This window comes from Cnephaeus nilssonii, assembly GCF_951640355.1.
Source record: "Cnephaeus nilssonii genome assembly, chromosome: 4".
Lineage (NCBI taxonomy): Eukaryota > Metazoa > Chordata > Mammalia > Chiroptera > Vespertilionidae > Cnephaeus > Cnephaeus nilssonii.
The window spans coordinates 68,295,737-68,439,915 of record NC_137075.1 but is presented as its reverse complement, the minus strand read 5'-3'; the positions used below and the strand labels follow the sequence as shown (position 1 = coordinate 68,439,915).

At 45.9% G+C, this 144,179-nt stretch overlaps 2 protein-coding genes and 1 long non-coding RNA gene across 8 annotated transcripts in view; 1 reads left to right on the top strand and 2 right to left on the bottom strand.

Moving 5' to 3' along the window:
- LOC307098029 overlaps positions 1–17,161 on the top strand; it is a 23,950-nt gene extending 6,789 nt beyond the window's left edge. Inside the window, exons 2-3 of the long non-coding RNA XR_013813395.1 lie at positions 10,908–10,994; positions 17,023–17,161. This is a non-coding gene — a long non-coding RNA (uncharacterized lncRNA). The remainder of the gene's footprint in view (positions 1–10,907; positions 10,995–17,022) is intronic.
- KIF23 (kinesin family member 23) lies at positions 4,373–55,285 on the bottom strand. 6 transcript variants are annotated; one of them, XM_079768414.1, is made up of 24 exons: positions 55,050–55,282; positions 44,494–44,563; positions 41,305–41,433; positions 34,953–35,058; positions 34,400–34,536; positions 32,469–32,578; positions 31,878–32,045; positions 30,086–30,127; positions 29,224–29,336; positions 28,758–28,879; positions 25,710–25,812; positions 21,640–21,719; positions 21,432–21,551; positions 21,055–21,181; positions 20,574–20,732; positions 19,608–19,765; positions 18,016–18,189; positions 17,555–17,734; positions 16,976–17,287; positions 13,209–13,439; positions 12,260–12,342; positions 11,988–12,066; positions 11,102–11,172; positions 4,376–10,148 (listed from the first exon to the last, which is right to left on the bottom strand). In XM_079768414.1, the coding sequence occupies exons 1-24, from the start codon at positions 55,058–55,060 to the stop codon at positions 10,133–10,135; spliced, it is 2,901 nt and encodes a 966-aa protein (XP_079624540.1). In that variant the 5' UTR covers positions 55,061–55,282; the 3' UTR covers positions 4,376–10,132. The 6 variants fall into 6 exon arrangements, with proteins under 6 accessions (XP_079624542.1, XP_079624543.1, XP_079624544.1 ...); XM_079768416.1 differs by lacking the exon at positions 13,209–13,439 and having other exon boundaries at positions 4,373–10,148; positions 55,050–55,285; XM_079768418.1 differs by lacking the exon at positions 16,976–17,287 and having other exon boundaries at positions 4,375–10,148; positions 55,050–55,281.
- A 6,008-nt stretch (positions 55,286–61,293) lies between these two features.
- PAQR5 (progestin and adipoQ receptor family member 5) lies at positions 61,294–143,904 on the bottom strand. The gene is made up of 8 exons (XM_079769790.1): positions 143,725–143,904; positions 113,874–114,038; positions 85,135–85,262; positions 83,060–83,265; positions 77,931–78,057; positions 70,359–70,455; positions 68,024–68,165; positions 61,294–64,458 (listed from the first exon to the last, which is right to left on the bottom strand). The coding sequence occupies exons 2-8, from the start codon at positions 113,922–113,924 to the stop codon at positions 64,217–64,219; spliced, it is 993 nt and encodes a 330-aa protein (XP_079625916.1). The 5' UTR covers positions 113,925–114,038; positions 143,725–143,904; the 3' UTR covers positions 61,294–64,216.
- Positions 143,905–144,179: the final 275 nt, after the last annotated feature.

Sequence of the window (144,179 nt, the reverse complement as noted above, 5' to 3'; positions counted from 1 at the left end):
GGGGTGTTTTTACTGTAGTTGATTTCTAATTTCATTCCATTGTGATCTGAGAAGATGCTTGATATGATTTCAGTCTTCTTGAACATGTAGAGACTTGTTTTGTGTCCTAATATGTGGCCTGTCTTTGTGAATGATCTATGTGCACTTGGGAAGAATGTATATTCTGCAGCTTTGGGGTGAAATTTATCCTCTATAATAAAAGCCTAATATGCTAAGTGTCCAGTAGTCCAGTCGGCCATTCAACCAATCAAAGTGTAATATGCCAATGATATGCTAAGGCCGCTCAACCACTCGCTATGACGTGCACTGACCACCAGGGGGCAGACAGTCAACTGGTTGACCAGTTGCTATGACGTGTACTGACCCCTAAGGGGCAGAGCTCCGACTGGTAGGTTAGCTGGCTGCTGGGGTCCGGCTGATTGGGACTGAGCAAGATGGGCTGGATACACCCTGGAGCCCTCCTGCAGTCCCATCCCGGCTAGCCAACCTCCCACATCCCTCCCTGGCTCCGATCGTTCACCGGTGGGGTCCCTCAGCCTGGCCTGTGCCCTCTTGCAATCTGGGCTGAGGGACCACCCGAGTGCACAAATTTTGTGCACCAGGCCTCTAGTATATATATAAAAAAACCCTAATATGCAAATAGACCGAATGGCAGAACAACCAAACAACCAAATAACCGGTCGCTACGACATATGCTGACAATCAGGGGGCAAGCGCAGAACATGGCGGGTGTTGGCAGCAGGCGGCAGAGTGCGAAACATGATGGGCGTTGGCCATGGCGGGATGGTGGAGCAGGTGAGCGGGGGCGCCATACCAAGGTGGGGCACTGGTCGCTGTCATCAGGGCTAACTTCTGGTGGTTACTGAAAATTCTTTGCTCCTGCATGCCACGGTCCAGCTCGGCGCTCGCACCTGCTGCTGGCGCCAGTCCCACTCGGATCCACTGCCGGTGCTGGAGCCACCGCTCGCACCCACTGCCAGTGCCAGGTGCTGGCCCCGATCACCCCTGAGGGCTTCTTCACCTCCCCCTGCTCCTGAGGGGTGATCGGGGTAGCAGTTGCTGCTTGCACCCGCTGCTGGCGCCAGCCCCAATCATTTCGCGCTGTCAGCATGTGGAAGCAGCAGCTGCAGGAGCGGGCTGCCAGCAGACAGGGGACCGGGGTGCAGTGGGATGGGCCGGGTGGGGTCGTGGAGGATGGGCTGAGACCTGTCCCTGTGCCTACCGCAGCCTTGCAGCGCACAGTTCCATTTTTTATTGATTTCAGAGAGGAAGGGAGAGGAAGAGAGAGATAGAAACATCAGTGATGAGAGAGAATCATTGATCAGCTGCCTCCTGTATGCCCCACACTGGGAACCGAGCCTGCAACTGGGCATGTGCCTTGACTGGGAATCAAACCAAGACCTCCTGGTTCATAGGTCAACGCTCCAAGCACTGAGCCACACAGGGTGGGCTGATTTGTGTATGCTGAACTATCTTTACAACCCAGGGATAAATCTCATTTGATCATGGCATGTAATTCTTTTTATGTGTTCTTCAATTTGGTTTGCTAATATTTTATTGAGAAATTTTATTTCTGTATTCATCAGGGATATTGATTTATAATATTCTTGTGGTGTCCTTATCTGGCTTTGGTGTCAGGGTGATGCTGGCCACGTAGAATGAGTCTGGAAGAGTTTGAGAAAGATTACTGTTAATTCTTTAAATGTTTGGTTGAATTTGCCAGTGAGGCTGTCTAGTCCTGGGGTATTCTTTGTTGAGAGGTTTCCATTACTGATTCAATCTCTTTGCTTATTATTGGTCTAATCAGATTTTTCTATTTCTTCCTGATTCAGTCTTGGTAGGATGTGTATTTTTAGAAATTTATCCAATTCTTCTAGGTTATCTAATTTGTTGGCATAAAATTGTTCACAATAGTCTCTTATGTTCCTATGTTTTTCTGTAGTATCAGTTGTATTGTCTCCTTTTGCATATCTAATTTTACTTATTTCAGTCCTTTTTTTTTTTTCTTAGTCTGGTTAAAGTTTTGTCAGTTTTGTTTATCTTTTGTTTATCATTTTGAAGAACCAGTGTTCAGGTTTGTTGATCCTTTTTTTTTTTTTTTTTTTTGCTTTTCTGGTTTCTATTTATTTATTTCCACTCTGATTTTTTTTTTCTATTCTGATTTTTATTATTTCTTTCTTTCTGCTAAGTTTGGGCTTACCTTGTTTTTCTTTTTCTGATTCCTTAATGTGTAAAGTTAGGTTGCTTATTAGAGATCTTCTGAATTTCTTAACGTGCATATATAACTATAAACTTTCCTCTCAGAACTGCTTTTACTGTACCCATAAGATTTGCTGTGTTGTAGTTCCATTTTCATTTGATTCGAGATAATTCTTTACTTCCCTTTGATTTCTTCTTGACCTATTGGTTGTTTAGAAGTGTGCTGTTTAGCTTCCACGTATTTTTAGACTTTCTAGCTTTTCTCTTGTTGATTTTTAGTTTCATACCATTGTGGTCAGTAAAGATAGTTGGTATGATTTCAATCTTCTTAAATTTGCTGCAATTTGTTTTGTTCCCTATTATATGATTTATCCTGGAAAATATTCTGTGCGCACTGGAGAATGTGTATTCTGCTCCTGTTGTATGGAATGTTCTATTTATGTCTGTTAAGCCCATTTGTTCTAGAGCATGCTTCAATTTCATTTCCTTGATTTTCTGTTTGGATGATTTACTCACTGCTGAGCCTAATTAGTGTCTTTTCACTTCAGCTTGAATAACTTTCAGCATTTCTTGCAAGGCAGGCCTAGTGGTGGTGAACTCCCTTTAGTTTTTGTTTGTCTGGAAAAGCCTTTATTTCTCTTTCAAATCTGAAGGATAACTTTGCCAGATGAAGTATCCTTGGCTGGCAATTTTGCTTCATGCTTTGAATATGTCATTCCACTCTCTCCTGCCTGTAGACTTTCTGCTGAGAAACCTGCTGATAGCCTAATGGAGGCTCCTTTGTAGGCTACTTTCTCTTTTTCCTTGACTGTCTTTAAGATATTTTTCTTTACCATTGATTTTTAAGTTTCATTATAATGTGTCTTGGAGACAGTATTTTTAAAAAATATTTTTTTTATTGATTTCAGAGAGGGAGAGGGAGAGATAGAACCATCAATGATGAGAGAGAATCATTTATTAGCTGCCTCCTGCACATCCCCCAGGCATATGCCGTGACCAGGAATTGAACCTTGACCTCCTGGTTCATAGGTCGATGCTTAACCACTGAGCCATGCCAGCTGGGCTTTTTTGCATTGAGAAAGTAAGGTGTTCTATTAGCTTTTTGGACTTGCCTGTTCAATTTATTCCCCAGGGTTGGGAAGTTCTCAGCTATTATTTTTCTAAATACACTCAGCTCCCTTCTCCCTCTCTTCTCCTTCTGATAGACCAGTTATCCTTATTTGTTTTTCTCATCGTTATCATAGAGCTCTTGTAAGGTTCATTTTCTAAAAATCTTAGTTTGCTCTCCTTTCCTGAGTCATTTCTAAATTCCTATCCTCCAAGTCAGAATGCTTTTTAAAAAAATCTGATCTGCCCTTTTCTCTAAGCTTTCTAATGCATTTTTCATTTCATTCATTCACTTTAGCTCCAGAATTTGTCTGCTCCCTCCTTTTATTGAATTTATTGGGGTGACACTGGTTAAGAAAATTCTACAGGTCTCAGTTGCGCAATTCTACAACATATCATCTGAAAACTGTATTGTGTGTTCACCACCCTGTCTGCTGCTTTTTAAAAATTTCAATCTTAGGCATAGAATCCCTTTTGTTCAATAATTTTATTCCTAAATTCACTGCGATGCCCTTCTGACTTTTCTAGTAGCTCATTGAATCTCTTTAGCTATTTTGAATTAGATCAGTTAGATCACAATATTCTGCTACCTTGGGTTCAGGTGCTGGAGAATTATCATTTTCATTTTGCGATACCATATTACCATGATTTTTCCTGGTGTTTGACAAAATGTGTCTCTGCTGTTGCATTTGAAATAGCACACATCTTTCTTTTTCTTTTTCTTTTTTTTAATATATTTTATTGATTTTTCACAGAGAGGAAGAGAGAGGGATAGAGAGTTAGAAACATCGATGAGAGAGAAACATCGATCAGCTGCCTCTTGCACACCTCCTACTGGGGATGTGCCCGCAACCAAGGTACATGCCCTTGACCGGAATCGAACCTGGGACCCCTGAGTCCGCAGGCCGACGCTCTATCCACTGAGCCAAACCGGTTTCGGCCACACATCTTTCTTAGTTGTTCACCTTGTTATACAAAATTCAGGACTGGCAATCAGGAACCTTTTATTTTCCAGAAGGTGGCGCAATAGCTCAAGTTTTTGGTTTCTCTTTTCCTGAGTTGGCTCTGGGGCTGGCTGCACTGGGGGAGGAGTATAAAAACGCTGGTGTCGAAAAATCTGGAGTAGAGTTAAGGCAAGTGCAGGGTTAGAATCTGGGGCTTTGTGTTGCCCACGGCACAGGAGGGGGGCCTTCCCATGGGTGTACTCTGAGAGGTTCGTGCACAGACTCCTACGGAAACCCAAAGGTTTTTTTCAATACACTTTATCCTTGTCTACGGCCTTCCCTTTCCTCTCCTTCCACGCAGTCATGAGATCCCTCCTCAGTTACTCCTGCTACTGAAGAGAAATGGATACCCCCAGTCCCAGCCCCCGTGGTCAGTTACTCAAAACTTTCTCCTTCCACCTCCTTTGTGAGAAAGGTAGCTGTTGTCACTGCTGGTGAAAGCCCAGCTTGTTACCCTGTCACCTGGGGAGGAGGACTGACTTCTTGAGTTACTCCTCCTTTGCCTCCAAACTGATCTCTATCCCATTTGATGACATGCCTGGTTCTCCCATGAGGTTGGTTGGATTTCCACAAATTCTCTATCTCCCTTGTGTGTCCACCTGTTTTGCACTCTCCAGTTTTGCTCCCCTCCTAACCCCGCTTCACTGCAAATGTGGGTGGGGCAAGCTTACTGACTCTCTTGGATCCAAAGCCCCCCAGGTCCTACCCACCTACTTTCTGAAGCATGAGTAGGTAGAAATCTCTTGGGTGTTCTGGTGTAATGAGCAAAGACACTTTTGTACAGTTATGAATGACCAATTAGTTGTAAGTAAAAGGGGAGAAAAAACTGCACTCATGCTGCCATGATACTGATGTATCTATCCTATCTAATAAAGAGGGAATATGCTAATTGACCCTCACGCCATCGCAAAGATGGCAGCATCCAGAGACAATAAGGAGGGAATATGCTAATTGACTGTCCCACCCTCAAAGATGGCAGCACCCATAGCCAATAAGGAGGGAATATGCTAATTGATTGCCCCACCCTCAAAGATGGCGGCGTCCACAGCCAATAAGGAGGGAATATGCTAATTGACTGCCATGCCCTCAAAGATGGTGGTGCCCAGTCCCCTCAGCCCCGTTGGAGTCCCCCAGTCCCCTCAGCCCCCCAGCCACCAAGGGCTGGCCCGAGGCTCAGGCAAGCCTCGGATGGCGGCTGCCCAGCCGCCCAGGGCCGCCTTGAAGCTCAGGTAACCAGGGCCGGCTGAGGCTTGGGCTGTCGGCAGTAGCAGCAGCAGAGGTGTGATGGGAGTGTCGCCTTCCCCTGATTGCTGGGTCACCTCCTGCCCCTGAGGGCTCCCGGACTGTGAGAGGGGGCAGGCTGGGCTGAGGGCCCCCCCCCCCCACTTCCAGTGCATGAATTTTCATGCACTGGACCTCTAGTTTTTTATATATGGGTTTAAGTTACATATAGTATCAAGAACTAAAATATTTCATACCTGGAAGCTTCAGTAAGTCACCTGAATTAATTTAAAAAAGGGGGGGGGGTAAGATTCCAGGTCAAACACTGTGTATTAAGGATTTGTTGTAGTAAAATATAGAAATGTTTGAGAGTGTTTTAAAATGCCAAAAAATGTTAAAAAGGTTTTAAAAGGTTTGAGTTGACTTTCCTGAAACTTAAAGTGTGATATTGAGGACACACTCCCCACTCCCCTGAAGCTTGTGTATTCTATTGATAAGGGTTTGAACTTAGACTGCTGACTTAGAGTGACTTGCCCTGATAACCATGTCTGATGACATATACTCCTCCCCCTCCCCAGAGTGAAAGCAAGTGCTTACAAGTGTGTTTACTGATATACCCATTGGAACTAATGTTAAACTTGAGATCTTGTTATGCATTTTGTTTACCAGAATCTCTCTACCCACCCTGGACTGCCGTGGGTACTACAGGCTATTTAAAGGGTCCCCGAACACCATTTGAGTTGATCATTGCTTGATTGCTGGACGCCTGGTGGTCGCTGATTGCTTTGATCCCTGCACAGCACTGGTGGCTCTGATCGCTGGATGTTACCTTCGCTGATCGCCTTCAGTTTAGGCGCAGTCCCCCTGCCCACTCTGCTCAGCTCCACTCTGTGGCAGAAGACAGATGATTGATCCACCCTGTGCGCAGGGATCTCTGAAGGCAATGCCGCCCTGAAACTGAAACTTCGTTCCTGACCTGACCGACCAGCCAGCCAGAGAAGGCGCCGTTGCTGCCACCAGAGGAAGCCACACTTTGGGAGCTCCCTTTAAGCCTGTACCCACTGCAATGATAAAAGGAGAATAAATTGCTGTGTGGATTGCCACTGTAACTATTTGTGTGGCATAATTCCTCAGCAGTAATAATTATACTAATGAAATTGCCTGCCACGGTCCTGCCTGCATAAAGTAGTCTTTTTGCTGGCAACTACTTTGTCCGAACACCTGCAAGGTTAAAGTTTATCTCAAGGGACGCCTTTCTCGGACAGGATTGCTTATGGGCATGGCATACCAGCAGGTTATGAATGTTGACTTGGCGTGAATTCCTGGTTCTTGGCAAGATAAATACCCCCTTTCAAAGCCATTTCTTTGTGCGCTAAAACAAGTAGCCCCTATGTGAGAGAAACCTCTAGTGTTTTCTTTTAATTAATTCCACTTTTTTTTGGTTAATCCTCACCCAAGGGTATTTTTTTCTCCATTGATTTTTAGAGAGTGGAAGGAGGGGGAGAAACAAGCATTGATGTGAGAGACACATCAATTTGTTGCCTCCCACATGTGCCCCAATTGTGGCTGGGGATTGAGGCTGCAAACCGAGGTATGTGCCCTTGACTACAATTGAACCCATGACCGTTTAGTCTGTGGGCTGATACTAGTCAGCAAACCTAGCTAGGGCTCCTTTATTTATCAATTAATTAATTAATTAATTTGGTTGGGGTGACATTGGTCAGGGCTCCTTTATTTATTAAATTGGTTGGGGTGACATTGGTCAACATGAACATACAGGCTTCACGTGTGGATTTCTGTTACAAAATCTGGTTATTGCACCGTGTGCCCACCACCCAAAGTCAAATCTCCTGTCACCTATTAGGACTCCCTTCTCCCCCTACCCGCTTCCCTCTGGCAACCGCCACACTGATGTTTGTGTTCATGTTTCAGTTTTATGTCCCACATATGGTTCTTAGCTTTTTCTGACTTATTTAGCATAATGTACTCAAGGTCCATCCATGTTGTTGCAAATGGTGCTTATTCATCCTTTCTTATGACTAATATTCCATTGCACATATGTACCACATCTTTACCTAGTCTTCTATCGCATAACACTATGGTTGTTTCTATGTCTTGGCCACCATGAACAATGAATGCTACAATGAACATAGGGATGCATATATCTTTGCGAATAAGTGATTTCGAGTTTTTCAGGTATATACCCAGGAGTCAGGTTGCTGGGTCATTTGGTAGTTCAATTCTTATTTTGAGGAATCACCAGACTGCTTTCCATAGTGGCTATACCAGTCGACATTCCTACCAGCAATGAATGAAGGTTTCCTTTTCCCCACAACCTCTCCACCACTTATCTTGTTGATAATGGCCATTCTAACAGGTATAAGGTGGTACCTCATTGTAGTTTTAATTTGCATTTCCCTAATTGCCTGTGAGGCTGAACATCTTTTGTTTTATCTATGGTCTGTTTGTATGTCTTCTTGGGAGAGGTGTATTTTCAGGTGTGCCGGACGTTGGGTGCCATTTAACGCCGTGGTCTTGATCTGGCAACTAGAAGGGTTCACGAAACCTGGAGAAGGGGCTGTGCGTAAATTAAATGAGTCCAGAGACGAAACAAATTTTGAAAGGCATGTGGGGCAGGGCGAGAGAGGTAGAGGAGCCTAGCTAAAGAAATCAAGTTCTCCTTGTCTCAGGACCCCTTGCTTTTTATTAACACAATTTGTCCTAAGGCAAGGTGGAGATAGACACATGAAAGGGTAGAGTTTCGCACAGAATCCATTGTCAGATTGGGGAATTGCCTTTGGCTGTTCAGGTGTTTGACCAACAGAAGGCAATAACACGTAGATTGAGATGCCCTGAGCTGTCTGGTAGCAAGCAATCAATTTATGTATCCTTTTCAGGTTTGGGGAAATGCCTTTCAGCCATCCCAGCAGGCAATAGCATATGTGACTCAGCCCTTGTTGAGTCCCCAAGTTCCATCAACCTTTCAATGAAACTCTTGTAATTATGACATGCTAGAATTGGCTTCTGGCACAGGTGCTCTGTAGGGCTCCCCTCCCCCACTTTTTTTTTGGTTATCCTCACCTGAGGACATTTTTCTTTCTTTTTAAAAATATATCTTTATTGATTTCAGAGAGGGAGAGGGAGATAGAAACATCGACGACAAGAGAATCATTGACTGGCTGCCTCCTATTGGGAAATGAGCCAACTGGGCATGTGCCCTTGGCTGGAATAGAACCTGGGATCCTTCAGTCTACAGGCTGATGCTCTATCCAATGAGTCTAACCAGCTGGGGCAGGATATTTTTCCATGGATTTTAGAGAGAGTGGAAGAGAGGGGAAAGACAGAAATATCGATGTGAGAGAAACACACTGATTGGTTGCCTCTTGGACTCGCCTGACCAGGAGCCTGCAACCAAGGTCTGTGCCCTTGGCTGGAATAGAATCCGGAACCCTTCCATCTGCAGGCCAACACTCTATCCACTGAGCCAAACCCACTAAATGCAAGGCACAATCCTAGATCCTGGAAATATGTATTATGACTATCACACAACTTTGTATTTCTTTTTGTTTTAAATGTCTTGATTGATTTTAGAGAGAAGAGAGAGGGAGAGAGAAACATCAATTGACTACCTCCTACATGACTCCCCCGCCCCCCCAATCAGGGATTGAGCTCCCAAATCTGGGCATGTGCCCTGAGGGGAATTGAACCAGTAACCTTTTGGTGCATGGGATGATGCTCAACCAACTCAGTCACACCGGCTTGGGCAGGGCACACAACTTTGCATTTCTTTAGTGCTTTTTTTCCCAATTCTTTTGGCATATCTAAGTAGCAGAAAGTAAAAATGTACATACAAAATAAGTTCCTAAAATGGTTTTAGTATTGGCCATTTTTTAAAAAAGGCGTTTTCCTTCAAAATTTTTTAGAAAACTTTTTAAAAAAAATTGACTCTAGAGAGAGGAAGAGAAACATTGTTGGGGTTGCCTCTCGCATACTCCCTGACCAAGGACTGAATCCGCAACCTGGGTACGTACCCTGACTGGGAATCAAACCCACCACACCTTTTGGTATATGGGATGACGCTTCAACCAACTGAGCCACACTGGCCAGAGCCAGTCACTGATACCTTTATTTTGAAAGTTTGAATTGTCCAATATGTGTAAAGTGCATTTTTGCAGCTAATCAATAGCAGCATTTGTTTTGTTTATAAAACCTTAAGAAATATTCAGGCAAGAGCTGGAAAAGTCACAATATAAAAGAAAGTGTGATTTATATATCTTCTTCCTTAATCACTCAAGATAAACACTTTGCATGAATTAGTTTATGAGTATACAAGAAATATACAAAAAAAACATCATTATTTAAAAAAGTCCAGACGGCAATGAGAAAAGAGGGTCTTTCTTTGCTGTTAATATTAAATATGGTAAGGCGTATAATATTAAAAGTTCGTTGAATCCTAGATATCTTTGGGAAATCTTTGATCTAGGCCAGTGCATAATGTATCTGAGGTCTGTGAGAGTCAACAAAGCTGGACTTCTCCTGGCGTGGTTTTGGAGAAGTCACCAACACAATGAAAATGTTCTTTTATTACCAAGACTGTCAGTTCATGGCTTCTTGCGCCTAAAATGCAAAAACAGCATTTGAATTTTGCTATCAATTTCACATTCAGGGTAATTTAATCTCTAGGAGAGCTTTAAGATAATTCAACCAAAGGACTTGCATGCATGTATATGAGCATAACCAATGGACAGACTGGGGGTTGGGGGCAGGTGGGGAGAGGTCAATGGGGGGAAAAGGAGACTTATGTAATACTTTTAACAATAAAGAATTAAATAAAAAAAGATAATTCCTGATTTTATCGTGGGAAATATTCAAGTCTTCTGAGAAAGCAAATAACTGTTACCAAGTATGCTTATCTAGTATTAAACTTAAAAACAGGACTTCTTCCCATCTTTATCCTGCTACAGCAATTTTATATATTGCCTAAGGAATACCTGTGTTAAATATGAACACGTGGACTTAGTTAAGTAGATATTTGAAAAGAAGGAGTTTTACTAATATGGAAAAAGACTGTGATCTGGAATGGTCTTTAGAGATCATCCAAGACTCCTGGATATGTGTTTAATAGAAGAGGGAAAGTATGATTCCTTTCCAAACCTATAAATTTCCCCATTGTTTTACTCTAGTGAATACTTAATTGCCGTAACAAGACCAAGAGGCAAGTTAGGAAAGAATGAATTACAGGAAGAGCTATCATCCCGACAAAAGCCTTTAAGCTCCCCTCCTTATAGGTGATCTCAGTTCAGCCTCTGAAAGCTTTGACCATTGGCAGAATGTGAACAGAGTGAGCCAATCTTCCATCTCCTTCTGTTCTTGCAGCTCCACTTGCTCTTATCAAGCCTTCCAAGGTCTTCGGCCCTGTTGCTGCCTACTGCAGTCTGCCAGTAGGCCCAGGTATTCCAAAGGGTAAGCAAAAACCACTTATGTCCTCTGAAAAGAAGCGGATGGCAGGGAGGAGGGTGGTGTTGGAAGTACTAGAGGGAAAACATAGGCCCCAGTTACCCAGTACTCACTTGGGTTGTGCATGATGCTGATATCCAGGTCCCAGCTGAGACCCTGCTCTCATCTCTACAGCCACAGAGCACTGATAGGAAAATTACAGAAGAGGAAAAGATCAGTTCCTCAGAAGTCTATAAAACACAATTCTGTTTAGATAGGTTCCATCAAGGTGAACTCCACCTTGCTTTTCTAGTTCAGCACAGGTACCTGCTAAAATACCAGTCAGATACTGCAGCTTATTTGACATAGGCCACAAAGACTGTGATCTGGAATGGTCTTTAGAGATCATCCAAGTAAATTTCCTCATTTTAGATAAAGAGGAGTTCTTGAGAAATTAGTGGCCACAGCTTGCCCTGGCTGCCACCTTCCCATATGAGCCTCTTCTTAGGAATAACAGTTCCACAGCAAAGTTCTGCTCTGAGAGACTCCCATCAATCTGAGTGAATTCTTGTTATCCTAGGGCAGCAATTTTCAACCTTTTCTCATCTCATGGCACACAAGCTAATTGCTAAAATTCTGCAGCAATACCAAAAATACTTTTGCCTATCTGACAAAAAAAAAAAAGGTATATACTTTTGATTGATTTACAAAAAAATAAATAATAGTAATCTTTTTGCTCCAATGTGACTTTTTAAAAAATCAGATGCCTACACATGTATATAAGGATTTCTGGTACCAAGAATTAACCAAACAAACACAACCTTATTATGTGACATGACCAATAAGATGCAACTTCAACATTATATTACTATATATTTATGGTGTAAGACAGGGCTGCACTGGCAATGTGAGATCAGACGTCAGCTACTTCAAAGAGCATGAAAAGCTACAGCTGTGGGGCTTAAAATATGACACCCCTAATTTTTATTAAGCAGACAAGTATTTAATTTTTATCCCTACCCTGGTTTCTACATCGGTCCATTCAGACTCTGCACCATCTGGATGGGCAGGTGCTACTGTGGAAGATCTTCGTTTTCGACTGGAAAAAGGGGAAACATGATGCAACAATTATTTTTGCATCTAACAACAGACAACATTAGAAATAGGGGAAATACCACTACAGTTCTTCAGAGAACAAAAACAGAATACTTTTACAGGCTAGTCTGTTCCTGGAGAATGAGCAGCTAAGAAAGCGAAAGCCCTCTAACGAGAAACGTTTGATGATCACTCACCCAGTCGGTGATTCTTGTTTCAAAGTCTCAATATCAGTAAACTGAACAGCTTGTCCGCCACCCCTTGTTTTATACACATCACCCTAGAGCCAAGAGAAAAGGTCACCATTACACTTTCATACATCCAAATGACAAACGTACAGATATACTTTAAATTGATACTGCAATCACAAAACCAGATGGTGCTTGGGACTGCTGGGCCTGTACTATTAAAATACTTTAGAACTCTCTCACTAAACAAGAGGTCCAATGCGATATAATCAGTACCATTCTTAATTGCAGAAAATAGTATTCCTTTTCATTCAACTTATCATATAAAAACTATGCTTAGGATCAAAAAATTTGCCAGAAATTTCTAAATGTTCTAAGGCATTATACTTTCCTCTCTGGGTGTGCCATTCCCTTCATATTCAAATAACTGTCGTATTTAAAACTATAGTTATAATAAGAACCATCCTCTAAATTTAATTTGAAATTTAAAGCTTTTTTTTCTAGCCTTGTCTTTTACTTCCCTGATTATTCATTGACTATGTTCAGGGGGAAATTCTTCTATAGATAGAAAAGAAAGGGCTTTGGGTAGCTCAATACTAAGTAATTTTGATAGGTCAAATTTTAATGTGGGCTTTTTATCTTGAACTGACAAGAAGCAAAGGTAGTTCTTTGTTTAGATTTACTTTTTAAGTAGGGGTTAAAACGAAATACACATTAATTAAAAGTACATAATAAATCTGGCATTCCTCTAACAAACCTGAGACTCTAAGCTTCATTAAATAGAAAGCAAACTTAGTCCTGGTTTAACAGATTCACACCCTAAGCAGTTACTTTAGTTTTGTAACAAAACCCATGTATGTCCCAGTGGACACTGCCTGTGTCATCAAAGGAATGGAAGGGCAAATGGTTTTTTGTTGACTTTTTGTACATTTTTTCTCCTGTACAAATTTGTTTTTACCTTAATTAGTTTAGTTTCAATCTCCCCATCGGAGGCTAGTTCTTGGTGGGTCAGCATGTACTTCTCACACTTAGCTAGTGCCTTTTCATTTGCAACAGACACTGTGATGGCATGAGGGACATGTGGCTGCATGACTGTTTCAGTTTGCACGTTAGAGGCAGGCTTATGATCTACCCATCTGTCTCCTGCAGAGCGTGATCGTCTGTGTCGGAGACGAAGTGGTGGTGCGTTCTGATCAAGTTGAAAGGAATCAAGAAACAAGCATAACCCAGAATTAATTTAAGGGCATTATTAGAAGTGCAGCAGGTTTGGCTACATTAGTTGCTGACAATATCAAAACAAATGTATGAACTTTTTCAAAAGCTAAATATATTATTCAAATGCTTTAAATGTCCTCTTTGAATTTAAACACAAAACCAACAAGCATCTTTTAACACCAGCTTGTATATTATATATTCTACCAGGAACTTCCCTTCTAACAAAGAATGGAAGGGAAAATTCTGGTAATGCTGTTAGTCTTTCCTGTGTAGATAGTATTCAAGACAAAATCATTTCATATTCTTGATCAAAACCCAATATTTGTGTTTGCTATTGTGAGGTAATCTATTAGGCCCACAACTATGTTAAAAGCTTCAATAATATCAATACAAGCCTAAACATTTCATAGATCTCTAAATAAAAGAGAAAATACGCCTTAAAAAAAAAAGCTGATTGGGCTGTATAATATAAAATGCTAAAGAACATAAGGTAAAATTAAGAACCCCGTGTATAAAATGATTAAACGAATATAAATAAAGTACTTCTGAGTATTTTCTGAAATTTTAAAATCTCTAAGCAGAAGTTCATCAAAAAGTCAAATGTAACAATGGCTATAACATATCCCCACCCCCCAAAATTTCATAAATGGTTCCAAGAACCAGATAAAGAATATAATGTCAACCCTAGCCAGTTTGGCTCAGTGGATAGAGAGCCTTTGGCCTGCGGACTGAAGGGTCCCAGGTTCGATTCCGGCCAAGGGCACATGCCTGGGTTGCGGGCTTGATCCCCAGAAGGGGGCTTGCAGGAAGCAGCCAATCAATGATTCTAAACTCAATAAAATATATTTTTAAAAAAGAATATAATGTCAAACCAGTCTCTATCATACAATGAAAAACTATTTGCGTCCAAGTCAAATGTCATGTAATTTTGGAAAAACTAAATTTAGTATATTCAATCTGAGAAAACATATTTCACATAAGACATAGTTAATAGTTGGAAGCAATGAGTTATCTTTAGTAATTTGCCAATATGTTTGTTTGTAAAACTGAAAGCAAATGACACAGTGTACCAAAGGCCAAATCCTTCCAAGCTAGTTAAGTATGAAGACCCCAATTTCAAAATGCATATCTAGAGCACTAACGCATTTCCCTTATATAATTAGAAGAAACACATGAAGCACTAATGATACATCATGACAGTATAGAACACGGGCAATACAGTTTGTCCCAAAAGATGCCCAAGCTTCACAGCAAGCAAGAAACTTTCCATTCCAAGGTAGTCTGGCTCTCACGATCTACCATTTAGCAAAAGTGATAGTTTTCTTGAGCACATTTAGCAATAAATATATTCTGAAACAAGCTTCAGAAAGACCTTACAATCTACTACAATTTATGAAATAAATGGTATTTAAAATTTCATCCTTACTGAAGTATAATTTCAACCTTCAGGACATAATTTTTGACCAACAAACCTAAATGCATAGATACTAAACTTCTCTGCTGCACTTCTTAAGAGATTTTGATTTCAAGTGAGAAGTTCAAGTATCTCTAGTAAATCCTCTTAAATATCTCCTAGCCAAATTAGGTATTAAATTAATGTTGACCTGGCATAAGCAAACCATGAGTAGTTTTGTCTGTAAGCTTTCATGAAATAAAAGGGGATTTACTAGAGTTGATCAGAAAGACCAGTCACCATAATTTGCTCCCTAAAAAGGTTTAAAGCAGTATCTGCAAAGTACAGAACTTAAGAGACTTAAAAAAAAAAAAAATCAAAGGCAAATAATTACTATAAGATTAATATGCTTAGAAGAAAAAATTTAAAAGAGCTATATATTAAGATTTTACTAAATGTAAGTTCACACTAGTAACTTGGTTCATTTATTCAGATTTAGGGGGAAACTTTACCTTAATCCTTAAGTAGAAAATATATGAATTTATTTAAACACCCTTGTAAATTGAAATAAAGGTCTTGAAATTAAAAGCAATTTATTGGGCATGCAAACATTCAGTAGTTATAAAGTAACTGGCCTGAACTCTTCAAAACAGTCAATGTCATGAAAATCAAAAAAGAGCAGAGGCCCTAACCCATTTGGCTCAGTGGATAGAGCGTCGGCCTGTGGACTGAGGGGTCCCAGGTTCAATTCTGGTCAAGGGCATGTACCTTGGTTGCAGGCACATCCCCAGTAGGGGGTGTGCAAGAGGCAGCTGATTGATGTTTCTCTCTCATGGATGTTTCTAACTCTCTCCCTCCCTCTCTGTAAAAAAATCAATAAAATATATTTTTTTTAAAAAAAGAGCAGAGGACTTTATTATATTAAAAGAGATTAGAGACATAACAACCACATGCAAAGCATTCACCTTGATAGAATCATGAATGGAAAACAGAAAAACTATTACTGGGACAACTGGGAAAATGTAAACATGAACTATATATCAGAGGACATTTATTCATAGTTAATATTACCTTTCTTTAGTGTAATAAAGATTATGGTTATATAGAATTATGTCCTTATTCTTAGGGATGAAGTATCATGAAGTCTGACTACATTCAAAGGTTCAAGGAAAAAAAATGTTTACGTATCTATATAAAGTAACAATTGATACATCTAGGTAAGGGGGTAAAAAGATACTGTACCATTCTTTCAACTTTTCTTTGGGTTTGAAATTTTTCAAAATAAAAGTTGAAAATATAGTTTTAAAAAGTAAAAGTTAAAAAAAATGAAAGTTCAAAAGCAGCAAAAAACCTAACTTGGAGAGAAACCATAAGAAAAAAAATTTGGAGCCTGGCCGGTGTGGGTCATTGGTTGAGCATCAACCCATGAACCAGGTCATGGTTGTATTCCCCGTCAGGATACATGCCCAGGTTGTGGGCTAGATCCCAAGTAGGGGGCATGCAGGAGGCAGCCAATCAATGATTTGCTTTCATTATAGGTGTTTCTCGCTCTCTCCCTCTCTGAAATCAATAAAAAATATATTTAAAAATAAATCAGAAAATGTGCTATGACACTCATATTCACAAGCTCATTAGCTTATGCAACTAAAAAGCAGATTACTCTGGCATGTGCCCTACTGACCAGACCCTGTGTTCACTGAACACAGGCATTAAAAAAAAAAAGTTTTTATTTTTTATTATTATTTTAAAATCTTTTTTACTTTGTTTTTATTGATTTCATAGAGGAAGGGAGAGGGGAAGAGAGAAAAACATTGCCTAGCTGTCTCCAGCATGCCCCCTACATGAAACCTGGGTGTGTGCTCTGACCAGGAAAGAAACCAGTGACCTACTGGTGCATGGGATGATGCTCAACCAATTGAGCCACAAGGGCCAGGCTTCTTTAACTCAAGAGCTAGGCCTCAATTTTGGGATGATTTGATCTTTCAAATGAATATAAAAATTAGACCTTGTTTATAATGGACCTCACCCACCTTTCTGTCGAATTTTCTGAACCAAGTTATAAAAACACAAGATTAAATTCTATTGCTATAATGCTTTCAAATAACACTGGCACTAACCCTGTAGCATTGATCCTCTTCTACTTCTATCTCATTTCTGAATGTAGGAACCAACTCCCTGCCTTCAGTCCAGTACATCCCTCGCCTTCTGTCTGACACGATACAAGTTTTACTTTGTCCTGGCTCCTGCTGCCTACGCCTTGCAATGGATGTGACATTGGGAGGTGTGTTGTACGAAGGAATTTTCTGCTCCCATTCCGAAATACAGGAAGCTACTGAGATGCTGCTGCAAGAGTTAGAGCGCCTATGTAGTTGTGGTTGGCTCATGAGTTGCTGGCCGTTGGAAATCTGAGCAATATAGTTACCAGAAAGCTAAAAAAATTGAAAAGAAATTAATGAGCAAGAGTGAAAAACTGAGAGAAAGAATTCATTACTTTTCTATAATTTAACACATGAAGATAACATTATAATTATTTGTACTAAATTACTACATTTTTATACTAAATTTGTGTTTATACTAGATTAAAACAATTAAATAGAAGTCTGAGAAATATAAGTAATATAAAACAAAAAGTTGATTCTCACAAAAACAGTCACCTAATCTAGCCCTAAGTTACTACACAACTACAAATAACTTACAGGTACTGGCGATGGAGAAACAGATCTTGGAGTAGCTTTTTCTCGATCCCGCTCCCGAGAGGGTCTCTCTGGCTTTTCAGTTTTTGGTTCAGTAACAATAGCCTTCAGTTGTTTCAGTTTTTCATCTTTTACCCAGAGTTTATTTTGCATCTCCAGTTGTTTAGCTGCCACTCGCCGCTCCTATGGATTATCAATGGCAATAGACGTTTTAATTCAATTATACTATACAAACAAGTATACCAGATTACTGAAACACTCTGTCATAAAAACTATAGTTCTCCAATTCTTCCTGAGGTAACTATACTCCATAATGTTAATGAATTTCAAGGGCAGAGAAAGGAATGAACTGAACAGGCAACTATTGCCACCACCACCAAAACCCTAACCCAGGAGGTCATTCAAAACACTACAATTTGAAATAAATCACCCAGCTCTGCGATAGGCAGAGGGATGACACTCACGCATTCTTTCTCCCACTTCATTGTTGTTTCCGTCACCATGCCTTGCAACCTGGCTTCTAGTCTGCGTTTGTCAGAAAACTGTTGCTGAAGTTTCTGATTCTGAGCTTCAAGTTCCTGTTGCAGATTGCGCTTATCTTCTTCATAGATAGTAGTTGTTTTCTCTAAAATTTCAATCTGGAAGGCAGACCATTATGTTCAATAATTGGCATGTAAATATTTCATGTAGCTCTAAAACCTTTTATAATTTGTTTATGGCAAGCAGAATTGTGGAAAGAAAAAAATCATGGATAAAGCATTTTCCTCTAAAATTTCACCTGAATTTACTACCTTAATTCCTAGAAATGAGAACTTTTTAAACATGTTCCTCACTGAAAGATGAAGTTATAAATGATTTTATGTAAAAGTTATTTTCCCCTAAAATTCAGGCCTAATATTTTTTCTTCTTCTTATCAGCCAGGTCATCCTAACAGTCTGAGTTCCCAAACACTGGACTGCTGCTTGGTTTGGCCCTGTCTTTAGTCACTGGGCCTGTGCTAGTGGAGGTTGGTCAATGTTGGAGAAAGATGGTGCTTTTCCTATACCCATCACGCCTCAGGCCCAGGGTCTCTGGACAGCTGACTGTTGTGTTGGCAGCGAGAAGGGCACCACGGGTTATATTGAGAGGTGTGTTGTACGAAGGTGGAGTCAGAACAGACCTTGGTTCAGCAACCTCAGTAGAGTTCTGGCTAAGAAAGAATTCAGAGCCAACATTCAAACGATAAGACAGTTCATTTAGAAAGTCACAGAGGTAGAAGTGAGCAGTGGAAGAAAATAGAGATGCAAAAGGGGCCCTTGGAGCTTAGGAAAGACAAAGGTAAAGGTCACATGTGGGGGGTGGGGCGGGAGATGGGAAAGGAGCGGTTGTCCTCCAGAGAGGGAGAGCGCCAAACCTAAATTTTTATTTTTAAATTTATTTCATTATTATTTTTTAAAATTCTCACCCGAGGATATGTTTCCATTGAATTTTAAAAAGAGACGAAGGGAAGGAAGAAGGGTTGAAGGGAGGGAGGGAGGGAGGGAGGGAGGGAAGAAGGGAGGGAACATTGCTTGGTTGCCTCTGTATGCCCCCATGACCAGCATCGAACCTGCCACCTTTTGTTGTATGGGACAACACTCCAAACAACTGAACCAATCGGCCAGAACCTAAAATTTTATTTTTAAGGTTATTTTGGTTGAGATTAATTTATCTCTAAAATGAGTATTCCCCCCTAAATGATCCTCTATAAATGAGTGAACAAACATATATTGTCCAGTAATAAGTTAAAAAACCAAGCTATAATCAAAGCTAAACTCTAGAAAGCCCTTTATAAAGCTTACTTGTTTGGGCCAGAGAACATTTTCTTCAACTGTTAACATCTAACTCATAAAATTAAAGAGTATAACATCCCTTTTATGCTTTTCACTCACATTTCCTCTTTTTGGGGGTGGTACGTTGAAGATTAGTAAATAACTAAGTGATAACTCTTAGTCAGCAGTATTTACAGACCTGGAGAGCATAAGGATTAAGTCAGAGAACAGTAGCAAATAGCCATTCTAATATTGTCAAAACCAACCTTATATTCTAAAGTTTTGGTTTTTTTCTCCAGTCGTTCTATTTCCAATTTTTGTCCTGATATCACCTTTTCTTTTTCATTCAGTTTTCCTTGAATGGAGTATTCTTTATTTGAAATACCCTTGTCAAATTCTTGCAACATACCTTTAAAAGTAAAAGCTGAAACAAAAGCACGCAGGTTTTGTTTATTCCAATTCCAAAGTAACAAACCCACTCAACTTTTTTAGCCAATACTATAAAGTCTTACATTTTGCACTATGACATCCCAATCCTTATGGGTAAATAATTGGCTTTAAAACAACAAATACAAAACCAAAAATAACAGATTTATCCAAGGAACAGTTAGATCCAAATGGAATCCCTAGTCACCATTTACTAGCTATGTAACTTGGGCAAGTTATTTTTCTGAGCACATTTCCTCATTTCAAAATGGGAATTTACCACTTATCTCATACCTTTTTTTGGGGGTGAAGATGAAAATAAATTGATGATGGTGCTAAAAATAGATACATCACTGAGCACTAACTATGTACCAGGCTGTTCACTCTTCTACATGATTTTCATAAATTATCTCACAACACCCTCTGAAGTAGGAATAATTACAATCCCCATTTTTCGGACAGGGAACTAAGAAAGAGAGGATTAAATAATTTGCCCAAAGGTGTAGTAATAAAGTGCCTTGCAAATAAGTACCCAGTAGGAACTACAAGTAGCTATTATTCCTTTGTGTACATCACTGTTAGTTTTAAAATGGAAGAGAATACACACCAACTTTTTTCGGTTGCTTTACTTTCTTGGAAAAAAAAATCCGTGGGAAAAGTTTGTCAGTCTAATTAAACAATGCCTTGAGCACTACAAGTGCAAAGGGAGACAAAATAATCCTTTCTTAAAGATCCACCCCACTACAGAACTCAGATTCATTGCAAATTTCTAGAGTTAAAATGATTGTAAAAGGTTTTGGCCTTACATTGTTTGGTAAACTCATCAATCATCATTTGTCGTAGCTGATGGCGTTTCTCTAATGCTTCAATAAGCCTGGGGAGAGTCTGCTCATCATTGATATCCATAATCTCGCAGGACGGCAATGGTGGAAAACTCTGTAAGACCACTTCTGTAACCAACAGTTCTGTATTGAATTATAAAAAATTATAAAAAATTACACAGGAGAGAAAGAACTTATTTAAACAAGTTTAACACTGATTAGAGCTCCAGTCCAATTAACTGTGTATTTTCTTGAGTTGTCATAATCATACATTTAGCTGTAAAGAGAAAACCAGGAAAAAAATATGAGTTATCGTATGTAACAAAAGAAGTCTCATTTATATACTGGTTCAGATTTCTTTTTGCACTTGGTGCTTGAGGGTAAGGGAAATGAACAGTTTTCTTATGTGAAATAGATTGAAAAGACAGACTAATCAGTGGGCAAATAATCTGATTCCAAAACATACCATCTCCAACTGGACCTGCCCGAATGTGGTTTCGGTATCGCCGTCCAGGTGTTAAACCACATATTGCCTTATCTACTGGTCTTGCAACTTCAACTTCCTGGGTCACTTCTGCAAATCTCATGACTTGCTAAGACACAAAACAAATGGGAGATTTTTGTTTGTTTGTTGTTCTTGTTTTTACTAATAAACCTATCCCAAGTCCTGCCTTGGAAATTACTATGACACAATATTAAATTGGCCAACGGCTCATTTCTGTAACTGATGGCTCTGCACCAATTTTTTAAATGTTCAAAATGTCATTCTTCACAGACAGTTGTTAGATAACTGTTTTCTCTGTAGAAACCTGAGACTGTATAGGATAAATACATTAAAATTACCATGCTTTCTTCATAATCTTCAGCCTTTGGATTCACACACACGATCATGCGTACTTTTCCTTCCCCATCAAAGTAGTTCTTGAACAGATGGGTTAACTTTGAATCTCGATATGGAACCATCTATAAATACATTAAACTCCAAATAAACATGTAAGGCAAAAAAGGCACACAAAAAATAAAACTATACACATGAAAGGCTGTTACTTACCTTGTTAGTTCCATACATTTGGTTCTCTCTCAGGACTTCCATACATGTTCTTAGCGTCATTAGTGATTGGTTAATGTTACCTAACAGAAAAATATACACAGAAGACATCTGAAAAAAAAGTGTAGTCTGTTTGGCTATAAAATCCCTATTGCATACAACTATTAGATGGAATTAACAGATTTTAGTGGCTCAATTTAAAGAGCTGTCCATGCATGGTCTGGCAGTATTTTAATAGCAGTTTCAGGAGAGGTTGAATACCAGCCTTCAGGGATTCATCAAAAGGACTCTCCAATGAATGCAACATTATACTTCATGACCCATTTTCTTCTAAATCTTAAATTCCGTGAAATAGTATATTAGATGTAGATGTTTAATGTCCTCATATAAAATATTATCTCTAAAGCATGGCCATTTCAGGCTACAGTTGGCTCCATCAACACTGAAATCTCTCCTACACCCAGAGGGGCTCCTGTTTCTAAGTCAAGTGTCTTAGGACCCAGCTAATTCTTGTCCCCTCTACATCTAAACTTACAAGTATTTCTTAGGTGGCATACTTGTTACTTTTGACCACTCTTGTTTGGATTTCTGAACCAAGACAAGTCTGACAGATTAATCAAGCCTCCAATAGCACAGGAGATCTCACCTGCATAAACCCCCAAAGTGCGTAAGAATTTGTTTACTTTGGAACTCTGATTAAGGCTGATTAACGCAATCATGTTTTCATGTTTGGCCACCCTCTCAAAACACATGGCTCATCTGTACCCTCATAATATTCCATGATTCATGATTTATCTTCCTTAACCCTCAACTCCCAATGTCCTTTCTTATACCACTGTGCTCTCAGGAACCCATATTTGTTAACAGATTTCCCTAAATCCTCAAAGCTCTCACAGAATGATCCATTCATTCCTTTCCCTAATGGCCAGGTGTCCATATTGTCCATGCATACACTTCAGGGAGTCTATGTGAAAGGTCACAAATTACTTCTTTGTTTTTATAGCACTTATAGTTATTGCTAATCTCAAGATATTTATATTCATTACTACTTTGAAAGTATGTAGTTACTAGACCTGCTGGTGGGTTTTTATTTAAAGCAGCACATAAATTACTATATGACAAATGTTTTAAGCATACTTTAAAAAAAGTATTTCAACCTAATTGGTTTCCTCTATAATCTTATGTAGTTTATGTCATATATTAAAAAATAGTCTGGACAATGTCCACAGGCTTACCCTTTACCCATGGCACAAAGCCCTGAAACCTTACCCTTATTTTCCCGTAAGGGGAGTGCTTTCCCTCTGCGGCACTTTTTGAGTAAAAGCTGCGTGTTTTCTGAAGCCTGACATTTATAAGGATGGTGAACAGAGGGAGGCCAGCAACGTTTTCCTAATTCCTTGCTATTGCCTGGTAATATTCCTCCTACATGCCAGCTCCTGGGTCATTTCAGTGTTTATGCCCCAACCACAATCTTTTTTTCTTATAGTTCTCACTCCCTAAACTTGTGGTTCCTCATCCATATTAAAAATGATAGTCCTTCCTGTTTCTTCCCCCTAAGCATCTGAACCATCAGGTTTAAAACAAACAATAACAACAACAACAAACAAAACACAAACAAATAAACCCCTCAGGTTTCTAGTTGTTCCCAATCCAACGACACCTCTTTCCACATCAGGTTAACCCTTCTTATTATCCGAATTCCAGATTCCTGATCTTCTTATACAGTAGTCCCCCCATATCCACAAGGGATGCATACCAACACCCCCAGTGGATGCCTGATACCATGGATAGTACCAAAACCTATATATACTATGTTTTTCTCTACACATATTTATCTATAATAAAGTTTAATTTATAAATTAGGAGAAACCAAAATGGCGGCATAGGTAAACACCTGAAATTGCTGCCTCGCACAACCACTTCAAAACTACAACTAAAAGACAAAACGGACATCATCCAGAACCACAGAAAGGCTGGCTGAGTGGAAATTCTACAACTAGAAGGGAAGAGGAAAGCACACAGACTCAGAGTAGGTGCAGAAGTCAATTGCAGAGGTATGGAGGCGCGGGCGCGGAGAGGGCTGGCAACTGAGGACACGGTTGTCTTTTTCAATCGGGAGAGAGACACAAGCTCCCGACTGCTCTGAACTCCAGTTCCGGGTGAGACTCTGGGGACCCAGACTCATACCGGGAGAAACTGGACTGTCTGGCATTGGGCGGAACTCGGCGGTTTTCTCTCATCTGTGCTTGCAGCGATTACCGAGGGACACTGAGATCAAGGGGCCTCTTAAGGCAGGGCTGAGTATCAGCCATAGCTGTTTGCTCTGCCCTGTTAATTCCCTGAGACCCTGCCCCACCCAAGCTGTGTGCAGAGGCTTTTGCACATGAATGGCCTGGCCCTTTGCAATCTAAAATTAACTAACAAACTGCAGCTGGGTCAGAGAGCCCCCAAACTTCCAAAAGAAGGGCCAAGGCCCCACAGCAGCTTGCATTGCTTCACAGCTGAGCCTCATCTGGGCACCTCCAAACCCCAAACAAAGAAGAGGAATCTGCAGATCTCTCTATAGCTCCTGCTGGTCGGCCTCAGGCAGAGGCTAACTTAGCACCTCTTTAGAGATTCAAGAGCCATTATATCCAGTGTATAGAGTGGGACCATCCAGATTAAAATTCCTCAGATCCATAAGGGACACACTCAGGGGGCAGACTCAGTGAGCACCAAAGCCCCACTGAAGCAAGTCTTGCCTCATAAGGGTGTCTCCAGCACAGAAGTTCTCTCAGTGTAGACACAGCTGATCCGCACAGCCAATTGGCCTGGAGGTCAATTCCTCCCAGGGATACCAACAACAATCAAGGCTTAACTACAACAAGACTGTGCACACAGCCTACAAAGGGGTGTACCAAGAGTGTCCACCTCAGGTAACTGGCAAGGCTGAGCCACTGGGCCCTATAGGACACCTAGCACACAAAGCCACTCTAACAACACAGGGAAGCGGCCAAAATGCGGAAGAAACAGGTCACAAATGACAGAAATGGAGGAAAGCAAACTACTGGATATAGAGTTATAAGGTTTTTCAAGAATTTTCTAGAAAAGGCCGATAAATTTAGTGAGACCCTCGAGAATATGAAAAAGGACCAACTAGAAATTAAGCATACACTGACTGAAATAAAGAATAATATACGAAGATCCAACAGCAGACTAGAGGATTGCAAGAATCAAGTCAAAGATTTGAAATTCTTGCTGATTGGCTATTATTGGAATTTCCTGCCTAAAGGATATGGGTGTATCCCATAACCTTAATAAAAGGGATAGCAAAGCCAGAGTGGGGTGTAGTCCTCCCCCTAGAGGTGGGCTCCCACCTGGCCCCCAATATTCCCAAATTAATATTTTTCTAGTCTTTTTCATTTGTGTTCGGCCTTCTCCAGAACCCAAACCCTGAACCTGAACCCTGAACCACGCGGGACGTGAAAAGGGGTTCCCACACCATTACATTTACTGAAATGGTCTCCTTATCTGCCTATCTCTTGTACTAGGCTGGGCTCTCTAGGGCAGGGCTCAATCCCATATATCTGTGTTAATTCCTGGCACACAGTAGGTATTCCAAAAATATTAGTAACATAAAACATAACTTGAATGGCTACACAAAAAGAAAGACTAAAATAAAAATAAAACACCCACAGAATTCCTTTTAATTGGCTTTAGTGTTCGAAGATTTTTCCCCCATCCAGAAGCCAATTTTTACAAATATGAATGCTGGAGTAACTGTTAAATTACTTTGCGTTAAGGACCCAGGTACTGGCAATACCAGCAATAGATTTAACAGATCCTTTCAATATGAATATAACTTGTATTTACTTTAGTAACTTTTCCATGCTTTTTAAACAAATCAGTGTAATGTAACAGATTGATACTAAATCAGTATAACTAAAGCAACCACATTAACCATTAAATTTAGCCTCTAAGTTATGAAATTGAAGACAATTATGCCTAAATCTCCTATCAATAAGCAGATGATAAATTGGCATTGCAAGTTTTTAAAAGGTGTAGCAATATGTAAGTATTATGTTTTTACTCACCAGCTTCACGTAATCTGTTCCCTTCTGCTTTTGTCCGGTTAGTTCTTTCACTTCCAGCAAGATCCACCAAGGACAACTGGCTTATAGTGATTTGTTCTTTTTCCTGAAGAGATCATCATAATGCCAACAACATGAGCTATAAGTGGTTTACAATGTTTTTTAAACATATTTAAATTAACAAATTATTATGAATACTAGAGGCCTGGTGCACAGCATTCGTGCACTGGAGGGGGGGTTGTCCCTCAGCCTGGCCTGTGCTCTCTGGTACCCCTCGGGGGATGTCTGTGGGCCTAAATTGGTAGTTGGACATCCCTTGAGGGGTCCTTAGCGCTGCCAGAGAGGTGGGAGGCTCTGAGTCCGGCTTCTGGCTGAGTGGCATTCCCCCTGTGGGAGCACAATGACCACCAGGGGGCAGTTCCTGCGTTGAGTGTCTACCTCCTGGTGGTCAGTGCACATCATAGCAACTGGTCATTCTGCAGTTAGGCCTACTTGCATATTAGGGTTTTATTATATAGGATAATATTTGCACAATATAAAATGTACTGGTAGGGGCAAAGGACACAAGTTTTTGGGGAAAAGTTTTCTAAAAGCATAAGATAAATATACTCATGACATTAATGATTACTTGCCCATTGTCTGGTCTTCTACATTATGCTGTAAGCTCCATGAATGCAGGGACTCTGCCTTGTAATGACTTTATCTCCAGAATCTTACACAGTGCCTAGCTCTCAGCAGGAGCTCAATAAATATATGTTAAATAGTGAGTCTAGAACAGAGCTAGCCTAAAATTTTTTATAATCATATATTTAATAACTTTGTGATCTAATAATTTCATAATATGCTAATAATTTTTATAAGAAATGAAAGTCGAGGCACATAACTGACATTGTAATGTTAGATGCGATTCAAAGAAAATCAAGTTTCTATGGAATCTTGATTTATAACCATTTTCTAGCTAACATTTATCTAGTGTTGACTACAAATCAAACACGGGGTTAAGAACTTTATATGTACTACCTCCTTTAATCCTCTCAACAATATGAGGAGTTTATTACTATAAGGTCAAATAGCCAGGACATTAAAAGGAAATAAAAATTCGAATCCTAGTGGTCTTCAATACCATGCTGTAACATTTCTTCCTGACATCTGGAAACTTTTGTGATACCACAATTTCATAATGCATTTTGAATAGAATTACACCCTAATAGCTTAAAGTTATTAAATAATTTATATTTGGGCTCAAGTGTGGTTACTAATTGATGTAAGCCTTGTAGCTCGACAGTCCCTGCAATAAACAGTGACCAAACAGATCAGCCCAGAGAAGAACCTTTTAGAATTAGACATCTCCTGAACTAATCCTACGCTGGAAAGTTAACTGCTGACAGTTTAAAACCATTAACTGAATTTCCACATACAAAATGAGTCTTCAAAGGTAAAACAATGGATCACAAATTCTTATTTATAAATATTTGTAAACCTTTTTCATAGCAAAAATTCAGGTTTTCAGATTAGCCAGTTTCTACACATCTAACAGAATAATTAAAACCAACACCTACATATATTATCAACCCTAGAGGAGCGATTTTCAACCTTTTTCATTTTATGGCACACATAAACTTACTAAAATTCTATGGAAAACCACAAAATATATTTTTTGCCTACCTGCCAAAAAAAGTATAATTTTGATTCATTCACACTGGATGGCTATTATTGTGTTGGCTGTCACTTTTTTTATTTGACAATCTAAGGGAAAATAATAGGTCAGTTCGCCTAACTAAATGGTCAGGTGTTGCTTGTTTTAAAAATCCTTGCGGGGAGAACCAACCAATGAAAAACAACTGAAAGCCATCTTGATGGTCTTGACACTAATTTTTATGACACAAATTTATAAACGGATTTTCTAATTTAAAAGTTAAAGACCTAGATATTAAATATGTATTTAACTTGATGTTTTTATCAGCATAAAGGAGATCATTTAATAGTTATTAAAAACAGTTGCCAGAGATAATCTGCATGGAGGAAAAAAACTTGCAAATGGCTAATAAATTGGAAACATTATTTTTAATATGTAAGAGATATTCAGAATGCTCACAATGAAAAATACAACTTTTTAAAGACATTTTAATTTTTAGAGAAACAGAGGAAGGGGAGGGGAAGAAGCGAGGAAGGAAAAGAGAGAAACATCATTTTGCTGTTCCATCCATTATGCATTCATTGGTTGATTCTTGCATGTGCCCTGACTGGGATAGAACCCACAACCTTGGTGTCCAGCAGGGGTGGGGAACAGCTGCACCATGGGCCATATAAGACCTGCTAAATCATTTGGTCTGGCCCTGCCAAGGCATTAGGGATGAGTTAATTATGTGTTTGATCAAATATAGCAGGCTAATTTTTAAGTTGATAATTTTGTGTGGCTGAGAATGTTATAAGCATCCAAAAGGCCCTTGGCAAAAAAAAAAAGGTTCCCCACCTCTGGTGTATAGGGACGATGATCTAACCAACTGGGCTACCTGGCAAGGGCCCAACTTTTTTAAGTATAAGAAACCACCCTGAGTAGTATCTAGTTTTGTAATGAAGAATGACAGTTTGGATTAAGAAGCTTGGGCTGGATTATACAGTGCTTTGTACTGGATCTGCCAAAGCATCTATCCAGCTTGGTATCCTGTGCAAGTTTGTTACTTTCTGGGCAGACATATATAAAATCTTAGATGGTCTCCTTAAAAATCAGATGGTCTCTTCTGTACTGAAAGCATTTTTATGTTTTCTAGTTAAAAAATATTTTCTTACAGACATTGTGCAATAAAGCTGAACCAGGATGTGTGGTTTCTGCAAATGCTTTAACAGCTGGTAAAATTTAAAAAATTAATATTTGTACTGGTAAAAATAAGTTTTAAGTTATACTTTAACATGCTAAAAAAAGATTTCTGTGGCACATCAGTGGAAAATCTTTGTTCTAGAGCAATCTTCATTGCAACAAAACCTCCCTGATTTAATTCTAATTCCAAAAATTAAGGATTCAGTTAAAAAATCTTATACACTACAACTTACCTGTAAGACATTGTCTCCATCTGCATCCAGTGGGGCTTGAACTAATTTAATATTGAATACACTATGGGAACGGCTGGATTCACGATTCAAATGTGTGTTAGCAATACGTCTCTTTTTCTGGCCTATAATAACAGGGGGGAAAAAAATCATTGCTCAAATCTGAACTCAGCCATTTCATTATATACGGTTTCTTTCTTCTTTCTTTTTAAATTGATTTTCAGAGAGAGAGCAAAGGAGAGGGAGAAAAAACAGTGATCAGCTGCCTCCTGAATGTCCCTACTGGGGATAGAGCCCACAATCATGTGCCCTGACCAGGAATTGAACTGGCAACCTTTTGGTGCACAGGGAATGATGCTGAACCAACTGAGCCACACTGGCTAGGGCTATACACACTTTCTACTAAACCAAAAAGTACTGCTGGTCAAATATATTTATCATTTTATAGTTTTCTAATTTTAAGTCTAACCTTTCCAGAAAACTTCAAAAGCCTCTTCAGTAGATTTTACTTCTACTTCTGTACATCCTGCCACATACATATTATGATTCTTGTCTTCACGAAGCAATTTAGATTGTAGAGGCCTATGGGAAAGAAAAAATATAGAAGTTTGCTAAGTTATGAGTTATTGAGTTATTAATAAATTGAGTTATCTAAAATGCCAGGCAACATGACATCAATTGTTATAATGGAAATAAGCCTAAGCAAGAACCCAGAAAAATATTAAACAGTTAACTTTAAGGATATATACAGTTAAGATTAGTTATAAAAACCTATTTTGTTTTAAAAGTTTTGCTCTAATTTGTTCTAACAAAGTACATGATATAACACTTACTAAACAATTAGAGATCATCGTAGTATTATAGCAACATTACATGCACAAGTTAAACATCAAAATTTAGTATTTTCCTAAATTTAAAAGATCAATGGATAGATCTGATTCTGACCTCGGGTCAGCAAAAAAAAACACAAAACAAAAACAAAAGCAAAAAAAAAAAAACCAACAAAATTCAGAGAGAGTTTGGTATATACCAGGAGTGGCAATCCAAAGTGGCTGGTCAAGTTTTAGTCTGTATGATAAGATAACATGGGAAAGGGCACTGCTTGTTTGGTCTCAGTCTTGTGAGTGGTGGAGATAAAAACATTTATCAGCTACCATCACCCACTAAATGGCTGATTTTTTTCAGGAAGCAAGGAGGGGCTCATTGGTAGCAAATACCACAGTGCCAATGAAAAACCACCTACATACAGATAATCCACAGATGCCAAACACTAGTATATATCTGCACCCTTCTCCTTATTAAAAAATAAAAAAGTCAACACAATCACATACAGAAAGTCTGTGTTCCTCATGGGGGTGCTGTAAACGTTCCACCTACCAAAGGAATAAGGTATAAGTTACTGTTTTTACAGCAGCCATCTCACAGTAACATATTCAGCCCATAGTATGTGACAGTCACAATGAGTTGTATCTTAAAAATCCTCCAATGCAGTATTTCTTCATTGTATTTAAAAAAAACATACTAAACATTAATCAGTTCAAAAAAGCAGGTAATATACCACCTTAACAAATTAAAACTGAACTCAGTGCCAAATAAGCACTTTGTGAGTTTATTCAAAAAGTTATAAAAAAGATTACAAAGAAGGCACACAAGTCGTATTTGTCAGTCCTTTTGTGTAACGAAATAAAATCAAGATAATAGGCGCCTATGAAAATAACCTCATTTAGGACAAACAAAAACTTGGCACATGTGCAAACATGAAACTGACTGTTAGCAGTGAATAACATCACAAAAGTTTAGGAAAATGGGTATGCAGAACTGACACTTAGTTGTTGCTTTTTTAATTAACATATTTTTATTGATTTTAGAGAGGAAAGGAGAGAGATAGAAACATCAATGATGAGAGAGAATCACTGACTGGCTGCCTCCTGCACACCCCCTACTGGGGATTGAGCCTACAACCTGGGCATGTGCCCTTGGCCGGAATCAAACCTAAGACCGTTCAGTCCACAGTCCGACACTCTATCTCCTGAGCCAAACGACACTTTGAAACAAATGGGAAAGTAATTAGTCTATACACTGTTTAATGTAAGTAAAAGTGGATATACTGACACGTGTTCTCAGTCTAATGTTTTTCTAAATCCAACTCCTTCTCCAATAATGTTGGATTAGACATACACACAAAAGTTAAATATATGACACATGTCTTCATATTATTGTTCTGAAAGGCCCTAATGAAGAGGGCATCTATCTATATATATCTATATATCTATAAAAGGTAATTGTGTAAGCGTTCGGGAGTTCGATTGCTCGCTATGATGTGTGCTGACCACCAGGGGGTGGCGCAGAATGAAGGAAGGATCCGGCCAACAGCAAGGGAAGGGAGGCCCCAGCAGGCAGCCGGAAGACCCCAATTAGCCCTGATCGCAGGACAGGCCTAGGGACCCTACCCATGCATGAATTTCATGCACCAGGCCTCTAGTTGAAGTTAAGCATTTAGCTTAGGAATAAAACCATCAACTCAAAAACCAGGTATTAATATTAGACATGGGATTCCAGAGTTAGCTCTGGCATAAATGCAGATTCATTGTTTGTGATGTCAGGTTGTAACTGGTCTTCGTTCTCATCAGGGCAAGACTTAAGGACAGGGAGTGGTCTTTTAACTCTGGCAGAATGACAACAGAGATGTCATTTCACATTAATCAATGAGGGAAGGTCTGTGAATATTAGTTGTACAGACAACAGCTTTAGGCTCCATTTTGTAGAGATCACCAAAACAAATGGTTACAAACTCCCAACACTCAGTGTCAAGTTTTTGAAAGGTAGCCTCAGGGCACATTGATAGTGAAACTTCCTTATCCAATTAAGGTCCTTCTTAAAATATAGCTCAGGGACAAGAGTTTTAAAAAATAATGTCAGGACTCCTCCTTAGATGCTTTAATCCACTAGGTCCCCAGAACATCTATATACATACATAATAAAATGAATCATCAAGCACCAGTTGCATGATACACAGTTATATTTCATTTTGAAAACAAAAATAAGCATTACCCCTATTTAAGGCTCACTGAGGTGAGTGCCCCAAGATTACGCAGCTAAGCAGGGACTATCTTCACTACTTACTTAGGTTTTATGGGATCAAACGGCACCTCTTCCAGTAGATCATATATGTAATTATTATATATTTCAATATAAGACACAAATACGCCATAGACACTATCCTCATCAACTTCTGCTTTGCAAAATTCTTGTACATTTATCATATCTGCGAACTCTGGATCTATTTGTCGTCTGAAAAAGGGAAAAAAGCCAGAAAGTCTGATTTTCTACATTGTGAATATCGAAAGTAAATGATCCCAAGAGGAAGCTAAAAGATACAGCACAAATGTCCTGCCTTACAAGCAGAAAGAACTTTATTCACTCACAATCAGCCAACAATACTCCCATGTCTTCCCAGATAAATAGCACAGGCTTTTACACCCTCTTCCACCCACAGTGGCACCTTCTCTAAGCAGTGATTCAAGGGCAGTGTGTTCATAAAGAAAAAGAACATCTGAGCAAATAAAGTTACTTGAGAACATTCCTCATCTTTGATCTCACTAATGTCAACATGTCAGGCCATCTCTATTTCATGTGCATCATTCCCTATGCCTGAGGAAACCATCAGACAGCGTTCCCTTCAGGCCAGCATTGTAGACAAATGCAATTACTTACTTGCTAGAAGGGGTCTTTGGGTTGGGTATGGCCTCTCTTTTCTGCCGTTCTAATAAGGCATCAACTTCACACTGTATATCCATGCTATTCCTATCATTAGATTTAAAAACCTAAAGTGGGGATAAAAGTCAAACCATGATTTTGAGAATTTGACTTAAATTGTAAGAAACATATTTGAGAACTGAGAAGTTTATTTAAACACCAGAGGCCCAGTGCACCAATTCGGCCCTAATTGGTGGATCAAGGCTGGGCCTGTCCGGAGGAGGAGATGGCGGGAGGTTGGCTGGCTGGCCAGCCCTGATTGAGGCCTGATCAGGGCCGGGCTGGCTGGGAAGAGGGGCCGTGGGCAATTGGCTGGCGGGCCCCACCCCCCAATTGGTGTACAGCAGGCCAATTGGGGTGGGGGCCAATTGGGGGTGGGGTCGACCATGGGGAGAGGCTGTGGGCACCCCCAAACGTGGTGGAGGGGGCCAATGGGGGGCCAGCAGCCTGGGGGAGGGGCCACTCCTGTCCCCTATTGGAATGGGGGGAGGAGCAGATCTAGAGTGGTGCCGGCTAGGGGGAGGGGGTGTGGGCCAGTCAGGGTGATGGGGGCCCATCGGGTGGAATCTGCCACGGGGGGGGGGGGGGGGGGGGGGGGGGAAAGAGGGAGGGGCTGCAGGAAGTTGGCCAGCCAGCCCCACTCCCTGATCTGGCCAGTTCGCTGGCTGCAGTGGGCATCATAGTGACTGGTCATTACAGCGTTCTAGCCGCTTGCTTTTTATATATTATTAGAGGCCTGGTGCACAAAATTCGTGCATGCGGGGGGGGGGGGGGGGGGCGGGGTGTCCCTCAGCCCAGCCTGCACCCTCTCCAATATGGGATCCCTCTCACAATCCAGGACTGCTGGCTGCCAACTGCTCACCTGCCTGCCATACTGATTGCCCCTAACCACTTCTGCCTGCCAGCCTGATTAATGCCTAACTGCTCCCCTGCCAGCTTGATTGCCCTTAACTGCCCTTCCCTGCAGGCCTGGTCACCCCCAACTGCCCTTCCTGGTAGGCCCGGTCGCCCCCAACTTCCCTCCTCTGCTGGCCTGGTCACTCCTAACTGCCCTCCCTTGCAGGCTTGCTCGCCCCCAACTGCCCTCCCTTGCAGGCCTGGTCCCTCCCAACTGCCCTCCCCTGCTGGCCATCTTGTGTCCACTTGGGGGCAGGATCTTTGACCACATAGGGGCAGCCATCTTGTGTGTTGGAGTGATGGTCAATTTGCATATTACTCTTTTATTAGATAGGATAGAGGCCTGGTGCACAGGTGGGGGCCGGCTTGTTTGCCCTGAAGGGTGGCCCGGATCAGGTTGGAGATTCCCTTGGGGTGTGGGGTGGCCTGTGGTGGTTTGCAGGTCAGCCACGCCCCCTGGCAACCCACGCAGAGGCCCTGGTATCTGGGATTTATTTATCTTCTATAATTGAAACTTTGTAGCCTTGAGTGGAGCCAAGCCTCCTGCTTGCTCCGTGGCTGCAGCCATTTATGTTGGGATTTGTTTATCTTCTATAACTGAAACTTTGTAGCCTTAAGGTGGAGGCCAAGGCAGGCCAGGGATCTTCTATAATTGAAACTTTATAGCCTTGATTGGACGCCTGGGCACGCCAGGGTGTGCAGAAAGCTTGGCTTCCTCCATTGCCAGAGAAATCCAAGCCTCCTGTTTGCTCCATGGCTGCAGCCATCTTGGTTAGGCTAATTTGCATACTCGCTCCTGATTGGCTGGTGGCTGTGGCTTGTGGGTGTAGGCAGAGTGATGGTTAATTTGCATATTACTCTTTTATTAGATAGGCTAGATATTTAGGATTTCAAAATGTATCCAGTAGTTCTCCCATAATGCTACTGTATACACAGGTATCTTGGTCCCTGTGTCAAGTGAAACTGTTACAACATAAAAGAATTATACTTACATATCTTTTAGCCTGAAATGACCCTATACTGTTAAAGATCATGTCCAGACAACGAGGAAGCAGCCCTCCTTCCCCTGGGGAACCAGTCATGGTGTGAGTCTTCCCACTCCCAGTCACACCATATGTGAAAAGGAGACCTGCAACAGAGCAAGTCACACTGGGTTATATCTCAAAAGTCCCCCACTTGTAGTATTTACTCATTGTATTAAAAAACACTTAAAATTAACCAGCTCAGCGCCTGACCAGTGTGGCTCAGTGCTTGAGTGTCAACCCATGAACCAAGAGGTCACTGGTTAGATTCCTGATCAGGGCACATGCCCGATCCTCAGTAGGGGATGTGCATGAGGCAGCCAATCAGTGATGTTTCTATCTTTCTATCCCTCCCCTTCCTCTCTCTCTAAAAAAATAAAAGTAACCAGCTCAAAAAAGCAGGCTTAACACCACCTACCAAATCTGAATTCAAGGCCAAACATAAATCAAATATACAAATACCAAAAAAGTTTTATCAGAGGGGGAGAAAAAGGAAAATCCAACAAAACTCCAAGAATCATACCATTTTTGCCATGAATGAGGTCATCTACCAAGTGATTAGCCACAACATCAAAGAGCTCCTTCTGGGTGGTATGAGTGCCAAATACTTGTTTAAATGAATACTGAGTCTGTGGAGAAGGAAAAAAATAAAAGTGCATAAATGAATCCCACTGTATCTAGGTTAGTTATACATGTTTAAACCTATTCAGATATTTCTTTATGAACATTTAAGATCTAGATGCACAAAGAAATAGTATAGATGGTTTTTAAACCTGGAACCCTGAAAAAAGTCCTGCCTTGGCTGGTGAGGCCCTGTTGACTGGGCATCATCCCATGCATTGAAAGGTTACCAGTTCAATTCCCGGTCAGGGCACATGCTCGCGGTTTTGGTCTCAATCCCTGGTAGGAGGCAGCCAATCAATGTTTCTCTCCCTTTCTCTTTCTCTAAAAATCAACAACAAAAATATTTTAAAAAGTCATGAGCTACCTAATTATACCAATTATAAATGTTAAATCTTTACATTTATAACTACTGAAGAGAATATAGAAAAATTTAAACCCACTAATGCTTTACAGACTAAGGCTGACTTTGTTTTATTTAAATGACCAAGAAGATCAAAAGGTATTATAATGACTCAGTCAGTATATGAAAATCCTCACATATTACCTCATTATACCACTTTCTATTTTTTCTCATAAAGATGTCATTTTAAATGGCATAGCAGCATAAAACTAAGTATTTCAAGGTACTGTTTTTTTAAAATATATTTTTAATTGATTTTAGAAAGGAAGGAAGAGGGAGAGAGAAACATCAATGATGAGAGAGAATCATTGATTGGCTGCCTCCTGCAAGCCCCCGTTGGGGATTGAGCCCACAACCCCGCATGTGCCCTTGACGAATCGAACCTGGGACCCTTCAGTCCACAGGCTGATGCTCTATCCACTGAGCCAAACCAGTTAGGGCTATACTGTTGTTTTTTTAAAAACCAGCAGTGAAATGTAAATATAAACTCATTAGAGTTTTTATATAAAATTAGAGGCCTGGTGCACAAAATTTGTGCACAAGGGGGGGGGGGTGAGAAGAGGTGTCCCTCAGCCCGGCCTGCACCCTCTTCAATCTGGGACCCCTTGAAGGATGTCCTACTGCTGGTCTGCAGGGATTGGGCCTAAGCTGGCAGTCGGACATCCCTCTCGCAATCCGGGACTGCTGGCTCCTAACCGCTCACCTGCCTCCTGCCTGATTGCCCCTAACCACTCTGCCTGCCGGCGTGCTCGCCCCCAACTGCACCCCCCCCCCCCCCGCCACCGCCAGCCTGATCACCCCCAACTGCCTCCTCTGCCGGCCTGCTTACCCTCAACTGCAACCCCTGCTGGCCTGTTCGCCCCCATCTTCCCTCCCCACTGGCCTGCTTGCCCCCAACTGCCCCCCTGCTGGCCTGCTCACTCCAAACTGCCCCCCCCCACTGTCCTGATCACCTCCAACTGACCCCCACTGACAGGGTGAGGGACTGAGGGCTGTTTGCAGGCTGGCCATGCTCCCCGGTGATCCAGGCTCCCAGCCCCTCCATTTTCTCTTTTCTTTTTTTTTCAGCGCCTCCTTGAGCGGAGGCCAATGCTGGCTGGAAGCAGGTATCTGGGATTTATTTATCTTCTACAATTGAAACTTTGTAGCCTTGAGCAGAGGCTAGGGCAGGCTAGGGTGGTTGGGAAGCTTGGCTTTCTCCATTGCTGGGGGCAACCCAAACCTCTTGCTTGCTCCAGCTCTGTGGCTGCTGCCATCTTGGTTGGGCTAATTTGCATACTCACTCCTGATGGCTGTGGGTGTAGCAGAGTGATGGTTAATTTGCATGTTTCTCTTTTATTAGTGTAGATAAACTTTAAATTAATTGTGATCTTTGATTCAATTATCAAATCTCTTTCAAAATTGATTATTATAAAGTCTAATCATATTGCCAAAAATATTACCAAACTTATACTTGGAAAATTAGATTTGATCCCCCAAGTGGCCTGAGGTGACCTCTGAAAATAGTTTGCTTTTCACTCAACCCAGAAAACCCCACAAAATCATGCAAATCAAGAGACTCAAATCTTCATGTTCACTTTAAGAACACCTGTGAAACTGCCCAGGCTACTAAGGTATCCATATTCAAAAAGCCACCAAGTATCTGAAAGATGTCCTTCACAGAAGTAGTGTGCCATTCTGTCGTTACAATGGTGGTGTTGGTAGGTATGCCCAGGAGAACAGTGGGGCTGGATACAGGGTTAGTGGCCCAAAGGGTGCTGAGTTTTTGCTGCACATCTTAAAAATGCAGAGAGCAATGCTGAACTTAAGGGTTTAGATTTAGATTCTGGTCATTGAGCACATCTAGGTGAACAAAGCTCCCAAGGTGCCGCAGATCCTACAGAGCTCATGGGCGGATTAACCCACATGAGCTCTCCCTGCCACATTAGGATGATCCTTAATGAAAAAGAGCAGATTGTTCCCAAACCAGAAGAGAAGGTTGCACAGAAGAAAAAGATATCCCAGAAGAAAGTGAAGAAACAAAAACTTATGTCTGGTAGTAAATTCAGCATAAAATAAATAAATAAAAATTAGATTGGAGATTGGGGTATAAATTATGTAAATTAAAATGTTCTAATTGTTCATGGGCTAGAGTTCTATTATTTCTATTTTTATTATTTTTAGTTTTATTGGATTGTAGACATTGCAATTATTTCTGCAAGTTTCCTGAATTTCTTGCTTCATGAAATGTTGGTGCTGAGTTATTTGGTGCATGAGTTTTTATTACAATTTATTATGGACTAGAGGCCCGGTGCACGAAATTCGTGCACGGAGGGGGGTTGTCCCTCAGCCCAGCCTGTACCCTCGCCAATATAGGACCCCTCAAGGGATGTCCGACTGCCCGTTTAGGCCCGATCCTGTCCGGGCCTAAACGGGCAGTCGGACATGGACGGGATCGGGCCTAAACAGGCAGTCGGACATCCCTCTCACAATCCAGGACTGCTGGCTCCCAACTGCTTGCCTGCCTGCCTTCCTGATTGCCCCTAACCGCTTCTGCCTGCCAGCCTGATCACCCCCTAACCACTCTGCTGCCAGCCTGTTTGCCCCCAACTTCCCTCCTCTGCTGGCCTGGTCACCCCTAACTGCCCTCTCCTGCAGGGTTGATCACCTCCAACTGCCCTCCCTTGCAGGCTTGGTCCCTCTCAACTGCCCTCCCTTGCAGGCCGGGTGCCTCCCAACTGCCCTCTCCTGCTGGCCATCTTGTGGTGGCCATCTTGTGTCCACATGGGGGCAGGATCTTTGACCACATGGGGGCAGCGATATTGTGTGTTGCAGTGATGATCAATCTTCAGATTACTCTTTTATTAGATAGAATAGAGGCCTGGTACAGGGGTGGGGGCCAGCTGGTTTGCCCTGAAGGGCGTCTGGGATCAGGTGGGGGTTCCCTTGGGGTGTGGGGCGGCCTGAGCGAGGGGCCTGTGGTGGTTTGCAGGCCGGCCACACCCCTTGGCAACCCAAGCGGAGGCCCTGGTATCTGGAATTTATTTTCCTTCTACAATTGAAACTTTGTAACCTGGAGCGGAGCCAAGCCTGGGGCTCCCTCCGAGGCCCGCAGCCATTTGTATTGGGGTTATAATTGAAACTTCGTTGCCTTAAGCGGGTGGGCCTGGCCAGGGTGTGCGGAAAGCTTTGCTTCCCCTGTTGCCGGCGGCAACCCTGGCCTGCTCTCTCAAGCTCCATTCTGCCGCCATTTGTTTGAATTTGTTTACCTTCTATAATTGAAACTTTGTAGCTTGAGTGGAGGCTTAGGCCTGGCCAGGGCAGGTGGAAAGCTTGGCTTCCTCTGTTACCTAGGAAACCTTGCTCTCTGTGGCTGTAGCCATCTTGGTTTGGGTTAATTTGTATGCTCGCTCTGATTGGATGGTGGGCGTGGCTTGTCGGTGTGTCGGAGGTATGGTCAATTTGCATATTTGTCTATTACTAGATAGGATAATCAACATTTACAGTCATGGGAAAGTACACATACAGAAGAGAGCCCTGAGTGTAGTCCAACCTGGTATTCAGAGGTTTGAAAAGGAGGAGCCCGCAAAGAGTGGCCAAGAGACACAGAACATGGAAAGTTGCAGGGGGAACAGGAGAGTGACTCAGGAAGGAGGACACTCCTGAGAAATCTATAATAAAAGCGTAATATGCTAATTAGACCAGATGTCCTTCTGGACAAAGCCAGGGCTGCAAGGGAAGCCCGGGTCCTGGGTGCCAGAGGGAAGCTGGTACAGGCAGCTGGGGGAAGGAAGGCCTACTCTTGCACAAATTTCGTGCATCAAGCCTCTAGATTATAATGAGTACAAAGAGGTGTCCATTAAATTTAGCAGCAAAGAGGTCACTGATGGGCTTTTGATGAACAATTTCACTGGAGTAATGTGCACAAAAGAGTGAATGGCAAAAAAAAAGAGTGAATGGCAACTTGAAAGTAGAAACCACAGCCTGAATTGATCCGTTCTTGTGCATTCTCACAGTCATCTCTTTTAGCACACCTATTCTTTTTTTAAAAAAATATCTTTTTAAAAATATATATATTTTATTGATTTTTTACAGAGAGGAATAGAGTCAGAAACATGAATGAGAGAGAAACATCCACCAGCTGCCTCCTGCACACTCCCCACTGGGTATGTGCCTGCAACCAAAGTACATGCCCTTGACGGGAATTGAACCCAGAACCCCTGAGTCCGAAGGCCAATGCTCTGTCCATTGAGCTGTAGAAGGCCGCCTGGAAGGCACCTGGGCATTTCTTTTAATTATCGTCAGCTGAACTCAGGGTGTAGGCAGAGCCACGCCCTGGGAACATGCTTCCCCAATAAGGCTGGACATGTTAATCAGTTCTGACTTCATAGCAGCCCAGGTGTCAGCAGGGGTGGGTCTAGATATGTAAATCCAGTAATGCTAGGGCCTAGTAAGAATGCAAGTAAGCTCCGTTGATCCTAAGTTTTGGTGTTACTTCCTGGATTTTTGGGATATAAAATAAACCTGCTGTGTGGCTCAGGGTCGTCGTCATGCTGCCTCTCCAGCAGACAAAATGGCGTCCCACCCAGCCCCCAGCTCTGTGAATCTATTTCTGCGTCTTGCTCTCTTTATTTCTATTATTTCTCAATCCCTGGCCGCCTCCATTTAGAACTGGTTTGTTCATCTCTCTTTCCGCGCGGGACACGGAAAAGGGAGATCCCCGCCATGTTTGGCCCCCGCCGCATCAGGCCCCTGCATTGAGCCAAACCGGTCAGGGCTAAAATATATTTTATTGATTTCAGAGAGATAGAAACATCAATGATGAGAGAGAATAACTGATCAAGCCTGCAATCCAGGCATGTGCCCTTGGCTGGAATTGAACCTGGGACCTTTTAGTCCACAGGCTGATGCTCTATCCACTGAGCCAAGCCGTGGCACACCTATCTTTTTTTACTTATCTGTTTGAGTGTTACTTGTTTACCATCTGTGCCCTCAACCAAGCTATAAACTCCATAAAGGCAAGGACTGTGTCTCACTTATTTTTAAAAACTCCTTCCACCCTCCAAGCTTAACACAATGTGTTTGTTAAACTGAATGAACTAATTTTGCACAACATTTTACTAAAAATAAAAACACTTCATAAGAGGTAGGTACAAGTGTACAATGCCTATTAAATGTTATTTCAATCTCCACATATGAAATTTTGTGTCTGTTCCTAGCATGATCATATAGCCTACCTAATAAAATAGTAATATGCAAATTGACCACACCTTCGCTATGCCCAAGCCACGCCCACCAGCCAATCGGGGCGAGTATGCAAATTATCCAACAAAGATGGCGGTTAATTTGCATACGCTGAGAGAGGGAGGAGTGAAGACTGAAGACAACTTAGAAGGAAGAGGAAGGAAAAGCGGAAAGCAAGGTGGCTGCCAGAGGGAAAGCCCGGGCAGGGCTGGGTGGAGCGGAACGGGGCAGAGCGGGGCGGGTGGCAGTGGCGATCGGGTGCAGGCTCGGTGGCCGTAAAGGCGGCGGTAGTGGCAGCGCATGCAGCCGCAACAGCCGCTTGCAGGATTTTCCTGCAAATGGGCTACTAGTCATCTTATATTAAACAATGCCTAACATATCCTCTAAGAAGCAATAAATATCCCATACAATAAATTATCTTCTAGAAAGCAATCCTCTAACTCCAGTATACCAAAGGTGTGCCTGAATATCCTAGGAATTAAAAACTTTAGGTATGGTGGTTAAAGTGAAGTAGATAAGTCATTAAAAAAAAACCCCAAAACACATGAATTTTGTTAAATTAAAAAAAAAAAAGCCACTCTGGAAAAAACACATCAAGTAAAAACAGCTTGGTTTCAATAGTAAGTACCTCCTTATAGTCTCCATTTCGGTTGAGTCTGTACCCCTCAGGAGTATGAAGCTGAACAGTTGTACTATTGATCACTTCTATGCAACACTCTTGATCAGGAAAGCTCAGTGGGCGCACCCTACAGTATACCTGAAAATACAAGGAAGTGATTAAAGAACAAAAGTTGACTTTTACCTGACTTTTCATTTAAGCTTCCTATTCATCCATTCAACTAATATTTGGTGTCTTAAATTAAGAGATCAATATAATAAACTTAGAGCTATGAAAATGAAAACTTGCTACTCAAGACTGTTAAATGCAGACAGATATTAGATATGATAGGACAGAAGATTTTATTTTATTTATTTTTAAAGTATATTTTTTACTGATTTCATAGAGGAAGGGAGAGGGAGAAAGAGATAGAAACATCAGTGATGAAAGAGAATCATCACTGCCTCCTGCACATCCCAACTGGGGTCGACCAGACATGTGTACTGAACGGGAATCGAACTATGACCTCCTGGTTCACAGGTTGACACTCAACCACTGAGCCACACTGGCTGAGTGATATAAGATTTTAAATGCACATAAATCTAAAACATTTTGGTAACAAAATCATCAAACCCATAGCTTCTTTTCATTATTGTATTGACACAAGTTATACTACTAATTTAAAACTTTAAAAATCAGTAACATACCACACAATGAGAATCTGTTCAAATTCTTTGGAATTAAATGTCAATCAATATTTGCCAGCTTAACACTTAGTGTATGTGGTTTTCTTAATCAGTGACAGTGTTGAGGAAAAACTGTTCAGCTCTACTATGTGCAGGGTATGTGGTTCCCTCAGACCAAGAGATACATTCCAATACCAGTGAAGGGGAGAGTTAAAATATTCCAGAGTAGCCTGGCCAGCATGGCTCAGTGGTCGAGCATTGACCTATGAACCAGGAGGTCACAGTTCGATTCCCAGTCAGGGCACATGCCTGGGTTGTGGGCTCGATCCCCAGTAGGGGGCATGCAGGAGGCAGCTGATCCATGATTCTCTCTCATCATTGATATTTCTACCTCTCCCTCTCCTTTCCTCTAAAACCAATTTAAAAATATTTAACCTTTTGCACTCGGATGTTGAGTGTGACTCGACACGGTTAGCATTAGAATAAAGGAATCGAGAAAAAAGCAAGCGAGTGCAAAGGGTTAAAAATAAAAATAAAATATCCCAGAGCAAACCAACGGTCCTATGTTTGCCCCCTGCCTTTTGTTGTTGTTGCTGTTAATCCTCACCTAAGGATATTGTTTCTATTGATGTTCTAGAAACTAGAGAGGGAGGGAGAAGGAGGGAGGGAGAGATAGATAGATATATCAATGTGAGAGACATCAACTGGTTGCCTCATGCATGCATCCCAACCAGGACCAGGGATCATCACCTGCAACCAAGGAATGTGCCCGTGACTGTGAATCAAAGCCACCACCCTTTGGTGCGTGGGCTGACGCTCCAACCACTGACCCACATTGCCAGGGCTGCCACCTGCTTTGTAAAAGCCTGAAGCTAGTGAAGTACATGCAATTATGAATAGTCATTAGACTGAATTAAACTGTTCTCTATCAGTCTTAAACTTGGTCCCATAAAACATGGAGTTCTGGGCTTTTCTCATGAAGCATGCCATCAGTTGGTGTGTTACAGTCTTGAAGATGGGGGAGGATGCTCATCCAAACAGAAAGATTTTTTCCCATCTTACAGAGTATGAAGAATTCTCTGGGACAGTTGGATATTTTTCATTATCTAACTCTTCAAATTATAATTAGTCATAGTAAGCATGTAGTTGACAACCAAAAATTTCATTTTACTGGACTAATGAATCATATATAGAAACAAAATTAAAAAGCTGGAACCAGCCTTAAGCAATTTAGTACAGTTTTTTAACTAAATGTTCTTTTAATCCACTTCCACATCTCCATCCATTCCTATTTAATAAAAGAATAATATGCAAATTGATCATCACTCCAACACACAAGATGGCTGCCCCCATGTAGTCACAAGATGGCCACCTCAAGATGGCCAGCAGAGGAGGGCAGTTGGGAGGGACCAGGTCTGCAAGGGAGGGCAGTTGTGGGTGATCAGGCCAGCAGGGGAGGGACCAGGCCGGCAGAGGAGGGAAGTTGGGGGCAATCAAGCCTGCAGGGGAGGGCAGTTGGAGGGGACCCAGGACTGCAGGGAGAGCAGTTGGGGGGGGGGGGGGGGGGGGAACCAGGCCTGTAGTGGAGGGCAGTTGCGGTGGGACCAGGCCTGCAGGGGAGGGCAGCTGGGGGGACCAGGCCTGCAGGGAAGGGAATTAGGGGCGACCAGGCCAGCAGGGGAGGGCAGTTAGGGACAAATAGGCTGGCAGGGGAGCAGTTAGGTATCAATCAGGCTGGCAGGGGAGTGGTTAGGGGGTTACCAGGCTGGCAGGCAGAAGAGGTTAGGGGCAATCAGTATGGCAGGCAGGTGAGCAGTTGGGAGCCAGCAGTCCTGGATTGTGAGAGGGATGTCCGATTGCCTGTTTAGGCCCAAAAGGCAGTCAGACATCCCTCGAGGGGTCCCAGCTTGGAGAGAGTGCAGGCTGGGCTGAGGGACACCCTCCCCCGTGCACAAATTTCATGCACCGAGCCTCTAGTTCCATATAATAAAGAGGTAATATGCAAACTGGCCATCACTCCAACACACAAGATGGTTGCCCCCATGTGGACACAAGATGGCTGCCAAAAGATGGCCAGCAGGGGAGGGCAGTTATGGGCAATCAGGCCAGCAGGGAAGGACAGTTAGGGGTGACCAGGCTGCAGGGGAGGGCAGTTAGGGGCAATCGGGCCAGCAGGGGAGCAGTTAGGTGTCGATCAGGCTGGCAGGGGAGTGGTTAGGGGGTGATCAGGCTGGCAGGCAGAAACGGTTAGGGGCAATGAGGGAGGCAGGTAGGTGAGTGGTTGGGAGCCAGCAATCCTGGACTGTGAGAAGGATGTCGGACTGCCCATTTAGGCCCAATCCCGGTGGCAGTCAAACATCGCTCGAGGGGTCCCAGATTGGAGAGGGTGCAGGCTGAGCTGAGGGAGACACACACACACACACACACACACACACACACACACACACACACACACTGTGCACGAATTTTGTGCACAGAGCTTCTAGTAAGACATAAAAGGAATGAAGAAAGAACACACACAAATTCACCTTACCCCAACTGGGTCTTTAAGACTCGTTTGGGATCCTTTCTTCCCTACAGGTTTCCTGGGTGTCTTAGTCCTCCTGGTCATAGATTTTAAAAAACAAAGAAAAACATTTCAGTTCAACACTAACATTCAAATACCTCCCCTATAATTCATACAAAGGAAAACTTCCAAGGTTTATAAATTATTTCTGAGCAGTTCCAAAACACTACACCCTAAATAACTAACATGATTAAGGATAAATTGCATTAATAGTGTTTGAGGCATGCATAATCCAAATATAATTAAAATTTGTTTTAGGAGACATTTTTGGTACTAAATTTACGTACTTCATATTTAAAATAGCTGGGATATTTTCTTGAGCGGCAATTTTACAGAGGCACAACAAGTTTGAAAAGTCTACTGATGAATGACCACACTTACCTTGAAACACATTTATGTTTGTGTGCACACACAAATTGCACCAACAGCCATTGACCAAGGTAGACTGACAAGTAACTTCAATAAATTATAAAAACAGGTGGAGGAGAGATAGGAAGATGGCTGCCAACAGGAAGGCAGGCTGCAAGATAGTGAGTGAGAGAACGAAAGGTGAGTGTGTGGACATACAGGAAGTGTCTATTTGTGAGTGAGGGACAGCTATATTCCAAGGACTGCTGGGGACTGCTGGACCAGGCTCCCCTGACCGGGCAGCCTGCACTGCTGCTGAAATCTCTCCCAGAGTGACTGGCTCTGCCACAGAGACTGCGCCATCTTGAATGGGAGAGTGGCTGTGATCGGAAGCCTAGCCTTACCTTCAATTGGAAAGAATCGGATACCTCCCGGGACCCTATAACCACAACACCCAGGGACCAGCAGCGAACCCACAAACACCAGGTCCCAAGCAGCACAATATGCGGGACTCAGATGAGCTCTGCACCTTCTCACGGAAAGGTTAGATTTCGCCCAGAGAAAAGTGAGGTCTGTGATTCAGGCTGAAGGGAGAAACACGTGCAGTGGGATCTAGAGGTTCAAAGGAAGTATGCGCCCGACAAAATCTGCAGACGTTGGGGCCAGCATAGTCCGTGAATGTGGAAGGGGGTCCCCACAGGGCTGCTGACACAAGGGAAGTCTAGAAATCAACTCATAGCTGGGCTGGACACAAACAGGTAGGCTGAAGCTTTACCAGTAAACCGGCTGCACTGTGCCAGGGGAAAAAGACATGCACAGAGACATGAGCAGAGTCGCGTGCAGTGCCAGGACAAAAAAGTCGCGAGTTCACGCACTTACTCTGGCTCTTTTTTCTCTTTAAATCCTTGCTTTTGATTACTAAGCCCAGTACACAGGATCACCCAATTAAAAACACTCTCAGAGACTGCAGGGGAAAGTTATTTTTGTGGAACCTGGGGATCAGAGCGGGGAAAAACTATCAGAAAACCAGCTTTGGGGCAGTCCATACCCCCAAACTAGTATTAAGTGCAGCAGGGAAAACAAATTCTGGGTAGAGAGGACTTATAGCCCCAAATGTCAATACAGAAATACTGCCACCCAGGGGTTGAATCACAAACTGACTCTTGTGTAAATACAGCCACAGGCAGGCTGAGTAACAAAGAAATACTGCCTGCTTGAAAACAAGATTGTGGCTTACGACACAGAGGAGCTGTGGAACGCAGGGAACTTCAATACTATCCTACCTGACAGGAAACAGGTGTGCCAAACAGAAGAGTAGAGGAAGTGAGTGACCTTCACTACTGCACTTTTTTTTAAAAATATATTTTATTGATTTTTTACAGAGAGGAAGAGAGAGGGATAGAGAGTTAGAAACATCAATGAGAGAGAGACATGGATCAGCTGCCTCCTGCACAACCCCCACTGGGGATGTGCCCGCAACCAAGGTACATGCCCTTGACCGGAATCGAACCTGGGACCTTTCAGTCCAAAGGCCGATGCTCTATCCACTGAGCCAAACCGGTTTCGGCACTACTGCACATTTTTATTTTTTATCTTTTACTTAAGAAACGAAAAAGTTTTTTCTCCTCACTTGATTTTATCTTTTTAATTATTATATTTTTATTTTTAATTAGTATTATTACTACTACTATTTTACCTTCTTTTAAAAGTTTCATTTTATTTTCTCTTTATTTCATTTTGGGATTAGTGTTCTACATCCTATTTTCATTTTTCCTTTAGCATCATTTTACTCTATCTCAACTTTACCTTTACGCCAACATTCTCTTCCTCACTTTTCCCCTTTTGTTGTCATGTTTCTCTTGCCCTATTCCTGCTTTAGATTTTCCCTACTCCTTCTTTTTACCCCGTTAAAAATTCATCCTACTTATATATCTAATTTCCGATCCCCTGCTCCAAGTCCACACACATTTCTCTTTTCTCTTTCTTCACTATCCAAATTTTTTCTCTTCCTTTTTTGTTTTTTTATTTATGTTTTTGTTTTATTTTGTTTTGCCCTTCTTTCTCTCTGTCCTATTGTTGTTAGTTTGATTGTTGATGATTTGTTTGTGTGATTGTTTCTTTCTTTTTGCTTCTGTTTTTCCTCTCCTCGATTGTTATTAGTTGTTGTTTGTAGTTTGCATTCATATCTGGGTGTTAGTTGTTTGCATTTTTGTGGATTAGTTGTTCTATTGGAGTCTTTTTTAAAAATATATATATTTTATTTTATTTTTTACAGAGAGGAAGGGAGAGGGATAGAGAGTTAGAAACATCCATGAGAGAGGAACATCAATCAGCTGCCTCCTGCACACCCCCTACTGGGGATGTGCCTGCAACCAAGGTACATGCCCTTGACCGGAATCGAACCTGGGACCTTTCAGTCTACAGGCTGAAGCTCTATCCACTGAGCCAAACCGGTTAGGGCTGGAGTCTATTTTATTCCCTTTCTTTTCTCTCTTACTTTTTTTCCTTTTCTCAATATCATTTTTACACTCTTTTTTTTTTCCTTACCCCCTAGTTCTCTTGTCTTCGGTGGTCACCTTTATTTGGGGTTATTAGTATTGTGAATACATTTGTGTTCAGTGCCTTGTGTGTTGTGCCTTGTTTTGTTGTATTTTGTGCCTTTAAGTCAACGCAGGAGAGAAAGAGCTACATAACCAGACACCTGGAGAGGAGAGATCATGGGGAGACAAAGAAACAGCCCGCATACGAGAGAAAAGGAGGCATCACCAGAAAAGGAAGTAAATGAAATGGAGGCAACCAATATGTCAGAGAAAGAATTCAGAGACATGGTCATAAGGCCATTGAAAAGGTTGGAAGACAAATTCAACAATATTTGTAAGAACCAAGAGGAAATGAAGAAGAACCAAGAAGAAATGAAAAATGACATAACTGCAATAAAGAACTCAATAGAAAGCATTAACAGTAGACTAGAAGAAGCAGAGGACTGCATCAGTGAGCTAGAAAACAAGGTAGGAAAAAATACTCAAGAAGAGCATCATCTAGGAAAAAAGCTTAAAAAACAAGAGGAGAGCCTAAGGGAACGTTGGGACAACACAAAACAAAACATCCACATAATAGGGGTGCCAGAAGGAGAGGAAATTGAGCAAGGAATAGAAAACCTGTTTGAAGAAATAATGACAGAAAACTTCCCTGATACAGGGAAGAAAAAAACTCACCCAAGTCCAAGAAGTTCATAGAGTCTCAAACAAAATGAACCCCAAAAGACCATCGCCAAGGCACATTATAAATTAAACTGGCAAACACCAATGACAAAGTAAGAATCTTAAAAGCAGCCAGAGAGAGACAGAAAGTTACCTACAAAGGATTCCCCCATCAGACTAGCGACTGGTTTCTCAACAGAAACACATCAGGCCAGAAGGGAGTAGAATGAATTATATCAAGTTATGCAAAGGAAGGATCTGAATCCAAGAATACCCAGCAAGGCAATCAATCAAAATTGAGGGTGAGATCAGGAGCCGCAAAGACAAAAAAGGACTAAGGGAGTTTATCACCACCAAACCAGCAATGCAAGAAATGCTAAAGGGTCTGCTGTAAAAAAAAGAAACAAGAAGCAAAGAAGGAACATAAAAAATAAAAATGGCGACAAACAAGTACCTATCAATAATAACTTTAAATGTAAATGGATTAAATGCCCCAATCAAAAGACATAGGGTAGCTGAGTGGATAAGAAAACATGACCCATATATAGCTGCTGTCTACAGGAAACCCACCTCAGGAAAAAGGACTCACAGAGACTGATGGTGAAGGGATAGAAAAAGGTATTTCAGGCAAATGGAAATGAAAAGAAAAAAAAAAAAAGCTGGGGTAGCAATACTTATATCTGACAAATTAGATCTCAAAGTGAAGGACATAACAAGAGATAAGGAAGGCCAATTCATAATACTAAAGAGAGCAATCCAACAAGATATAACTCTGGTAAACATATATGTACCCAATACAGGAACACCAAAATACATAAAAAAAACTTCTGGAGGATATCAAGGGAGAGACTGACAGCAATACAGTCATAGCAGGGGACTTTAATACCCCACTAACACCACTGGACAAATCTTCTAAACAAAAAATCAGCAAAGAAATATCAATCCTAAATGACACACTAGATCAGATGGAATTAATTGACATCTTTAGAACATTTCATCCCCAAAGCCACAGAATATACATTCTTCTCAAGTGCACATGGGTTATTTTCAAAGAAAGACCATATTTTAGGACACAGGCAAAGTCCCTTCAAATGCAAGATAGAAGTCATATCAAGCATCTTCTCAGATCACAATGGCATAAAACTAGAAATCAACTACAATAAAAACAATTTAAAAAAAAATCAAACACCTGGAGGTTAAATAGCATGCTATTAAACAATGACTGGGTTACCATAGAGATCAAAGAAGAAATAAAAAGCATCATGGAAACAAACGACAATGAAAACACAACAATCCAAAATCTATGGGACACATTGAAAACAGTCTTGAGAGGTAAGTTCATAGCTCTACAGGCCTACATCAGAAAACAAGCAACAATGGTAATAAATTATCTAACCCTACAAGTCAAAGAGTTAGAAAGAGAGCAACAAGAAAAGCCCAGAAGGAAGGAAATAATCAAGATCAGAGTGGAGATAATGACATAGAGACCAAAAACAAACAAACAAACAAACCCAATACAAAAGATCAACAAAACCAAGAGCTGGTTCTTTGAAAGGATAAACAAGATTGATGAACCTCTAGCTAGGCTCACCAAAAATCAAAGAGAGAGGACCCAAATAAACAAAATCAGAAATGAAAGAGGTGAAGTAACAACCAATCCCACAGAAATACAAATGATTATGAAAAAATACTATGAACTCTATTCCAACAAAATGGACAACCTAGATGAAATGGACATATTCTTAGAAAAATACAAGCTCCCAAAACTCAACCAAGAAGAATAAAAAAACCTGAATAGGCCAATAACTACTGAAGAAATTGAAACAGCGATAAAAAATCTTCCAGGAAACAAAAGCCCTGGTCCTGACAGCTTTACAGGAGAGTTCTACCAAGCATTCAAAGAAGCACTAAAACCCATCCTCCTCAGATTATTCCAAAAAATTCAAGAGGAAGGCACACTTCCAAACTCCTTCTATGAAGCCAGCATTACCCTAATCCCAAAACCAGATAAAGACTCCACAAAAAAAGAGAACTGCAGGCCAATATCCTTGATGAACATAGATGCTATAATTCTCAACAAAATTCTAGCAAATCGGATTCAGCATTACATTAGAAAGATCACACACATCATCAACAAATCAACAAACGACAAGTGTTGAAAAAGGAACGGAGAAAAAGGAACCCTCGTGCACTGCTGGTGGGAATGCAGACTGGTGCAGCCACTGTGGAGAACAGTATGGAGTTTCCTCAAAAAACTGAAAATGGAACTCCCATTTGACCCAGTAATCCCACTCCTGGGAATATATCCGAAGAAACTAGAAACACCAATCAGAAAGGATATATGCACCCCTATGTTCATAGCAGCACAATTTACAATAGCTAAGATTTGGAAACAGCCTAGGTGCCCGTCAGCAGATGACTGGATCAGAAAACTATGGTACATCTACACAATGGAATACTATGCTGCCATAAAAAAGAAGGAATTCTCATCATTTGCAGCAACCTGGATGGAATTGGAGAATATTATACTAAGTGAAATTAGCCAGTCAATGAAAGAAAAATACCACATGATCTCACTCATTTATGGATAATAAAGAACATTATAAACTCATGAACAAAAAGATAGATACAGAGACAGTAAAGCAACAAACAGACTTTCAAATTACAGGGGGAAAGTTAGGGAGAGGTGGGGGAGATAAGAAATCAAACGAAGGACTTGTATGCATGCATATAAGCATAAACAATGGACGCAAAACTCTGGGGGGTGAGGGCATGTATGGGTGTGGGGTGGGGGTGGGGTAATGGTATGATATGTACACATATAATACCTCAATAAAAAAGAAAAAGGCAAAAAAAAAAAGAAAGAAAGATCACACACCATGACCAAATGGGATTTATTCTGGGGATGCAAGTATGGTACAATATCTGCAAATCAATAAATGTGATACATCACATAAACAAACTGAGAGACAAAAATCACATAATCCTATCAATTGATGCAGAAAAAGCTTTTGACAAAACACAACACCCTTTCTTGATAAAAACTCTCAGCAAAGTGGGATAGAGGAATCATACCTCAACATAATAAAAGCCCTATATGACAAACCTACAGACAACATCATACCCAATGGGCAAAAACTAAACTCATTTCCCCTAAGAACAGGAACAAGACAAGGATGCCCACTTTCACCACTCCTGTTCGACATAGTACTAGAAGTACTAGCCATAGTGATCAGACAAAAAGAAATAAAAGGCATCCAAATTGGAAAAGAAGTAAAACTGTCCTTATTCTCAGATGATATGATACTATACATAGAAAACCCCAAAGACTCCATCAAAAAACTACTAGACCTAATAAATGAATTTGGCAATGTAGCAGGATACAAAATTAACACCCAGAAATCTATGGCCTTTTTATACACCAATAATAAACTCACAGAAAGAGAAATGAAAAAAACAAAAACAAAACAACCCATTTACCATTGCACCAAAAAGATTAAGACATCTAGGAATAAACTTAACTAAGGACGTAAAAGACCTGTACTCGGAAAACTACAGGACATTGAAAAAGAGAGGAAGACATAAACAAATGGAAGAGTATACCATGTTCATGGGTTGGTAGAATCAACATAATTAAAATGTCCATACTACCTAAAGCAATCTATAGATTCAATGCAATACCTATTAAAATACCAATGGCATATTTCAAAGATCTAGAACAAACTCTACAAAAATTCATCTGCAATAAAAAAAGATCCCGAATAGCCACAGCTATCCTGAGAAAGAAGAATAAAGTTGGAGGGATCACAATACCAGATATTAAGCTATATAACCAAGCCACGGTTCTTAAAACTGCCTGGTACTGGCACAAGAACAGACATATAGACCAATGGAACAGAATAGAGAACCCAGAAATTGACCCAAGCCATTATACTCAATTAATATTTGACAAAGGAGACAAGAGCATACAATGAAGTCCAAACAGTCTCTTTAATAAATGGTGCTGGGAAATTTGGTCAGATACATGCAAAAAAATGAAACTAGATCACCAACTTACACCACACACAAAAACAAACTCAAAATGGCTAAAGGACTTGAATGTAAGACGGAAACCATAAAAATCCTACAAGGCTCCATAGGCAGCACAATTGCAGACATGTGTTTCTGCAATATCTTTACAGACACAGATCCTAGGGCAAGAGAGACTAAGGAGAAAATAAACAAATGGGACTACATCAAAATAAAAAGCTTCTGCACAGCAAGAGGAACCATCAACAAAACAACAAGAAAGCCCACTGCATAGGAGAACATATTTACCAATGTTATCTCCAATAAGAGTTTAATCTCCAACATTTACAGGGAACTCATACAACTTAACTAAAGGAAGATAAACAATCCAATCAAAAATGGTAAAGGATCTAAATAGACACTTTTTGAAAGAGGACATTCAGAAAGCCAAGATACATATGAAAACATGCTCAAAGTCACTAATCATCTGAGAGATGCAAATCAAAACAACAATGAGGTGCCACCTCACACCTGTCAGAATGGCAATCATTAACAAATCAACAAATGACAAGTGCTGGTGAGGATTCGGAGAAAAAGGAACCCTTGTGCACTGCTAATGGAAATGCAGACTGGTGCAGCCACTGTGGAAAACAGTATGGCATTTCCTCAAAAATTTAAAAATGGAACTGCCATTTGACCCAGTAATACCACTTCTAGGAATATATCCTAAGAAAATAGAAACATCAATCAGAAAGGATATATGCACCCCTATGTTCATAGTAGCACAATTTACAATTTACAATAGCTAAGATTTGGAAACAGCCTAAATGCCCATCAGCAGGTGAGTGAATCAGAAAACTATGATATATCTATACAATGGAATAGTATGCTGCTATAAAAAAGAAGGAATTCTTACCATTTGCAGCAGCATGGATGAACTGGAGAGCATTATGCTAAGTGAAATAAGCCAGGCAATGAAAGAAAAATGCCACATGACCTCACTCATTTATGGATAATGAAGAACATTATAACCTGATGAACTAAAAGATAGATACAGAGGCAGAGCAGCATCGAACAGACTGTCAAATTACAGTGGGAAGGCTGGGGAAGCAGGGGAGGTTAGAGATCAACTGAAGGACTTGTATGCATGCATAACCAATGGACACAAGATACTGGCGGGTGGGGAGGTGAGGGCATGTGCTGGGGAGTAGGGGAGGCTGGGAGAAGGTCAATGGGGGAAAAAAGGGAGACATATGTGCTACTATTTGTAATACTTTAAACAATAAAATATATATATACACTGAGTGGCCAGATTATTATGATGTCTGAATGTATAATAATCTGGTCACTCAGTATATATATATATATATATATATATATATATATATATATATATATATATATATATTAATTAGAGGCCCGGTGCATGATTTCGTGCCTGAGTGGGGTCCCGCTAGCCTGGCCAGGGGGAGGGGACATGGGCGGTTGGCTGGCCTGCCTGCTGGTCAAAGGGACAATTTGCATATTAGTGTTTTATTATATAGGATATACATTAAAAAAACAAACAAACAGGTGGAGGAATCCATGCTTTCATCAAGATTTATGTCTATACTTTCAGATCACTGAATTCTTAAAACGTATCATCCTTTGTCCCCCAAACATAATGTGGTCCCCAAACTGCAATTTCTTGCTCTTAAATAATGTAAAACACACAACAGGCCTCAAATGGAGCCACCTGTGCTAAGCTGACATCACCAAACCAAGACTTAATACCTAATTGCAGTTTCGTCTCTCCCAGGAATGTAATCTCAGCCAGTCAGTATGGAATTTCTTGGTCAGCATTAATGAGGTAAACCCCTTCATAGATCCCTGTGGTCCCTCAAGGGAAGGTGCCTGCTCTTTGCTTCCTCCTGCCCCTTTCTGCCTATAAAAGTTTCCCATTTTGTACAGTTCCTCAGGTCTTTCTAGTTGTTAAATGATAATCTCCCCTCCCCCCCTCCAGTTCATCAACTGTTGAGTAAAGCCCATAAGATTTTTTTAAAATTTACTCAGCTGAAAAAAATTTTTTTTATCAGTAGGGACAATAGAAAAAGCTATTTTGATTTATTTCACCGTTTCTCTAAGGATGCCCGCCCCCTCCCCCACTCCAACTTATCTATAGGCTGGAGGAACACTTACCACTAAAACTACGTGAAATTATTGGCTTGGACTACAGATTATGAAAATATTTTTATCAACATTTTCCCAAATGAAAGAGAAGCAAATTACTGTTTTAAGTGCAACATATTAGGATAGGTTTACTTAAAATTACACGTTTTTTAAAAAAAAGATAAAAGATTTTGACTTTGGCCTCTTAAGAAAACAAAGTTGCCTTTTGCAAATGATGATAATAATGAAAAAATCGACCCTCTCCCTTGCACAATTCTTGATTTACCCAGCAGCGGTCAAGGAATTCCGCTGCGCGGAAACAGGCCCCGATTTAGTGAGGAATGTGGGCGGGTACGTCTGCGGCCCGAGAACCGGGTCAAGCAACCCGCCTCCACCACGGGCTGGTCTCGGCCCCAGGCCCCGGCGCCGGCGTGAGAAGCGCACGCAGCGCTCACGACTGCCAGGCTCTCCAGGGCCTGAGACCACCTAACCAGCCCCCACACCGGCGCTCAACACTCGACCCCACTCACGACACAACCCGCACGAACTCGACAAAGTGCAGCCTGAGAGCGCGGGCGGCCAGGAGGGAAAGGCCCTTTCCGAAAGGGGGAACTTTGGAGAGGGCTGGCGGGGGCGGCCCAGGGCCAGGTGCCGGCCGCCCCGCAGACGGGAACCGGCGGAAGGCACAAACCTCCCCACTCCCCCGACTTGGGGCTGACCTCCCCCGCCGGGTCTCCGCGCCGCACCGGAATGTAGGGTCCGCGGCGTGAAGAGACGCCCGTCCCATCACCGCGACCAGCCCCGCTGCCCCGTACTCACGCTGGCTTCATGGCAGCAAGCTCCGCGCTGCCCAGACGCGCACGCGGGACGCCGGGCTCGACGGGGAGGCCCGGCGAGGAAGGAGGGTCGCAGAAGAGCGCCGAGGGAACCTGGACGCGGGGTCAGAGGCGCGGCGCTCAGTGGAGCCGGGCGGCGCGACGGCGAGCCCAGGTGAGCGTGCGCCCGGCGCATTTCAAACGGGCCAATCAGTGCCGCCCACTGAAAAGGGGCGGGGCTTCCGAGGGCGCGCCTGCTCTGCCGGAAGTGCCGCTGGACTCCTGGGAGACAGACGCGGAAAGGGTGTGGGGAGTCTGGAGTCTACGCGGCAGCGCTGGAGCTGGGACTTTAAATATGAAATACAATTCCCTCCATTTCCGATGAGGAAACTGACGGTGTGTTTTCCTACATCACAAGACGTCCAATGGCAGAGCACGTCCAGGTTTGATTCAGAAGTCTGCCCTGGAGCTCCGGCCCGGGAGGGTTCTATTCTGCCCAGCGCAGCTACTCCCTCTCCGGTTTTCGTATCAACACACCATTTTGGCTTCCTCTTTCTCTCTTCTTCTTCACCTTTCCTGGGCTCTCCAGCTCTTTCATTTATATACATTGTTTCATCGAGTTCTTAACAATGTTTGATCCTGGATATATGAAATGAATAAATTTTGGTCCTCGAGGAACGTCCAGACCACTCTTTTCTATGATGGACTGATTCTATCTCATTCCGATCTCTGCCCCTAAACGGATGACTATCAAAGATACATTTATATCTGTGCTCTCATGGAACTCTAGTCCCATCTCCTCAACTTCCTACAGGATCAGACACCAGTAAGGATAGACATAATGTCATATCCTTAGCCCATATTTTTCTACACAAAGATGGTTCTAATCTTGGCCATTACATAGTTACAGTGAATTCATCATTTTACACAATGCAAGTAAATCTGGAGGATAAATTTCTAGAGGCATAATTGCTGTGTCAGAGTGTATGCATATGTAACGTTTGGCAGTATTGCCAAATTGTCCTCCATAAAGGTTGTCCAAATGTACAATCGCATCAGGCATGTATTGACAGTGCCTGCTTCTCCACAATTCTCAGACAACAACGTTGATCTAATAGGTGAAAAAAAATCACCATGTGGTTTACATTTTTCCCCCTTATGATGAATGAGGCCGGGTGTCTGTTTATATATTCAGAGCCATTTGTGTTTTCTTCTCTATGAACTGTGCTCATCTCCCTTGCCTCCTTGTTCTACTGAGTTGTTCATTTTTCTTATTGAATATATTAAATTGGTCCTCATCCAAAATATGAGTTCAAAAAGTTTAATAGTTCATAATTTAGTTTTTATTTCATTTATGTTGTTTTGTGACAGCTTAGAAAAATATTTAAGATAGTCAAATTTATCAGACTTTACTGTCTTATGTTTTGTGTCATACTAGGAAGTCTTCCCCAACTAAGATAATTAAAAATATATATTTTATTGATTTTTCACAGAGAGGAAGGGAGAAGGATAGAGAGTTAGAAACATCGATGAGAGAGAAACATCGATCAGCTGTCTCCTGCACACCCCCCACTGGGGATGTGCCTGCAACCAAGGTACATGCCCTTGACTGGAATCATCCTGGGGCCCTTCAGTTCACAGGCCGACGCTCTATCCACTGAGCCAAACCGGTCAGGGCTAAGATAATTTTTTTAAGTATCGTATTTTCTAGTGTTTTTAAAAAATATATTTTTATTGATTTCAGAGAGGAAAGGAGAGGGAGAAATAGAAATATCAATGATGAGAGAGAATCATTGTACAGCTGCCTTCTGCACGCCCCCCACTGGCAATCAAGCGCACAACCTGGGCATATACCCTGAACAGGAATGGAACCATGATCTCCTGGTTCATAGGTCGACGCTCAACCACTGAGCCATACATGCTGGGCTCTAGTGCTTTTATTACTTTGTTTTTTATGTTTAAGTCTTTGAACCATTAGAATTTTTTTTTTTTTTTGGTAATCAAATGAGAGGTTGGAATCTGTATTATTTAGGAATTGGGCTGGACTGTTGGCTTACCTCTTAGTTACTCTGCAGTCTGGCTTTGGCTTCAATTTCTCCATTGGAACTCTTCTGACCAAGATTACCACCTCCTTCATGCTAAATCTGAGCCTTCCCCACCCTTATCTTACTTGACCTTTTAATAGCACTAAAAAATATTTCTCATTCATTTCTTCCTATGCCTTTGTTTTTTGTTTTTTTTCCCCTAGCTCTCTAGCCCATTTTTCTTAGCCTCATTTGTGAGTTCTTTTTTCTTCCTTAAATGTTGTGACTTAGGGTTTTTTACCTGGTTACTTCCTGGGCCCTCTCCCCAGGCACTCCCAACCATGCCCATGGCTTCACCTTCCATTCACATTTGCTCTTCTGAGTTCCAGACTCATGTGTCCAACTGCCTTATGAATTCTGCACTTGTGTGTCCCACAGGCACCTCACACCTAACACATCCTAATCTCTTCCCCTGAACCTGCTCCCCCTCAGTGGATGACATCACCATCTACCCACCCACCCAACCAGAGTCCAAGGTACCGTCTTTGACTTTTGCCTCCCCACTCTATTCCAATATTTAATTACCAAGTCTTGACAGTTCTACCGATAGCCTTCAAACCTCTCCACTTCTCTTCATCCCCTTGGCCACTACCATCGGTCATCTGGATGATCTCACCATTACCCTAACAGGCCTCCTGGCTACCACCCTCCCATCCAGGATCCATTTTGCAGCCAGCTCCCCTATAAATCACAGCTCTGATCATGCCACTCCTGTGCTTGTAAAACTGCAGTAGCTCCCCATTGCTGCAGACCCTCAGTGGAGCCCCAAGGCTCTTCCTCTTCAAGCTCATCACCTATCATTAACCCCTGCACCACTACCTCCAGCCTTGCTGACCTTTGCTGTCAAGCTCTCCTTCTTCCCTTCCTCTACAATGTTTCTGTATCCTCAGTTCTCAGCAGGTCTCTTGCCATCTACCCTGCTCTGGTCCCCTGCACTTCCCAGTCACTGCACCTGCTGATTTGCTTTGGCCCTCACTTCCCAATTTACAATCATTATTTATTACTGTCTCTTCTCCATTTTATCCCTACATCTTATCACTAGATGGCACTGTTGCACCCCGGTGCCCAACAATTGAGCTACTCCATAAATGTTGAGAGGGAATGAATGAATCCACCCTTTCAGAGAACACCCCAGTCAAGGACCTAGGTAAATTGCACCACTCCCAGCTTTTTTTCTGGCCAGTTTTTTTCTTCCTCCCTCACTTCTACCATATTAAGCTCTATGGCTTATTAGTTTTCTTTAAAATGCCAATTCATTATATCATTTCTCAGGGTGTCCCACAGGTACCTCACACCTAACACATCCTAATCTTTTCCCCCAGAGGGCTCCCATAACCAGTAAAAGAGCTGCATTTTCCCCCTAGAATTAGAGATCCAGACCAGAGGTGAGGGTAAGAGAGAGTAGACTTGGGATGCTGGATGTTTGTTTGTTTTTAAAGTCATTTATTAAGGTATAATTTACAGTAAAATTCAACCTTTTTAGTTGAACTGTCTACATATTTGTCAAACATATACCATCCTGTAACCACTGCCACAATCCTCCTATATAATAAGAGAGAAATATGCAAATTAGGGCAGGACATCACGACCAGCTCCGGAGACTGCGTCATGACCAGCTCAGAGCACGTCCCCAACCCCAGCACACACACACCACACACCAGGGCTGGAGGCAGGCTCCGAGCAGCCACGGCCCCAGCCCCAGCGCCACCCAGCTCCGAGGCCAATCCCGCCAGGGGTTCTTGGGCAGGCACGCCGGGCTGCCTGCCCTGGGAGCAAGGCCCCCAGCAGACCCACGGACCCGTCCAGGGGGTCGTGCTCCTAGCTGCACTGTGACTGGGATCAAGGCCCCCAGCAGACCCGCCCAGGGGAGCGGGCCTAGCCGTCCGTAGGACATCCCCTGAGGGCTCCCAGACTGTGAGAGGGGGAAGGCTGGGCTGAGGGACACTCACCCAGTGCACGAATTTTGTGCACCAGGCCTTTAGTCAAATATATAAAACTAGAGGCCTTATGCACGGAATTTGTGCAAGGGGCTCGGCCCCCGCCCGCCGTGGCTTCGTCCGGAAGGAAGGATGTCCGGTCTAATTAGCATATTATGCTTTTATTATTATAGATTCCCATCACACAAAAATTCCCTTGTAGTCAATCACTGTCCCCTACCCTCAAGCCCTTGGCAATCACTTTCCTAACTTCTTGAGTTTTGTCTTTTCCAGAATGTTTCTTCTTTAACTCAGCATAATGCTTTAGAGGTTTTTCCATGTGTTGCATGTACCGGGAGTGTGTTCCCTTTTATTTTAGTAGTATTCCATTGTATGAATGCATGACAATTTATTCATTCATTCGTTTGTTTGATGGACATTTAGGTTGTTTCCCCTTTTTGGTGATTATGAATGAAACTAGTGTAATTATTTGTATAAAGGTCTTTATGTAGACATGTGTTTTCATTTCTCTTGGATGGGATTACTGGTTTTGTAAGTGTAACTTTATAAGAACCTGCCAAACTGGACTGGGAGGGTCTTATGTAAATCACTGAAGGGGAGCTGACACTACACAAATTTGAAACCATAATGAATCCAACCATCCACCTAAGTAAGTACAGGTACAGGACCCTAATGAACACCAATGACCAGACCTGTAGAAGCCCAGAGTTTTGAGGGAAGGTGGTAAAATGGAGACAGGACCACTGTGGGAGCTGGTACACCCAACACCCAAGGGAGAGAATTTTCTCCCCCCCCCCCGCCCCCACTGTTCACTCAGTGGCCTTGAAGCCATCATCTCACATTCCCAGGCCATTTATAAAATGAATGATTGGAAGTCAATGTTTTATATACTCAGAAAACAAATTAATAAAGTCAAAAAGCTTGGGGGGAAGCTGTAAAATTAATGTAAAAAGTAACAAATGATCTGAAGCACATTTCATATGAATAACATACACAGAAAGGGGCTATAACTAACCCAAGTAATGAAGACTATTCACTATGTGCCCTCAGGCTGAAGACAAAAAGATCTTGAAACTTATATTGAATTCTAATCAGTAGGCTTTTTTTCAGACATCGGTCAGTAATTTTGAAACGGCATTGTGTACATTCTAGGACTGAGCAAAGAAGTCCACGTATTGTGGATAACGGGAGCAGTTTCTGTTAGAGCTGTATAAATACCAAAAGGGGAAGGCTAAAACGTACCTGGGGATTCTTTGTTCTATTTGGCAACGTTTTTCTAAGGAAGAAATTATGTTAAAAAAATAATGGACTCTGTCAGTGCTTCTTTGTGGGGAAGCACGGGACCTGGTTGGAATGTCTGGAAGGAGGATTCTCCGAAAGGTCGGGGGCCTCTGAGGGGACCTTGCCCCTACCTTGACTTTTCCCAACAAGTCCGATCCCCTGGGAAGTTTTGCTAGAATCTGTATGTTTAGTCTTTAAAGACCCGCCCTTGTAGAAGCACATACTTTCTCAAGGATGCTTACCCTGCTGACTGTACCTAGAGGTTAATTTGAGTTCAAGCTGTTGTTTGAATAAAAGCCAAAGGCGGCAGGCGAACAGGGCACTTGGTGGCGATAGCCAAGTAGTGCCTTAGCCTCTCTGTCACAGAAACGTGTGTCAGAGTCATCTGTTCATCTGTCGCTCAGGGTCTGCCGGTCAGCCCCAGCACTTCTTTAAAAAAAATTTTGTTTTTTTTTAATAAATTGATTTCAGAGAGAAAGGGAGAGGGAGAGAGAGATAGAAACATCCATGATGAGAGAGAATCATTAATCGGTTGCCTACTGCACACCCCCTACTGGGGATTGAGCCTGCAACCTGGGCATATGCCCTTGACTGGAATCAAACCTGGGACCCTTCAGTCTGTAGGCTGATGCTCTATCCACTGAGCCAAACCAGCTAGGGCTAGGCTTATTTTCTTTATTGCACTTACCATTACCTGAATTTATCTTGTCTGGCTGACTGATTAGAACATCAGGTCCATGAAGGAGGGACAGTGTGGGTTTTGTTCACTTCTGTGTCCCCAGTTCCTAGGACAATGTTTGTTCTATATATACGAGGCACTAAAATATTCATCAGATGATTTAGCAATGCACTCATGTACAGGAATCTATTTCTCATGGTAAATGAACATGTTTGTAGTATGGTGGGTGAAATAGAACCAAACCAAGTGGGAAACAGGACAACTGTATTATAATAAATAAACTTTATTTATTTCTTCCACACAATTTAAGAAAACCATACATTGGAAGAATATCTCTGAGTTTGGAAATGGGTCTTTGTCTTTTCATTCATATGGATCGTTGATTAGAAAATCAGAGGCTAGCGTTCAACGGATATGTCATAACATGTTTTATAGTGTTGATAGGTGTTTCATGTATGAAGGGCATCATGGCTAAAACAAATTTGGAACACAGTAGATCCAAATGAAGTGCTTCTCCAACGTACCTGACAATACCATTCTACTCCACTGCCTTCCTCAGAACCTCTCACATGAGCAGGGTTCCACAGAGAACACTTTGAAAAAGATTGCAGAAGACCAAATACTTAAATCACTTTGTACTCAAAAGTTTCTAAACTTCCCACTTCTAATTCTAATTAACAATGGCAAACTCATTTCTTGAACAAAGAAGATGGATCATAACTCTCTAAAAACTGAGCAATGGAAAATGGAACTCTACAATGAATAAAGGGGAGATACAGTTGACTAAATGGCCTCATTCAAACATTGAAGTTTTATCACAACTATAATGTCTGATAAGTTTTAAGAGTTATGATCTCAAGCAGGGAGAGGGGGAAGAGGGACATCCCATGGGAGTGTACCCACCCCTACATAATCCCTTTTGAGACCAGTTCAAGGTGAACAGTTGACACCCATGGGAGTTTGGCACATCTCTACAGTGTACTGAGACATTAAAATTTTTTTGAGAACTACATTAAAAAGCATCTTCCCAGTGAGGTCTTCAACTCACCCACTGCCAACCTTTCTAACTTTCTGGAATGACTTAGGCAAAACTATCAGACTTAATACTTATTGATAATTCATATATTTGAATTCATTTTCACTACACATTAGAAGCTTCCAAATCAGTGTACTGCGAATTGGTATAAAATTTTAATTTGTAATACTGTCCAAAAACATACAATGGGACTAAATTTACCAAAGTTATAAAACCATTATGAAACACTTGATCTTATTTTGTTGATTTAACATTTCATTTTCATCATTAAGCATGACAAAAGTAACATAACCAAAGATTAAATCATCTAAAAGCCCTTCAAATTAATCATCCAATATTTTCCAACTATTTCTAAGCTAAGGAACACTATTTTACTGTTATAAACAGAATTTGAAAGCCTTCATGTCTTTAGCATTACTAAAATAGGGTATTTAAATGTTGTACCTTTTTTTCACTATAAAATTGAGAAGTTACAGTAAGATGAAATGGAAGCCCACTTGCCCTGCTAGAATAAAATGTCTCTAATGATTTCAGATTGTTGCTAAAAAACAACAAATTTTGTCATGTAGTTTGCAATTAATGTACCAAAAATTTACCAGCCCATATAATTTTATCAGTCTATTTCTCCAGAGGAAGTAAACAGATAATTAAACTAATGAAATCATATTTCTTGACCACTCTCATCCAATATAAATTGTTACTTGTCCTCAAGAGGATTACCTGGGCCAGTAAAACACAAAGGCAGTATTCTAAGATAGAAGGTGTTCCTGAGTCAGCAAAGAGAATTCTGCATTGTAGACAGCCCCTTAAGTCATTAGCAAGTGCAGATCAGGGGTTGATAGGCCTGTGTTAACAATTGCTTTGTGTCAGCATTTCCTTATGTCTGAAAATACCATGAAATACTGAACTTTAATTAGTAATGCAACAGATGAGAAAATGCTCAGTGTTTTAGGACTGTGCAGAGTAGAAAGCTGGGAACACATCCTTAGGTGGTGAGTTGCTGAAAATTACATCAATGAAAACAAAGCTGATAAGCCCAGTGGCTTTTGGAATTCCTGACACCAGCATTTCTTCAAGTTTGGCCCGTGGGCCCTCTGCATTAGAATTACATGGGACTTGCTCCAGTGCAGATCCCCTCTCCGAAACCTACATTTTACACCGGTAAACAAGAATCTCCTGGTCTCCCTGGGAATCTGCATTGGCCACAAGCTCACCATATGTTTTAGGTTCTCAGGAAAGCTTGAAAAATCGCATCTGACCAACCCTTTGGCAAGGTCTTTAAGCATCCTCTGCACATAAACACTAAAATTTGCAGCGTATTTGAAATGCTGAAGCAACAGCAAATGCATGACACCCCTAAATACAGTGCTGTCATTGATTTAAAATGTGACAAATGAACACAGCCGGCAGGGATTAACTTGGCCAACTCCCACGGTGTGCCATGTTTTACCGGTGCTGCATAATACTTTGCAGAATCAAACTGGCAACAAGAAAACAGAGCAAAACAGGACACATGACACCCAGCCATAGGCTGTGGACTTTTAAGAAAATCCAAATCCACAGTCCCAAATCCAAATCCATTGACATGGAATTTGCACTTTGAAGCAGAATGGACTTGAGGAAAAAAGAGGGCTTTCTATTCACTCCCTTCAGTAGGTGGGAAAAGAAAGAAGAGCCCCCCTGAAACCAGTCCCCAGGACTCCCACAGACCCAAGTTCCTCTTTCTGAGGCCCCCCCCCTCCGTGACCTTTCTGGCTTATATTCCTCCCACTGTGGGGGCTCTTGGGGACTGGAGACGCATTTGCTACATGAAACTCATCAAGTTCCATTTTTAAAGAGTAAATACTGTTTAAACAGAATTGCAAAACTCATTTTAAATAAATTTAACTTAATTAAATATTAATAATTTGCCTGAATAAGGACTTGCTTGAACCCATGTTCCCCCTTTAAAACCACACATACAGAATCAGTGCACAGCTAGAGAAATTTCCCCAGTTAAATACCTTGTTGATATGAACCCATTAAAAAATGCCAAGACACCAATCATTATGAATATCTTAGACCACCGTAAACCAGTACCATGCCACTGGCTTATGGTGGTTAGGATGTTGTAGCTTAATGTTGACATCTGGCATAAAAAGCTTAGGGTCTGAATCATGTTTCTTTTTTATGTAATTCTGGCTCAGGCATCCGATACAGAGCAGATGAGAAATAAATTATGTTGATGAGGCTGAAGATGAGGCACAGAAGTATGGCTCCTGCTATCTGAGGGAGAGACAGGGCCCTGGCGTTGGCCATGAGCCATTCCTTCCTCAGAGTCTTGTCCAGAAGTATGGCTTCCATCTGCATGTGCGTAGCCAGGATCACACACACGTGGAACAGCTGGTGACTGTGACCTACAGCAAGTATACAAAAGGCCACCAAGATCAGCAATAAAAAAGAAATGACATGCTGAGTGAAAGAAGCCAGACACAAGGGACACATATTGTATGACTGCATTCATATCACTTGTCCAAAAAAGGCAAATCTATAGAAACAAAATGTAGATTAGTGGTTGCCCTGGGCAGGGGGTGGGAGTGGGGATGAACAGTATATGGGCATGAGGGATCTTACTGGGATGATAAAAATGTCCTAAACTTCATTTATAGTGATGCTTGTACAACTTGGTAAATTTACTAAAAGTAGCATTAAATTGTACACTTGAAATAAGGGGATTATGTGATATGCAAAACATGCTTCAATAAATTAATCTTTAAAATGTAATGTGAGGCCCTAGCCGGATGGCTCGGTAGATAGAGCATCAGCCTGCAGACTGAAAGGTCCCAGGTTCGATTCCAGTCAAGGGCACATGCCGGGGTTGTGGGCTTGATCCCCAGTAGGGGGGCCTGCAGGAGGCAGCCTATCATGGATTCTCATCATTGATGTTTCTATCCCCTCTCCCTTCTTCTCTGAAATCAATAAAAAATATATTTAAAAAAATAAAATGTAATGTGAGAAAAAGAAAAAGGCCATCAGAGTAAACCAAATTCACCAACCCAGTTTTTCACATGAAAAAGGCATCATGTTCTGCCAGAGGTCATCTCTTTTTCTCTTTTTAAAATATATTTTTATTGATTTCAGAGAAGAGGGGGGGGGGGGGGGGAGAGAGAGAGAAACATCAATGATGAGAGAGAATCATTGATCGGCTGCCTCCTGCATGTCTCCTACTGGGGATTGAGCCTACAACCCAGGCATGTGCCCTGACTGGGAATTGAATTGTGACCTCCTGGTTCATAGGTTGATGCTCAACCACTGAACCACACCGGCCGGGCCTGAGGTAATCTCTTAAGATCCAGTGCTGATGAGCTCAGATTCCAACTTCAGTGCCAGAGGTGAAGCCAGCCAAAGTCTCTGTTGGCCACTTACAAGGTGGCCCACTTCCTATTGCTGGTCAATCCCAGACATGACCAGGAGTTCTTCCTCCCCATGACCTGCAGGACCCCAGCTCACCAGATGCATCCACGCGTGGGGAGCAGGGCGGGCACGCTCAGTAGAGTGTGCTAGGAGTGGGCAGGGACATGCACATCTTTTGGTTGGTGAGAAAAGGAGTCCATTGCCCAGGGCTGGGTCCTGCTTTGGGGGACAACTTTCAGAAACCAAAAGTAAGATGAGAAGACCACATGTGTCATGGGCTGATCTATCTCCTCTTCCAAATTCATATGTTGAATTCTTTTTTTTTTTTAAATATATTTTATTGATTTTTCACAGAGAGGAAGGGAGAGGGATAGAGAGCTAGAAACATGGATGAGAGAGAGACATCGACCAGCTGCCTCCTGCACCCCCCCCACTGGGGGACGTGCCCACAACCAATGTACATGCCCTTGACCGGAATCGAACCTGGGACCTTCCAGTCCGCAGACCGACGCTCTATCCACTGAGCCAAACCGGTTTCGGCCATATGTTGAATTCTTAAGCCCAGTACCTCAGAATGGGATCATATTTGGAGATGGGGTCTTTTAGAGACAATGAAGTTAAGATGAAGTCACCAGGGTGGGGCTCAGTATACTTGGTGTCCTTATATGAGAAGAGGAGAATAGGACGTGGACATGCACACACCCAGAGGGAAGACCACATGACAGGAGATGGAAAGATGGCAGCCCCTCGGAAGATGGTGTGTTTCAAGGTTCCACCCCTGCCTCACCCCGTTATGCTAATGGGCTGTGTATAATTCTCAAAATCTGTGGGTGATGTGCTCAACAACGGAGGCTCAAACCTGTCTCCATGAGGACAGGACATAAAAAGACGCAAGAGCCCTGCACATATGTGAAATGTGGCTGCAGCAGGAAGAGTGGTTTCAGCAATCCCACCAGACGGGAACAGGGAGGAGCTTCCTGTGGGCCAACGCTAACCAAGCCGGCCCAGCCCTTCCCCCTCGGGCTGGTGGAGAGGGGGGGGGGGTCCCATACCCAGCAGAGATTTAATGATCTGTCATTAACTGTGTCTGGCAAATTTCTCCCCATAGGCGTGTCTCTCTGCTCTGAACGGGATAGAGATGAAAAAAATTAAATGTTATTAAAGAAGCCAGGGAGTTGACAAAATAAGGGCCAGGGCTATTTTTCCTGCAGCCCCCAGACTTCATGAACAATTCCCTCTACTTCATCCAGCTGGGGCTGGGAGGTGAAGGTGAAGGGCCAGGGGGTACCGTAGGCAGGTACCCCCTGGCCCTTTGGTCTCCCTCCTTTTTTGAAATCTGCCCTCTAAGCATTTTGCTTGTAATTCTTCTAGCACCGTGGTCAGCAAACTGCGGCTTGCGAGCCACATGCGGCTCTTTGGCCCCTTGAGTGTGGCTCTTCCACAAAATACCACGGCCTGGGCGAGTCTATTTTGAAGAAGTGGCGTTAGAAGAAGTTTAAGTTTAAAAAATTTGGCTCTCAAAAGAAATTTCAATCGTTGTACTGTTGATATTTGGCTCTGTTGACTAATGAGTTTGCTGACCACTGGCCTAGCGGGGCAAAATAAGTAAAGGAGATGAAACTCTAATGAGAACGACCAAAGTAAATCTGGCCATGTGACGTAGGTGGTAAGAGATGGAAAGTTATAGACAAAATGGGCTTGGCAACACACAGGTTCCTCTCACCACAGGGAGACAAGGATGACCCCTTGGTCCCCATAATAGCTTATCTGAGGAGCTGTCCTCCCAGCACACATCAGCCTCGCCAGAAGTGATCAGGGGCCTCCAGCCAGTCCCAGAGCCAGGGTGGGGGTCGCCTTCTGCAGTGCCTGCCCACTTCCCTAGGTAGAGAGGGAAGGGAACTCTACCAGCAGGTGTAAACCCGTGGCTCTGACACCTGCTGGCCACATCACTTCTCTAACTTTAGTGAGCTCAGGCTCACCTAGAGAACCACGCAGCCTCTGAGTGAGTGCTGAGCCCACCCCCCAAGTTTCTGGTGCAGGGCCCGGGAATCTGCCTGTGCCCGGGGGATGCTGAGACTGTTGGTCTGGGCACCAAACCTGAGAGCCACCCCTCTACCCTGACTCCTGGTCCCATCGCACCCCGCTGAACAAGACAAAGGCAGACACGTTCCCCGCCTGGGCACAGCCCTGCACAGCACCTGGTACCTCAGAGCCATGTGCACCCAGTCTTTCTTCGTCCTCTCCAAGGATGCCCTCAGTGGTCATTTAATAGTGGGATTTCGTGTTCTAGGCAATACTGGGACTCCCCTGGCCCCATACCCCACAGGGATGCGTTAGAATCTTAGCCCCACCTGCTCTCCCATCCTCCCTGGCCATGCACTGGCTACGTACGTACATCCTGGCTCCCATTAACTCACCGTTTCACTCACCTTGGCCAGCACCCGGAGAACTTCCTGAGAGGTGCTGCTCTCCCTGCCCTGGCCTCCCCGCTGCAGCTGCACCACAGGTGACAGGGATGGAGCCCTCCCCGGCTGGAGGGCAGGGGCAGCGGAGCCACCGCACACTCACCGATGTAGTCGAAGCATCCCGGGGCCAGGCGCTCGGGCAGGTGCGCCGAGTAGAAGAAAGAGGCCAGGAGAGTCATGGCCACGTGCTTCTGGTGGTACAAGGTGACCTCGTTCTGTGGACTCTCCCCTGGGAACAGGAACACCTGCAGGGATTTAAAAGAAACATCCGGTCTTGAGAGGAGGCCCTTCTCCCCGTCATCGCCTGCCGACATCATGGCGCACACGTGGGGACTTGGGCCAGGGCCCCCACCTCCTCGGGGCTGCGGCTGGGAAAGGGAAGGCTCAGGGGCTGTGTGAGCAGAATTCCTATTCTGAGAGGGATCAGCTGAGACCCGAGGCAATTGTATTTTAATCCCCCAAATGTTTATGAGAGCCATTTGGGTTATTTAACTTAAAAAAAGAAAAAGAAAAAAAAAGGAAGTTAGGAAAGGAAAAGAAAAACCCTGTTAGATACATTTCTGCTCTTTTTCTCGGACGGAGGTAATGTGTAAGCATAGTAAAAAGAGATCATTTCACACTGGAACTCATTTTTAATCAGCACGTCCTCTGAACTGATGCTCCTTATTAAGACTTTAAGGCCTAGTAATCCCTCGAAGGCCTTCTGAGTCATCAAAAAGTATTAATTACAGCCATGATACTGTTTCAGAGTTAAGTGTAGTTTCTGTTATTGTTCTAAATAAAGACAGCAGCCACCACCTTCAAGGGCACGAGGCCAGGCCTTTTACTTGCATCATTCCATGGGCACCTCAACAATTGCCATAGGCAGATTCTAATTCCCCATTTTGCAGATGAGGAAGCTGGGCTGGAGGGTGACTTGCAAACCACTAATTAGAAGTGGTCTGGATCCAGGCAGGCTGATTCCAGAATCCGTGCATTCGTCAACGTCACCGTTTAGGTTAGACCTCCCATCCCACTGCCCACTGCCGCTGTGTGCCAGGAGCCCACGTGGTTTGGTGGCATGTGGAACTGGCGTGGTCCCTCTGCTCTAATTTCATGTGCGTCATCTGTGTCCCCAAGGAAGGAGTGGAGGAATGGGCAGCACCCCTAATTCTAGGTCTCCCGCAGGCCCACAGAGGCCAAGCACAGAGCATGTGGTCAGTGCTCCGGCCGGGGGAGCCAGCTCGGCCCCTCCCCTTCGCTCCTTGGCCCTGCCATCTCGGTGGCAGGCATCAGACCCCAGCTGGCACTGGGCGGGGCGTGCCACTCACTGGGTGCTGACCATGTGCCAGGTATCACTGAGCCCAGCAGGTCTGTTTTTTTTATTAATTCCCTCTAACCCCCTGTGAAGGAGGGGATGCTAGTCCCAGGTACAGGTGAGGAAACTGAAGCTCAGAGAGGTAATGTGCAAGGTCACACAGCCAGTGAGCAGTGGGACTGGGACTTGAACTCAGGCCCATCTGTTTTGAGAGTTGCATGGACTTCCTTCCTTCCTGTCTTTCCTCTTACACCCTCTTATTTCTTGTTCTCCATCTAATTCCTATCTCTCAGACCTTCATTCATACTTTTCCCATCCTTACTGATAATACATTAACTGATGATAATATACACTGAGTGGCCAGATTATTATGATCTCTGAACGCATAATAATCTGGCCACTCAGTGTATATCTATATAATAAAAGGCTAATATGCAAATTGTCCCCTCGACCAGGAGTTCGACTATCAGGCAGGCCGGCCAACCGCCCATGTCCCCTCCCACTGGCCAGGCTGGCTGGATCCCACCCATGCACAAATTCATGCACCGGGCCTCTAATATGTGTGTGTGTGTGTGTGTGTGTGTGTGTATATATATAATGCATAATAATCTGGCCATATATACATATATATATATATATATATATATGGCCAGATTATTATGCATTCAGAGATTATAATAATCTGGCCACTCAGTGTATAATAATGCTTTTTTTTGACTCTTGCCACCATTTCATGTAATCCTCCCATAGCCCGATGAAAGGAGCTGTTATTACCATGCCCATTTTACAGATGAGAAATCAAGGCACAGAGATGATAGATAACTTGTCCAAAGGCTCCCAGTGAGTAGAGATCTGCCTTTAGAGCCTGCTCTCCTGGTCACTCCACTAAACCCCAGGCTGCTTCCCCTGCCCAGCCCTCTGGGACTGCTGCTGAGCCCCGGTGAGCACACCTCCTGTGGTCCCCGAGGCCGCTGTGTCTTGCTGCTCCCGATTCTACACTGCGAGCACCAGTAAGGAAGCAGCCGGTCCCCACTCCTGGGTGTCCTGTGGTGCCGGCGTGTGCTCTGACCCCCAGGGGCTCAGGGGACAGCTGACTTCCTAGTGGTGCCCAACAGGCAGAGGAGGCGGGCAGGGCCCTTACCCGGTAGAAGATGGGGAGAGAGTCCCAGGTGTAGGGATAAGCAAATGCGAGGACGCGGAGCATCTTACAGAGCCCGGGCTTGTGGAGCTCCAGAAACCTAAATGAGGGAAGAAAGGGAACGAAAGGGGTGTCAGTAAATTACACACACATGCACCTTCAAAATACCCACGGGTAAGCCATCAACGGGGGCGGGGGGGGGGGGGCAAGCACTTGGCACAACTTCCTCCAGCAGCTTCTCCACCAGCTTCCTCCCCTCCCCTCCCCCCATGGGAATGACTGGACCTCAGATGTGAGGTGGCCTCAGGGGAATCCACCTCCTGGCATCTGAGAAGCAATGGTATCCAGGCGGAGCCAGGGGGCGTGCTCAGAAGCCCTGCAAGCTCCAAGTTATCTAACTGCCAGAGAGCCTTTTGGAAGAGCAGTGGCCCTCAGGATGGAGACGGGTGGGTGGGGGTGGGGTGGGGGCGGCGGCGGTGGCCCAGGCCCTGGGGGAGCCCGTCTGCGGAGGCCGAGCTGCCTCACGGGTCAGAGCCTCCCTGGTGATTACCCAGCAGAAGCCTCGGTTCAATTAGGTGTGTAACTGCTCTGAGGGACTTCTGGAACACGCACTACCACACACAGGACACTCCTGGCACGGGGAAACTGTGAGCGCGGCCTTCCCTGTCCTCCTTCTCCCCACGCCCACCCGCCGCCAATCCAAGGACAAGTGAAATCAACATGACCCCGAGGGGTGCTGACGGTCACGACAGGCAGGTCCCCCGAGATGGAAGCGACAGGGCCTCAGCTGGCCGGTCGGCCTGGGGAGGGGCAGCCGCTGAGGGTGTGGGGCAGGGACAGGACAGGCGGCAGAGGACGGGGCGGGGCCGGGAGAAGGGCCGCACTAACCTGCAGCCCTGAACTGGGGCTCAGGTAGAGGAAGGCTCACGCGCCTGGGGCAGGTGGGGGACAGGCACCCGCTCCAATCCCGCAGTGTGTTGTGGGGGGCTGGGTCCCCCCTCGGTGGCCACAGGCCTGCACAGCTGGTGCAGAGCTAGCACGCCGAGGCTCATGGGGCGGCTGCTCTGAAGGACAGTGGAGGCACTCGGGCCCTCTCAGTCTTCCCCGTGGTTCTGCCCCTCATCATGCTCTCCGGAGGCTATGGGGCCTGTGTCCCACCACCACGCCTCACCTCTGCTCCCCAGACCCCTTCTCCCAGCCCACAAGCCTGCAACTTCTCCCCCAAACTCGGTCTGCTGCTCCCCCAGCCCAGACCTATTTTCCCTGGCCATGCCCCCTAAGAGCCAGGGCAGGCACCTGTCTGGACACCCCACTGCTGCCCATATCCTTGGGCGGGGACACGGCAGAGACCCCCACCTCTGCCTCCTGGGTGGTGGGCAACCTTCCCAAGGACGAGCTGGGTCTGCTCAGGTCTGGGTCCCCCACACCCAGCTCGGAAGCACGTCGGAGGTCCTGGGCAGAGCACACAGCCCTCAGGGCCGAGCCTGGGGATCCCCGTGATGGGGTACGAGGCAGCCCTATGGCCCCCGAGAAGCCCCGCAGCCTCCAGAGACAAGCTCCAGCCCCACTCCAGTCCGCCAGCACGTCTCTCCCTTTCTGACCCTGCGCGTAGCTCCGAGACGCACCTGGCAGGCCTGGGGCAGAGAAGAAACAGAAGCTCAAGGAGAAAGAGGAGGGGAAACAAGGGACCTCCGAAACAAGGACCCCAGCCTTGGCGTAAACCACCCCCCGCCCGTCCCCCGGGACAGGTGAGGCAGCGCAGTGCCTCGATCTCGCAGGCAGTGTCTGACCTGGACAGCCTGGCTCAGATCCTGCTTCTGCCCCTCAGGACCCTGCGAGCCTGCAGGTCACGTACACTTTGTGCACCTCAGAACCCTCACGTTAACACGGAGACAACAACCGTACCCCCTCACAGGCTTGCTGCAAATGTTTGATGAAATGATACCCACAGAGTAACACTCACTGAATGGTGGCTTTACAACAAGATGTGTGATGGGGACCCATTCTCTCCCCCTCCCCATCGTGTAGCCACGTTGCACCAGGAAATAGGAGCGGGAGGGAACAGACAGGTGCTGGGTGGTGGGTCTAAGGTCAGGTGACTAATAAGAGGCAAAATTAGGATTTAAACCCCCAGCTGTCTGGCTTCCATGTCACACCCCCACCCTCCAGCAGGCTGAGAAGGCCTCAGACCACCAGCCAGACTTTGTCTGTCCTTACCTGGGTAAGGAGCCACTATTTGGCACTGTCTGCACTCAACCGATGCCCCAGGAACCAGGGCCGGTCTCAATAGCCTCGGCCTCTCCTGGCACGGCCAGTCGACCCCAGCAAGCCTGCTCCCTCCTCCCCCACGCACTGCCACCACCTGTCACTCCTGGGCTCAGGGAGGCTCCCTGTGAAAGCGCACTCTTTCTGTGGCCACTTACACAGGAAGAAAGCCGGCTCTGGCTGGCTGGCGAGGGCCATGCCCCAAAGCATGGACTTCCTGCGACTCGAGACAACATTTCGCCCAGCCCGATAAAGTGCTTTCCCAGGGGCAAACGAATCAGCCTCTCCGACAGCAAAGCTGAGTCTATAGGGGGGGAAAGGGAGAAAAAGCAGAACAGAAGAGAGACAGCAACAGAGAATAAAAGGCAGAAAGGCCAGCAGCTACCAAGAGGGGCCTCCCACTCCCAAGGTGCAATTCCAGGCCAGACCACAGGGTGTCGCCACAGCCAGAGGTTTTGAGAGGGAAGGGTTGGAGCCACAGAATCCTGTGAAGCACCCCACGCCTCAAAACCCACCCTGGTAGAGCAGTCCCTGCACCCCAGGGTTGAGGGGCCAATTTACAGGGCGTCAGGCCTTCTGTGCCTAGAACCATGTCGACAGGAAACACCAGATTTCAGGAGAAGCCTCCATCAATAGAGGGTCGATGCAATACACGTCTGTTTAAAAACCTGATCAATCTTTCTGCAACAAAGCTGGAAGGATTTGCCAGCGAATTCCTGAATTAGCAGGCCTTTGGAGACGTCATTCTAATGCCGAGCGGGGTGTGTGTGTGTGTGTGTGTGTGTGTGTGTGTGTGTGTGTGGTTATGGCTATTTTGTTGTTGCCTGGGTGACATTGCAGGGATGTGGACATTTCCGTGTGCTGGCTGCAGCCGTAGCAGCACTTTGTCATCTGGCCAAGCCCTCTGACCTCCAATGTACCTGGGAGCCACTGCCTGCTGAGCCTCTGGTCTCCAGCTCTGACCTCCAAACCCGCTTCCAGGCGTCCACACTGCTGACCTGCCGCAGCTCACTTCCCACCAGGGGTGACAACCCCCTTCCGTCCCTACATCATTGACCACAAAGCATTTCACTAAGCAAGTATTTGTCAAAAAAAAACCCCAACGGTTGGTGGCTTGGGATGGAGAACCAAAAAAGTCCCTACAGCCCTAACCGGTTTGGCTCAGTGGATAGAGCGTCGTCGGTCTGTGGACTGAAAGGTCCCAGGTTCGATTCTGGTCAAGGGCATGTACCTTGGTTGCGGGCACATCCCCAGTAGGGGGTGTGCAGGAGGCAGCTGATCGATGTTTCTCTCTCATCGATGTTTCTAACTCTCTATCCCTCTCCCTTCCTCTCTGTAAAATATCAATAAAATATATTTTAAAAAAAAGTCCCTACAGTGACGTGTGATGCACAGCAAACACTGTGTAACTCACGCTCCCGAGGGAGTGGTGCCTCCTGGCCTTTGGGTGGTCGGCGGCCACGAGCAGCGTCTCCGTCACCCCACCCGGCCCCGGAACCGTAGAGAGGTCACGCAGCCCTCATGTCCCCTCTCCAGTGCTACAGAACAAAAAGGCAGCTTTCCGGAACATGTTCATTTGAACTAAATCCCATGGTACTAAGGACCGAATCTCCAGCCAGGGGAGCCCACGGCCCTGTGGGTGGGCTTCACCTTCAGGACGGGCCCTGGAATGGAAGGAATGCCATGGGGACCGTGATGTCCTGGGAAGCACGTGCATAGATGAGGCTCTGCCAGTGAGGTTCATGGTCTCCGGCTGTGCCCAGGGAGGGAGAAGGTGGTCTTTCGCGCTCCTGGCCATACCATGGGCTGAGGCGCCAGGAGGGAGAGGCAGGAGAGAATCTCGAAAAAGAAAGTGGCCTCGCCGGTTTGGCTCAATGGATAGAGCGCCGGCCTGCGGACTGAGGGGTCCTGGGTTCGATTCCGGTCAAAGGGCACATGCTTGGGTTGGGGGCTCAATCCCCACTGTGGGGCGTGTAGGAGGCAGCTGATCAATGACTCTCTCTCATCATTGATGTTTCTATCTCTCTCTCCATCTCCCTTCCTCTCTCTGAAATCAATAAAAAATATATATTAAAAAGAAAGAAAGAAAGAGGCAGTGAGGAATGCCCAAACCAGAAAGCCCATCTTCCAGAGGCCCTTGGTTACGGTTTGGACACTGAATCCCAGAGGGGGCGGTGAGGGCCACATGGAGAGTCCCTGAGACCGGGAGATGGCCCTGCCCTCCTCTCCTCCTGCTCCTCCTACAGTTAATCAGGGCCGGAGTCGCTCCCTGCCCACATCACCTTTCTCACTCCTCAGACACTGACAACCAGGAAGACAGGGAATGACAACAAAGAGGAGAGGCCTTGTAAGATCAGAGAAGCCACCAGCGTGGGAAGGAAGGAGGACAGGGGAGGAGGAAAAGGAAGGCCCTCTCCTGGGACACCCCACTGTACCTCTGGCTCCGAGGGTGGCGTTTGCCCTTTCTCCCCTCTGTTCCGGCACAGCCCCCCGCCAGTGGTTGTTAACACACCTGGAAGCCCCCCGGGGCCTGCAAGCTAAGCCCAGGGAACTGTCTCCCTAGGAATGTGACCGAGCACAGGGCCAGTCCCCAGTCGGACACTGAGGCATTCAAATCCCCAGCCACCTTCGGGCCCCTCTCTAGCTGCTCTCCCCCTGCCAGCCACGTGGGCTCGGTGACCCTCCCTGCTGCCTCCCAGGCAGCCCCATCCTCTCCGGCCCCAGCCTCTGCTCTGTCCAAAGGTCCTTCTCTCCTCTCCAGCTGAAGTGTTTGACCTCCTCAGTCCTCAGTCCTCAGTCCTAACGCCAGTCCGCAGAACCCTGGGTATCCATCCACATGGGTGTCAGTTTGTATTGTCATTATTTGTTTATGTTACATTCTGTCCTGCTCCACTCTAACGGCCATGTCCCCTGGACTTTTGGGGGCTACAGTTTGCCTCTCCTGATGCACTGGGCATTCTGAGGGCAAGGACTGTGCCTCACTCCTCCTGGTGGTCCCAGATCTTAACATGATGCTTAGAGCAGGGCAGGCATTTAGGACATGTTGAGAGGTTGGTTGGTTGGATGGATGGATAGGTGGATGGATGGACAGAAGGACAGATGGGTGGGTAGGTGGGTGGATGGATGGATGGATGGATGGTTGGATACATGAATGAATGGTTGGATAGATGGTTAAATGGATGGATAGATGGTTGGATAGATGGTTGAATGGATGGATGGATGGAAGCCTCCGGTGTGCCCCATAAATAAACAGAAGTAATCCATTTCATTGATAAGGGAAAAGCACCCTTACATGGGCTTTCAAGATATTCCTGGCTGCCCTGCCCTGCCAAACAAGTTGGTCCAAAGGTACCAGGCTTGCCACATGCACGAGACCCATTCACCGTATCTGAACAATCAGGGGAGACTCCTGGCTGGAAGGAAACAGTCTACCCTTGTAATTCGGGAAGCTTAAAAAAAATAAAAAAAAGCAGCAATGTTCTAAGAATTTGCATTGGGAGTTCACGGGAAGGCAGTCCTGCCTCATGGACTCTGGACTGTTCCTCCCACACCCACAAGCCTTCCCACCCCTCAGCCCACAGCTTGCTGCCCTCTGGTCCTAGTTCCAAACACCAGAGCTGCCTGGCCCTGCAGGAGCCAACCAGTCAGGAGAGGGACAGGTCCAAGGACCAGATCCGGGTGTGCGGGTCCCTGGGCCAGGCTGTCCGTGAGCCCTCGCATCCTCGTGGGCATGCTTTGCCTCTCTTGAGCGATTTCTAGCATCCTTGTTACTGTCTATGCCTGTTACTCCTGGTCTCACCCACGGCAGGGCCACGCCTCCTCCCCTCTCCACCATCTCTGCAGCCCCCCAGCTCCGGCTGGGCACTGGGGCTGCATTCCAGTAAGAGCTCTTAATCCCGTGGGGTTAAGGAATGGGGGAGAGGGAGGGAAATAACCACCCCTGACATCTGATTCCATTTCTTACCCTGTGGGAGACCCTGTCTCCTCACAGCATTGGGGGAGCTCTGTGATTTTCAGGGCGAGGGAAGAGACAGTTTACCCCCACTCCTACGCCCAGGCCTTTCCACGGAACAGAGTATCCCAAAGCCCAGTGTTGAGTCTGCGCTCAGAGCTGAGACTCATGCCCACGGGAAGCCACCGCACGTGCCCACCTGTCCGAGGACAGGTCTGCGGAGGGCAAGTGGGGGCAGGTATTCCGGATGCTGTTTAAGAGCCTATCTTGCCATTCTTAAAGAAAACCAGTTTGTCAAGTTTGAGCAACTTGCCTACCTCTGGGTCCCAGAAAACCTAAGTGTCACCCAAAGAAAGCTGGAGCCAAAGTCACCATGAGTTACAGAAACGTGCCCCCCCCCGCCCCCCGTTTTCTCCCGTGCAGGGGAGTGCACGGCCGCAGGTACCAGTGACTCTGAGGCCTGCAGTCTCATAGGGGCCTCAACCTGCTCCCTGGAATTGCCATCAAGGGGGCTAACGGTAGGTGCGACCTATGAGCCAACCGTGGTGCCAATGAAGGCACCCGGCCCAGGAAGCACCCAGCACCCCAACACCGTCTAGAAGGGCTGTTGCCCCGAAACTGCCATCTGAGAGGTTTCCTACGCAATTTAGGGAACTGGAGCTTTGGGGCAGTTACTCTTACAAAGAGCTAAATAAATGAGAGTAGTTATCCTCAAAACAATGCCTCTAGCTCTCCTTCCAATAAGCTATTGTGAGTGAAAAGGGGAAAAAAAATCGAGGGAATTAGAGTGAGTGAGCTGGGTGTGACTCGTGGCCGGGGGCCTCCCCCCGGGATGTGTCCAACCTCTGAATATCACCTGTCACGCGTGGCACATACCTAGAGGCAGGCCACTTAGTCCCGAGTGGCAGACTGCCGTTGGCGGGGCGCTCCTCTGGGCCAGACCTGTACTAGGTGTTCTGGGTACATATGTACGTTCCCTGTAATCCTTACATCCATCTCGCCAGGGAGATGTTGGCCCATTTTACAGAGGAGCAAACTGAGGGTCAAGGGAGATAAGTGATTGCCCAGCAACAAGACCAGCTACATCACTTGCAGGGCTCAGTGCAAAGTGCAAGTGTAGGATCTCCTTGTTCCAACATCATTAAGAATTTCTGGACAGCTATAGCAGAGCACTGAACCAAGCGTGGAGCTCTCTCGATTGTGGGGCCCTGAGCAACTGCACAGGCTGTGTGCCCGCGAAGCGGGTCTTGCTCGAGTCCCAGGCTCCCAAATGCCTCTTGCGCTGCCCCCTCCCGCAGTCCATGGAGATGCCCGCGAGGCCCCCTCCCCGTCCCATCTGAGAGGGGGCGGCCGGGTACCTGGAGTAGCAGGAGAGGCCGGTGCTGATGATGGTGTTCAGCACAGCCAGGGTCATGTAGTAGTCCCGGAAGGGGGTGCACACCAGCGTGTCCGGGAACGAATAGGCGCAGTAGGCGATGGCCGAGCCTGGGGAGGGAACAGCAGCCTGGGTGAGGAGCCACTGCTTGGCACTGTCTGCACTCACTGGGAAGATCAACCCAGCATGTGGCCGAGCCTCATCATCCCCACCGACCAGGGGCAGTCCTGCTGCTACAGGCCCACCGCTGCCATCCCGAGCTCCCCCACCCCCACCGAACACACACACACTCTGCCTACCCAGATCCTACCCTGAGAATTCACATTGCTCCGTGGGCTTTCACATATATTAACTTACATAATCTTTGCAACCACCATCCTGCACTTATCCTCATTTTACAGATGGCAAAACAGAGGCACAGAGTGGTTTAGTAACCCACCCAGGGGCACACAGCTAGAAAGCAGCAAAGCCAAGCCTCAAGTGCATGCAGTTCAGCGACAGTCCCTGCTTTGAACTCCGCGCTACGGCCCACGATGACACTCCCTGCGCTCAGGTCCGAGTGTGCACGTGTCATCAGCGGCCGGCACCAGGGGCTCCTTGTGGAAAGCTCGAGGCGCAGGGAGAGAGGACCCTCGCGGAGGTGAGGAGAGTCACATCAGTGGGCTGCAGCACTGGCCAGCCGGGAGGCTGGGTATAATGGGCTGGCCTCAGAGGTGTGTGTGTGTCTTGTTTTAGGTTTTGGAGTGTGTGAGAGAAGGCTTAACTAGATCATGAGATCTGTCTGCTGCAGCTAAGACCAGGGGAGATCATGTCTGGGACCTAGGCCAGGGGCCTCTCCAGGCACCCTCACCTGCTGGGAGAGGCAGCCACAGGCCGGTCAGCCCAGGGCCTGAGGGATGAGGCCAAGGTCACCTGTTACTCCAAAGACAGCGAGCTTGGAATTCTAGCTCAAGGCTGACACAGGGCTCGGGCCACACAACCTCTGCTCGGATCCCATTTCTCAGGTGGCGTCCAGTGAGGCCAAGGGTGACCCTGGCACTCTCAGGGTCACACAGGCAGAGGGGCCCAGAGTCGCCACCTCCTGGTACAACGTTCCCCACCCCAGCAGGCCACCTGGGAGGTTTCAGCCGGGCACTGGCTCCCGGGGGACAACCTCCTCGCCCAGCTGATCCTACGGGGAGGTTCCCACGTGGACCAGGATGCATCGCTCTGTGCATGTTGTCTGGGGCCCACCTGCCAAACTCCGTGGGTGGCACAGAGCGAGGAGCCTCAGCCCCTGCCAGAGGCTGCAGTGGGAAGCAAGATTGATCAGAGCCTCCAGCATGTTGCAGCGTGAGGCGGGTGTTTAGGATGGGCAGGCATCTGGCACAGGGGCTGATCTGGGAAGCCCCTTAGAGGTGGGGGGTTCCGACAGGCCGAGGGCAGGCAGGGCTTTCCCGGGGGCAGAGCAGGAGCTGCGTTGGATGCCTAAGGAAAGCGAACCTCATCCTTCGGGCAATCGGGAGGTTTCTTTCTTTAAAATTTTTTTTTTTTTAAATTACAGTCTATGTTCAATATTATTTGTACTCGTGTCAGGTGTAACCGGGAGGTTTCTGAGTGGGGGATTAAGGTGACCAACATCTAGTGAAAGTGCACAGGATGGCCTAGAGGGAGGAGGGCTGGAAATCAGGGGTTGAGGGTTTCCGCAGGGTTGCAGGAGGGGGGGCGGGACAGTGGCTGCAGACATGGAGCGGGGTGTTCGGTGGAATCCACAGGCTCTCACAACTGCTAGAACCTCCTTCCCTGTTCACTGAACACCCCACGTCAAGCCCTGGGCTATGGCTGCAAAGTGCACTGTCCTCAGGGAGCTGTTCACAGTGGGGGGCAGAGATGGAGGGCCCAGAACTGCAGGGAGGTGGGCCCAGGCCTGGGGGCTTGGAGGAAGCCACAGGCAGGGGCCCTGGCTCTGCGGTGTGACCTGGGTCACTGACCTTCACTGTGCCTTGTTATTGTCACCAGGAGCGGAGAGCGTGGGTATAATGACGGACCCACCTCGGGGCACTGCTGTCAGGGCAACTAGATCATCGTGGGAGCGGCTACCCTCCCTCCCGTGCTTACTAAGCGCTTCACTTCCAAACGCATTTGATCTTCACAACACTCCTAGGAGGAAGCTGTGCCAATTTTGTGGATGAGAGATGGAGGCTGAAGAGGTTAAGAACTTGCCTGAGAGCAGGTTGGTAGCCGGCCACCGAGCAGCGCGTTATGCCGCCCTTGTGCTGGGTGCCAGCTGCTCAGCTCGGAGTCTGCCTTGCACAGTGAGTCTGGGCAGGCGGTCAAGGGCCGGGGAAGCTCCCGGGCTAAGGAGTTTGGACTGCCTCCCAGGAAATTGGGAACCCTGAAAGGTTTTAAGTGGGAGGGGTGCCAGGTTCAGAAGGTGTAGAAATCACCCAGACAACTGGGAGGAAATGGGGTGTGGAGGGGCCGAGAGGAGTCTGTTGAAACAGTGCAGGGGAGAGGCACAAGGGTCTGAGCCAAGCCAGGGGGATGGAGCCGATTTGAGAAATGTGGAGGAGACTCAACTGAACGTGCTGATTAGAGAGGATGGAGGAAGTGGGATGGGCCAGAGTGAGAGGGCGGGGAGCTGAGACTTCTGACTTGGAGCCGGGCGGGGAGAATGTGGACAGTCCAGGCCACAGGGCTGGATGCGGGTGGACCTCAGGTGAGCAGTTTAAACTAGAGAGGGGGGTTGGGAGCACCTCCCAGAGGTGTCAGGGGATGGTGTGGGCACAGAGGAGAGCACCCAGGGAGCCGGGCCGTGTCAGAACCGAGGCCCAGGGACCGGTGCTGAGCTCCCGCACCTATGGGGAGAGCAGAGGAAGAGAACCAGCAAAGGAGGAGGAAGAGGAGGGAGTGATGCACCAGGGGCCAGAGAAAGAGAGAGGGTCTGAGGAGCACAGGGGGCCCTGCATCAAAGGCTGGAGGGAGAGCCCGCAGAGCTGCATGAATCCCCTGAGTCAGGAGGAGGCCAGGCCTCAGCAACCACAGTTTTAGTGAATGGTCGGGGCTGGACAGCAGAGCACTGAGGAGTGGGAGGTGAGACAGTAAAGACTCTGTGTATATGTGTATATGTATAATAGAGGCCCAGTGCATGAAATTTGTGCACAGGTAGGGTCCCTAGTGGCTGCCAGCTGCCTGCTGCCGGATGCTGGCTAAGGCCTTCCTTTATTCCGCACCACTCCCTGGTGGTCAGCACACATCATAGCGAGTGATCAAACTCCCGGTCGGTCAAACTCCTGAGGGGACACTTTGCATATTAGGCTTTTATATATATACTAGTGGCCCGGTGCATGAAATTTGTGCACGGGGGGGGGGGGTTCCCTCAGCTCAGCCTGCACCCTCTCCAATCGGGACATCCTTCTCGCAATCTGGGACTGCTGGCTCCTAACCGCTCACCTGCCTGATCGCCCCTAACTGCCTCTGCCTGCCTGCCTGATCACCCCTAACTGCCCTCCCCTGCCAGCCTGATCTTGCCCCCAACTGCCCTCCCTTGCCAGCCTGGTTGCCCCAAACTGCCCTCCCCTGCTGGCCTGATCTCGCCCCAACTACCCTCCCCTGCCGGCCTGGTTGCCCCCAACTGCCCTCCCCTGCCAACCTGATCTTGCCCCCAACTGCTCTCCCCTGAAGGCCTGGTTGTCCCCAATGACCCTCCCCTGCAGGCCTAATCTCGCCCCCAACTGCCTTCCTCTGCCGGCCAATTTGTTTCTGATTGGTCAGTTTCTATGCCAGTCAGCGTCAAAAGCTTTGCCTCCTAGGCAGCCATTGGCTCCTCACACTTTACCCAGATTTGGTTCTGATTGGCTGGTTTCTATGCCAGTCAGTGTCTCTGGGCCTATCAATTAGGCCTGGTCAGAAAGCCCTGGTGGAGGTCTGGAGAGAAATGGAGGCACAGCTGCTGGCCCAGCCCAGAGAGAAAGACAGAGGCAAGTGCTGATCAACAGCTGCCACACAGGCTATAGATCAGACCCTGCTTCTCTCTTCAGGCCTCTCTCTGGGCCTGATTCACAGCCCCCTCAGCAGTCAGTGCTGGGTCACCGTGCCTGCAGCCACAGCAGTCAGTGCTGGGTCGCTATGGCAACCCAGCATTGACTACAGGACTGACTTCCAGTTGGTTGAGCCTCCAGTCGTGATGGACCCAGGGTTTTTATATAGTAGGATGTGTACATGTATAGGTGTGTATATAATGTATGTGTATACATGTGTATGTATATGTATATGTACATGTATTCTCTGTGTGTGTGTGTATTATAGTGTATGCATGTGTGTGTCTATGCATGTGTACATGTGTATGTATAACTTGTGAAGAAAGAGAAAGAGGAAATGGAATAGAGGTGTGCTCCTTGGGCAAGGGAAGACCTAGAGCAGGATTGGGAGGGAGAAGAGGCTAGAACTGGGATGTGAGGGGACAGATGGATGCCTATGATGGGGAGAGGAGAGGAGTCATCAGGAGGGGACATCATAGTTAAAGGAAAACACAAGAAGGTTGAGAAAATCGCTAACTCCTCTAAGCCCTTGGACAAATGAGGCCTGTGACCACCTACTTCCCTGCCAGGCACGACAGAGACCAGCACCGATGTGTGGCTGGCTCATCCTGGCCTGTGAGAGCAGATCGTTTCAGAGAACTTGTGAGCCAGTTGTTAGACACAGCCAGTATTAAAAATTAAATATCATAAAGTTACAATTAAATGAATCAGTAACAAAAGTAATAACTATTCAATTAATCCACCTACTGTGTTAGTATAGAGGAATTACTATGTAATGGTGAGCAACTGTGTATCTCTCCCCATGCGTTCAGCGATGTCATGGCCTGAAGTCTGACATGTGGAATATTTATACCACAGATCAGCAGACACCACAGACCAGGGCCTTTCTCCCCGGAGAAGTAGTTGTTCAGTATTGCCAGCACACCTGTGGACAAGTTGCTTATAAAACACTCATCGGGAACCTGGACGGGGCACTGCATTCCCTCAACTCATCTGCAAGCCCACCAAAGCCTTGTGGTGACCCCAGCTCCCAGGGGAAGGGGCAGGTCGCTCAGTCCCAGCGGAGGGAAGTCGAGAGCAAGGCCTCACCTACCCAGGCTGAAAAGGTTGACAGCGCCGTAGTCCAGGAAGTAGCAGATGTGCCGGGCGTTCTTGGACATGGAGCTGAAGGTGTGTGCACAGCTGGAGGCAAAGGGGTACACGCAGCTGGTGCTCATGTACACAAGCAGAGGCCAGGAGTAGCTGTCATTCTGGACATCTATCACATACAGTGCCGTCACAAACCTCCACACAAAGAACCTGCAACACAGCACGGCCCACTCCATCCCTGTGGCTGGAGGCTCCTCTGCCTTTCGCCATCTGCCTCCCGTTCCCCTGGAACAGGCCAATCCCTACCCGTTTTCGCTTTGGTGAAATGCCGTGAGCAAGGGACGGTGGGTGGGCTCCTTTTTTGCTTGGAAATGAGCAGGAGAGGCAAGAAGAGAGCCTTTATTTAGTCCAGTCCCCTCTCACTGCTGGTGGTGACAGATCCCTCTTTCAGTATCTTGCCCAAGTGATTCTCCAGCCTCAGTTTGCATGCTTCCAGGGATGGGGAGCTCACCACCTACCAAGGCAGCTCTGAGAGCTGGGAAGTTCCTCACTGAGCTGCCATCTGTCTCTGTGGAATCTATCTCCATTCAATCGGCCCGAGTGCTCCCCAACGGGATCGTCGAGAACAAGCTCATCAATATATTAAGGCAGTGGTCGGCAAACGGCGGCTCGCGAGCCACATGAGGCTCTTTGGCCCCTTGAGTGTTCTAACGCCACTTCTTCAAAATAGACTCGCCCAGGCCGAAAACCGACTTCTGCGCATGGGCCACGAAGTTTCAATCACACTGTACGTGCGCGCCCGCACCTGGTATTTTGTGGAAGAGCCACACTCAAGGGGCCAAAGAGCCGCATGTGGCTCGCGAGCCGCGGTTTGCCGACCACTGTCTTAAGGCATAACCCTCCTCACCTCTTTTAACGTCACCCTAAATACCCTGGTGCATTCCACCATCCCTCTTAGGATCCACATTTGACCTGGGCACCATCCCTGTGGCTCGTCTCCATCCCCCTTACAGGAAGGCTCCCCAGTCACAGGGAGTCCCCCAGTCTAGAGACAACAGGGCGTTTTCTCCCTTCTCTCCCGCACGGTTCCTCCACTAACATTGCAATCACTTTTCTGAGTGGCCGAGGCCCATGCCGAGTCTCAGCCAAGCCTGGGTCTCTGGGCTCCATCTCTACACAGCGATAGTGCACTCTCCGTGTCAGACCTGCCTGACCTATAACCCACGTGAGGGGGTTCTGCATCCAGAGCTGCTCACCTCCACGCACTGCTAAGAGCGGCCCCCTTCCCTCACACCCTCCCAGGGAAGGAGACTATAAGCCTTCCATGCAGGGACCCAAGGAGCATCGCTAAACCCTGGCTGTACGTGGGATCTTTTCCCTCCTGTCCCAGCAGAAATAAAGCTTAAGCTATTTGCCGTTTCTCAAAACATATCCTTTGATCATCTTGAGATTATTCCCTAGTCCCCCTTTCTTAGGGCATCTTACTCCCGGCTCTCCCAGGCCCTCCTGCCACTCTGTACTGTTCAGCTGGGCCTGGCAGTGAAGGGGTGCGCATGCAGTGGGCGCCTCAGCCACTGGGGCTCAGCTAAGAAGTCGTCCACAGGATCGGCACCCAGGGCTCGGGCCCCACAAACAAGGATGGTCAGGCCAGCACTCTTTGTAGTGGCACAAACTTCAAAACAGCCTGAATCACCTGTGGTTCATCCATAAAACAGAACCATGCAGGTGTTCCAGAGCCTGAGGGGCTGTGCTCGGAGCTCCCGGGGAGTCAAGGACTTGCTAAAGCTCATGACGTTTTAACTAGGGCTTCTGTGAGACCCAGAGAGCCTCCAAGCCTGCAGGGGATCAGATCAAATCAGGCCCGGGGGCAGGGAGCAGGGAGACGACAGAGCCAGGAGCCCCACGAATCCTACCAGTATCCATGATCTGAAGCTCATCTCAGCTCCACACCCACACACCAGGCGGAGTCCCCAATATCCCAGCACAGCATCTCAGCCCTCCCCGCCCCAGTTGTGTTTAAAGAAGCCCTGGCTCCCAGGATTCCCGAAGGAGGCGGCTGGCCAAGGGGCTGGGCAATACCAGAAAGGCAGCAAGTGAGTCCAGATGTTGAGGGTCTCATTGGTCATTTGGAAAAGGCTGAGGATGCAGGCAGTGGCAGAACTCTGTGGATGTCGGTAGCCAAAGAGGATGCCCTGCTCATGGAACACCTGTAGGGGGAGAGGGAGGGGCAACGAGGTGAGACGAGAGGGTGGCAGGCAGGTCTCAGGAGGATCATCTCTGGCGGCATCTGGTTTTCTCCCAGGCTGTGTGCTTGTCAAAGTGCCCCCCAACCCCCGCCCGCCCCCCGGCTTCTAAAATCCCTTGTCCTACAAAAAACCGACAGCCAGTTGGAGGAGAGAATTCAGGGCCCTGGCTCCCTTCAGGAATCCAGCCTGTCTTCCATTCTCAGACACACTTACTCTTGTCATGAACATGGCTTAAGAATCTGGTTTGGCACCCTCTCCCTGGCAGCCTCTGCCTGGGGCCTACGGCCTGATCCTTGGATGCCTCGGCAGCTGGCTGACATATGTGCTGTCTGTCGGAGCCGACATGCCCCAGGTGTCCGGGGCTGGCAGGAAGATCTCTGCTGAGGATCCCTCTTGCATATACTCACCAAGGCGCTTCACAAAGGCCTTTTGATGATGAAACCTATGATGGCATCAGCTGAGGTAGAGGACAAGGCTGGCCACAGCAGGCCCACACAGGCATCCCCACCCCCCGCAGCCCACCTGGCAAGTCTCTCAGGTACCAAGTGCCCATGAGACACTTGGCTCTCAACCCGCCTGAGGACTACATTACACATTAGAAATGGTCCTGGTGAAGACGACGAGGCAAGAGGGACAACGCTCAGGCTGCAAAGTTAAGTGGAAAACAGTAGACTGTAAGCTGTATTCCAGCCATGATGGTAAGACCTACGGAAGGCAGAGGCTGGGAGGAAGCAGGAAAGTGGAGTCTCACTGGTTGAGGTAGCAGGGTTTGTGGGATATTTTTCCCCTTTGTGTGGATTTAGATCAGAGTTTCCCAATCTCGACATGATTGACGTTTTGGGCCAGACAGTCCTTGTTGTGGGGGCTGTCCTAGGCATGGCGTAGCAGTGTCCACGCCTCTCCCGAAAAGATGCCAGTAGCACACGCTGTGTCCCCTATCAAGTTGTGACAACCAGAAATGTCTCCAGATATTGCCAATGTCCCTTGGGGGGTAAAATCTCCCCCAGTTAAGAACCACTGATTTACACGAATGTTGTTATAACCGTAAGGAGGTAAATTTAATATGAGTAGATAATCGAGGCAAATAATAATGATAATATCAGTAATCGTACCACAAATCAGGTCACAATAAGTTTTAAATCTTTCTCTTTGATTTTCTAGGGCTGTGGGGAGAAGGGAAGGCTGGGAGAATTCCAACTGAGCCACCCATCTCTCATTTGAGTTACCAACTTCTTAGTGTAAGAGAGGATCCCGATTCAAGATACACAATATGGAATATAACTTGTACTCTCTCTTGAGGTTCTGAGTCAAGAGGTCACTTTAAGTAGTGGAGAAAGTAAGGGGCTATTAGAGTCAAATGTGGGCCACTGAGGTGCCACATGACCTTGAGCTGGGTCATTCCTCTCTGGGCCTCAGTGTTCTCACCTGTGAAATGGGAGGCGTTAGCTAGCTGGATGGTCAGTATGTTCCTTTCTTAGTTCAGTTCTGGGTTAAACTGGTCAACTAGGGGAGGAGAATAGAGAAGTTGGTTCATGGTTCAGTGAAGAAATACTATTTGAATTAGATTTGGGTCTTAGCTAATTAAAGCGATTTGTTCCAGTTATAGATTCACCGTTCAGTTCTGCTGACATCCTGGTTTGCAGTGGATAGGCCTCTCTAATGGGCAGCAGGGATCTTGGCTTGCAGCTGCTCACCCCCCCCCCCCCCAGGGCTGCAAGCAAGGAGGCAAATGGGACAGCCTTCGGCTTTTATCCACGTGAGGAGGATGGTGTGGGCTTGGCACACACTCAGAAGGCCCGCTTGAAGCCCTAGCTGGTTTGGCTTATGGATAGAGTATTGGACTGTGGACCAGAGAGTCCTGGGTTCGATTCCAGTTAAGGGTATGTACTTCGGCCGAAACCGGTTTGGCTCAGTGGATAGAGCATCGGCCTTCGGACTCAAGGGTCCCAGGTTCGATTCCGGTCAAGGGCATGTACCTTGGTTGCGGGCACATCCCCAGTAGGGGGTGTGCAAGAGGCAGCTGATCGATGTTTCTCTCTCATCGATGTTTCTAACTCTCTATCCCTCTCTCTTCCTCTCTGTAAAAAATCAATAAAATATATTTTTTTTAAAAAAAGGGTATGTACTTCGGTTGCAGGCTCCTCCCTGACCCAGGCCCTGGTCTGGGTGCGTGCAGGAGGCAACCAATTGATGTGTTTCTCTCACCTCGATATGTCTCTCTGTCTTTTCCTCTCTCTTCCACTTTCTCTAAAAATCAATAGAAAAATATCCTCCAGTGAGGATTAAAAATTAAGAAGGCCCTCTTGTAGAAACTATGGGTCATTCATTCTATCTCTTACATTTTCTCTTTCTTCCTTAAAAAAATTTTTTTTTGTTTAAATTAAAACATTGGCCACTTATTAAAATGCAAAGACCCTGGAAAGGAGCAGCTGTTACGATTCACTCCTTGCCATGAACGAGTTCAGCAGATCCTGTGCAGCAGGAGATCTTGTGACCAGGGCGCTGGCCATGCTGGGGGGTGGCACTGAGGGAGGAGGCAGGGTGGGGCTGCAGGACACAGTGGATGGACATGAGCCAGAGAGGGAGACCACCTGCATTTTGCGCAGGGTGATTCCGGGTGTGACTACCGTCCTTCTCTCTTTGGGCCCTGAATTTTTGGGGAGGCAAGAGAGGATGCTGACATAGTCAAAGGAGGAGAACAGAGGGGCTGGGAAATACACAAACTGCACACCTGACCACACTTAGAATCTGGCCCAGACCTGCGGAGGATACCTCACTACAAAGCCAGGGCTGCGCTCAGATCAAAAGAACCTGCTTCCCTGACCCCGGACATGGGTGGGAACCCCACAGGTAACATGCCATAGAGGTGGGATTTAAAGCAGCCCTTCCTCCTCAGAGATGAGATGGATAAAAGGTGAGAGACGGAGTCCCTCTGTCCCAGATCAGTGATGTTCTGACCCGCCCCTTCCCTGCCCTCCCAACTTGAACCATGACTTATGAGGCCACATTGCCAGGCTCCAGTGCTGAGCCCCCCTGAGCCCGGGCAGGGGACGCATTCTCCCCATCCTCCCACTCTAGCCTTGGCAAAGTGCTGTGCATAGAGTAGATCTTAACAGAGTGCATGCTACGTAAATCTAAACAAATGAAACATTTGAAAACAATTTTCTATTCATACCTGCTAGCAGTTTGACCCCAAAAGGCAAATGGCAATCACTGCCCTGATGCCCGGTGGCTGGGCCTCACTTCTAAGCACCCCCAGGTTAGCAGGCGCCGGCTTCGCTGCGCAGCAGAATTGATTTGCAGGACCCCGCCTTGCATCGCTGGTTGCAGGCTGGGCAATTTAGAACGAAATGAAATCAAATCATGCACAGCCTATTATTTAGAAGTGAGAACCCCCGGGCACTGGGTGGAAGGGCACGCCAGCAGGTCTTCCTTTCGGTGCCCGCCCCGGGCGTGGCTCCCACAGAGACCCTGCGCACCTGCCAGCGGATGCCTGACATTCCACGGCGACCTTTTTAAACCCTGGGTTTTTCTAGCTATTAAACTGCAAATCACTTGGGGGAAATGATGGGGAATTCTGGCTGGTGGTGAAGAAGTGGATTTTGTTAGCAGGTGAAGGGGCGAGGCAGAGCCTGCAGGCACCATCAGTGTGGAAGTCTGCATTTCCTGTCCAAATCTCACAGCATCCTCACGGCCCAGTAAGGGAGAGCCTGCTATGGTTCCCATTTCACAGAAAAGGGAACTAAGGCCTGAGGAGGGGGAGGCATATGCTGAGATCCCAGAAATAGTGGGAGCAAGGCTAAAACTCTTTTAAAAGTATTTTTATTGATCTCAGAGAGGAAGGGAGAGGGAGAGAGAGAAACATCAATGATGAGAGAGAATCATTGATCGGCTGCCTCCTGCACGCCCCCTCCTGGGGATTGAGCCCACAACCCAGTTGTGTGCCCTGACCGGGAATCGAACCGTGACCTTCTGGTTCATAGGTCGACGCTCAACCACTGAGCCACACCGGCCAGGTGCAAAGCTAAAACTTAAATGCAAACATGAGACTCCATCCCCCAGCCTCTTACACTATCATCGCTGCCACTCAGAGGAGCTGTTAGAGATGAAGCTCTCATCTCCTGGCCCACAGGGTGATTTTGGACTATCATGTACTTCTCTGAGCCTCAGTTTCTTCTTCTTTAAAATGGCGTTGTGGGCGGAATTTTGTCCCCCACTGTTGGAGACCGGGTGTAAGCTGACATGGTCCTTGCACCCGAAGGGGCTAGCAAGACTTAGCCACCTACCCACACAGTTTTCCCAGACTTGTTTGGATGGCGATTATCAGTAGAATGAGAGCAACCTTTCATGGCTTGCCAAGAAGTCTGTAACTATTTACTGAGATTTGCTGTACTGAGAATCTGCCTGATTTACTGTACCGAGAATTTGTCCTTCTGCTCTGTCTCTCCCTTAGAGATTAAGAGAAACAAAGAGTACATTCCTCTTTACAGACCTCCTATTCAAGTGTTTGTGTATAAAAGGCATTACGCAGTTAATAAAGCTGTTGCAGTCCGTCGATGGCTCGCAATCCTCCTGAACCCGCTTTCCCTGTCTCTCTTTCTTTTCTCAATTCCCACCTCCCTACCTCAGCCTGGTTCAACCTGTCAGGCTGGCCCTGACAAATTGGCGCCCGAACAGGGACCTGAGGACTTGGGAAGCAGACAGTGAGGAACTCCTCCTGATAAAGAGTGCACTCGATAAGGTAAGGGAGGAGCAATTTCTTGATAGTCGGGAGTAAAGCATGAGACAAAGTGAAAGTGCCCTTTAGAGGCAAATGTTGAAGTCTATGTGATCACAAAATAATGTTTCTTGTTCAAATTAGAATCTTAGTGTGTGTATGGAATTTAAAATCTGTAATAAGTGGAACTCCACTGCTGAAATGGCCTCTGGTGCAAAGAAATTCAAAGGTGGCAGGAGAGGGCAGGGCTATCTGCTCTCCTGAAATAAGATTACTTGCAATAAGATTACTTAAGGTTACATTTAAAAATCATAAGAGAACTTGCAGGGAAATTCAAATCTTGGCCCAATTGGGTGTTAGTTATTACTTGAGAAAGCGAAAAAGAAAGAAAAAATTTAAGATCTGTCTATCTATTAAGCATGAAAAGAAATTCGGCCAGATCTGTTGCTAATGCTTCCCCTGAAGTAAGCAGGATATGGGGGAAGGGAGAGACACGTGACGATCCAATATTGACGCCCACTCTCACAGTATACAAATTAAAAGTCTCCTTTCTCGCCATAAAAAAAGTTTTAAAAATTTAGAAATGCATCTGGGATATCTGTACACGTGTAAAGAGAAAGCTAGTGTAAGACAAAATGTGCACACAGTCCGATTTTGGATATTAGATAGGTCTTGAACTGGACTTAACTCTTTACAAGGGCTACAGAAATAAAAAACCCAAGACTAGTTTTTTCCTAAAAAAAAAAAAAAAAGAAAGAAAGAAAAAAAAATGGCAAATTTGATCTAAAGTAAAGAAATTCAAGCTGGTTCCAGCAACAGGATTCGCATTTCCATAATAAAGAATTGTTTTTAAAATACTAATAAAGGGTGTTAAAAAGTTAACTTTTAAGGCCTTCAAGAAAATAAGTAAATTTATCTCTGTTATAGAATTTATCCAAAGTAAATGCCTTAAAATAATTAGAATTAGATTTAAATCTCAGAAATTGTTAAAATATAGATAATGTATTAATTATAAAGATCTAAGTAGCCCAGGTAACTGGCTACACCCTTTGTTAATAGAGGAAGGGGTAGACGCCCTTCCCCCAGCAGACAGGTCAGTTTCCTACCAGTAGCCATCTTAAGGTATGTGGTAATTTACATTTAAATAGACCAAACCTGTTTCGCCATCTTTAAGAAAAAACGGTTTGGCGGCTTAAACTTTTAAAAGTCTACGTTAATTATATAATAATAAAAGTTTATTAATATCTAGATATTTTCAAATAAAAAATACTAAAATATTAATCTAAATTTGCCTCATGAAAAATTTAAAGGACAGAATTGAATCTATTTGATTATGTCTTGTGCTTTAGAAATTTATTCTTAAGAATATAAAAATGTTATTAATCAAAGAACTAATAAATATTTAACTTACAAGCTCTGAAAGTTTAAAGTACATATTGAATTAGGAGAAATTATATAAATGTAGTAATTATATACCTAAAATATAAAAATGTATTTTTAAGAAAATAAAATGTTATGTTTTCTCTAATAATTAGGAATTCAAAATATATTAGTTATTGGTCTGATTTTAAAAAGAGGATTAATTCTATGATCCAGTTTAAATGTAATTAATATTCTTTAAGATAATTTAGATATATAATCTTTGAAGCATATATATAAATGTATATATATATATATATATATATATATACACATATATATATATATTTGATCTTTCCAAGTTATTTCAAGACTGAGAGTGACTTTTAGACATTTCATGGGCCCCGAAATGTTTTTCAAAAGTCTGTTCTCTCTTAAAAGAAATATTTTTTTAAATTAATTAAACCAAGTGATACTTGAAATCGCATGGAAAGCTTTATCAAATAAAAATTAATATATTTTACTTATACATATATATTAAATGTTATAAAGGTTTTCACCTGTAAGAAGGGCAAAAACAATATATTTCTTAAATGTAGCCAAATTTTTCAACAACAGTAGAATTTCTAAAAAGACAAAAGCCATGCTTTTAGATCAGACCAATAAAGTATCAGACCTATAAGTTTTACTGAATAAGTTTCTTTGTTTTTTAATTAAAGATACCTACTTAAGTTACTTTATAAATCAGCCTTTTAAAGTATAATCAAGGTCTCATATAAATTGTTACATAAGAAACCAATGTTTAAATAATTAAATCCAAGTAAAATCTAGGAACAGATTAGAAGCCACCATTTATTGCCTGACTTTATGTAGCTGCCTGCATTAAGCTAGAGGTGGGGCAACATTTACGGCTTGTAAAATCAGACGTAAATTTATTTTAAATGAAGATACCTACTTTAATTACTTAAATAAATTAGTGTATTAATCAAGGTTTTCAGCTAAATAAAAAGCCAATATTTTTATAAATAATTCTAATAAAGACCAGAAACAGCCAGTTTGAAATTAAATTGCCATAGCCTAGAACAAAGAATATTTTTACATAATATTATTCTACAATTTCATTACAATTTTTGCTATTTTACAACAGCATATCCCAAACAAACTTACAAACTAATTCTTTAAATGTTTAGCAGCAATTTTAAAAAGGACATAAAAGGATTTAATCCCTTCCACTGTGTAGAGGGCCCCCTAGGAAGGCACTTGAGCATTCTATATTGGCCTCTCTTGCCCTTTTTGCCAAGAGGGGCTCTCCCACAGCTGTTGCCTGAGCTTTCTGTTCATGCTGAGGTTGAAGCCTCATGGTGGCCGGTACCATGGATCTGTCTCTTGCCCAATAGCGTGAGCTGGGCTCTCCCTGGAGAAGAAACCCGGGTTCCCCAAGTTATGTGATCAATGCTGGGGCCCCGCCAGCAGGCGAGGGGATCCCAAGGCAGGTGCTGGGCATGGAGGCCACGGGGGCATAGGCTACCAAGAAGACAGAACTGAACCTCACATCACCCTGCTTGGCCCCGGAGGATGGCTGGTTAGTCAGAGACAGGTAAGATTCCTCAAGGAAGGAACAACCTAAGACAGACACAGTCGCAGAGGGGCCATCAGGAGAGAACTTGGGGGTCAACAGAGGTGGGGCACAGATCCTCACCCCCCCACAACATTGCAGGGGCCTAAACTCTTGCCCCTTCTGAGGGAGGTCTCCTGCCCCATGGCTGCTTCGAGCTTCCCATGCCCAGCTCAGATCGGGACCCAGATAACAGAAAGAGATTTGGCCCGACTCAGATCAGGACCCAGGCAACAGACAGACTTGGCTGGCAGCAGCTGCCCTATATCTAACAGTTGGCGTATAAAAATGCCAACTACCTGTCAAGCTATATTACGGCCCTATCAAAGAAAAGAGACTCTCTCAGATTATATCTGCATTTGCGCAGACTTTGGGCCCTCATATACACAAGGAATCGCCATTACGGCCACCATCTTAAAATAACAAAGGCCAACCCCCTTCCTTTAAATAAGCCCATAATCCCTCTCTATATACAAATAAGCCTAAGAGGATACTTTAAAATATAATTATAATTTTAGTAAAAAGGAGAAATTTTAAAATTTTGAATTCTCTTTCACTAATATTTACAGTGTAAACTAAGATTGTTGTTAAAATGTTAAATTTAAAAGAAAATTAGTAGTCAGCCTTACTATAAAAGTACTTGTAATATAGCTAGCTAGTCGCCTGTAGGCTTGACCTTCAAACTACAGCCCTACAGGTTACGTGTCATAAAAAGAAAGACAAAGATTCTTAAATAAAACTCTCTGTAGCCTAAAAATTATTCTAAAAGGAAATAAAGAGGTTTCTTTCAAATGTTATAGGAGTTAAAATTAAAAGCCTATATGTTTAGCTTTTTAAATTAAGGTAAATAATTTATATTTTTCCTCTCTGATAAGTTTTATATAAAATTAAAGATTAATAGCAGAAACTTAATGTCATTTTTTTTGTCCATAATCTAGGACAAGTAAAGTTAATAAATAAATTAAGCTTTATTTCAGATTAATTTAAATTGGCTAATTAAAATAAATAAGTATTCATAAAAACTTAATTGTACTAGACAAAAAACTGTTCCTAAAGTATTAACAAAACTTTATTAATAGTTCATCTCATAGTAAAATTACTTAACATACAATAAATCCAAAGCAGTCATATTTCTGTACAAAAATTAAAAATAAAAGGTTATCAAGACTACATTAAAAAATTTTATAAAAGCCTCATAATAATACAAAAAAGGAGATTAATAGAATAATATTTTAAAAGAAATATCCTATAAGTAAATTACATCAAGCCTTAATTGCTTTAAAATTTTTACTCAAATATTAATTTTTATTTATAATACTAATAACAAGACACCCATAAAATCTTATTGTATCAAAATAAGCCAAAGAAAAATCATTTGGTCAAGAATCAAAAGGATCCCAAGTCTAATTTATAGAAAAGATTTTTTTATTAACCTTTGGTCGAGAATATGTTTGTATATTTTCAGAAAAGCCCATGTAGATTCCTACAACGATGGATCCCAGAGAGGACCTGATAGAACTGTTCCAGCCACAGAATAGGCAGTGGCCCACAGAACAGAGGAGAAATAGTTCAAAAATAACAATAGTGAAGATGCCTTGCCTTGCTAGCAGTCAGCAGCTATACATTGCTACAGGTTGCCCAGGACCAAGGGCAAGGAAGGTCGGTATATGTACTTCCAGATCATGTATACACACCCTTCTACATAGAAGTCAAAATGTTTAATGTTTTGTATTCTACCAGGACCCCTGGCTTAAGGACTTACTTTATTTCTAACACAGAGAATAGTATTAACTACCACATTAAAAGAAATATTATACCTCAGGCATTAACCATTTTTACAGATGGATCCAGTTCTGGAAAAGCTGGATCTACTACATCAGGGGAGCAAAGGTCATTCGAACCCCTTATATTTCAGTAGAAATACAAGCTCTTATTTATGCCTTAACAGATTTTACTACGGAGCTCATCAACCTATAGTAATAGTGCTTATGTGGTAAGTATAGCAAAAATTATTGAAACAGCCACTATAAGGCACACTAATTCAGAGAAACTTTTCATTTAATTTTCAGTCTTTAAAATGTTATTAGAGAAGGACAATTTCCATGTTTTATTAGAAGCAATATCCTCAGTGTGTTATCCACCTTCCTCTGCCACCTTTAGGGGTAAATCCCCAAAAACTTAAACCTAATCGCATCTGGCAAAATCAATATCACTCAATTGTAGAAAGAGCCAATCGTACTCTTAAAATCATTTACTAAAAAACAAAAAAGGGTGAGACAGTTGTTATGTGTCACCTCAAGAGAAGCTCAGTCATGCTTTTTAAACTTTAAATTTTTTTCAATTGTAATGCAGAGGATCATACATCAGGTGAAAGGCATCAGGCCTCCTGTACAATAGCCTCCACTGAGTCAGCTAGGTGGAAGGAAGCATAAACCAGAAAAGAGTTTTATCAGATTCAGTAATAATGTGGGGAAGACGTTGTGTTTTATATCTTTCCAGAAGGAGCAAAGCAGCCAACTTGGGTGCCAGAGCATTTCGTGTGTCACCACAATGGACTCAGACAAGCTTCTGTGTCCCCTCACTCAAAAGGACTAAGTACTGCCCTAATGACAGCAAAGCGGAGGAAGAAGAAAACTGAAAGCTACGCAAAGGACTGAGGTGCCAACATAGAGTCATCTGAAGAAGCTAACGACTAAAGTACAGCAGAAAAGCAAGAAGTTGAAGCTACTTCTTCAACCATGTTCCTACTCATACTAGCATCTGTTGGCTGCTAGTCTTCTACAAAGTCTTGCGCAGCCAAGTCCAAGGACTCTAAATAAATATACACCATCAGCAAGAGACTTTCTTTCATTTAGTAGCTAAAAATGTTAACATGTCCATAGTTTTTTATTTCTCTCTTATTGTTTTGTTATTATTTAATAGCCAGAGTTTTGCTCTTGACATTCAAGTTTTGAAAATGATAACATATATGTAGTTTAATTTTACATTGGCATTGTTTGCAATTGTTTTAATATTAGAGCTTTATTATTAATGTTTAAATTTTACTTTTATTATTAGTAGCCTAAAAATAAAAAAGGGGGATCTGTTAGATACCAGGTGTAAGCTGACATGGTTCTTGCACCCAAAGGGGCTAGCAAGACTTAGCCACCTACCCACACAGTTTTCCCAGACTTGTTTGGATGGTGATTATCAGTAGAATGAGAGCAACCTTTCATGGCTTGCCAAGAAGTCTGTAGCTATTTACTGAGATTTGCTGTACTGAGAATCTGCCTGATTTACTGTACCGAGAATTTGTCATTCTGCTCTCTCTCCCTTAGAGATTAAGAGGAACAAAGAGTACATTCCTCTTTACAGACCTCCTATTCAAGTGTTTGTGTATAAAAGGCATTACGCAGTTAATAAAGCTGTTGCAGTCCATCGATGGCTCGCAATCCTCCCGATCCCGCTTTCCTGTCTTTCTTTCTTTTCTCAATTCCCACCTCCCTACCTCAGCCTGGTTCAACCTGTCAGGCTGGCCCTGGCACCCCACAAAATTCATATATTGAAGCTGTAATCCCTAGCACTTCAGATGTAACCATTTTTTGGAGATAGGCCACTAAGGTGGGTCCCAATCCAATCTAACCAGTGTCCCTTGTAGGAAGAGGGGATTTGGTCACACGGGGTGACACGGGTGTGTGTGTGCAGAGGGATGACCACATGAAGAAGCAGTAAGAAGGTGACCATATGCAAACCAAGGGGGTGGCTTTAGGAGAACCAACCATGCTGGCACCTTGACCTAGGACTTCCGGCCTCTAGAACGTGAAAAAATAAACTTCTGTTGTGTAAGCCGGCCAGTCTGAGTACTTTGTTATACTTTGTATGGCAGTCTGAGTGGACTGGTACACAGGTGGAAAGGTTGGGTGATCAAGTCCCTAAGCCAATGCCTCTCAAACTTTCTCTGCAGGTGCCTGCAGGTCACCTGGGGGTATTATTGTAATTGTATGGGGCTGGGGTAAGAGTCCGAATTTCTTCCTTCTTTCCTTCCTTTCTTTCATATATATATATTATTGATTTTAGAGAGGAAGGGAGAGGGAAAGAGAGATAGAAACATCAATGATCAGAGAGAATCATTGATCGGCTGCCTCCTGCATGCCCCCTACTGGGGATCGAGCCCACAACCCAGGCATGTGTCCTTGGCCGGAATCTAACCTGGAACCCTTTAGTCTGTAGTCCGACGCTCTATCCACTGAACCAAACCAGCCAGGGCTCGCTCTTTCTTCTTTGTTTCTTTGTTTCTTTGTTTCTTTGTTTCTTTGTTTCTTTGTTTCTTTCTTTCTTTCTTTCTTTCTTTCTTTCTTTCTTTCTTTCTTTTTACATTTTAAAATTGATTTGTGAGAGAGCGGGGGGTGGGGGGTGGGGAGGAGAGAGAGAGAGAGATATTTGTTGTTCCACTTATTTATGCATTCATTGGTTGCTTCTAATATGGGGCCCTTGAACCTGAAATCTTGGCGTATCGGGATGATGTGCTAACTAACTGAGCTACCTGGCCAAGGCGAAGAGCCTGCATTTCTAACAAGCTCCCTGGGCATGCTGATGCTGCAGCTGCCTCTGGCTTCATAACCCAGGCTCCTGCCTCAGCATCCTGCTGCCACCTCCCTGCCTAGAATCCAGTTCATCACAGGAGAGGAGGTTCCCTAAAAGGGACAAAATGAACCCGAAAACATGGGCATGAAAAGCCAGGGTAGGGGATAAGAGACCAGTGAGAAGTCTAGTGAAGTGTTTGGGCAGAACGCCTGGAGAGAATGGGGAGGGAAGAAGGCAGGACGAGAACCACTGCATTAACTTTAACCTGTCATTTAGTGAGTGCCTGCAGCGTGCCTGGCCCTGGGTTGGTCACTAAGCACTGTCTCATGCAGGACCCTGCTTAGGTTCTCAATTTAACATCACTTGCCACAACCCACATGCAATTACTTGAACTCTAATAGACAACCATTGTTGGTGTTAAGCAATTATAGGTAAGTGCTAAGGCAATTTAGAACACTGGTGTGATATTCTTTAAAACATAACTGCCCAATATCCAATAAGGATGCATGTTGTACATGCAACACAGTATTTATAAAAGATAGTGGTACATGACTGCTGGCCAAACATATAAGAAGGATAACGAGCAATGAAACAAATTATTACTACCTAGGATGGAGGATCTAAAGGAGATTCGTAATTTAATGAACAATAAAGTGAAAAAAGAAGACATAAAATGCCTTTAAAAGGTAACTCTGACTCCGTTCAGGTAGGGGGCCCCTGGGCCAAAGTCCTGTTGAATGGCTGGTACCATACCGGCGCCGACCCACAGAAGATGAACGTGAGGAAGCTGAAGCAATGGCGCGTCCCATTGGTTTCACATTTGTTATAAAAATGCAGTCTTTGACTTAAGAACTAGGAAAACGGTTTTCAATTATAGGCATTGATTTAAAAACCTGCCATGGGCAAGCCTGTGGTAATGGTATAACATGATTAGAAAGTCTGAGGCAGGCAGAAAAATGGCCCCCAAAGATCTAATCGACCAGATTGCCAGAACCTGTGACTATATTAGGTTACACAGCGCAGGGGAATTAAGGTCTCAGGTGGAATTCAAGTTGCTAATCAGATAACATTAAAATAGGAATCTCATCTGGGCTTCTCAGGTGGGCCCAGGTAATCACAAGGGTCCTTACAAGTGGAAGAGGAAGGCAGAAGAAGAGAGGCAGGGGAAATGTGACGGTGGAAGGATAGTCGGGAGACCCAACATTGCTGGCTTTGCAGATGGAGGAAGGGGCCGGGAGCCAAGGAATGCTACCAGCGGTCTGTGGGAGCTGGAAAAGGCAAGGAAACAGATTCTCCCCTCGAGCCTCTACTGCCTTGATTTTATTTTATTTTTTTAAAAATATTTTTATTGATTTCAGAGAGGAAGGGAGAGGGATAGAGAGATAGAAACATCAATGATGGAGAAACCAAGATGGCGGCATAAGTAAACACCTAAACTGCTGCCACGCACAACAATTTCAAAACTACAACTAAAAGACAGAACGGACATCATCCAGAACCACAGGAAAGCTGGCTAAGTGGAAATTCTACAACTAGAAGGAAAGAGGAAAGCTCACAGAGAATCAGAGCTGCAAAGGACTGAGGTACGGAGACGCGCACGTGGAGAGGAAGGGCGGCTGAGTGCCTGGCTGGCGTTCTCTGGCAGGAGAGGGAAGGAAGCCCCCAACTGCACTGAACCCCAGTTCCAGGCGAAACGCTGTGGACCCAGGCTCATACAGGGGGAGTCTGGACTGTCAGGTAGAGAGAAAGGCACATGGAGACTCGAAGAGGAAGCCACGGCAGGCAGGGGTATGGAGGTGTGCACGTGCAAGAGTGCGTGCAAGACTGACTGCTGAGGTTGCTGCTAGCTCTCCCTAGTGGAAGGGAGTTGGAAGCTCCTGACTGCACTGAACCCCAGTTCCAACTGCACTGAACCCCAGCTCCGACTGCACTGAACCCCAGTTCCGGGCGAGCCTGGGGGAGTCTGGACTGTCAGGTGGAAACTCAGGGGAGCGCAGAAGGCAGAGGTCTGGAGGCGCACGCAAGGGCAGGGCTGACGGGAAGCCAAGATTATCTGCTCAGCTCTGAGACTCCGCCCCATCCAAGCTGAGCACAGAGGCTTTTGCAATTTTGCAAGTCTGGTCCTATAAGGCTATGTCCAGCACAGGTCTCCTGGCATAGTCACAGCTGATACACATAGCCAATTGGCCTGGAGGTCAATTCCTCCCAGTGATACCAACAACAATCAAGATTTAACTACAACAAGGCTGTACACACAGAACACAAAGGGGTGCACCAAGAGTGTCCACCTCAGGTGACTGGGGAGGCTGACCCACTGGGCCATATAGGACACCTAGTACACAAAGCTACCCTACCAACTCAGGGAAGCAGCGAAAATGCGGAGACAAAGTAACAGATCACAAACAAAAGAAATGGAGGAAAATAAACGACTGGATATAGAATTCAAAACCACGGTTATAAGGTTTTTCAAGAATTTCCTAGAAAAGGCCGATAAATTTAGCCAGACCCTCAAGGATATGAAAAAGGACCAACTAGAAATTAAACATACACTGACTGAAATAAAAAATATTATACAGAGACCCAACAGCAGACTAGAGGAACGCAGGAATCAAGTCAAAGATTTGAAATACAAAGAAGCAAAAAACACTCAACCAGAAAAGCAAAAAGAAAAAAGAATCCAAAAAGTTGAAGATAGTGTAAGAAGCCTCTGGGATAACTTCAAGCGTACCAACATCAGAATTACGGGGGTGCCAGAAGAAGAGAGAGAGCAAGATACTGAAAACCTATTTGAAGAAATAATGACTGAAAACTTCCCCCACCTGGTGAAAGAAATAGACTTACAAGTCCAGGAAACGCAGAGAACTCCAAACAAAAGGAATCCAAAGAGGACCACACCAAGACACATCATAATTAAAATGCCAAGAGCAAAAGACAAAGAGAGAATATTAAAAGCAGCAAGAGAAAAACAGTTAGTTACCTACAAGGGAGCACCCATACGATTGTCAGCTGATTTCTCAACAGAAACTATGCAGGCCAGACGGGAGTGGCAAGAAATATTCAAAGTGATGAATAGCAAAAACCTACAACCAAGATTACTCTACCCAGCAAAGTTATCATTCAGAATGTAAGGTCAGATAAAGAGCTTCACAGATAAGAAAAAGCTAAAGGAGTTCATCACCGCCAAACCAGTATTATATGAAATGCTGAAAGGTATTCTTTAAGAAGAGGAAGAAGAAAAAAATAAAGATAAAAATTATGAACAACAAATGCATATCTATAAACAAGTGAACCCAAAAATCAAGTGAATTAAAAATCTGAGGAACAGAATAAACTGGTGAATATAATAGAATCAGGGGCATAGAAAGGGAGTGGACTCATAATTCTCAGGGGGAAAGAGGTGTCTGTGTGGGGGGTACGGGAAGAGACTGGACAAAAATCGTACACCTATGGATGAGGACAGTGCGGGGGAGGTAAGGGCAGAGGGTGGGGTGGGAACCGGGTGGAGGGGAGCTATGGGGGGAAAAAGGAGAAACTATTGTAATAATCTGAACAATAAAGATTTATCAAATTAAAAAAAAAGAAACATCAATGATGAGAGAGAATCATTGATCGGCTGCCTCCTGCACGCCCCCCACTGGGGATCAAGCCCGCAACCCAGGCATGTGCCCTTGGCCAGAATCAAAACTGGGACCCTTCAGTCCGCAGGCGGACGCTCTATCCACTGAGCCAAACCATCTAGGGCTACTGCCTTGATTTTAGTCTGAGACCCATCCTACAGAACTGTAAGATAATAAACTCATTTTCTTTTTTAAGCCACCAAGTTTGTGGTAATTTCTTATGATAACAATAGAAAACAAATACAAGGTCAGAATGTGACCAAAAGTCCAAAAGCAATCTTAGAGCCAGAAATGGCAGCACATGGTTGCAATTTCTTACTAGGAGAATCAATGGCTTCCTTTGGAACAATTCAAAGATTATGTAGGACATTCTCTGACTCTTCTCCAAGATGGGACATCTTGTTGAAATGCATAACAAATCTGACCATAAACTATTCTTAGTCACACAATGGGAATGCCAAATAAATGCCATTAAGAGAGTAAAAACAGCAATATAAAACCTGGTGATCCATATTAAATTAAAATACTTAATTTCTTCTAAATTATAATTATGCAACTTCATTACAATGTTTAAAGTTAATATGTAAAATTTATAGTTCATTTCTGATCCTAAACATGGCTTTAAGAATATGTAACAGAACTGAGCAGAAACTTGGCAGAAATTCCTTCCAAATGAAATTAATTAAAAAAACAAACTAAGACTCAATGACTCAAGAATAGTGGTGTAATTTGGCATCACTGTTAATAGAATACAAATTTTGTGATAATGTTCATTACAACAATACAACTCATAATTCTGCTGAAATGAAAGCAAGAAAAAGAAACTATGGAATAAACATGTAATAATTTACAAATTATGTATGTTTTTATTTTATTACTCTTCCAAACACCACTAATCCATCATTATAACATCCAGATGTGCAACATAACTGAATTTAGTTGTCTTTGATATTTTGCTGACTTCAGCTATATAAAAATCAGAGCTTTACATACTGTTTTTGTCATTATGAAGGGATAGTGTCAAGGTAGAAATAGAACCATTTTCTATTTATTTATTTATTTTTATTTTTTATTTAAATCTTTATTACTGAAAGTATTACACGTGTCTCCTTTTTTTTTCTCTTATTGACCCCCTAGAACCATTTCCTATAACCATTTGCTAGCTTCATTTGTTTTGCTAGCATCATTTGTAACTTTTATGTATTTAGACACATGGTCTTCTGATTCAGCCCCAGCACGTTAGGGGCAGACCCTGTTTCATTTGATCATCCTCAGAAGTGCCCAGCAAGGCAGGGACTGTCAAACTCATTTTACAGACGAGGAAACTAAAACTCAGTGAGTAAGGCCCTAATTACCTTATGGTGGTGTAGTGGTTAGGATTTGGTGCTCTCACCGCTGCAGCCCAGGTTCAATTCCCAGGCAGAGTTTAACTCATGCCTTGCTTGTTGCAGTCACCCTCCCCCCGCTCAAAGAGGAAAAAAATGTCCCAACGCACAATTATAGCAGAACCAAGGAGCAACCGCAGTCTGTTGGGTTGTAAAGTCTATGCTTGCTTCACTGCCTCCAGCCCAGTGGAACTAGGGATTGCTACAAACATCTCATGGAAATGCTAAGTGTTACCAAAGTTTTCGGAAGGAACAGGTCACTGGAACCAGAGTGATGAAAGGAGGACCTGGAAGGATGGCTGGGGAACTTCCAGTTCTGGCAAAATGTTAATCGATTAGATGTCATAAAGGATCCTTCTGACTAAAACAATTCAAATGCTGGATGAAGTATGCATCGGATGCTGGATAAATGCCTCAGCAAGACAGCATACCAGCAAGGAGGTCACAAAGCCCTCAAATGAAAGGAACCCAGGACCCCTGTATGGTAAGCTGCTCTCAACATCAGAGACTCTGCTGTCAGACTTTGTAAGTAAGAGGTGAAGCCCAAAGCCCATCAAAGGCAGAGAATCTAATGGGAGACCTCACCAAGAAGGAAGGCTAGGACTCTAAAGATAACTGGATGCAAAATAAATCCCACCAGGCAGAAGGAGACAGGCAGGAAAGTTGTCTCTCTGAAAAAAAATCTCTCCCAAGAATTCAGAACCATAAGTTCATTTTCATATGGGTTTCTGATCCAGATTCACATGACCTCTGTGGTCCAAGAAATTTAAAGTGGAAAAATGAAAGTGGTTACAAATAGAGGTCAGCGTTTTGTAGCTCCCTCAGGCAAGGAACAAAAGCAAATGAGAATGCTCATTGAAGGATTTCTACTTTAATACAAGCATGCACATACCTGGAAACAAAACACCGTGAATGAGAAACAGCAAAAACAGTAGTTGACAGAGAGCTCAAAGAACAGATACTGAAATATAAAATAACTATGCCCAATATGTTTAAAGAAAAAGCTTTAAAATATGGACAAGAAGCAAAGAGATTTTAAATGAACCTAATATAGCTTTCAGAAATTAAAATACCGTATTTTCTGGCATATAAGACGACTGGGCGTATAGAAGATTTTCCTGGGTTAAAAAGTCGTCTTATACGCTGGAAAATACGGTAATTAAAATAAAAGTCATTGAAGAATAAACAGCAGACTAGACCTAGCTGAAGAGAAAATTAATCAACTTAAAGGAGATTCCCCCCAAAAGTATATAGAAGTCCAGAGAGATTAAGAGATGGAAAATATTAAAGAGCAAGTAAGAGGCATGGAGAATATTTCTCTAGAGGAAGAAAATACAATGTGTCTCCTTTTTTTTCTCTTATTGACCCCCTAGAACCATTTCCTATAACCATTTGCTTCTTGGTGATATTTGAAGAGATAACTGGTAAAGTTCTAGAATTATGGAAAGTTCCAGTCCTCAGAGCCAAGAAGTTAAGTTAGGTAAAGTAGAGACAGTTGCTGCTCACCAAATATTCCATGCACTTTCCCCCGTTTTTCAGACTTTCTTGCAGTTTTGGTTGGGGCCATATGTCTATTTCTAGTTACTGTTACTTCTAGGCCAGGGCAGTTAAAAATATATATATATATTTATATATAAAATATATATATGGAAGGGAGAGGAAGGGAGAGGGAGAGAGAGATAGAAACATCAATGATGAGAGAGAATCATCGGTCAGCTGCCTCCTGCATGCCCCACACTGGGGATCGAGACTGCAACCCAGGCATGTGCTCCTGGCTGGAATCGAACCTGGGACCCTTCAGTTCACAGGCCGACGCTCTATCCACTGAGCCAAACCGGCTAGGGCATTATGCCTTTTTGTAGTAGATACCACGGTGCACTTAGAGGGGACTCTTCCCCCCTTCAGAACTGAGCCACTCATCCCTCTATGGGAATAGTTTTTGGCCAAAGTGCTCCCTTGACCATGTCATACTCCTTGCCCAGGGGCAGCACACATCCACTGATGGTGGAGACAAAGCCCTGGTCTCCTTTGCTCATTTGGGACAAGTCTGATGAGCAAAGCCCACTCCAGAGCACTCCATGTGATCGGCTGAGGCTCTGATGCAACTTCTCCTTCTACCCAATCCTGCTTCCCTCAATTTTTCCAGGTGGTATTTCTGAGAACTCACCCCGATAAACTTCCTGCACACAAATCTTTGTTTCTGGGGAGCCCAACTTAAACATCGCCCTTTCTTCCCCTTCTGTGGCAAACGGAGGCCACATGTTCCAGACTGTGCAACCACAAGACAGTAGATCTTCCATCTCCCAGTTCCCCATTGAACACTTAGTTATGTAATGTGAATATGAAATAAAGCTTCGCCATGTTGAATCATTGAGCTATTTGGAGGAATTTTTAAAATTTATTTTTTATTATTCACAGTCCCCCATCCCTTTCCTCTTTTTTCCCCTCCACTCAGCCCCCACTACACCCCAGGTCTTCACCACACTATTGTCTGTGTCCATGGGCTATACATATATGCATATAAATTCCTTGGTTAATCTCTTCCCGCCTTCCCTCTGAAATCTGTCAGTCTGTTCCATGCATCCATGTCTCTGGACCTATTTTGTTCATCAGTTTATTTTGTTCACTAGATAACACATATAAGTATGGTCATCTGATATTTGTCTTTCTCTGACTGGCTTATTTTACTTAGTATAGTACTCTTCACGTCCATCCAGGCTGTCACAAAATGTAAGAGATCCTTCTTTTTTTACAGCCGCATGGTATTCCATTGTGTAAATGTACCACAACTTTTTATCCACTCATCTACTGTGGGCACTTGGGACTGTTTTCAGATTATAAATAATGCTGCTATGAACATGGGGGTACATATATTATTTCTGATGGGTGTTTTAGGATTCTTAGGATATATTCCCAGAAGGGGGATCGCTGTGTCAAATGGAAGTTCCATTTTTAATTTTTTGAGGAAACTCCATACTGTCTTCCACAGTGGCTGCACCAGTCTGCATTCCCACCAGCAGTGCACGAGGGTTCCTTTTTCTCCACATTCTTACCAGAACTTGTTGTTTGTTGATTTGTTGATCGTAGCCATTCTGGCAGGTGTGAGGTGATACCTCACTGTAGTTTGAATTTACATCTCTCTGATGATTAGTGACATTGAGGGTTTTTTTTTCATATATTTCTTGACCAACTGTATGTCCTCTTTGGAGAAATGTCTATTAGTCCATTGGCCACTTATTAATTTATCTGGAGAAATTCTGAAAGTCAGCATAGGTTAGCCCTTTCTACCTAGTACAGTTATTGATATTAAAATAGGTGGAATAGACATAAAACTAATAAATATAGAGCATATTTCTAAATAGAGTTATAAAAGAAGTGAAGGGGAAAATAGAATGTTAAAAGGAAAATAGAGAACAAGAATATAAAACTCAACCCAAAGAAGGCAAAAAAGGAAAGGATAACTAAGCAGAGAAAACAGGACAAATGGAAAGCACTTAAGATGACCAAAATAAATGCAAATATGTCAATACTTGTTATAGATATAATCGGACTAAACTGTCCAGTTAACAACAAATTCTGTCAAACTAGATAAAATCCAACTACATGTCATTTGCATGAGACACAGTTACAATATAAGGACAGGGAGGGATTGAAAGTCGAAGGAAGGAAAGAAAGAAGCCAGAGAAATAACAAAAAACACAAAGCTGGAGTGTCTATGCCTGTCAGATTCTAAGACAAAAGGCATTACTAGACACAAAGAGAATCCCTACGAAATAATAAGGAATTTACTTCCCCAGGAAGATATAACAATTATAAACTTGACTATACCTAAAAAACGCAGGCTCAAAACATATAAGGTAAAAATTTACTTATCTACAAGGAATAATTCACAGACCTGCTATCATAGTGGAATATTTTAATACATCTCAATTATGGTAGATCAAGCTGAACAAAATTAGTAATAATATAAAATTATTTGACCTTATGGGACATACACAGAATGCTGCCCCCAGCTGTTGGAGATTATACAATATTTTCAGGTACACTTAGAAGACTTATGAAAATTGATCATGTGTTAGATCATATAACTAGTCTGAACAAATTTCAAGGCCTGGAATAGTACAGAGGGCATTCTCAGACAACAATCAATTAAGTTAAATCGATAACATTAAAACTCCATTTTACACTTGGGAATTAAAAAATAAACATGTCTAAGCAATCATAAGTCACATAAGAAATCAAAATGGACATTAGAAATTAATTAGAATAGCACATATAGGCTGAAGTTAAAGCAATACGGAAATAGATATAAGTCAGTGATTAACTTAAGAAGTTAGAGGAGGAACAGCAAATAAAATAAACCCGAAGTAGAAAGCCCCAGTCAGGGTGCATGTGGGAGGCAACCAATCAATGTGTTTCTCTCACATCAGTGTTTCTCTCTCTCTCTCTGTCTCTTCCCCTCCCTTCCACTTTCTCTAAAAAATCAATGGAAAAAATATCCTCGGGTAAGGATTAACCCAAACAAAACACAAAACAAAACAAAAAAAACCCCAATGGAATTGGAGATATGAAATACATAATAGAAGCTCCACTAAGTCCAAATTTGCCTCTTTTCAAATATTAAAAAATACAAACTGACAAGATTAATCCAGAAGAGAGAAAAACAAAAATCACATGATTATGCCAGTAGATGCCGAAAAAGCATTTAATAAGATCCAATACCCTTTCATAATAAGAAAGCACTCAAGAAAATAGATATAGAACTTGCTCAACCCAATAAAGCCCATCTATGAAAAACCCACAGGTAATATACTTCTTTTTTTGTGTGTGTGTCTATGAAGGGTTTTTTCCACTTAACCCCCTTCACTTTTTCACCCAGCCCCCCAACCACCCGCTAACATACATACTTCTTGATAGGAAATGAAAAGTTTTCTTCTTAAGATTAGGAACAAGACAAGGATGTCTGCTCTCACCACTTCTATTCAATATCATAGTGGAGGGTCTAGCTAGGTCAACTTGACAAAGAAAAGAAATAAAAAGCATCTAAACTGGGAAGGAAGAAGCAAAAATATTTGTAGATGACATGATCTTACATATAGGAAATCTTAAAGGATTCACTGAAAAACGATTGGAACTAATAAATGAGTTCAGCAAGGTTGCAGGTTATAAGATTAACCTTCAAAACTCAGTTTTATTTCTATTTACAAGGTGTGAACAATCTGAAAATCAACTTAAGGGAACAATTTAATTTAAACAGCATCAAAAACAATAAAATATCTAGAAATAAATTTAACAAATTATGTTAATGGTATAAGACCTGTACACTTAGAACTACAAAACATCACTGAAAGAAATTAAAGAAGACCTAAATAAATGCAAAGACAACCCATGTTCATGGATTAAAAGAGTTAATATTATTAGAATGATAATGCTCCCCAAATTGATCAACAAATTCAATGTAACCCCTATCAAAATTCTAGCTGTCTTTGTGTGTGTGTGTGTGTAGAAACTGACAAGCTGATCCTTAAATTCATATGGAAAATGCAAGGAACTCTGAACAGCCAAAACAATCTTGAAAAAGAAGAACAAAGTTGAAAGTCTCACATTTCCCAAAACTTATTACAAAGCCACATAATCAAGACAATGTGGTACTGGCAAGAATAGACAAATAGATCAATGGAATAGAACTTAGATTACAGAAAGAGTCCTTGTATTTACAGTCAATTGATTTTCAATAAAGTTGACAAGGCAATTTAATAAGAGTCCTTCTAACATATGGTCCTGGAACTACTTGATACTCATACATAAAAGAAAAGAATAATTAACTAAAAAATGGATCACGAAAGAGATAAAACTCTTAGAAGAAAATATGAGTAAATCCTCATGACCTTGCTATCATCAACAAATGACAAGTGCTGGCGAGGATGTGGAGAAAAAGGAACCCTCGTGCACTGCTGGTGGGAATGCAGACTGATGCAGCCACTGTGGAAAACAGTATGGAGTTTCCTCAAAAAATTAAAAATGGAACTCCCATTTGACTCAGTAATCCCACTTCTAGGAATATATACCAAGAAACCAGAAACACCAATCAGAAAGGACATATGCACCCCTATGTTCATAGCAGCACAATTTACCATAGCTAAGTTTTGGAAACAGCCTAAGTGCCCATCAGCAGATGAGTGGATTAAACAGCTGTGGTACATCTACACAATGGAATACTACGCTGCTGTAAAAAAGAAAGAACTCTTACCATTCGCAACAGCATGGATGGACCTGGAGAGCATTATGCGAAGCAAAATAAGCCAGTCAGAGAAAGATAAATATCACATGATCTCACTCATTTGTGGAATATAATGAACAACATAAACTGATGAACAAAAATAGAGACAGAGAAGCATTGAACATACTGTCAAACTTCAGTGGGAAGGTGAAGGGGGTGGTTAGAGATCAACCAAAGGACTTGTATACCTGCATATAAGCATAACCAATGGACACAGACACTAGGGGGGTGAGGGCATGTGCCAGGATGGGGGGGAGGGGAGTGGGGATGGTTGGGGAGAGGTCAATGGGGGAAAAAGGAAACATATGCAATACTATCTGTAATACTTTAAACAATTAAAAACAAACAAACAAACAAACAAACAAACAAAAAATCTTCATGACCTTGGATTAGCCAAAGGTTTCTTAGATATGACACCAATAGCACAAGGAACAACAACAATAAAATAGATAATATCAAAATTTAAAACACTTGTGATTCAAAGGATACCATCAATAAAGTGAAAAAAAATTAACACACAGAATGGGAGAAAATGTTTGCAAATCATAAACTGATAAAGGACTTGTATCCAGAAAATATAAATATCTTTTACAACTCAACAGTAAAAACACAAATTGGCCCAATTTAAAAATGGGCAAATGACTTGAGTAGACATTTCTCCAGAGATATACAAATAGCCAATAAACACATGAAAAGATGCTCAACATCACTAATCATTAGGGAAAAGCAAATAAAAAACTACAATGAGAGCTATAGAATAGAGTTGTTCCCTGAACAATTTTACAGGTTGCCATTCATGTAGACAAAAAGGTGAATGGTGCTCCCTTGGAGTAAGCTATATGGTGGCCCTGCTCAGACATTTTACAGATAAATCCTACCAAACACTCAGAAACATGTAATTCTAATATATTATAAATTTTTCCATAGGATAAATAGGCAACATTCTCCAACTTGTTGTGGTTGGCATAATCTTAATTCCAAATCCAGGCAAGGGTAGTATAAGAAGGAAACATTATAGGCCAGCTCATTAAATAAATTTAAGGATCCTAAACAAAATATTAGTTTATGGATTCCAGCAATAGATTAATAGAATATTACACCGTGACCAAGTTGTATTTAAATGCAAGGTTAGTTTAACATTAGTAATCAATCGATGTAACTCACCACATTAGCAACTTAAATGCGTCCTGTACGACCACCTCAAAAGATATAGAGGGGGAAAAATGTCCTGTAAAATTCATTTCTAATTAGAGGAAAAATATCCTAGGAAACTAGAAGACTATCCTTAACCCAATAAAGATTATTTACACACACACACACACACACACACACACACACACACACACCTAACATTCTATTAAATGATGAAATGTTGAAAGCATTTCTTTTGATGACAATAAAGAGGATACCAAGGTGCCTGCAATCAAGACTGCTATTGCATTTTAATAAGCTCCCAGGTGATTCTGATGGTGGTGTTCCAAGCTCCCACTTTCAGAAACCCTGGGCTAGGAGAAACCATTTGCCTGTTGAGATGGCTTCTTGCTCCTGGATGCCCAAGGCCACCCCTTACCCAACACCACTCCCAGCCACTTGCTGGCCTATGCTTTCTTTCTTTCACAATAATCCCACTGCTTTATTTAATTTGAATATATATATATATATATATATATATATATATATATATATATACATTTTATTTTAGAGACAGAGGAAGGGAGAGGGAGACATAGAAACATCGATGATAGAGAAACATTAATCATCTGCCTCCTACACGCCTCCTACTGAGGATTGAGCCTGAAACCCAGACATGTGCCTTAAGGGGAATCAAATCAGCAACCTCCTGGTGTCTGCTACAGTGCTCAGCCAACTGAGTGAGCCACACTTTCCAGGCTTTTCTATTTAATTTTTCTTGGATCTTCACAATAGCCCTGTGAGACTGGCCTACCAGATACTACTTCCATTTTACAGATGAGGAAACTGAGGCTGAGAGAGTTTCCAGTCTTGTTAGAATCCCCACAGTCAGGGGCAGAGCCGCAGTGCAAGGCTGGGAAATTCTCTTTGCAAAGCACCTCAGGGCATCCTCCTGCCCTGTGCCCCTGAACTAAGGCATCTAGGATGGTCATGTGCTTACCTGTAACCTGCAGGCCAAGGCTGTAGTTAATAAAAGATTCTCAATTTGACACAGAATGCCCTTGTTTCATGTCAAAGTGTCATGCTATACCCATATGAACTTGCTATCTAGACATCTCTGTTGTCTCTAAATTGGGTCTGTGTAGGAATCAATGCCTAGATATTTCTTCCATCCCTTAGCTATTTGTTCAAATCTTTAATAACGGGTGAACATACCCAGGCCTGTTTTTTAGCTACAAGGGAGACTAGAAATTAGGAGGCATTTACCCAAGTCCCACCTGTGAGGAAAGGGAGAAACTGCCCTTTCCTGTGAGTAATCTCTCAGCCAGGAAAGTGCCAGAATTATAACTCTGACAATGCCGAGAGGTGGTAGGTGTCCTGCTGTCCAGGGCCCCATGGATGAGGCTCAGAGAGGGTGGGGAAGTGCCTCAGGCCACACAGCTGGTTAATATACAGGGCAGAGGTCCTAACCAACAGCTGGAGGGCCTCGGGGAAGGGAGAGGACATCTGCAGCTGGATGAAGAAGGAAGCCAGAAAGGGGAACAGAGCGTAGGGGGTAAGAAAGCCTTCTTCAGACAGGGATCAGGCGAATGTCCAAGCTGGCGGGGAGACTAAAGAGACCACCGGTGTGGCTAGAGAAGACGGTGCATGGATGGGAAACCGAGCAGGAGGTGGGTAGGAGTCAGGCCTGCCAGTACCAGGCTAGGGAGCCTGGGTTTGAGTCTGTATGAGGGGCTGTTCAAAGTCTCCTGCCCACACGTTCTACCGATCCAAGTCACCTGGAGGACTTAGGAAAGTCAATAATAATGATGACAGCCAATATTAGTTCACCATATGCCAGGCACTTCACATGAGTTATCTCACGTAACCCTCACTGTAATCCTAGGAAGCAGATACTATTATCCCCCCGTTTCACAGATGGGGAAATTGAGGTAGGCAGATTAAGTATTTTGTCCAAGGTCACTCTGCAGGCTGTCTTGGGACCCACAGAATCCACCAAAAGTAAGCTTAACATTTGCATGAAGTCTCCTATTTTAATTTTTTAGGCAAGTTATGCATTTTTCTCCTTAATATACTTGCACCTGTTTTAATATAAAAAATTGCCTTTCCCTTCTCTCACCAAATCCTCCTGTAACACTACCTTCCAGGTGGGTGGAGCCACTCTGCTTTCTCATCGGGGGCAGGTACCGTGGGCATGATGCTGGGAAGCCCAGTAGTGGGTGTGGGAGCCCAAGGAAGGTTTTGACGTTGGTTCTCCACCTCTGACTAGTGCCATTTTACTAAAAAGGATACTGTCACCTCCATCGTTTACAGAAACTGGACAGAGAAGACATGTTCATCTTTTTAGCTTTCTGAAGTTTCCTGGTCCTCGTCTTTGGAATTCCAGCAGGTTACCCAAAGTACCCACTGAGACCACTCTCCACTTCTCTCCTGCACATACTCTGAACCCGGCCTTGACCAGAACACCCCGGGAGATGTCCGATGATCACCATCCTGAGTCCCACACCTGCCCTGAGGTTTCCCATCTCCAAGTCTTTGCTCACACTGTTCCTTCCACCTGGAATGCTCTTCCCACAACCCTCACAACACATCTGAAAGGCGGCCCTTCACTGGGCCGCCCCTCATCCCTTCCTCTAACCTGCTGTCAGTGCCCAATCCCTCCTCGGACCCCACCTGTCCCTCTCTTGGGACACACCCTAACCCACTCTGCAACAGAGGTGCTCGTGCAAGGGCAGGATGGGTATGTGATTATTGCACAGAGTGATGCCTTGTACATAGTAGGCAGTCAATAAAAACTTAACGAGTGAATGGGCCAAAGAGTCACCTTGTGACCCCACTAATCACAGCCACTAGTGCTCTGTGGGTAGAATCAACCACCTAAACATTCGCACCAGGAAGGCAAGTTGATGGCCCTGTGGGACCTGAGGCAGGCGCTCTGCTCAACAGCCAGGGACCCCAGCTTCATTCTGAACTGGTCTGTTACCTGTTGCATCCCTCATGTCTTCCCACCAAACAGCCCTGCGTCGTCTTCGATTCCCACTCCGTGTCATCTTGCTGGAATCACCCAGCTTCACCCGCTATCAGGGCGAGCATCTGGCAGTGTATCGCCTCTTAACCTTCCATTCATGCTGCTGTGGAGTGCTGTCTGAGCTTGGTGGTCAACCACGTGCCACGGAGCTCTCCCCTCCCTCCGGGACTCCCTCCAGATGAGAAGTCCCGCCCTGAGCTAACACTTCTCCAGTCAAAGAGCAAGGAAATTGGACACCGAAACAAGGGTATCATGAGACGATGTTTTCTGTGCAAGGGAAGGAGGGCTTGCACCAGTTGGCCAGAGCACAGCTCACAAGAAGGCCGCCTCACCGAAGGCTTACTTAGAAATGCAGACTGCCAGGAGTCCCGGTGTTCTGGGATGACTGCCCTTGAGTTCCCCGGCCAGGGGACCAGGGCAGGGCGAAGGCCCACCAACACCCTTCTCATCACCTTGACCCCTGCCCAGCCTGGGCCTCCTGTAAGTGATGGGGACAACAGCAAAGCATGTGCTGGGGTGTCTTCACCGCTGGCCCGAGTTCAGCACCCATGGGAGGATCTTAAAAAACCCTCTACCCAGCAAGATGATGTTGGCTTCACCTCCTCCACTCGAATCTGTAGTCTCAACGACGTCACTTCAGGATAAAATACAGATGTCACAGGGAAGGGTTATGTCACAAACAGTTTCGGGAGCATTTCCATGTCCAGGCTTGCGGTAAGTGAAGGAACGGGAAGCTCTCCTCCCCGAGGAGTCTGGGAGGAACGCTCTGGAGAGAGCGGGCCTGCACAGAGCTGACGGAAGACAGAGCCATCCGCTGTTGCAGAGGCCACATCCTCGCCACCACCCGGAGCTCAGCCATGCGAGGGAGGGCACCTACCTGGGGCATCTGGTCTATGCTGAGCAGCCTGGGGAGCTTCAGGCTCAGCATCTTGAGGCCGGGTGGGGAAGGCCAGTGGGTGGTCGCCGCTCTGTCACCAGGCCTCACTCGAAGCGCTCACATGGCCTGGGGAGCCTCTGGCCAGCGGGTGCCCGGGCTGCTTCCCTGAAAGAGGAGCGTGAAGAAACCCAGTCAGTCTCAGCCCAACTCCAGCTGGATCAAGGCTGTCAGGTTGTTAATGGATCAGACCTTGCTTACGATGGCACCATAACCAGGCTTTCTTAAAACCAACAGCCCAACTATCAGGCCGCGGAGTCACTCCAAGAGCACTGGAGGGAAGGTATGAAGTCATAACACGGGCAATCACTGAATTGTAGAGCTGGAAAGGGCCGAAAGGGCACCCGAGCCCCTCCCACTGCACATGCGGGTCAGAGGGTGGATAACTTCCCCAAGGTTGCACAACTAGGGGAGGGCCAGGACCGCTCACTTCCCACTGCACCACGTGCTGCCCCTGGACAGATGGTGTGACCCCACAGCTGCGTCCACCCAGCGGGCAGCAGAGGACTGAGAGCCATGCTCCCAATCACCCAAAGAGAAGCAGCTCTTCCGGAAGGCAAACCAGAGCGTGTCTGCCCCAACACAAAAAAACCAGACCAGGAAAATCCATCGCACTTGCTGGAGACAGAGCAACTCGGACTAACAAGGTTGTTTACGTGTAGGATTAAGACTGCTTGCCCTAACCGGTTTTGCTCAGTGGATAGAGCGTTGGCCTGCGGACTGAAAGGTCCCAGGTTCGATTCCAGTCAAGGGCATGTACCTTGATTGCGGGCACATCCCCAGTAGAGGATGTGCAAGAGGCAGCTGATCGATGTTTCTCTCTCATTGATGTTTCTAACGCTCTATCCCTCTCCCTTCCTCTCTGTAAAAAAAAATCAATAAAACATATATTTTTTAAAAAAGACTGCTTAACCACTGTGGCTAATGTGAACTAGAGAAACTCAAGTCCTCGGGACAGGCCCAGGAAACAGAAAAATACAAGCTGGCTTAGCAAAGGAAGAGCAGAGCTCAGAAAGTACCATCGTCAAAGCTTCCTTCTACCCCATTGTCATTGGGCCCAAAGCTGCCACCTCTTAGAGCCCCCCAGAGGGTTCGGTCCCCGTCTCTGAAGCCCTAGGACCCCGCCTGTGCCTCTGCGGCGGCCTGAGCCACATCTGCCTGCAGGGAAAGCTACCTGCCGGGGCCTCCTTCCTGCAGTTACAGAGGACGCTCCGGATGCCTGGAAACTCAGGTGTGTGCCTGGCTCATCCTGGGCCTTCAGAAAACATGTATTTAATTCTGTTAATGTAAGCAATGCTGTTCCTCCTGTAAACTTAAAGTGTGGTGTTTTTGTGTGTGTGGTTTGTTTATACTTATACATCTTATAGTTCTTTATGCTCTATGTGTCATCTGGAATTATGTAGCACAATCAGTTGTATTTGTTTCATTGTCATAAATGTGCTATCTTAACAACACTGATGTAAGTATTACTCACAATAGTCAAGAGGTGGAAACAACACACAGATCCATCAGCAGAAGGATAAACTAAATAACAAGTAAACAAAATGTGGTCGTACAATGGAATGTTATCCCGCTTTCAAAAAAAAGAAAAATAGAAGTTCTGATGCATGCTACAACGTGGGTGGAACTTGAACACATTATGTTAAGTGAAATAAGCTCGTCACAAAAGGACAAATGTATGGTTCCGCTTAGTGAGGTACCACGAACAGGCAAATTCACAGAGACAAAAAGTAGGATAGAGGTTGGGTGGAGGGAAGACTGGGAAGTTTTTTAATGGGCACAGAGTTTCTGTTGGGGATGATGGGAAGTCTAGAAATGGGTAGTAGCGATGGTAGTACAACCACCATGTGAATATTCACTGAATTGTACACTTAAAAGTGGTTAAAATGGCAAACGTTATGTTGCACACATTTTACCACATTAAACAAGTTACGTAATATTTCCAAATTACAGAATAATGAAGAGAATAATTTTTTAAAGCACAGGTACACTTTACCCAGGTTAAAAAACGAAAGTTAACGCTTTGCAAACAAGCACCGCTGATGTGAGTGGGACACCGCGCACCTTGGTTCGCTTGGCCTTCCAGGTCTCAGTCGCCAAGCCGGCGGCACCACGGGTTCACCCAGTGGCAGGACACGAGGTGGAGGCCCAGTGCTGGGGGCATCTCAGGTGCACCAGCATAACCCAACCCACGCTGCGTCTCTATAGACCGGCCCACCTAGGTCCTCTGGTTCTCCCCGGAGTCCCCCCAATGTCACGGGCAGGAAAAACAAGAGATGGTCCTACTCTCACAGCGCACACTATCCAGGGAGGATGACCACACGAAACATCGAAAGTGAGGGTAACAGGGCTTCTGGTCAGAGGGCAGAGCAGGCACATGCTGTGCTCGCCTCCCCCCGTGACCACATCAGCGTTATAGCCCCATCACCCCGGAGAACCATCTGAAGACCAGTGAACAGGCTCCTCTAACCAACGGGCCGAATGTCAACTGTCATTGAAAAATAAAGTAAGATAATAAAAAAGTGAGAGGTCATGCAAGCGGTGCAGGATTCACCCCCTGCTTCATCCAGCCACTGTTCACTGCGTTTTTACCATGTGATGAGGGCGGGGAGGGCTGAGGTGCAGCTGATTACCCTCGGTGGGCTGCTGCAGCTTGAGGGAAAAGGTGAGAATTTAACGGACATAAACATGGTAGAGTTTGTGACACACAGGATAGAGGGGAGTGGCTATCCTCCGTACCATTCTGGTTTTTGTTACATAGGAAGAAAGATGGATAAGGCTGTCCCTGTTCCCAAGAAACGGATAAAGAAAGAGATGAGACAGCTATGCACCAACCAACTAGCACAAGTCACCCTGAGAATAGGGGAGACCCTCACCCAGTCTGCACCAAGCCCGTGAGGTCACCCTGCCGCCTGCTCTCTCGTTCACCCTCACCATGCCATCTCAGGAAGCTGGCAGAGCAGGTGAGGACCCGGGACTAGATTCAAGCCACATGGGTTCAAAGACCCGTTTGCCATTTCCTTTGCGACCCTGGGCAAGGAACCTAACTCCGCCTGCCTCAGGGTCCTCATCTGTAAAATGGACACAGCAGCAGTACTTTCTTCACAGGGTTGCTGTTACGATCAAAGAGAGAGAAGCCAGGTAAAGGGCCTGCTATCAAGTAAGTTTCCAACCAATACTTGCTATTATTATTAATTTCCACAGAGAAAATTAATTATATATTTTACAGGCAGGAAAACTGAGGTATCAAAAAGTGAGGGGGCTTGCCCTAGATGACACATGACTTGCATCTGAACTCCAGCCTGGCTGCAGCCAGGGTCAAATGCCCACCTCGGCAAAATTAGAGACGACTTTCAAACAGCTCCCTGTTCATTAAAACCACGATCATCGTGTCCAGTAATGCAGTGTTCTCCAAACTGCAGGTCACAACCTGTCAGTAGATCATAAAATCGATTTAGTGGGTCATGACTAGCACTTAAAAATAGAATAGTATGAAAAATAATAGAACAAAATATCAGTGTATTGCCTAGAGTAAATGTAAGTATAGCTCTGTGACATTCCTGTTGGTTATGTATGTTAAGTTATATACACTGAGTGGCCAGATTATTATGATCTCTGAACGCGTAATAATCTGGCCACTCAGTGTGTGTGTGTGTGTGTGTGTGTGTGTGTGTGTGTGTGTATTTTAGAGGCCCGGTGCATGAATTCGTGCGTGGGTGGGGTCCGGTCAGCCTGGCCAGGGGGAGGGGACATGGGCGGTTGGCCGGCCTGCCTGCTGGTCGAACTCCTGGTTGAGGGGACAATTTGCATATTAGCCTTTTATTGTATAGGATATACACTGAGTGGCCAGATTATTATGCGTTCAGAGATCATAATAATCTGGCCACTCAGTGTATGTTTGTTATGCTATTCTTGCCAATATTTGTGTACTGGGTTAGGAAAAAAGGTATTTCTTACGGAAGGTCACACTCAAAAAAAGTTTGAGAAAATGTGCGAATGCCATTGTGAGGAGCTATGGCTTTTAAAAATGTCTTCTGGAGTCACACACACCATGATGTGTCCGTGGAGTTTGGGGGACCAATGCTTCCAGGTATCCAGACAAAACAAGGGCTGGACAAGAAGCCCCTCCTAACAGTCCGTGGAATGTTGTAACAAGCACCCTGGCCACCTGAGCTTGGAGAAGGTTCTAACGGTGGGACCCCAGCTCCTCAGAAGCCTTCTGATGACGTGCGACAGGCGGGAGGCGCATGGGCTGGGGACCCAGGGAAGACAAGGTCAGGTCTCCCCTGTGCCGTCTCCTAGATATGACCTCGGCGGGGCGGAGTGACTCTCCCTGACTCATTGTTGTCATCGGTGAAATAAGGATATTGCTATCTACCCAGTCAGAGCTGTGGGGAGTTAAAAAGAAATAACAGACATAAAGTTATTATACAAATTCTAAGTAAATACCAGTAGTGTGACTCTCCTCCTAGTCGTGGTGCCGCTATTACTACTATAAATCACAACACACTCAGGAGAGGGGCCCATCCGCTGCAGCAAGTCCTAGGATGGGGGTTTGTAACCCGAGGTTAATAAAATTATAGGTAAAATCGTGTGTGTGCATGTGTGGGCACATGTTTGTACATACCAGTAAACATGTGTGTTTGTGTCATGGGGGACAGGGCCACGGCTTTCATGTTGTCGCAGCGAGCTGGAAAGGTTCAGGACCCTTAGCCCCTTTCCAGGCCAGGAGTCACCGGGCCGGCTCTGGTGGTGGGAAACAGGTGGACTCTGTGTCGTGTCCACCCGTCGGTGGATGAGCAGAGCGTTCCTTTGCGGAAACTTGCTCCTGCGCCCGGACGCAGGCCCCGTGGTCTGGAAGGCATGCCCTCCCCTCAGCAGGTGTGCTCCAGAGACTCTAATCTGCAGGCGGCGCTGGCCTTGCCTCTCACAGGGGTGCCCACACCCCGGCAACCAGCCTGGCCCCACCCACGGGCCACGGGAATGGTTTTCACTGCAGACCCTGCTCTCCCCGGAGCTGAGCTGGGAAAGCGGGCCAGGGGGGCCCAGCAGGCACCGTCAGCCCGCTACTGAGTTGGGGCGCTGCCGGCACCATCACCACTGTGGGCCACCCAGAGTGAGCCAGTGGGGGGACCGCTCCCAACCGCCTCCCTGAAACTCCTGGGAATCTCCCCACTCCCGCCAGCCTTCAGCCTGTCCTCCCGCTGTGAACACCTTCTCCCTGTCCACTCTCTGGCTGCCTTCCAGGCCCAGCCCTCCCAGGACCCTTCCCTGCTCTCTCCTTCCCCTGAGCAACCCCAGACCCGTGAGAGGGTGGCAATCACAGGCTCTGGGTCAGGCGGATCGGGGTTCCAGCCCAGGCTTCTCTACACACACGTACAACCCTGGAGCACACTGCTGAGCCGCCGCAGCCTGGTCTCCTCCCTCACTCATAAGGCTCTCTGCACAGTGCCGCCCGCAGCACCTCAGCAAATGGCAGCTGCTATGGCCTTCGTTACATAGTCTCGGATTCTTCTAGGTGTGGTTGTTTCGGTGCCTGCAATTTAGATTGCTTGAAGACGGGGCTAGATCTGCTTTTATATGAAAGGAGAGACAATAAAAACTTACTGCTTTACTCAAAGGCAGCCCATTTGTTTATTTGCCCATTCCTTCATCCAACCCTCACATAGAAGTCTATGTGCCAGGCACTGCCCGAGAGCAGGGGACGCAGTGGTGTGACCACAGCTGAGCCTTGGGGAGTTCCTGCAGAAAAAGAGAGCCATGCAGGCCAGTGCCTGGGCAGGTCAGATGCTAGCGGGCGATGAAAACAAAATTCTATGGAAGCATGTGGTGGGGACGGGGTCAGATTTCGGGGGAAGAAGCAGAGAAGGTGACATTTGTTTAGAGATCAGAAAAGTCTGTCAGTTTGCAGAGGGCACAGCGTGCACAAAGGCACACAGCAATGCTATAGGACAGCAAGTCACCCTTTGGGCTCCTTTAGCAAGTGGGAGGCGTGTGTCTTCTTCTGGCTAATTGGGGGCAAAGTTGGGGAGTGAGTGTGTGTGTGTGTGTGTGTGTGTGTGTGTGTGTGTGTGTGTAGGAGGTGGCAGGAGGGAGCCCAGGGTTGCCATGAGGGTGGGGGCAGCCCCACAAGGGAGATAGTTTTTATCTTTCTTTGGGGGGACATTTTCATTCTCAAATGTTTCCCCATGCTGCCTGCTCACCCACTTTCTGGCAGGAGGCTGCCATGTGGGCAGGAGGCTGCCGTGTGGGCAGGAAGGGAGGGAAAGCTGGTACAGGGGGGCATTCCATGGGGCGACTCCTTGTCACTGCCCTGGAGACCTCCGCTCGCTCCTGCTGAGGATTCCAGCATCCTGCCACCCAAAGCTGTGTTTGCCCTCCCCTCTCCCCTCCCTAAACTGTACTTGCTGGGACACCCGCTCACTCCTCCCTGCAGCTACTGAAACGTGCGATTTGCTCAGGTCTCTGTCTCTTGCCACAGACTCTCTCCCTGTTGTCGACTGCACCCAGCAGGCATGCGGGCATTTACTCCGCACACAGTGAGTCCCAAAGCACTCCAGCCCTGTCCCAGGCACCGAGGACACGCAGGCTTCCAGACTTCTTAGGTCCCTCTGAGCGCCTCCAGGAGCTCATGCCGGGTGGAGAGATGAGACGGACCAGAAACTGTCCAGGTGCGGGGATGGGAAACTCCAAGAAGCACAGAGAGGTGAGAAGAGCTGAACACAGAGTATGGTAGAGACAAGGAAAAGGAGGGGCAGAGTGGGATGAAAGTGCAGAAAGCAGAGACTTTGGGCTTCTAACGTGCTTTTAAAAATAACAGGATCACACTGTCATGGGGGATACATGACATTATCATCGGTCAAAGCCCATCCAATGTACTATAGAGAGTGAACCCTGGTGTAAACAATGGAGTTAATACTAGAGGCCTGGTGCATGAATTTGTGCACAGGTGGGGTCCGTTGGCCTGGCTGGTGATTGGGGCTGATGAGGGCCGGCTGGGGGAGGGACCGCGGGAGGTTGGCCGGCCACGGGAGGTTGGCTGTGGGAGCACACTGACCACCAGGGGGCAGCTCCTGCATTGAGCATCTGCCCCCTGGTGGTCAGTGTGCATCATAGCTACCGGCCAGTCTTCCGGTCTTCTGGTCCTAACGGTCGCTTAGGCTTTTATATATATAGACTAGAGGCTCGGCGCACGAAATTCGTGCACGGGTGGGGGGAGGTTGTCCCTCAGCCCAGCCTGCACCCTCTCCAATCTAGGACCCTTCTGACTGCCTGTTTAGGCAGAGTCTTGAAAATAAACAGAGCACAGCAGCCACAGAGGAGAGAGGGCATTCTAAGTTGAGGGTGTAGCAGGAGTCAAGGGAAGGAGGTCGAAAGAGTACACAGTTCTGGGAGCTGTCTGACGTTCAGCACCGGGGTGGTGGAGGGTGTGGAGTCATAGTCCTGGAGAAGAGCCAGATGAAGACTAGTGCACCCCATCTGAATGTGGTGGGAATGAGTCCCTAGGGGGCTGGTGAGTTAGGACTTGGGCAGGGGGGTGTCTCAGTGATGGTGATGGGAGAGAGGATGGTGACCCTAGGTCAGATAAGGAGAATTCTGAGGAGTGGATATTAGTCCATTTCAAATCCTGGCTACCTGCACACCTCTGGCAGATGACCTAATCTCTTCAACTTGAATATTCTTATCAGTTAAAAGAGGATAATGAAAGTATCAATGGCTCCTGTGAGGATGAAAGACCATGGGATCTATCAGAAAACAAGCACTCAATACATGGTGGCTATTATCACCATTGCACCCCAAACCATCTGAATTCTGCATTAATGCTCCCTCATGCTCCCTCTGCCCTTGGTTTGTAATTCTGCATGAAAACAGACTGCTTCCCTCTGGCTCTGACCCACCTCCCAGTCTGGAGCTGTGACTAATGGGCGCTCCACGTGCTGTGAGAAGGGGTTGCCATGGCGACCTTCCAGCTTGGCTTTTGGACTCGGTGAGTGACCTGAACCTTTTCTTTGTTCCAGCTATCCCAGCTATTCTAGATATTTGCCACTAGGCGACTTGTGCACATTTGAAAAAGCCTGCAGGATATTCTTTAGCACATTGTAGAGAAACACTGGAAACAATCCAAATTCCTGGCAAGAGAGAGCTGGCTGGTTAAGTTATGGTACACCCATGAAAAATTGTACTGTGCGGCTATTAAAAATGTTACAGATCTGTGGTTACTGACAGGAAACAGTGTCACAACTTGTTGTTAAATGAAACCAGCAGGTTATGGAACAACCTAAATCTTGTAACACCACCTATATACAACATTGAGTTACATTTAACAGCTTGTATTTATGGACAGAAAAGTGTATGGAAGGACGTTCCTCAAAGTGTGCACGGTGGTTCTCTCTATGCGGTAGAGGTCAGCTCTGGGGATTTTCTTTACTTTCTTCTTTACACTTTTCTAAAACACAGTTTGCCTAAATGAGCATGTGTGCTATTATTGCCCAGTGCATGAAATTCATGCACAGGTAGGGTCCCTAGCAGCTGCCAGCTGCTGGCTGCTGGCCAGGGCCTTCCTTCGTTCCACGCCACCCCCTGGTGGTCAGCACACGTCATAGTGAGTGATTGAACTCCCGGTCAGTCGAACTCCCGAGGGGACACTTTGCATGTTAGGCTTTTATATATATATAGACTAGAGGCCCAGTGCATGAAATCGTGCACTAGTAGGGTCCCCTAGCAGCTGCTGTCTGGGTACTCCCTCCCTTCCCTGGCCAGCACCGCCCCCTGGTTGAACTCCCAGGCAATTCCTGGTTGAGGGGACAATTTGCATACTACACTTTTCTTATATAGGAGGATTAGCAAAGCAACAATACCACTAAAAGGAAATAAATGAATGAGTCCTCTAACCCTTGGCCGGTCTTAAAGAAATTAGCTACGTGAGCCAAACCATGGCACGTTTGTACTGCAAATATTTGCAAATCCATTGCCAACAGTGGCATGTCTACACACACCTACCTGAGAAGCTTGTCTGCCTGGGCCCTGCCAGGGGCAACAATGGCCTGGCAGTCCTCCATCAGGGTGACTGGGACCCAGGTCCTAAAGCCAGATAGCTCATGTATTTTGGAAAAACAACCACCTTTCCCAAGTCAGAGGCCTAAGGGGACTCCTCTGTCATCACCATGGTGAAGGCAGAGGTGGGCAGGAGTGCCCTGCACTGGGAGCCCTAGGTCATCAGTCCGTAGTCACACACTGAGCACTTCCTGTGTGCCAGGCACCGTGCCAGCCTTGGAGATACCGGGAAATGGGGCAGAGAGAGGCCTGCTCCCACGGGACTCCTGGCCTCATAGCTATGGGGCTCCAGGAAGGGCTTGGAAATCGGAACCCTTCTGAGTTCCTGCAAGGCCCTGCTCTCCTGACTCATGGCCCACACTTTATGCTCCTACAACAAAATCGTTGGGTCCCCGCCAGAAGGTCCCTGAAGACCTGGCTCCTTAGCATATCCTCCAGCTTTCCACAGCCCACCCAGCCCCAGCCCCGCCTCCCACCAGCCTTGCCATATGCCGCACACACCATCACGGGTCTCTGCCCTTTAACATGATGGCTTTCGCACCTCCATGCTTTCTGTACTTGCTGTTTACTCAGGTGAGACCCCCTTCCTCCACTTTCTCTTCTTGACAAAATTCTATCCATCCAAGTCTAAATTCCAGTATCACTTGAAAGGGTCTACATCATCCCGTCTGCAAACTTCACAGTGACATACCAGTGCCCTCGCTCCCGCAGGTCAAGACTGGCTGAGTCTGCCCTAACCGGTTTGGCTCAGTGGATAGAGCATTGGCCTGAGGACTGAAGGGTCCCAGGTTCGATTTTGGTCAAGGGCATGTACCTTGGTTGCGGGCACATCCCCAATAGGGGGTGTGCAGGAGGCAGCTGATCGATGTTTCTCTCTCATTGATGTTTCTAACGCTCTATCCCTCTCTCTTCCTCTCTGTAAAAAATCAATCAGATACATTAAAAAAAAAAAAAAGGCTGGCCGAGTGTTTCTGGTTCCCTGCTGTGTGCGAGGTGCTCAGCCCAGGACTGGGCACTGTGTTGCTGCTGAACGAATGCACGTTTGCTGAGCAGCTGAAGGACTTCCGCCGCCTACCGCAATCTGAACCCTGGTGGCAGGGTCTGGCAATTTCTCTAGAACCTTCTACCCAGTAGTTGGCATGCTTTTTTCATGAATCCTGTACGTCAGTGCCCAAATGGAGTATGCTTGGTTCAAAAATTATTTCAGAATTTTTAAGATCTGAAATCTCAAACCAACTATTAAAAAAATGTATGAGAGCCCTGGCTGGTGTGGCTCAGTTGGTGGAGAGTCGTCCCGTGCACCAATAGAGTGCTGGTTCGATTCCTGGTCAGGGCATATGCCTGGACTGTGGGTTTGATCCCTGGTGGGGGTGAATACGGGAGGCAACCAATCGATGTTTCTCTCTCACCTTGATGTTTTTCTCTCTCTCTCCTTCTCTCTGAAATCAATAAAAATACTTAAATAAGAAAGGAAGGAAGGAAGGAAGGAAGGAAGGAAGGAAGGAAGGAAGGAAGGAAGGAAGGAAGGAAGGAAGAGGCAATTGGGGAAACCTGACCATTGGATATTTCATGGTCATGAGAAATGGTCAGTTCTTAAAGTGCAATAATAGGACTATGGTTATGTTTTTAAAGGGCCCTTTCATTGAGATATGTACTGAGGTAGTTAGGTAGTTAGTTACAAATGAAAATGATATGAGGTCTTGTATGGTGATCTGCTTCCACAGAATCTGCTGGGAGCAGGGGTGATGGGTAAGGGTGGATGTGAGAAAGCCTGGCCATGAGCTGATGACTGTGGAGGCCAGGCATGGAAGTTCATTATACCCACCTCTCCATTTTTTTTTATATGTTGTTAAAAGGAGACAATCACAGTGTCAAAAAATACCCCTGGAATGTGAACTATGTCTTGCCTTCTTCTCAGACACTGCATGGCCGAAGATAAAGTAAAAGTATGTTGTAGGAATAATTATCACTGTGTTCCCACTTCCCTAACATATGAAATATCAACATGACAGTTTTGAAACTGACATAAGAACTATCGTCTGAACAAGATAAAACTAAGGAACTTAAGGACAAATGGGAAATGCTTTAGAAACAAAAACTATGGCTCCTGATAAAAGACAGCAGTACTCACGGAGGAAAAAAAAAAAAAAAGCCAAAAGGCCTTGTCAGCGGAAAATATTCAAAGATATCTGACAAATATATCTTCTCACCATTCCCCAGCTAGGGTAGAGTCAGGAAATTTCTAGGAAATTTATAGGAGAAAACATACTTGTGACATATGATACTGCCAATGTCCTTTGAATTTAAGATTCTGCCTTAAAAACGATCAAATAATATTTCATCTTCAATTTTTCATGACTAAATTTGTGTTTCTGAAGCATGTAGATTTTAATGTTTTGAATACTTCCTTTTTGTTTACCTGCTAACAGAGACCAGAATTATAATGTCTATTTTTATAAATTCACATTTACTTGATATTCTAAACTGTTATACATTTTTGTATTTAAAAATTATGAAATTGGTTTTACTAGGTCAAATGTTGAATGAAATGCCTTTCTGTAAATTACAAGGATTTACTCTAGTGCTATGTGGTATACAGGTTAATTTACTCCAGTATAACTATTCCTACCCATTGTCAGGGCTGGACAGGAGGGCGCTGGGCAACTAGCCTAGCGTCCTTACCTCTGACGTACCACCTGGAACTTGAAAACATACTGTTTCCCCAGGCCCACTACAGCCCAGGCGAGTTACGTTCTCCCAAGGTCACAGCCAGTGTTGAGACCCCTGGGAGTCTAGGCCACGGTGAGAACAGACCTACTCAGAGCAGATGAGCCACTGAGCCCCGCACAATGAGGACCGGGGAGCCTATGCTATGGCTCGTGGGCCTCCAGGGCAGGTACAGTAAGCAGGTCCCTCCTTCCAGGCTGGAACAGGGGGAAGCCCTGCCAGGTTGACGGAAGGTGAATGCAGGCCCTGAGTGTTGGGGTTCCCCTCCCCCAACAGGGAGATGTCAGGCTGCTGAGAGTAGGCACGATCTTATCTCCACCCCCTCCCAAGCTTCTAACCTGATCAAGACTTAACGTCTGAGATAAAGCTGTCAGCCTGGGAGAGCCCAGACCACAGGAGGAGGAAAAAGAGGGAGACCCAGTAAGGATGGGGTACCAGACACCTCACATCGTGGGGAAGCAGGCGTGGAAACCTGGAGGAGGCCAGGCAGTCTCTGAGGGCAGAGCAGGACCCCCAGGTGGGAGCTTTGGGGAGGTAGGCTTCAGCTCAAGCCACAGAGGCCCTGTCTCCCACTGAGGAAGGGCCGCTCGGTGGGCACTGAGATCCCCACCCAGAAAATGCCCAGTGGAGTCCGGGTGCTGACGCTTGGGAGGGGGATGAAGCTAGGGGGAGGGACAGGGGCCTGGAAAAGCTCTCTAGCAATAAGTCACAAACCCAACAGCACAAACACAGAACTCACCAGTGAGCCCATCTCCAGCTTTCTGAGTCAGAATCCCCAGCGGGCAGCCTGGTTAGTGAGCTCTAATGGCGATTCCCATGGGGACGGCCATCCTGAGCATCTGTGACTGTGCACCTTCATGTGGCCTAGAATTCACTCAGGAGGAGGCACTCGGGGCCCGAAGTCACAGAAGTACGGAGCTGGGGCCTGAGCCAGCAGGGCGGTGAGAGCAGGTGCAGGTGCAGGTGCAGGTGCAGGGTGGGCAGGAGGGAGTGTAGGAGGGGCACTGAAGGAGGAGAGTTTTAGATGCAGTCCCACACCTCCTAGGCTCCCTGCCCAGGTCCCAGGTGAGCGTGTAAGAAACCATGGCTGCCCTCAAGGGGAATGCCTTCCCGCTGAGGAGACAGACACAGTAATAAAACTGCGAGCGATCAGCGAACAGGAAGGAGACAGACTTCTCGGAGAGGCCACACCTGGGTGTTTCACAGGTGCCTCACACCCCACACACAACAGCTGGATCCTTGTGTGACCCCGAATCCTGCCCTTGCACACGCTGCTCCCTCTGCTTCAAGATGCCCGGATCCTCATTCCTTGTCTGCCTGGAAAATCCCACTCACCCTTCAGTGTCCCCCCCAAGGCCCCTCATCAGGCTCCAGTGTGCCTCACTCGCATCAGCCCCCAGGCCACTGGGAACTCCTCTGCACCCCTGCCTCACCTCAGGCTGCCCAGGTGCCCTGGAGCACGCCTGTCCCTCCTGGGCTACAGGCTGGCACCCTGCTCAGGGCGGGCCCAGGGACCAAGCACAGCGCCCGACATGCTGGGGAGTGCTCAACACATTGCCCCATGGCGTGGAGGAGTTCAGAGAAGGGACGAAGAGCAAGGATGTTGGGGCAGTCAGGGAAGGCTTCTGGAGGAGGCAGCGCTCGGGGTGGATCCCAAAAGGCGGGGAGGGCTTGCTTTGGCAGAGGAGAGGGAATGGTGCCCCCAGGGAGAGGAATTTCAGAGCAAAGGCCCAGAGAAGGGAAGCAGCTAGCAGAGGGTGAGAGGGAGGCCTACTGGTGCTGAACTCAGAGAGACCAGAGATGGGAGCCAGCAGGGGAGGGGCACGGGGAGCCGGCCAGGACACGGTGCCCCCTGGTGCGTCTCTCCCCCAGGCCAGGGTGCTCAGAGCAACCTCCCTCCTGACCAGCTCTCCTTGGCAATCATTAACCCTGAGTTCACAGGCAGGACCCGGCCAGCAGGACAGGTGTGTGTGTGTGTGTGTGTGTGTGTGTGTGTGTGTGTGTGTGCCCGCGCGCGCGTGTGTTGTTAACTGATCAAACTGCTGAGTGAGCCATTTCACACAATTATTACCCAAAAACACACCCCGCAGGTAAGGGGGAAACGGTCAGGGCAGCCAGGGTGGTTCAAACTAGCAGAGGAAGCAGGTCACGTGGACCAGGCAGGGGACCCGCATGTGCCCAAACCTTTAGATTAGAGGACATTGGGGGTCAGAGGACATAGGGCCCAGGTGGGAACAGGTGTGAGTGGAAAATGGCCCCACAGCCAATAAGGAGCTCAGACAGGCGGGAGCCTCGCTCCCAGACGATTGTCGTGGGTGAGGCGTGGGTCTGGGCCCTGGAGTCAGGGCGCCCCGGGTTTGAGCCCTGAGGTCTCTCCAGGCCTCGCTTTCCTCCGCTGTAACATGGGGCTGATGGCGTTGATCTGAAATCTCCTGTGGAGCCTCGGTCTGTGCCAAGCCCTGTACGGGCATTTTACACTCCACTGGATTTTCACAATGTGCCTCTGGGTGAGCATGTTTATAATCCCCAGAGTGACTACCTCTTGGGTCTGTTTCTGGCATTAACAAGAGCCCATGGGTGAGGGCTGGGGGCACGGTTGGTGTTCCAAAGGGCTCCTGCCCTTACGATGTTGTTAAGGGGAGGGCCCCCCTCAAACCTGCCGCAGGCTGCAAGGTAGACCGAAACTGGTTCTCCTTCCTCCTCGCTAGGCTGGTGTTGTTCCTGCTAACCTAATGGCACAAGGAACACATTTCACATCTGAATGCAGCGGTGGATTAAGAGCCCCAGTGGCTGCCATGTGACACAAGGTCTTTACTCCAGCATTATTAAGCACAGGCTTTCTAAAAGGGCTGAGGCAAATGCATTATTCAAAACCCACGGAGAATGGAATAATGGGTCCTTCAGAACCAGCCTCCAAAAACATGCAGCCAGCACTCGGGAAGGTGGCCACGGGAACCCCTGCCTGCCTCCCATGTGTCTCCACTGCATGACCGCCCGCCCCTCAGGCTCCAGGCCCACCTGCGCCCCTGCCCGGAGCTCACCCAGGCCCCAGGAGGGCTGGCCCCAGAGGCAGCAGCTTGGGTGGGGGTGGGGGTCTGGCCGAAGCTGTCCTGGTCATCCCTTCGTGCCCCCCCAAAGCTCCAACAGCCACTGGTTATTGTGGAAAATAATTCACTTTGCCCAGGGAGGGAAAGCCAGGCCTCTATATGAAAAGTGAGAGTGAAAGAAAAATTCACTTCCATGCTTAAAACGCCTCTCCCGAACACATGTCCCTGCAGTGGACCACAGAGCGCCGTGAAGTAGGAAGCACGCTTGAAGATGGATCTCTGTATTTCTTTCTTTCTTTTCTTTTTTAAAGTCTTTACTGACTTTAGAGAGAGAGGAAGGGAGAGGGAGAGAGCTAGAAACATCCATGAGAGAGAAACCTAGATCCGCTGCCTCCTGCACGCCCCCTACTGGGGATCCAGCCCGCAACTCGGGCGTGTGCCCTGACCAGAATCGAACCAGCGACCTCTTGGTGACGTTGAACCAGCACAGGGTGACGTTCAATCCACGGAACCACACCGCTGGGTGGGTCTCTGTATTTCTTGGCCCAGGAATGTCATACTGGGCTTGGCATCTGTAGAAGGAGGTGGAAAAGTGGTCACCTCAGCAGTATGAATCAAGGGCCCCTCCCACATCCTGAGGCTGGAAATGTCACCATTTCCCACTCACTTCTTTGGGCCTTAAAGAAGGGCCCTGGGAGCACACTGGAACTTTGGGGAGAAGGCAGGTGCCATGGTGATTCGCTGAAATGATTAGAGGAAATTTCTCTCTCTCATTTTTCACACAGAGGCCCCGATCTTCCTACCTGAGCAAGTGAATTCATTTCCACAATAATTGGTGGCGGTTGGCAGTCTGTCGGGAGGTAAATCAGAGGAGGAGGCGTGGAGCGAGGGCAGAGCCCAGCTGTGTTGGCCACATCGTAAGCAGTTTGTGGGAGGAGAACACTGGGCAGGAGCCCAAAGACCTGGTTCCAGTCTGACTGAGCAGTCCAAGCGAGGGCGTAAGCTGACCTTCCCGTGCCTCAGTTTCCCTGTACTAGCATGAGACAATGGAGATGGCAATACCTTCCCAGCACCCACGGGCTCTCAATAAACAATGCTGAAGGCATGGCTGGGCATCCGGAGCAGGAATCATTTAACACCCCAGAGACCTCCTCACTCCAGTTGGACACTGGGACTAAAAGCGGGAGCCCAAACAAAGCTGTCTTTAATGGAACAAGACCCACTTTATCAGGAGAGACGCTTCCCTTTGAAAGTCAAATCTGCGGCTTTCAGACAATGAGGGGTGTTCACCGCACACCCAGGCCGGCTGGGCGGTGGCCAGAGGCTGTATCCCTTCCCCGCCCAGGCCTGCGGGCGCTGAACCACTGGAACCGACTTCCTCAGACTCCTCTGCTGCTCTTTTCAGGCCCTGAAGGACATCTTGAGGATGAGGAGCAAAGATTTGATTGTTAGGAGGAGCCTAAAAGGCACCTAAAAGACAAAACTGATGCTTCCAGAAGAGAAGCCCAGTGTGAAACCCAGGCCCAGAGATGTGGGGTGGCTTGCTCAGGGTCACACAGCAAGCTGGGCCCAGGGTAAGTCCTGAAGCCTCCAGTCTTGAAAAGCAGCATTCCATTAGCTGGGCACCTGTGGGACTTGGAGGAACGGTCCCTAAGAGGATGGTGAGGATTAAGCCAAACCAGACTACGAAGGAGGGAAGAGGGAGGGAGGAGGCAGTGGAGTCAGCCACTTTCTCTTCCTCCTGCCTCCTCCCTCAGCCGCATGATTAAACCAAATGTTTCATCCTCCTTCTCACAATTTCCTTTTTTTATCGCTTACATTTTTTAAAACCATTGGTCAGGTTCTAGAGAGGATGTGTTCCAAAAATATCCACACTAATAAAAGAGTAAGATGCAAATTGACCGTACCTTTGAGACGCCCACCAGCCAATCAGGAGTGAGTATGCAAATTAACCCAACAAAGCTGGCGGGATCATTTGCATACACAGGCGCTGAGCGGCCAGGGTGGGGCGGGGCGCACCGCCCCCTGCCGCTTCAGGCCTCTGGGCAGTGTGGGAAGGCGGAAAGGCGGTTCCGGGCCAGAGCGAGGGCGGTGCCGGCAGCCAGGGGAAGGAAGGCCCATTCTTGCACGAATCTTCGTGCATCGGGCCTCTAGTTCAAGAAATAAACGCCCTCATGTCTTAGCGGCCTTCTCACGCTGCTGCTGCCCCCTCCACCTTTCACAGGCAGGGCTCCCTGGGAGAAGCAATATTGAGTCCTGATCTGGAGAAACTCTGGTTTCCTGCCCTGGGGGCAACAGAGGGGTCCTTCAGGAGGCAACAGCCTTCATTGGAAGTTTTCTTTTTTAAAAATACATTTTTATTGATTTCAGAGAGGAAGGGAGAGGGAGAGAGAGAGAGAGAGAAACATCAATGATGAGAGAATCATTGATTGGCTGCCTCCTGCACGCCTCCTACTGGGGATCGAGCTGGCAACCCGGGCATGTGCCCTTGACCGGAATCGAACCTGGGACCCCTCAGTCCGCAGGCCGACGCTCTAGCCACTGAACTAAACCAGCTAGGGCCCCACTGTAAGTTTTCAAAGCTTTGCTGGCCCTCAGAGAAATGCAAGATCACTGAGTCCAACCTCTCCTGTCTAGCTCGAGGCTCCACCACCTGCTGGGGCTCCCCTATTAGCCAAGGCCCCCCATATGACAGAGCCCACTAGGACTCTACCACCTCCTCTCCCTTTCCATCTAGAGGCTCACGTTGCATCCTCCTCCTGTCACCTGGATGCTCAGTCTCCCCGGACACCTGGCCAGAACAAGGGGCCTCCTCACTAGACTTCATTTCCCCTTCGCCACTTTTTCCAGACCCACTGTCTGCTCCAGATCTTCCTCTTTCAAGAAGTCTTCTCTGCCAACCATGCCCAGCGGCTGCCTTGCTCCTCTGCACTGGCACCCGCGGCTGTATTGGAGGATCGCTACGTGGTGTCTTTCCTGCCACAAACCTGTGAGACCCACAGCACCGGGCTCAGGTCAGAGTTCATAAGAAGTAGGTAAGCACTTGCTGAATGTGAGATTATTTCCTCCATATTCCACTCTTAAGAAGGTAAATAATTCCCTAGGCAACAATAAAAGAAGTCACAAAGTAGCATGAGTCATCACCAATTGTGCACATGCGTTTGGGAGATTTGGTGGATTTGTTGACTTACAGCACATAGGACTGGAATGTAGGCCAACATTATTAAAATTGGCAGATTCTCCCCCGCATCCCCTGAAAAAATGATTCTGTTCTGATCATTGTCCCCCTGCCCCTGCCCCCACTGCCCGCGTACACACACTCCCTTGTGCTTTCCAGTCTGTGGTCCTGTATTCCCACCATAAGGCCTTGCCTCATCACCAGCCCATCTCCTCTAGGAAGCTGCCCTGAGAGCTCACTGATTCAACCACCTACGCTGGGATAGTTTTGGAGCCTTGCTGGGACCTGAGGTTCACTGAGCCTCATACTCTCTGCCTGTCCAAGGGTCCCTGATGTCTCAATTGTACCCACAGGATTTTAATTCATGGAGTTGATGGAATGGCACCCGGGGAGGCTAATGCCATTGAAAGATAACTTACTACTTATATTTCCCAAGCGAAGGGGACACATCTCACACACACGGGACCACAAGGGGGGCACTAGGTTTTGGTTAAGAGTCAGAAACAGGAGTGAGGGGAAGGCCTAGGCTAGAGCCTTTACTGGGTTTCCATGGGAAAGGCAAGGCAGGCAGGTTGAAAAGCTTAGGACTGACTCATTTGAATAATTCCAATGGGTTTGGGGCATAGGAGCTGTCCCTGCTTGTCTGGTACCTGCCCTGGGTTGGTTTAGGACAGGGGAGACATTGGCTTGGTGTGTGAAACTGAGATAAGGAAGTGGTTCAAGCATAGACTCTGGATCGCAGGCGAGGTGCAAATAATTTTGGCCATTAGTTTGGCCCTGTGATTAATGGGTGCCAAACAGACTGACAGACTCGAAGCTATCATAGAGCACCCATCCACTCACTTCCCCTCAAGTAGCTCAGCTTCAAGGGTTCATTAATTTAATCACGCTCTTGCTAATACAGTAATTCTCCTGCCCCTCCAGTTCTCTGATACCTCCTTAACGCAACCCCATCCCTGGGCAGACTCAACTTCACTCCCTCAACCTGTGGCCACCAGCCCTCTGGCACCAGCACCCTCTCCCTTGCTTCTGCCTGCTACAACAGCGGAGGTGTCCCCGGCCTTTCCGGTCTGGAATGTAGCCCAGTGCTTCCTCGGGACCTTTGTGCCAGGGGCCACTCTCTCTAGTGAACCTCTCCCATTAGCATTCATAATTCTTTATTTTATTTTTTCAAAATACATTGTTATTGATTTCAGAGAGAGGAAGGGAGAGGGAGAGAGGGATAGAAACATCAATGATAAGAGATCATCATTGACTGGCTACCTCCTGCACACCCCCTACTGGGGATCGAGCCCGCAACCCGGGCATGTGCCCTGAACGGGAATCGAACCGTGACCTCCTGGTTCATGGGTTGACACTCAACCACTGAGCAACACTGGCTTGGCATAATTGTTTTTTTAATCCTCACCTGAGGATATATAGTTTATTGATTTTTAGAGAGAGGAATGGAGAAAGAAACATCGATGTGAGAAACATGGATCAGTTGCCTCCTGTACATGCCCCGACTGGGGATTGAACCCACAACCTAGGTATGTGCCCTTACTAGGAATTAGACCCACAACCTTTTGGTGTACAGAACGACACTCCAACCAACTGAGCCACCCAGTCAAGGCAGCATTCATAATTCTTAAAAAAAAAAAAAAAAGGTAGCAACAGCAAAAACTCCTTGATAAACTAGGGGTTGGGAAGGAGGGACCACTTATAATTTATATTCTAAACAAAAGACTAGTTTCCCAAATACATAAATATCATCTCCTATTTAATAAAAAAAGGTCAACAATCTAATAGAAAACGGGCAAAACATATGCATAAATAGTTCATAGAAAAGGAGATAGAAATGGCTCTTATGTCTATGAAAACATGTTCAACCTGATTCATAGCAGGAAAAATGCAAGTTTAAGCTATATTGAGAAATTATGTTTGTCTTCCAGATTGGCAAATATCAGTAAGTTTGGTAACACTGTACATTGGAGGGTGTGGAAAATGAGCATCCTCATACATGGTTGGTAGGCGTACACGTTCTTAGCAATTCTGTGGGGAGCTATTTGCTAATAGCTTTTGAAATACAAACTCACATAGTTCTGACCCATCAATTCCACTTTCAGGACCTTATCCTACATGCACTTACCTACATTGCAAAATAACTAAAGCACAGGCAATTCAGTGGGGTGTTGTTCGTGATGTCCAAAAAACAGGAGATGAGTTAACTTACATGACATCATGTTGTGGTGGAATATTATATAGCTGTAAACAAGAATGAAGACACTATGTACTGCTCTGGAAGCATCTCAAGATAGCTAACTGGGAAAAGAATGAATCAAGGGCAGAAGATGCATGCACTGTGCTACCAAAGGTGGGGAAAGACTCTACATATGTGTTTACTGGTTCATGTATGAAGTATCTCTGGAAGAATCTGTAAGAAACTGGTGAAGTTGCCTCAAAGGTGGGGAGAGGGGGTTGGGAGACCACAGGAAATGGGGGTGAATACTTTTTACACTGTAATCTCAGTTTTTGAATTCTGAACCTTGTACATTTATTTTCTAAGGGAAAAAAAAAAGGTGTGTATGCGGGGAGAACATGCAAGATTAAATAAACAAAACAAAACCTTCCCTAACCCACTTCCCTTTCTGGCATCCAGCTTCCCTCCTGCCCCATTCCTCAGCTACCTCCGTCTGACCTCTCCCATGGCGCTTACTGGTCTCCGTCCAGTGGCTGCTTCCCAGTCCTGTCTTACTTGCTCTGGCTCCAGAGACGTGACAGGACCAGGCCCTGCTCCTTGGACACGCTTCCAGGGTTCCACACAATCTGGGTTCCTCTGCTCCTTCTCTGGGAACTCTTCCAGTCTCTGCAGGCCCCTCCTCCTCACTCTCCCAGTGCAGGCGCTGCTGGAGCTCACGCCTAGGCCTCCTCTCTGCTCTGCTCTTCATGGTCCACACGCACTCCCGGGCTCATCCCCTCCAGGGCTTCACTCACCGTCTACGTGCATATAACCCCCAAATCCACATCTCCAGCCGGACCTCGCTTCTCATCTCAGGGCTCCACCTGGGTGTCTCCCGGGCTCTCCAACCCAACATCATCAAAATGTAACCCACCAGCTTCCAGCCCGTTTCGTCCTCCACCCCTGGGAGGCCTCCCTGCCTGGGGTCCTTCGTGAGTGTCCCTAGTTCACCCACTCTTCCCCCTCCACCACTGCTCACCTACAGCGTGCCTCTTCATTGGCTCCACCTCCCTCCCCACTGGTCTCCCCAGGCTTTTTCCTGTCTCAGGGCCTTTGCACACATAAGCACCCTGAACCTTCTCCTCCACACTCCAAACCTGCTTTATCTTTTAAAAAAATATTTTTATTGGTTTTCAGAGAGAAAGGAAGTGGGGGGAGGGAGAGAGAGAAAGAGAGAGAGAAACACTGATTGGCTGCCTCCTGCATGTCCCCACCGGGAATTGAGCCTGAAACCTGGCCATGTGGCCCGGCCAGGTATCGAACTGGCAACCTTTGGGTGCACAAGATGATGTCCAACCAACTGAGCCACACCAGCCAGGGTCAGACCTGCTTTATCTTAATGCTTATCTGTCTTCTAAAACTCAGATTAACATCATTTCCTCAAGAAACCTTTCCTGACCTTTTAGACCATAGATCTCAATTAAGGGTGACTTTGCCCCCCGGGGACATTTGACAACATCTGGAGACATTTTTTGTGTCATAGCTGGGGTGCGGGTGTGTATGGCTACTAGCATCGAGTGGGTAGAAGCCAGGGACGCTGCTAAACACCCTACAATGCACAGGGCAGCCCCACAGCAAAGAATTACTTGGCCCAACGTGTCCACAGTGCAGAGTGAGAAACCCCGCCCAGACTAAATCACGTCCCCACGACACACTTTCACCACACGCTCTATTTCTCTTGCATATCACCTATCACAATCGTGATTAAATATTTAACTGTGCAAAGGCATTGGCCAACTTCCATTTTCTAAGCTTTATGGGGTGAATAAGTGAATTGAAGTCACTGGCTCATGTTTATCTATCTCCACCCCGCAATGACCAGCCTCAAGCACAGAACCTGAACTTGGCAGTGAAAAGGTACATGAGATGCTCAGGGCAGGGACTGACCCATCCTGTGCAGATGCCACCCCGGGGTCCTACCCTCCAACTCCACTGGGTCCTCTCTGCCGTCCAACAGCAGTCCTGTCCCTTGCCCTTGACCAGCTGCTCTCCTGACACTGCAGATCCTGGCTCTGCACAGCTTGGGACACCCCTCAAACCCTCATCTCCGCCCAGGTGGCTCCAGGGGCCCCTCCAAACCAACAGGGCCCAAGCTTATTGCCTCACCACCTTGTCAAACCGGCTGCTCTTCCTGTTAGCTTACCCACCATTCACCCAGCCTCCAAACCAGAAACCTGGGCACCCTTGTGTGGCACATCCATCCTTCAGACCTGCTCCCTCCACCCACCCAACGATGTAGCTTCAGTGTTACCCAGTTTTTCCCCACTTGGTTGTTCTTGCTTTAAGCCTCTTTCCCTCCCAGTTCACCTGGGACATCCTGCCCAGCTACGTCCTTCTAAGGTGACAAATGGCATGTATCACTTCCTGATTTAAAAAAAACAACCACCACCCCCAATGCGTCACACTGCCTACAGTGTGGAGGCCAAGCTCCCTAGCCTGGTCCAAGACCCTTCATACTCTACCCCGCCATGGCCTTGTCAGCAGTCACACCCCTGCTTCAGTCCCAAGCACAAAATCCACTGTGCACTAGCTTCATGCCCTCCCCTCCACCTCTCCCCTCCCTTCCTCTCCTCTCAACTCCCCTCTCCTTTCTCTTACCTTCCCCTTCCTCTGTTTAGATAACGGGAGATCTCATGCTCATCCTTAAAATCTAGTCCCAACACTTCTTCCTCAACAGTATGGCAGCTCCTCAAAAAATAAAACATCAATTGCCGTAGGATCTAGTGTTTCTACGTCTGGGTATATGCCTCAAAGAACTGAAAGCAGGAACTCAAATAGAGAGTTGCACACCAAGATTCACAGCAGCACTACCCACAACAGCCGGAAGGTGGAAGCAGCCCACGTGTCCATCACAGATGAATGAATAAACAAAACGTGGTCTAAGCCTATGATGGAATATTATCCAGCCTTACAAAGGAAGGGCATTCTGGGGCATGCTATAACACAGATGAACCTTAAAACATGATGGTAAGTGAAAGAAGCCAGACACAAAAGGTCACATGTTGTATGATTCTACTTACATGCGGTACCTAGAATAGTCAAATCCATGGAGACAGAAAGAAGAATGGTGGTTGCCAGGGGCTGGGGGAGGAGGGGATGGGGAGTTAGTGTTAGAGTTTTATGAAGTGAAAAGAGTTCCACAGTTGGGTGGTGGTGATGGTTGTACAATGATGTGAATGTACTTAAAGACACTGAAGTGTGTACTTTAAAATGATAAAAGTAGTAGATTTTATGTTATGTACATTTTACCACAATAAAAAAAGGCAAAAACAAAACCCAAATCCACTTATTTGTGTTGAGTACCTCTATACCCGCCCGCCAAGCCCCAGTTCCCTACAACACTCTGGGTGGGGCTCACCGGGCCCTCCTCTGCGTGGGCTCACACACATTCTTAGCACATGGCAATTACGGCTGACACCTTGTCCGCCCAGACCGAAGGTGTCTGCAGGCAGGGACTGGGTCTGCCTCACTGCTCAGTCTAGCTCTCATCCACAGTCTAGAGCAGTCTACAGTCCTCCAAGGAGGACTAGAAGAAGGAATAACCCACGTCAATCATTTTGGGTTAACACTACCCCAAATCTCACAGCCTGTTGTCCCTAGAACAGCGATTTACTTCCAAGATTCATCGACAAACCCCTCTCACCCCTGGAGAAGATAAACCTCCCTCTTTCATTAAGCAACTTGGTCAGAAGGGGCTTCCATGGAGAAAGATAATAAACAGCTAACTTGGGAGGAACAAATAAAATAAAGCCAGGGCTGGGTCGGGGCAGGCGTGCTTGGCCATGTGTTTAACATCACCATGCTCTGTCCTCTCCCTCTCTGCGCAGATGATGGGCTGATTCACTTCCTGTGTCCCCAAGAGGGGACCATGGAGAAGCCGAGTCCTTTGAGCACAGAGAGATGATTAGTCACTGGCTAGAAGGCTGCTGACCTTAGCGTGGGGGCCCACCACAGGCCTGCCGCCCCTGCCCCCACTGTCTTATGTAACCCAAGGTCCGGAAAGCAAAGAGAACTTGGCCGTGGCTCTCAGCAAGAGGTTCAGCAGGCCCAGAGCCTCCCCCTTGCTCACATCCTGCCCTGCAAGCCCTTGGAGCCCCCACCCACAGATCCCCACACGGCCCACATTTACAAATCTGTGGAAACTGTGTCTGGGTCCTGAGAGCGATCCTTGGGAGGGAGGGTACTCAGAGGGCATCTAACCCAGTGGGTCTCAACCAGAGACCATTTTGCCCCCAGATGATTGGCACTGTCCGGAGACATTTCTGGTTGTAATGAAGGAAGCGAGAGGTGGTGCTACTGACATCTGGTGGGTAGAGGCAGGGATGCTGCTCAGCACCCCACAGTGCTCAGGGCAGCCCCACAGCAAAGAAGTACCCAGTCTACTAGCCAATAGTCCCTGATCTAAGCCACGCTGTCTCTTTTACAAATGAGAAAACTGAGGCCCAAGAAGGGACAAAGCCAAAGTCAAATGTGAGTTAGTGTCGGAATAGAACCCAGAACTCCCCACCAGTCACACCGGCCACACCAGCCTTCAGCTCCCAAGAGTGCAGTGACCAACTTAGAGGCAGGTGGCAAGCTGGCAGAGCGGCGGACTTTGGGAGCATGGAGTCTAGAAGCCCATGATGGCTACTAGGCTCTGTGCCTCTGCAGGCTCCACGCGAACCCCACCAGGGTCAGCCTGGCCGTGGGGCTCCCAAACAACCAGAGAGAAAGAATGTCTTCAGGGGCTATGGTGTGTCCAGGCAAAATTAGGTGAAATTTGCCACCCAAGTCCCGACAGAACATGCTGGGGGTGATCCCAGCCTGGTGTCAAGGCCAGAAGGGGGCACGACTCTATAGGGTAAACCCTGACTTAGAGAACAGGGCCTGGGTGGGAATTATACCTTAGATTACTGCTTTGGGCGACACTGTCTTTTCCCCCCAGATGCCCAAAATGACTGCATCTCTCATACCTGCTGGCTCTTCACTGCCATCTGGGCAATTTCAAAACAGCATCTCGAGTCACCCTTTTCCTTCCCCCAGGAGCCAGCACCATGTCTCCAACCCCGGGCCGGACCCGAGGGCACAGGTCCAGGCAGCAGAACTGATGGTGCAACCCCATTATTTATGAAGGACTGACTCACATCATATCACAGCAGGAGTACTTTTCCATCACTGTTGCTAAAAGCCACCAGACTTGTAGCGATGGCGGTGATAAGGAGGTCAGGGGACAGAAATGCATGAGCTATGTCTCAGGTCAGGCCTCACCCTCTTCAGGGGCAGGGAGCCCACAGGGAGTGGTCGGGGTGGGGAGTGGGCAACAAAGGTTGGGAGGGGGTCCCTTCAGATGCACTACGAGTTCATTCCTTCAGACTAAGAATGATTATTGCTCTCTCCACCTGCCCAGTCCCCTTCCTCTCCAATTTTTCCAGCAAGCAGGTAAACTCCTATAAATCCTTCAAGGCCCAAATTCTGGAAGCTCTTCCCTAAAATAGTCTCAGGTGCATTCCAACTCTTAATGTGGCAAACCACAATTCAATGGAAAAGGATTGGGGGGGCAGCAGGGCTTGGGGAAAGCCAGCGCCCCCGTGGATCTAACGTGTGGGCTTGCACAGGCGCTGCTTGCACAGGCGCGGCGAGGGGTGTGCCGACTACCCTGGCCTCCAGGCTCTCCGTCCCAGCTGTGTGGCCAACCCGGTTGACGGAGGCAGCATGGCACGGAGGCTAAGGCTGCAGGGTCTGGAGCCAGACTGTCCGGGCTCATTCTGGCGCCCCCTGTCCCTGCCCAAGTGTCATCTTGGGCAAAGTTAGGTCACCTTTCTGAGGCTCAGGCTCCCCATCTATAGGATGTAAAATGGAGATGATACCATTTCAAGCTGGTGGTAACTGTAAGGATGAACTAATACATGTAAAGTGCTTAGAACAGGGCCTGCCACAGAGCTAACAGTTACTGATTGTTTATTACTATTACTAAAAAGGCAGGAGTAATAGCAGAGAAGGGCAGGGTCTCTACTTCCTGGGAGTGGAGGAGGAGAGGTACCTCCAGGGACCGCATCTCCCACCTGTGCTCCTGCAATAGGGCCTCGGGAAGCCTCCTTGCCCCCATGTCTTCCCCTCCGATCAGTCCTACACGGCTCAGAGCTGTAACTCCGAACAGATCATATTCCTTTGCCCAAACAATGGCAGCTGGAAGAATGAGGGGGGAGGGAGGTTGGAGTTGCTTGGTGTGTGTGGATGTGCCTCCCATATTTTCTTTTCTTTTCATTTTTAACTATATTTTTTATTGTTGATAGTATTACAGATATATCCCACGTCCCCCTCCCATATTCTCTATCCCATAGAAAGTCCCAGCTCCTATCCAGTCATAGTTCTTGGATTTCCACCTCCACACCCCACACTGGAGCTTCTCCACCCTGCTTGTCTCTACACACACTGTCTCCGAAATTCAAGCTCCTGGGCCCCCCAGGGAACCACCCTAATCAGATTCCTAAGTGAGGCCCCGAGCCCCGAGCCTTCCCAGGGCCTTGGGCAGAATAATGTCCTCACTCTTCCTGGCCCACATCTGGTTGCACCATCTCAGACAGGTTTGCCATCCCTGGCCCAGGTGATCTGAAGCTCCACCCTCCTCCCCAGGGCTGCCGGGACTTGGCTTTGGTCCTCCTGGGTTCTCCCCGGCCCTGGGGAACTTTCGCAGGCGGCCTGGAGAGGGCGCAATTTTCACCACTGACAGAGGAACGGCCACCTTCGGAAGGCAGATTGGGAGGTTTCTTTTCAGATGGGGTCTGACCCTGTGGGGCTGGTTGTCTGTTCAGCACGGGAGCTGCCCCTTTGGGTGACGGAAGGCAGCTGGCTTGAAGCACCCCTGGCAACCTGGTGCAGGGGACAGAGACCCAGCTTTGAATTAGTTGGAGCCCAATCAGGAAAAGCTCCAGCGCTGCCTCCAACTGGCCACCCCTCATCTCTGGGCCTCAATCTCCCATCCGTACAACAAGGAAGGGCAGGCTGAAGGTACCGTTTACATAACATGTATTAACCGGGCACTCACTACACACCAGGCACTGCTCTGAGCCTTGGGGATAGAGCAGTGATAACACAGGAAGAAAGACCTGCCCTCACAGGGCTGATATTCTAACAGGGATGACAGACAATAAACAAGATAGGAATGAACGTACAGGTTGTTAGATGGTGACAAGTACTATGGAAAATACAGCAGGGAAGGGGTGTAGGAATATAGCCTCTAAGGCTGATTCCAGCTGAGAAGTTCTGGGTCTAGAGCTCTGGTTAAGACCCAGGAACCAAGAGTAGGAAGCTAGGCAGGGACAGCTGGGGATGGGATGGGGCGGGTGGAGGGCATGTTGGTTCAGGAGCTTAAATCCCAGCGATGTTCTCAGTGGCCTCCTCTAGGGAACTGATTGACCAACTCTGGGTGTCCTGTCCTGATCTGTCCTCAGGCCAAAGCAGACTTTGGGGTTATGGGTTCCTCGCAGGGCCTCAGTGTCCAGGGCACTGCCATGGAAAATCTTCTAGGGTCCTCCATCAACACCCCACTTGACCCTGGCCTTGCATAAACAAGACAATGACCATTTCCCCCTCCAGGGGCTCTCACACCACTCCTGTCCCTCCTCCTGGACCCTCTTATACGGTAGCCTGTTCCCTATCTTTACATGGGGAGAGGGAAAAAGGATTAAAAACTCTCCCTTTTTCCCACCAATTTCAGCAATTTCTCACCCTGTAGAGACTGTAAATACTTCCTGTGAACCTACTGTGTGCTCAGGATGAGGTCAGCCTCACGGATTCCAGGATGCATGGTGGCTTCCCAGAGGAATTTACAGCCCAGCTGGGCAGGGCAGGCTGACACTATGGTTTGCTCTGAAGCTCACAGAGCCCTTCGGACCACTTTCTCTCCCATGAAACCATGCAGATTCTGTTGTCGTCATTTTACAGGTGGGGAAATGAAGGCCCATAAAAGCAAGTTCTCCTCCCTCTGTCCCCGGCTGCCCCAGGGAGTGATAAGGAGAGGGAGGAGGCGATGGAGATTTAACGTTTCCAAATAAGACTTCTGGAGGGATGGATAAGGCTTGGGTGGGACAGGGGTCCCCCGCCTCCAACCCAGGGCAGGCCGAGCTGGGCATGGAACCACCTCCCTCTGCTTCTCCCAGGCCTGACAGGAAGCGGACGGAGGGTGAAGCAAAAGCCTGTCCGTCTGGAAAACTACATGGGATTGTGGAAGTGCTCCCTGATTTACAAAATGCCAAATTGCCTCAAGTGGGCGAGGATGTCAAAGGCCTTTGGTGATGGGGGTGGTGGGCCCCTTTCCTCTGCTCGCCGAGGGCAGAGAGCCGTCAGCTGGGAAAGAATCCCTGCTGCTTCGGGTTCCTTCACTCAGTTCTCCTGGAGCACCTTTGCTCCGGGTACTCTGCTACAGCTCCTAGCTCAGCAAGGAGCTGACTCTCTCTTGGAGGAGCTTCGTGACCAGGTTTTATTTCTTCTTGGAGGTGCCCTTTCCTGGCCTACCCCTTCCAGGGGAGGAAGCTCGGGGAGAGGGAGAAGAAACAAACCCCTGCTGAGTCAGGGGCCCGCAAACACGTGGGGAAGCAGCCATCTGGCTCTGGAAGACTGGTGTGCGGTCCAGGTCCACCGCTTTTCCTGAGCACATTGCCTAACTTCTTGGAGCCTTTTTCCCCTTCTGCCAATGGAATAAGGCCTACGTAGGGCGCTGGTTTTGGGGGGGTAAAATGACATCAGAGATGTGTCCACGTTAGCTCCTCTCTGACCCACTGACCTCCCCCAACCTGTTCTCTCTGGTTCTGCATGGGAAGGAGCACCTTTCAGCCCATCCTTACCCTGAGCTGAGCCCTCGTCACAGTCTAGGCTGGAGGAAGCCCATTCTCCTCAAACCAGCAAGGGCCCTGCGCCCTAGGTCTATGCCCTGGTGGGCGGCAGGCCGCCCTTTCTGCGCTCGCTGGTCTCCTGGGGCGTGGAGAGTACTGGGGGAGCCCAGGATGCCCAGCCACAAGACGGCACAGGAGCCAGGCTCCCCTGGCCTGGGCACCCACTTCAACAGCGCCCAGACGGACCCCTGGAGCCGAGGGCCGCCGCCTCACCCTCACCCCGGCGGCAGCCCGGTGTCCTAGCGTGTCTCTGGCCCGAGGAGGCGGGAAGCGCAAATGTAAACATCCCTTAAGACATCGTCAATTCGGCAGTCCCATCCAAAGACCTTTTCCAGGGGTCGGTGGCGCGGAGAGGATCACAGGCTCGGAAGACTGAGAGAGGGGACGAGTGAGAAGGCAAAACTCCAGCGATGTCCGCGGAGACCCCGTGCGCCCGCGGCGGCCGCCCCACCGGGGCCCCGGGCTCCCCGCAGCAGGAGGCGGGCGGCGGGCGGCGGGCGGCGGGGAAGCCGGCTGCATTTCCCTGCCGCCCCGCGCGCAGCCGTCCGTCCGGAGTGAACTTTCCAAGACCCGCCCTCGGAGCTGCGGGTCGGCCCCGGGGAGCACGCGTGCGGCCGCGGAGCTGGGTGCGCGTGGAGCCGGGAGGGCGCGTGCGCGGGGGCCCGCGGCGGCCTCGGCGAGGCGTCCCACCCTCGGTTACCTGGGCTCCGAGGGTCACGGGCGTCCGGCTGGGAGGGCGCGCGGACCCGGCGCTCCTCTTGGCGCAGCGGCCCCCAGACACGCGGGTGCTGCACCTGGCCCGGCCGGTCGGCGCGCCTACCCCGCCGGTCCCGCCCGCGATCCCCTGCCGCGCGGGGCGGGGCGGGGCGCGGGGCGGGGAGGCAGAGGGAGGAGCCGCGGGCCAGGGGCACCCTCCCCTCGCGGGGCTGGCATTTAACCACCTGCCAGCCACTGGCTGGGTGACCTCCCATCACGCGCCAGGCTGAGGTACGACCAAAGCCCCGCGCCCAGGGGGTGCGCATAGGCCCCCTCACCCCCTCTGCACCCCACTCCCAGGGGCCGAGGGTTGGGAGCCTGAGGCCTCGTCAGGGCCAGGCCCCTGAGCATGCCCGTCAGAAGAATGCATGGGGTGGAGTAAGGGAAGGAAAAAACCAA

Excerpts from the sequence above, each read along its gene's own strand:
- KIF23 (XM_079768414.1), bottom strand. Across the intron at positions 29,337-30,085 it reads ATGAGGAACACAGACTTTCT|GCCTCTACAATCTAAATTGC; the intron begins GTATGTGATTGT and ends TCTTTCCCATAG. Across the intron at positions 21,720-25,709 it reads GAACAGATTACGTGAAGCTG|GTAACATTAACCAATCACTA; the intron begins GTGAGTAAAAAC and ends TTTTTCTGTTAG.
- PAQR5 (XM_079769790.1), bottom strand. The coding sequence starts at position 113,924 with ATGCTGAGCCTGAAGCTCCCCAGGCTGCTCAGCATAGACCAGATGCCC. Across the intron at positions 85,263-113,873 it reads GCATAGACCAGATGCCCCAG|GTGTTCCATGAGCAGGGCAT; the intron begins GTAGGTGCCCTC and ends CTCCCCCTACAG. Across the intron at positions 64,459-68,023 it reads GGGATGCTTCGACTACATCG|GTCACAGTCACCAGCTGTTC; the intron begins GTGAGTGTGCGG and ends TACTTGCTGTAG.